This window comes from Pelodiscus sinensis, chromosome 3 (genome assembly GCF_052426305.1).
Source record: "Pelodiscus sinensis isolate ZL-2025 chromosome 3, ASM5242630v1, whole genome shotgun sequence".
NCBI lineage: Eukaryota > Metazoa > Chordata > Testudines > Trionychidae > Pelodiscus > Pelodiscus sinensis.
In genome coordinates this window covers 161,220,287-161,321,784 of record NC_143054.1, presented here as the reverse complement: position 1 = coordinate 161,321,784, position 101,498 = coordinate 161,220,287, and the positions used below count along the sequence as shown (strand labels likewise).

At 46.0% G+C, this 101,498-nt stretch overlaps 2 protein-coding genes across 2 annotated transcripts; both read right to left on the bottom strand.

The window, feature by feature from the left end:
• Positions 1-5,475: 5,475 nt before the first annotated feature.
• On the bottom strand, positions 5,476-100,153 carry CAPN13 (calpain 13). Its single transcript, XM_089777171.1, has 23 exons — positions 99,598-100,153; positions 76,673-76,924; positions 60,075-60,147; positions 58,991-59,109; positions 51,995-52,128; positions 49,835-50,009; positions 47,910-47,984; positions 45,835-45,920; positions 40,963-41,037; positions 40,397-40,563; positions 38,632-38,777; positions 37,992-38,003; positions 34,928-35,133; positions 34,175-34,211; positions 30,726-30,794; positions 29,296-29,353; positions 28,252-28,319; positions 26,380-26,448; positions 24,510-24,588; positions 22,290-22,406; positions 15,410-15,462; positions 12,526-12,578; positions 5,476-5,780 (listed from the first exon to the last, which is right to left on the bottom strand). Exons 2-22 carry the CDS (start codon positions 76,913-76,915, stop codon positions 12,552-12,554), a joined length of 2,088 nt encoding a protein of 695 aa, XP_089633297.1. The 5' UTR covers positions 76,916-76,924; positions 99,598-100,153; the 3' UTR covers positions 5,476-5,780; positions 12,526-12,551.
• On the bottom strand, positions 8,239-9,932 carry LOC149525179 (uncharacterized). Its single transcript, XM_089777482.1, has 2 exons — positions 9,064-9,932; positions 8,239-8,868 (listed from the first exon to the last, which is right to left on the bottom strand). Exons 1-2 carry the CDS (start codon positions 9,611-9,613, stop codon positions 8,363-8,365), a joined length of 1,056 nt encoding a protein of 351 aa, XP_089633608.1. The 5' UTR covers positions 9,614-9,932; the 3' UTR covers positions 8,239-8,362.
• Positions 100,154-101,498: the final 1,345 nt, after the last annotated feature.

The following is a 101,498-nucleotide window of genomic DNA, read 5'->3' as shown; positions in this document are numbered from 1 at the left end:
TGCTTTTAGCGGAAAAGTTTTCCGTTAAAAGCATTTGCGGAAAAGAGCATCTAGATTGGCATGGATGCTTTTCCACAAAAGCACTTTTTGAAGAAAAGCATCGGTGCCAATCTAGACGCGCTTTTGCGCAAAACAAATCTGAGCTGTCTACACTGGCCCCTTTGCGCAAAAGGACTTTTGCCTGAACTGGAGCAGCATAGTATTTCCGCAAGAAGCACTGATTTCTTACATGAGATCGTCAGTGTTCTTGCGGAAATTCAAGCGGCCAGTGTAGACACAGCCAGGCAGTATAATTAACATGCTGCCTAATCAGCATTATAAAGTCATCATCCAGAGTCTGCTTTCTAGGGAAGACACGTGATTTTGGCTTCTCTGAAATATCCTTGTTCCTGCTCAAATTTTGTACTGTTTATTTCCATAAGTCAACTCTTCGTTAGCATGTTATGTTTGTTGATAACACGGATACCTCTGGAGTTGTCCGGGGTGAGAACCACATTGTTTGTTTGTATTAGGGACATAAGCGACTAGTTGAGTAGTTGACTAGCTGATAAGCCTAGGCTTATAGGGTAGCAGAGTCACTACTCAACTAGTCACTTATCCTCCCCCCCACCCCCGCTACCTTTGTATCACTAGCAGCAAGGGGGAGGGGAGTAGGATCTGGCACTGGGGGGAAAGCCAGTTCCTCCCTGCAGCGTCTCCATGGTGGGGAGGAGGAGGGAGCAGGGGAGGCAGAGGTGCAGCAGTCTGGGGCCTGGTGCAATCTGGGACTGCTGAGTCCCACCTTGTGCCAGGTCCTGGACCTACCCCCACTGCAGCTCTGCAGTTTAAATGTAGTAGGAGCTGGGCTGCCTGCACACCCGGCTCCTTCTGCATGTGAACTGCAGAGCTGCAGTGGGGCCCCTTATCGACTAATTGTGTACTCAATGCAAATTGTATCAACTACACAATTAGTTAATTATACACTTCTTAGTGTCCTTAGTTCGTATGTAATGGTGTAATTAGCCCTTCTGAGCATATTGCAGAGTCTCTGGATGGGAGGAGTATGTTGCTGACAGCAGTTTAACCTGTCCTTGTGCAGGTACAGTGGTGTGCTTCTGAATAGGACTGAACAGACTATCTTTAAATAAGGCTGCTGCTTGGAAATAAATACTGGTACATGGATCAGACAACATCTGTGATTAGTCTAAGCAGCCACTAGGTGTCACACTCATTCCACACATAACAGCTGATCTAACTGGGTTCACACTGGCACCAAAACTGCAATAGTACTTGAAAAGCCTCTGACCATGAATGCTGCATGTAGCAGTGAGGCCAAGGGGGGAGCAGCCGACAACCGAGGGCTGGAAAGTGCCTCAATGACAGGTGATGGCAGTTGGGGCAGAGGGCCCTGTGACATTTGTCCGGAAGAGCCCAGTGCCTGAAGAGCAACAGCCCCACTTTTTGGTGCCTGGGTAGGGCTGGAACTACATTTTGTGCACCCTGGTCTAATTTTGGCCCCCGGGCTGGATTCAGTCCGCAGGGTTAGTCCCTGGCGGGCCCCCACCTGCGTGTTTACCTGCGACTCTGCAGCTATCAGAGGATCGCTGCTCTCGTTGGCTGCAGATCGCCTTCGTGACCAATGGGAGTGGCAGGAAGCGGTGTCCTGGTCCGCGCCGCTTCCCACCGCTCACGTTGGCTGTGAACGGTGATTCGCAGCCAGCCAGGGTTGCGAACCTCTGAGAGCTGTGGAGGTGCAGATAAACGTAGTGGTGGTGGCCTGCCAGGGACTAACCCTGCGGGCTGCCATTTTTGTATTGCCCACCCCTTATTTAAACTCTATCTATATTTGTATGCTCAATGGCCCTAACTATTAGGATTGACTCTTGTACCATTGTCCTCCACCCAGTTTGGGGGGGAAGGAACTGTCCCTTTAAGGGCACCTCACTCCATCACTAAGAGATTAGTGTGTTTGGTTCACAGGACCAGCCACCCTCTTCACACCAGATACTGTGTGTGTCAGTGTCACTAGCTTGCACACACTGAGTCGCACCAGAGTAGCCTCTAGCAGGGCCCCAAATTGGGGGCTGGGAAGGGCCTTGGGGTCTAAGCTGAATGCTGCTGACATAGGAAGCTATTTCCATTTTAGGAAGCTGAGAGTCCCAGGCCCTTTAAACTGCCACCTTTTAAATTGCTGGCATGCCCCAGGTGGCGCTGATGGGCTGGGAGGGGGAGACTAACCCTAGCCCCTCCCCTTCTGCTCAAGGTTTTGCTCCTTCTGGGAGTAGGGAGCTTGTCCTGCCCCCGCATCTTGCCCAGGGACCTGGCAGTTCCGTTGGCTGCCCTCTTGTGAAACAAGATCTTACAGACCGTTCGGGTTCTCTATTTGCCTTCTGGTGGTGGCTCCTTTATGGTCACGTTTTCAAACTGGTCTTCACAACTGTGAAGGTTACAAACTTCCATTCTCAAATGAAGGCAGAGACATCGGCAGTGGGTGAAGGCCCCACTGGGGAAGGCAAGACCCATCCCCACCCCTTCCACCCGAGGTCCTGCCCCTGGAGCCAAGCCCCCCCGCCCACCCCCAACCTGATTCTTCCCGGCCAACTGGAGAGCCAGGATTGCTATGTTGCAGCCCTGGCCCCAGCTCTCCCCAGCGGCTGGGGGAAGCTGGGCTGCTGCACTGTAGCTGGGCATGTAGGCAGTTTCCCTTCCCTTGCCTACATTACCAGCCGCCCATGGGCAGAGATTATCCCATAGTTATATGAGTGGAGGAGATAGGACTTTTAGAAATTCCCCAAATATCATGCATCTTGTGCTTAAAAAAAATCATAGGAGATTTCCAATATTGGTGGATCACTGCAATGGATAGAGTGATCTACATTACAAAGTCAGCAGAGGACAAAAGATAACCACATACGGGTGTCTGGAATATGCCAAGCAAAGGTAGATGCTATTGTATCTGTTGACAAATGTTGACCTTAATGGCAGCCTGTGTGTGAAAATAATATTATGCCTCTGTTTGCTCTTGAAAACATAATCATTGCTGTGTTGCAGCCAAACTCTCCTCATTATTGGCCTATTTTTTTCAGGATACTAAGCACCTTTGACTCTACTTTGGGGATAGTTAATCAACAAGGCTGTCGCGATGATGGATTCCTCCTGAATTATTGCTTAATTGGCTTTGTTGAAGGTATAAATCAAGTGGAATACCAATTCTTTTCAAGCTACAGCCAGGCAGCCATGCTCAGCTTGACAATAATGAGTTATTAGCTTCTGCCACAGAGCTATATTGGTATGCTGTCTCAGACCCACAATACTGCCTAGAAGCCTGTTCAGTGGCCTAGGTCTATGGAGTTACACCACCTGTTTCCTAGAATTACAAACCCACCACCAGCACAACTGGCACAGATTGTCACACCTAAGGGCACCCCCAGCAGAGGCCAATTTCAATGGGCCTTAAGACCTCCATCCATAAGGGAATTGAAGTATTGCAACACTTAACATTTAGGCACCTTGAAAAATCACTGGAAGAACAATTCTCAGGGGGTAGCTGTGTTGGTCTGTATTTGCAAAAATAACGAGGAGTCCTGTGGTACCTTAGGGTATGTCTACACTACCACCCTAGTTCGAACTAGGGTGGTTAATGTAGGCAACCGGAGTTGCAAATGAAGCCCGGGATTTGAATTTCCCGGGCTTCATTTGCATATTGCCGGGAGCCGCCATTTTTAAATGTCCGCTAGTTCGGACTCCGTGTCCGCGGCTACACGCGGCACGAACTCGGTAGTTCGGATTAGGCTTCCTATTCCGAACTACCGGTACACCTCGTTCCATGAGGAGTAACGGTAGTTCAGAATAGGAAGCCTAGTCCGAACTACCTACTTCGTGCCATGTGTAGCCGCGGGCACGGAGTCCGAACTAGCGGACATTTAAAAATGGCGGCGCCCGGCAATATGCAAATGAAGCCCGGGAAATTCAAATCCCGGGCTTCATTTGCAACTCCGGTTGCCTACATTAACCACCCTAGTTCGAACTAGGGTGGTAGTGTAGACATACCCTTAGAGACTAAGGGCATGTCTACACTGGGAAATTATTTTGAAATAACTGTTACAGGCTGGGGACTGACTGGCTAAGCAGCAGTTTGGCAGAAAAGGACCTGGGGGTTACAGTGGATGAGAAGCTGAATATGAGTCAACAGTGTGCCCTTGTAGCCAAGAAGGCTAATGGCATTAGGAGGAGCATTGCCAGCAAATCTAGGCTATGTCTACCCAGCAGCGTTATTTTGGAATAACGGATGTTAGGCAGGAGATAGATGTGCAGATGCTTGCCTGAGACGACATGTTCAAAGGTAGAAAGATAGGTGGCTACGGAATGTTTCCTGCACGTATCCAGGCACTGTGTTAATTTAGGCACATACAGGAGTTGGTGGCTGCTGGTGCTTAGTTTGTGTCAGGGCTGAGCTCCGGCACTTCCAGGCAGTTCAAAGCCTTGGTACCTCTGGGCTTGTGTGCCATATCCTTTATGAATGTAAAAAAGTTGCTTGAGTCCTGGCCCCTCTTTCACAGTAAGCACTGGTTGTAGTTCTGTGGCTCTCAGTGGCACCTTCGTCTGGGCTTTCACAGCCTGAGTCCCTAACCTGCTTAGGTGTTTTTGAAAATCACATGAGGTATTTGGCTGCATCCTTAGCAGAGTTGCCCACCTTCCTGGTTTTGCCAGGAGTCCTCAAGCTTAATCTCCTAGAGGCTGCTGTAGCCAATGCAGGAGATCTCAAACAGCTAAATGTCCAGAGGCACAGTGAGGCTAAAGTAGGTTCCCTGCCTGCCCTGGGCCTGCATCTTTACTGGAAGTAGCTGGCACATCCCTGAAGTCCTTGGACAGGGGGGACCTCCACATGCTGCCCTCACCGTAAGCACTGATTCCACAGCTCCCATTGGCTGGGAACCACGGCTAATGGGATTTAGAAGAAAAACTAGTTCCCATGTTTTCCGATGTCAGGTTAGAGAGAGAATGGAATTCAAATAAATTCTTCCCTTTCCAGTGTGATGCACTTTGTGGAAAAGGTCGATTGGATTATCCAAGCAAGATTGCTACCTGTCGTCAATTTCCTAATGTCCAGTCTCATGTTTAGAAGTTCTAAGTGAGGGGCCTGCTACCAGTCCTGACTGAATTTGCCCTGAAAGGGGGTTCAATGTTGTTGACTATTTCCAACCTGCCTTTTTGTTTTGGCAACAAATACTGCTCCATTCTGATCATTTTGGACACTTAAACGTATTTAAAGAAACTCATTTTTTTTAAAAGTCCTGTTTTTATTTTGCATTTCCTCACAGCAAAAGTATAACAAAGATCCAGTAATATTCTGCTTATACACAAACATATTAATCCAGGAACTCTCTTTAAAAATATAGGACCTGAGTCAGTAATTATTTATAATTGCTTTACAGTAGTGTACATGGAGTTAATCCTGATTTACGCCAGCTTGTGAGGCTGATCAGGAATGCTGTTCTGCATGAGGCTGGGAGATCGCTCACAGACAATACTTCCAAACATCCCTTATACAGGAATAAAATGGGAGCAAATCTATTCTTCCTAAGGCTTTATTGTCTTCTTCCATGGGCTTCCCTACTTCTTCAGATGAAGTCCAGCTTGCCAAAGGAGGAGTCCTTGTCCAGAAACACAAATACCGGTAGCCATGTGTTATTGGTCCAAGAAATCCCAGCTCATCAACCAGCACTGCTTGGCTTGCTGAATGCCACGTTTATTCTTGTATGAAAGGCACTTAGGCTTCATCGCATCAAGAAGCATATAAGCTGCGCAGAGTGGGGAGGAAAGGCCTCTTAGAGGACATAGGCAGCCAGAGGGTAATTTCTTAAGCCTTATGAAAACAATTAAAAAACCCCATAGTTCTATTTGTCTCCCCTTCATAGAGCATTGCAATACAGCAAAGCCTGCTGAGAAAACACGCGCACAAGAATCACACTCAGAATCACCTTTCAATTTCTGTGGCACTTAGGCACCATTCTCTTCTCCCATGGTCATCCACGGGGTGTCTCTAAACCAGCTTATCTCAGATGTGTTCATCGGGGCCTTTTCCTGAGGCCACAGACTTCTGGGAAGTGACGGGGGAGGGCAAGTAAAGCAGTGGCCCCTTCCCGGGGTCCTCAGCAGGGGATGGACCCTGTCCCACTCTGGATAGACACATGCTGGAAGAGTAGGCAGCTAGTGAGTTTCCCATTTACCTGGGGACAGTGGGGTTGGGCTTCAGCTCTTGGGGTACGTCTACACTACAGCGCTAGTTCGAACTAACTTAGTTCGAATTAGTTAATTCGAACTAAGCTAGTTCGAACTAGCGCATCTAGAACTAAAAACTAGTTCGAACTAGCGTTTTGCTAGTTCGAACTAGCGCGTCCACACTGATTGGACGCAGGGGGGCATTTAAGGGCAGCTGAAACCGGTTCTGGCAGGGCATCAGGTCAGCAGTTGCTTTGTGTGGCTGCTGTCTGAGGCTATCTGAGGCTCGTGCTTAAAGGGACCCCCCCTGGACAGCCGGTTCTCAGCTTTTCCTGCTTGCTTGCCAACCTCGCCGAGGGACAGCAAAGCGTCGGTCTCTGTGCCCGTCTGTGTCGGTGCTTCCCTTCGGGGGGGACTGCCGCAGGTGGCAACATGGAGCCACGGCTCGCCCTGCACCTTCTGGTGCACGTTCTGGACTTGCTACTGCAAGCCTGCCAGCAATGGCTCGAGGCTGCCTGGCACCACCTGGGGAACGTCAGCCCCCTGCCTCTCCGCCTGGCCGCCCTGGGGGCCGTGGAGGAGCCGCGGCGGCGCCCCGGCACCGGCGTGCCCCGCCGCATCTGGCGTCTGGACACCAGCAGCGACTGGTGGGACCGCATCGTCCTGGAGCGCTGGGACGACCGACAGTGGACCCAGAACTTTAGGATGAGGAGGGACACCTTCCTGGAGCTCTGCGAGTGGCTCGCCCCTGCCCTGCAAAGAAGGGACACTCGCATGAGGCCCGCCATCCCCCTCCAGAAGCGGGTGGCCATCGCCCTCTGGAAGCTCTCCACGCCGGACAGCTACCGATCCGTCGGGAACCAGTTCGGCGTGGGGAGATCCACTGTCGGAGCGGTGCTCATGCAGGTACGGCGCTCGTCGGCCACCGAGCCGGGGGGGAGGGGGGCTGCGAGGAGGGGATGGGCCGCCCCAGGGACAAAGGGGGGGGCGGGAGGAGGCGAAAGCGCCCCGCACCGGAGGGGTCGGGCTGTCCCGGCCGTACTACACGCCGCCAGGGGGGTTGCTTCCGGGAGTGGGGCGCGGGGCACTGCCAGGGCACGCACGCTCCCAGCCACCCGGGCGCCCCACTGATTGACGCTTTGCTGTGTCTCTCTCCGCAGGTGGTCAAGGCCATCAACCGGGTGCTGCTCCGCAGGGTGGTCCGCCTCGCCAACCCGGATGCCGTCATCCGGGGATTCGGCGCCCTCGGCTTCCCCAACTGCGGGGGGGCCATCGACGGGACGCACATCCCCATCCGTGCCCCGGAACACCAGGCGTCCCGGTACGTGAACCGCAAGGGGTACTTCTCCGTCATCCTGCAGGCCGTATGTGACCACCGGGGACAGTTGACGGACATAAATGTGGGCTGGTCCGGCAAAGCACACGACGCCCGGGTGTACCGGAACTCCTCCGTGTGCCAGCGGCTGCAGGACGGGACCTTCTTCCCCGACCGCCACATCAGGGTCGGGGACGTGGACATGCCCGTCTGCCTGGTGGGGGATGCCGCCTACCCACTGCAGCCCTGGCTCATGAAGCCCTACACGGGACACCTCAATCCCTCCCGCCAGGCCTTCAATAACAGGCTGAGCAGGGCCCGCATCGTGGTGGAGGGGGCCTTCGGGCGACTGAAAGCCCGCTTTCGATGCCTCCTCACCCGTCTGGACCTGGCCGAGCACAACATCCCTCCCGTGGTGGCGGCATGTTGTGTGCTCCACAATTTGTGTGAGCGGAAGGGGGAGGCTTTCTTGCCAGCCTGGATGGCTGAGGCTGACCGCATGGCTGGACACTACGGTCAGCCCCGCACCGCCGCCGTCCGGGAAGCCCAGCGGGGGGCCATCCGGATCCGGGAAGCCCTGCGGGAGAGCTTCCAGGTGGAGGAGGAGGAGGACTGACCTCTCCCTGCATGCCCCACCGGGGCCTTCTTCCACCCTACCCCCCCCTTCCCCTTTCCCCTCCCTACCTACTGTCAAATAAAGACACCTGTTTTTCCAACAAAAACGTCTGTTTATTTCACAGAACTGGGGTGGGGGAGGGAGGAATGAAGGTGGGAGAAGGGAGGGGGAAACCTGGGACGAGGGAGCTGGAAGGGGAGGGGAGGGAAGGGAGGAAGGGAAAGGAAAGCTCAGGGGTGGGAGTCTGGGTGCCTCTCCCGTCTCGCCACACTGCGGGTCCGGGGGCGTCGGTGGGGAATGGTTGTGGAGGGGGGGGCAGAGAGGACAGGGGGTGTGGAGGAAGCAGGAGCGGAAGCAGGAGGAGCAGGAGGAGCAGGGGGAGCAAGAGGGGGAGCAAGAGGGGGAGCAGGGGGAGCAAGAGGGGGAGCAAGAGGGGGAGCAGGGGGAGCAAGAGGGGGAGCAAGAGGGGGAGCAGGGGGAGGAGGAAATGGAAAGCGGTCCAGCAGGCTCTGGAGGTGGCCTCGCAGGGCACGGCCCTGCTCCTCCAGGGCCTCCAGACTCCTCTGGCGCAGCCTGAGGTCCTCCTGGACCCAGTGGTCCTGGAGACGGAGCTGTCGGTCCAGGAACCGGAGATGCCGCCTCTGGTAGTCCTCCTGGTTCCTGGCTGTCCTGCTTGCCCGGGCGCGGGCGGCTGCTGCAGGCGGTGTGGTGCGCCCTGCAGTCCCCGGTGCTGCAGCTGTGGTGCAAGAAGACCAGCGGTCAATTACCCCAGGGGCCCAGGTGTGTGAAACCCAGCTCCCCTCTGCAAGGCCAGGGCCCCTGCAGGATCCCCAGCTGCTGCTCCGTGGTGGGCAAGGCCCAGGCGCACGGTCCCGGGGCTCCCTCTCGCCCCAGCCCCCCGTACACATAAGGGGAACACGAGGGTACTCACAGGTGGACGCCTCCCCGGCCTCTGATGATGCAGGCGAGCGGCTCTGTGGGGTGCCTCGGGGGTCCCGGGTCCTGGGAAGGCTGGCAGCAGGCTCCTGGCTCTCAGAGCCCTCTTGCTCCTCCTCGGTGTCCAGGAGCGGTCCCTCTGCCCCGGGGTCAATCACGTCCCGGGGGGCAGGGACGGCATGAGCCCCCAGGAGGCGGTCCAGGGCATGGAAGTGGGGGCAGGCCTCCGGGTCAGCCCCTGGCAGGCAGGCCCGGGAGTAGGACTGCCGCAAGTCTTTAATCTTGCAGCGCACCTGCTCCCGGCTGCGCTGGTGGCCCCTGGCGGCCAGGCTGGCAGCCATGCGTCCATAGACGGCCGCGTTCCGGTGGCTAGTGCGGAGATCGTGGACATTTGAGGCTTCCCCCCAAACCTCGATGAGGTCCACGATCTCCGCACTTGACCAGGCGGGCGCCCGCCTTGTGCGCCCCCGGGCAGGCTCCCGGGAGCCGCCAGGCTGGTCGTGGGGAGCAGTGGAGGGCTGGGAGCCCTCGGATGGCTGGCTCATGGTGTGGCAGGTGCAGGCTGTGCAGGCACGGGTGCTGGCAGCCTTGCAACTGGCACAAAGTGAGTAGCCAGCCCGTGGCCCTTTAAGGGCTCCGGGGCCGGGAGGGGGGCAATAGAGTTTCCCTGGTGTTGGCCAGAGTGGCCACCAGGGAAACCTGGGAAGCCTTAGCCTCCCACTAGTTCGAACTAAAGGGCTACACAGCCCTTAGTTCGAACTAGCTAGTTCGAACTAGGCGTTAGTCCTCGTAAAATGAGGTTTACCTAGTTCGAACTAAGCGCTCCGTTAGTTCGAATTAAGTTCGAACTAACGGAGCGCTAGTGTAGCGCATAGGAAAGTTAGTTCGAACTAACGTCCGTTAGTTCGAACTAACTTTCTAGTGTAGACATACCCTTGGTTAGTAGGCAGTAGACTCAGGCCCTAGGGCGCCATCCCCCCCAACACACACTCCATCCCTTGCTGCTTCACTACTCAGTAAGGGCTTAATTTCTCCCCAGGCTTGCCAGGGCTGAATAAGTTTGTTGCTGTGAAACATGATACTTGCATCTGTGTTAATATCACGTCTCACAGCAACAGACTTGCTAGCTCGGAAGTCTTTTTTTTTTTTTTTTTTTTTTTTTTTTAAAAAGCACCCAACAAAGCAAAAGAAACAACAAAAGACAAAAACATGCAAAGTAAAGCACCTTATCTGTGTTTCTATTCTGTTTAGGTCTATAAAGGATAGAGACAACTGTACAATAGTTTCATTGAGGCTACAAAAAGGACTGAATATATGGCAGTGATTTGGCCGTGTATAGTTCTTTGTTTTTCTTAATCAAGGATTTTAGGACAAAGTGTCAGTTTGGCCACAAGCAAGCATTGGGGGTGAGGGTCACATGCTGAAGCCACCAACAATGTGTTGTGGGAACCCTCAGCTTTAAACTTTTCTCTCAGCATAGCTGGCTACATACAGACTGTCCTCTCCAACTGGCACTCAGGTTAAATTGTACAGCACTACAAAGCAGGGTAGGGGCCCACTCATGACTGGGGGCTCCTTATGTAACCATAATACAGCAAACCATCCGTGACCATTTTTACAAGACAGCATGCTCAGTGCCATTTGCTATGTTCTGTGGCATCCTGTGTGGTGGTTACAAGGCATGGGATGACAAGTAGGGATCTGAGCACATGTTCACAAATTCCCATAGTGACACAAATGCCAGCACTTTGCAGTGCATTAGCCTGCAGCCTTAGCTCAATATTGGTTCCTCTCTGGGGCTTAAACAGTTCACTCTAAGTGAGGATCAGAAGAGAGAGAGAGAGAGAGAGAGTGTGTGTGTGTGTGTGTGTGTGTGTGCGCGCGCACGCACATAACCTACGTGACCAGTCATATGCTATGAGTCACCAAAGAGAACAGTTCATGAAAATCCCATAAGTGGAATTTCATTCACCATATTAGGTGAAAATTTTAATTAATGATATTTTCAAGGGTTGAGATCAGTTGATGAATGATTCATGGATAGCAAAGAGTAACTTGGCACATCAATTGTAATTGATAACCAACTTAATTCCCCCAAGACAAGGTCCTCATATTATACTGGCGTGATGGTTACATGAGGCTATGTTGTGATGCAATGTATTCAAGCTATACGAAAACGCCATCCTCTTGCTATGTGAATATCACCAGAGTGCAGCTTCATTGCATCAAGACATCATGTTCCAGCCGAGGGCTGGTGCCTCAGCTGGGGCTGTCATCCAGGAAACTTAGAAAGGCCAGATGTTCTAACAGGCTGGCGCAGGCCAATACATGCTCTACACATCCACCTTTGAGTTGATTTTGTATAGAAGTGCCCATGTGAATGTGCAGACCGGGGCTTGGCACATGCCAACTAACAGTAAGAGGTAATAATTTGAACCACCTCTTCTGTGATTGGTGTGGTTCTGCTCTTCAACAAGGAGCACAGAGCCCTGCTCCATGTGCGTTCCCTATACAGGGGAAAGGAGAGGATCTGGCATGGCCAGCAGAGGCAGTAGCTGAATCTCTGCCACACAGATCTTCCATCTGTGCTAACAGGAGAGCTGGTGAGGGGTGGGGCAGGTTGTGCTTAGGAACCATCCAAGCCTCAGTTCTGTGTGGCTGCTTGTAGAGGCTGCTGGGCAGAACTTGGCCCACTGTGCACCCTGTAGCTCTTTGTTTGGAAGTGTGGCCTTTAATAAAGTGCAAGCCCAGGATCTATTCCTGCAAGGTGCCCTCAATTCCCATTGCCTGCAGTGTGAGACAAAAGCTCTTGGCTCTTCCGAAAAACTGTTCAGTATCAAGCAGCATCAGGACCCACACTGGTAGGACACAGCACTCCTCCATGGGTAAATGTCTGGATCAACTGTGCACCCTGAACACAATAGCACAAGCTAAGGCCCATGTAAGCCATAGTTCCGAGTCCTTAGCAGCAAACACAGACAAAAACCAAGTGGCAAATACATGAAGGTCCTGAGCTCAAAGTACACTGTGTGCATCCTAACTGCCTCCAGTAAGAGAGAGAGGCAGGAGGAATCTCATCACAGTTTCTTTTTAAACATCAGATTTTTGGGGGGTTATAATTCCATATCAGATGCAGCTTCTGGGTTGCAGCAAAGTTTTTTTAACTCAACTTTCCAGCTGGGTTGATAAAGAAGTCAAGTGACAGAGGTCATACAGCGAGTCAGTAGCTCAGCTGCAACAAGAACTCAGGGGCCTTCTGCTTCTTCCTAGTCCCTTTTATCTAAACATTAGCCCAGACTGCTGCCTGTTTTGCCTCTTACCTATTGCGTATGGTCACAGCCCCTGTGTCCCACTGCGGGTGGGTGCGGCTGTTTGACCGTGTTTTAGAATGGGAGTGTCACGGCACCCAAGGAACATTTCTCCTCAGTATTTGGACAGGATGGAGGTGACTCCTTACCAGCAATGTAGGCCCATATCGCCATCTTAGCAATACATGGTAATAATCATCCACTGGGAGAATGAAGAAAAAGCATTTATATAGTTACCGTAAATCAAAGTAGCAGATGCATAAATAACTTAGCACTTAAATACCAGAGTACAGCAATTCTCATGCCGTGGTCTACGGGAAAGAGGTTGGTAGCACAGTGTTGGCACATTTTCCTTGTTTCCGGCTGCTAAATTGCACTAAACACTTTCCTAATGTTACTCTTCTATGTCAGTAATTGCTGAGGATGGGGGGTGATGACAAGTGGAAGGGGAGGTGTCTGTGCGATTGGTAATGAGAGCATACATAGTCTCTAACATGTGATCATCTTGCAGCCCACACAGTGAACCCCTGCTGAGGCACTCTTATTAGTCATTTGTACTGTGCAGGGAAGATGTAATGAACTCAGAGCCATGCTACTGAGCTACCTAAATTGGTGCCAAGTGGCTTTTAGGGATCAGTCCAAATGAGATTTGGGCAACTTCATAAAAAAATATTACAGTAATCATTCCAAAAGCTCTGGGAAGTTGGAGTGTTCTGGATCATTATGTAGCATATGGCGGTACTTTTAAGATGAGGTAAGTGTGACACTAGGGGTGTAAGCAACTAGTTGAGTAGCTGACTATCCGATAAGCATAAGCTTATCAGGTAGTTGAGTAACTACTCAACTACTTACTGTCTCCTCCCATCCCTCACTGCTTCTGTATCAGAGGCAGCAAGGTGGGGGAAGCAGGAGCTGGTGCTGGTAGGAGCTGGCTTAAAAGTTGGCTCCCCCCAGCACTGTCTCCACAGTGCAGGGTGGGGGGCAGGGGAGGCAGAGCCAAAAGGTCCCAGGGGGCAGCACGAGCCAGAACTGGTTCAGTCCCAGCTTGTGCTGCCCCCAGGAGCTAACTCTGCTGCACCTATGCACTTTAAATGTACTAAGAGCCCACCGGACTGAATGGTCCCAGCATGTACGGCCCCCGGGACGCTGCAGCTCTGCACTTTAAACATAGTAAGAGGCCAATGGGGTTTTAAAGTGCAGGGCTGCAGTGGGAGCACACCCCCCTTCAGCTAATCTAGTAGTCAATGGAAATTCCATCCACTTGGTTAGTCAATTAACTGCTAGTTAACTTCCCTATTTGATACAGCCCACATCAGCAAGCTACTGGGCTTTAAAGAGCAAAGGTGCCCATTTGTCGTCTGTTTCTTTCTTTAAACCCAGTCACTGTCATGCTTCTGTGATAACCAATGAACACTGGGAAAAGAGGGCATGCCTTGACTGCATGGGGAACCCCATGTAACCCCACTGGAGTTGCATCCATGACAGACTGGTCTCCGGGAGAGGGGAAACCACTATAGATATAAGGCCAGACCCACAGCTGTTAGTCTGCCCAGCTCCATTTAAGTTAATAGAGCTGTGCTGTTTCTGCTGTAGGAAGAAAGATCGGGGGTGTCAGGAAGCAGGGAGTTGCCACGTAAGTCTCACGTGTGCTTTAATCTAGTGTGTGCCAGCATCGCAATCACACATCTGACTGAAGCTCAGGTACCAATTGCAGTGAAGCCATGGCCACACGCACTTCAGCAGGGGCTGCCTAGAGCCCCAAGTACGTACCTGTAGCCCAGGGCTGGACAAGATGGATCAGATCCAATCCGCCTAACACTTTGATCCAGCCTGCTGACTGCATCTGGCTGCTTTCTATTTATATCCTGCTGCCCATGCCACTGAATTTCCAGGCAGTGGCTCAGGCAGCAGGATCCTTAAATGGCTCCCGGCTCCCAGTCACGGTGCTGCTCCAGCAGGAGCCATGGCCGTGAGCCCATGAAATCGCCTCAGCAATCCTGAGTGGCTGCCAGGCAGCCTGGCAGTGGCAGGGCTGGGAGCTGCAAGCCTTTTGCTGTGTTTTTACTTCAAAGCTTCTGGCCCCTAGACAACACTGGGGTGAGGCCAGTCCCTATCCCAGCTCTAGGCACGGCCCCTTCCAGGGGGTGGAGCTGACCACATAATAAAATTCATTAAGTGGCCCCTGCTGCGAAAATGATTGCCCACCCCTGTTCTAGCCCATGCTGCTGTGGCTTCACTATTGATGGTACGCAAGTTAGCTAGATCAAAGCTTAGCTCATGTATGTCTACGTGCTACTGCCACACCTAGAAGTGCACTGTAAGGCCGTGTCTACACTGCACCCCTCTGTTGGCAGAGATTTCACTTTTGACACGGCTTGTTCGAAACAGTGCCATGATGTGATTATGCAAATGAAGCGTGGGATATTTAAATCCCCACTTCATTTGCACTTTCAAAGTGCTTCATTTACATCCCTCTGCTGACAGAGGGGTGTAGTGTAGATGTAGCCTAAGATACAGCTGTAGAGTGAAACCCTGGCTCCACTGCAGCCAATGGGAGACTTGCCATGAACTTTCAAAGGGGCCAGGATTTCCCCCTTACTGTACAGTTACCACCGTGAAGAAGGTTTATCACACCCCGGCTGTATCTAGACTGCATCCCTTTTCCGTAAAAGGGATGCAAATTAGACACATCGCAATTGCTTTTTTTAAGAGGACTAAGGGATCTTTCAGAAAAGGCTTTATTTTCCGAAAGATCCCCGTCTAGACTGGCGCTTTTTTCCGGCAAAGCTCCGAGCTGGAAAAAAGCGGCAGCCATGTTTATGCAAATGAAGAGGGGGGGATTTAAATCCCCGCTTCATTTGCAATTGCGATGTGTCTAATTTGCATCCCTTTTACGGAAAAGGGATGCAGTCTAGACACAGCCCCTTTGTGTTAGCTTTTCTGAAGGCTCTATTAAGGATTCCACGTAGGCTCTGAAGAGAACAAGAATCCCTGAAGGTAGCAAAGGGCACAAACACAATGAGAGTTGCTCACCTCTGTTGCAGAAAAGGAAATCTTTCCATCCTTTGATAAATTACGAAATACACCTGGGGAGAACAAAGACAGCCTCACTTCAATAGGAGGAGCGGTGGGAGGAACTTGTAACACATAAGAACAAATTTGTTTCCCTTGTGGAACAGTCTAGTTTTACTTAGCTGAGTGTTCGGTTTCCCACATTAGCTAATGTCTGAACATTCACTGGGAGGTGCAAATAGGAAGACTGGATGTTCTGATATTTGGGGCTGTGTCTTATATAGGTGCCTATACTGTGCTGATATTTCTCATTTGCTATTTAGACACACTAATTGTGACATCTACATAATACAACTCCCTGTGTGATGAAAGAGAAGATTTTCCCCCATTCTCCTTGCCTATTCATTAGCACCTGGTGATCACTGTGTTCCTGAAAGCAACTCATACCTCTCCATACCTGAATATGGGCTCCTAGCTAATATTGCAAACTTCTCATCAACTAAAACAAAATACAGTTCTATGTAGCACTTTAAAGACTAAGAAGATGGTTTATTAGATGATGAGCTTTCGTGGGCCAGACCCACCTCCTCAGATAAAAAAATAAAAAAAATTTTTTTTTTGATCTGAGGAAAGCTCATCATCTAATAAACCATCCTGTTAGTCCTTAAAGTGCTACATAGAACTGTATTTTGTTTCAGCTATACCAGACTAACACGGCTACATTTCTATCACTATTCTCATCAACTAGTAACTGCAGGGGCTGTCTGTATTCACGTAGTTGTCAAACTAAAGGTGATCAAAACTTTTCCACAAAACATTTGGTTGTAGGAAAATGTTGATTCATCAAAATCTAATTGTTTCATGGGAATATGATGTTGGTGAAATTTTGTTTTGAGAAAAAGATCAAAAGGCAACCTTTCTATAAGGCTGAAAGGCAATACTGATTGTTCATTTTGAAACGACCAGGAGCCGTGCGCAGCTTGACCTTCTGCTCACAAACAGGGAGGAACTAATAGGGGAAGTAGAGGTAGGTGACAACCTTGGAAGCAGTGATCATGAGATGGTAGATTTCAGGATCCTGACCAAAGGAAGAAAAGAGAGTAGTAAAAAACACACCTTGGACTTCAGAAAAGCAGATTTTGACTCGCTCAGAGACCTGATGGGCAGAATCCCCTGGGTTGCTAGCATGAAGGGGAAAGGAATCCAGGACAGCTGGCAGTATTTTAAAGAAGCCTTACTGCAGGCATAGCAAGAGAGGCAAACATGGTAGGAGACTGAACTTAAGCACAAAAAGGAAGCTTACAAAAAGCGGAAACTTGGACAAATGACCAGGGAGGGGTTTAAATGTATAGCTCGAGAATGCCAGGGGGCTATCAGGAAGGTGAAAGCACAAATGGAATTGTGACTGGCTAAGGATGTGAAGGATAACAAGAAAGGTTTCTACAGGCATGTTAACAAGAAGAAGGTGATCAGAGCGGGTGAGGGGCCCATACCGGATGCAGGAGGTAACCTAGTGACAGATGATTGGGGGAAAGCTGAAGCATTCAATGTTTTCTTTGCCTCTGTGTTCACGGACAAGGTCAGCTCCCGGACTAATGTGCTAAGATGGACAGCCCTTGGTGGGTAAAGAACAGGTTAGGAACTATTTAGAAAAGCTAAATGTACACAAATCCATGGATCCGGACTTAATGCATCCGAGGTTACTGAGGGAGTTGGCAAATGTCATTGAGGAGCCTTTGGCCATTATCTTTGAAAAGTCGTGAGGATCGGGAGAAATCCCGGATGATTGGAAAAAGGCAAATGTAGTGCCCATCTTCAAAAAAGGGAAGAAGGACGATCCAGGGAACTATAGGCCAGTCAGTCTTACTTCGGTTCCTGGAAAAAATCATGGAAGGGATCCTTAAGGAATCCATTTTGTGGCACTTGGAAGAGAGGAAAGTGATCAGGAATAGTCAACATGGATTCATGAAGGGCAAGTCGTGCCTGACCACTCTGATTAGCTTCTATGATGAGGTAACTGGCTCCGTGGACATGGGAAAGTCAGTGGATGTGAAATACCTTGACTTTAGCAAGGCTTTTGATATGGTCTCCCACAATATTCTTGCCAGCAAGTTAAGGGAATGTGGATTGGATAAATGGACGATAAGATGGATAGAAAGATGGCTAGAAGGCCGGGCCCAGCGGGTAGTGATTAACGGCTCGATGTCAGGATGGTGATTGGTTTCTAGCGGAGTGCCCCAAGGTTTGGTTCTTGGACCGCTTTTGTTCAATATCTTAATTAATGACCTGGATGAGGGGATGGATTGCACCCTCAGCAAGTTTGCGGATGACACTAAGCTAGGGGGAGAGGTAGATATGCTTGAGGGCAGAGATAGGATCCAGAGTGACTTAGACAAACTGGAGGATTGGGCTGCAAGAAATCTGATGAGGTTCAACAAGGACAAGTGCAGAGTCCTGCACTTGGGACGAAAGAATCCCAAGCATTGTTATAGGCTGGGGACCAACCGGCTAAGTAGTAGTTCTGCAGAAAAGGACCTCGGGGTTACAGTGGATGAGAAGCTGGATATGAGTCAACAGTGTGCCCTTGTAGCCAAGGAGGCTAATGACATATTAGGCTGCATTAGGAGGAGCATTGCCAGCAGATCCAGAGATGTCATTATTCCCCTTTATTCAGCTCTGGTGAGGCCCCATCTGGAGTATTGTGTCTAGTTCTGGGCCCCCCCACTACAAAAAGGACGTGGATGCATTGGAGAGGGTCCAGCGGAGGGCAACCAAAATGATTAGGGGACTGGAGCACATGACCTATGAGGAGAGGCTGAGGGAGTTGGGTCTGTTTAGTCTGCAGAAGCGAAGAGTGAGGGGGGATTTGATAGCAGCCTTCAACATCCTGAAGCGAGGTTCCAAAAAGGATGGAGAGAGGCTGTTCTCAGTAGTGACAGATGGCAGAACAAGGAGCAATGGTCTCAAGTTGTGGTGGGAGAGGTCCAGGTTGGATATTAGGAAAAACTATTTCACTAGGAGAGTGGTGAAGCACTGGAATGGGTTACTTAGGGAAGTAGTGGAGTCTCCATCCCTACCAGTGTTTGTCTTGGCTTGACAAAGCCCTGGCTGGGTTGATTTATTTGGGATTGGTCCAGGGGTCTGGACTTGATGACTTTCTGAGGTCTCTTCCAGCTTTATGATTCTAAACTTTATTGTGTATTGAAGTTGAAGTAGAACATTTCAGTTGACCTGAAAAATGATTTTGTGATTTTTTTTTAAATAGTTGCCAGTTTGTTTCCATATTGAATCTGAACAAACTTTGAAACCCTGGAATTTCCTATGACATGTCTGATTCCCGCCCAGATCTAATCTAAACATCTTTGACTGTCGCAAAGCTCAAAGCTGGTTGGAAGTTCCAAGACCATAGAAAGATACAGTTAGAAAGGACCACAAACGGTTATCTAGTCCAGTGGCTCTCAACCTTTTCTGGGTCCCAGATCCACCTGTAAACTTTGATGGCCTGTTGTGACCCAGTAAATAGATTTAGTGCAAAATATTATGGCTTTCTAAATATTTAATACCTGCCATATGTAATATACATGAATGTTAAAAGTCTATTATATATTTGAGGGTTTGTCTGTGTGTCTGCCTGTTCAAGAACTCCTCTTAAACCACCAAATTTGGTATGCAGCTTCCTCTTATCACTTAAACAAAGTGAGGAGTTGGTTGTGCCAGGAAAATGGGATGTGCCTGGAATGGGATTCTTCTCCTAAAATCATACAGAAAAGAGACAGAATCACCAGGCAGGTGAAATGGGGCTGCTGGAGGCATTTCCCCCACTGTCTGGGACTTCCCCCAGCCCCTCCTTTAAGGTGGGTGGCAGGGAGGGGTGTTGATGCTCCCTCCCCTATTTGTATGGGAATATTGCTGGCTGTTCCCCTTCATCAGAGAGCATGGGCAAAGTGCAGTGTGTTGCATTCCTCACTCTGGCTGGGGAGCACAGAAGACAGATGAACCTGGAATTGCCTTAGCTGGGAGACATGCATCCCTCCCCTGCCTGTGTCTTCTGGAGCTGTAGCTGGATTAGTCCTCTCTCTCTCCCAGGCAGCCTGCGTACTGAACCCCTCATCCCCAGCCCCACACCAGAACAACAATTTAAATCCAGCATTTACATTTTATTTTCCAAAAAAGAAAAATTATTTGTGTTAAGGACTTGAGCAATGCGGGATAAATCTTCTAGTACTAAATAAGTAAACTCTTCATACCTGAGTGGGGGCTCCTGGCTGGGGTTGCCAACTTTCTGTGCCACCCCTTCTCTGATGCCTCCCAACCCTCCTTTCCCCTCCCTCCATCACTTGCTCTCCCTCACCCACACTCACTTTCACAGGGTTGGGGGAAGAGGGCTGTGGTGTGGGAGGGGATGAGGGACTTGGGGTGCAAGAAGGGGCTCTAGGCTTGGGTGCAGGAGGGGACTCTGGGCTGGGGCAGGAGATTGGGGGTATAGTAAAGGGTTTGGGATGCAAGGTCCCAGAAGCTCTTACCATGGCTCTCAATAAGCAGCCACCAGGCTCCTGCAGCCCTTAGGCACATGAAGGGCCACCCAGGAAAGTTCCGTTTGCTGCCCTTGTGCCTGCAGGGCCACCCACTGAACATCGTAATGGTCCAGGCAGCAGTGCCAACTGGAGCTGCCAGGATCCCTTTTCAACTGGGCATTCAGATCAAAAGCCAGATGCCTGGAGACCCTGATCCTGCCCTGGGGGACTGGCTGGGGCTGGTTTTTCTGAGGCTGAAGTACTGCTCCTTCGAACTTGGCCTATCCCTTCTCTATCATCATGACAGAGGGGCAGCTGGGCCAAACCTGAGCAGCGCTGAGACTGGGTGCAGCAAGTTACAACACCTAGGGTAGGCGAAGGGTATAAGTATGCTGTAAACTGGTTCCCTGACATGGTTGTAGCAATGTAGATCCGGCCTATTTATCCACCTAGTAGCGTTACTGTTTTCTATTTTAGGCAAAAATGAGTCACTAGTGCCTTCTCTAGTACCATTTAAGTAGGGTTTGAAAGTAGAAGCTGCTTTTGTTTAGGTCTTATCACTCTGGTTATCTTGACAGTATGAGTAACAATGTAATGGGTCAAATTTTATCTTCCCTTCCACATTCATATCATGAAGATGGAGTGTTTCTTATTCCAGTTTGGCCCAGTTATATTCTTCTGGTTTGAAAAAATTGTATTAAACTTTCTGGAAAATAATAATGGAAAGACTCGAGTGCATTTTCAGATACTTCTTACAGATACCAGTGGAACTTTTAGCAAAGCCTTCCAAAATGGATTGAAGGGTCTTTATACCAGCACTGACTGTTCAAGAAGCTTTTCTGAAACCACTTTAAAAATGCAAAAATGAATGCACTTGTAGCCATAAGAGATTCTATCCACAATGAAGGATGGTAATTGTCTTGGGAATGTTGAGTTTCTAAAGTCGTTGTTCCAGTGCATACATGCTTTCATTAAGGGTTAAAATGGGAGATTCTCAGCTCTGAGCTGATTCTATTCTCCAGCCTTAAAATGGTGCCTGAAAGCATCATAAGGTGTCACTAGGTGTCCAATCGCTGTTCTGTATCAACAGAGCCCAGATGCTCAAAAGTATATAGAGGGTACGGCCCATTGAGCCTCAATAGGTCTGAGGTGTATATTTAACTGTGAGGATCCTGACCCAGGACACCAGTTGAGCTGGGAGAGGCTTCACATAACTCTCACTGGAGTCAATGGGAACTGCTTGCATTCTCCCATAGAACAGGTCTCTAGTAGCTGCAGTTCAGGCTTGTGGCTGGTGCTCAGGGCTCCTCCTAACCTTAATGACAAGCCCCTTTTGCTGGTGTTGGGTGCCCCTTCCCTTCCCACCTCTCATGCTGTTGTACGTGCGCCTCCCCTCTACAGAGTTTGAGTTTCTCCAAATCCCTTCAGCCCAAGTTCTGTTGCAGGCTATAGCGCGCAACACTGGTTAGAGGGGGCAGATGCTGACTAGGACAATCAAAGCCTTAAGGCCCAATTTATTTCAGGGGTTCCCCCAGTACAAGGCCACAGGGGCCAGGCTGCATGCCCTCAGCAATGGGAAGTCCAGCGGGGTGGGAGAAAGAGACAGCAGTGTGTGTTGTACTCCTTCTCCACTCCACTAAGGGCCCAGAGCCTGCTGGGGCAGCACTGATCCAGAGTGCTGAAGCCACACAATGACTTGTGCCGTGTTTGCCAATGGGGCTCCGATGGAGCGTGCTTGGAAAGCATGTTCTTTTCTGGCACTGTCTCCAAAGGATAGCAGCCTCAGCAATCCAGCTAGGTGCTGTCTCCCAGCACGGACTCTCTCGCTGTCCTTTAGAGAATCTGATCCTGGCTCTGATAAATTGATGTTTCAAGTACCCAAAAGGCAGAGGGACACTGACCTAGTCCAACTCCTGTGTTGTAGCAGGTTTGTTCTTTTTACACATTCACTATAGATGGGCATCTCTCTCTGGTTCTGTGTGTCTCCAACAAGGACAACTAATTCCCGATGGGCCATTAGGTTGCTCTGTCCTTATTCTGTAGCACTAAGGATATTGTAATACAGGGGAGGTCAGTAAAACAGTTGCGGTTCACAAGGGTTAGCTCCTGGTGGGCCTCTGCCTCTATATTTAACTGCACCTCCACAGATATGGGCAATCTCAGCTCCCATTGGCCAGGAATGGCAATCTGTGTCCAATAGGAGCTGTGATCCTCCGCACCCATGGAGATGCATGTAAGTATGGTGATGTGGGGGCCTACCAGGGGCATACCCTGCTGGATTGGATCAGCTGGCATTTGCCCATTCCTGTTGTAATATTGGCTGCTGCAGTGTAAGCCCATGTTCTGAGACCCTCGCAGACCCCTACCTAGCCAGGAGCACAACTTACTTGCCATAGTTTCAAACCGGATCATGCAGCATGCAAAATCAGGGAAGGAAACTCTCATGGAGGAGTCACTGTACCTCAGAGCCATCAGATGGAAGAGCTGGTCATTGACAGCCAGGCCTATGAACAAAAAGGCACAAAGGGCAGTCAACACGGTAGCAAGAGGAGGAAGCAAAATGCAGCCATCCTCTGAATTGACAGGGAACTAGGGCAGTTATGAATGTTCAGTTTATACACCTCCCGGGTGACCTATTCCTGCTTAATGCCCCTTGTGATGGTAACTCCCTCCCTGACGTCCCTCTCAAACAAAATCCAGTCAGAATTCCTTCCCAGCTTCAGGTTGGGAAATAACCCGAACTTTGTAGGTCTGAGCAAGAATCCCCATAGTAAAGCAACTAATTCCACCTGCTTTGTTAATCCAATGCAGGTGGTGGATATGTATAGCATGCGCTGACGAGACAAAAGCCTTGGAAGCACAGGACCCAGCTATGCTCAGGATCTCCTGGAGCCTAGACTTGTTAAAATCTACACTCAAGACTCCAGGCACTTTCTGCAGATCTCACCACAACATCTGAAACCAGTAAGTGGTCAGGAGTTTGGAGTGGACAGTCCTGGGGTATGCCATGTACGTGCCCCTGAAATCCAGCTCGGTCAATCTCTTCCCCATCCTTCAAAATACCCTGAACCTTTTAATTGCAAAGGCATGTATGAGTTTAGTCACATGCTGGTCCTAGAAGGGCTGCCTTCCCCCTCTACCATTATCCTTTGGGCTCAGATCCTGTTGGCTGGCTTTGTTAAAGTTTCAAGAGTCTGGCTTTTCATTTTAACTCGTTGGAAATGATTACAACATTGAGCGTTCAAAGCACTTCATCAGGTTGATGCTTCCAATGAGATGGGGCCAGTTCCTTATCTGGTGCAGAACCACACTGAAGCCAATGGAGCTGTGCTGGTTTACACTAGCTGGGGAACTGGCCTTTTATCTAAGTAGTCAGGCCTCAATTCAGATTAAGCTCTTGCTTTGCTGAACAGTGATGGCCTCCAGTTTGAACATGTGCTTAACCAGGACCTGTGTTTAGTAGCATTCTTGGGGTTCATTTGGCCTTTGTTTGCTATTCCTGGGTCCTAGTATTCTCCCAGTAAGAAAAGCCCAGGCAGGGGGCTAGAGAAGTGTTTTCTTGGAGAAAAATAGAATCAAGCCTAGTTTGTATGGCATAGGAGGAGACAAGGTGGGGATGTCTCCCCTTCAAAAACTGCCTTGCAAATACAACACACTGAATTTCCCTAATATTTCCTCTTTATCCAATCAGTATCGGCACGGGCATAACCTTCCTCTGTATTTTAGACAGTCGTGCCTTTATTGCAATATCAACCCTATAGATTATTTGGTACATTAGTGGTACATTTGTGATCCCTGCACTCAGAACCTCTTGCTACATTCCAGTGACACATCAGGAATTTGAGTCTCTTGAGGCTATGTTATATCTTCCTTTTATGCGGGAGCAAAAAAGGCCGACTTGGGGCTTCCATTAATTAGGTTTTGCCTTGAGTTCCTCATCAGGGAAAAATTATATTATACTGGCTAATGCAACTTAAGAAGCCATTTAGCTAAATGGAAGCATCTCTAATGCAGATTTGTTGGGCAGGAACTTCCTCTGGGATATCCTAGTGCATACAAATTCGATCATGCCACAGAAACTGGATTGCATGCTTAAAATTACAGCCCTGGTCTAGCCAGCAGAGGTCAGTGCAAACTAAATAAAAGTATTTCCATGTAGCTTTCTCCTATGAAATCAGTCATAGCCCTGGAGAGAGAATAAATGAGCTAGGATAGGTGCAGGGCAGTGGCTGTTCAAACTTCCTTGCTCCTTTCTCCTTGCTTCATCCCTGATCAGGAAAGAGAGAACCTCTTGGAGCGAGATGGGAATTCACTCTTTCTTTGGGAGCTTTATTGGCCTGCCCAACTCTTGGCAAATATCCATCATCAGCACCCACCCAAGCAAGACCAGTCATAGGGGAAATGGCTTCATCTTGAACCATTCTCTTTGGCTGGGTTACACAGGGAATGGACAGTGATTGTTTGGTCTATTTGACATGCATTACTTGCAAATTGTGCCAGGAGCAGGATCTCACTAGCTCTCCCATACAATACTGCTGCTCTTTTCTATTCCTTCCTTCCCCGCCCTCAACTTTCCAACAGGCCCCTCACAGCACAGCCGGACGTACCTGCTCTCTGTACTGCATTCCTGAAATCTGACACGTCAAGGAATCCCGCATGCGTTCTCTCCTCCATCCTGAAAATGTCCTGGAAACCATTTTGACAGAATTTAGCTTCTTACTTTTAAGACAACGTCAGGGACCCAAACTTGTGCTCTGAGTGAGCACATTGGCCACTTGCCAACGCATGTCACTTTTTCTCTAATGAACTAGCACGGTGGAACAGTGTAGGATCTGATAGGGAGACTAATATAAAAGACAATTTTCCAGAAACAACAGCTGGAAGATCCTTGCTCCTGGACTGAGCAGGGCCCACTGATGGGAGTAGTGAGAGATGGGCATTAATGCTCATTGGCCTGGCCTAGTGCATGGAGATAAGGTAAGAGAGACCAACATGAGCGGTGATCACCCTCTGCTAACTCTGCCCTGTAGTTCCACTTCAATGGCAAACAGGTTTGAATGTTAGCTCTGGGGGTGGCCTTTCATGTATCTTCCTTGAATTCTTCTCCTTGTTCAGACAAGAGCCTGTATCTCTGCCAGCACAAAGAACTCGCCCATAATGACTCAAGTAAAAGAGTAGTTGCAGAACTTCTTTCTATAGCACTGGGTGGGAAGACTCCCTCCATTGACTTGACTGAGCGTTTGTGCTCCCAGTATGTTTAGCTTGGCCAAAAACTATCTTGCGAGATCCCAATCCCCACCAAATGTTTGTAGCATGTAAATACCAAGCATGGAAAACAGCTGTTTAGGACCTATAAGGGAAGGCAGAAAGAATAGTGTTTGTTTAGAAAAAGAGAAGACGGAGAGCAAGCATTATAAAAGCTTTCAAGTATCAAAAAGTATTGTTACAAGGGAGGAGAGAGAAAAACTGTTCTCCTTAGTCTCTGATGATAGGACAAGAAGCAATGGGCTTAACTTGCGGCAAGAGAGGTTTAGGATGGACATAAGAAAAACTTGCTGTCAGGGTGGCTAAGCACTGGAATAAATTGCCCAGGGAGGTTGTGGAATCTCCATTACTGGAGATATTTTAAGAGCAGGTTAGACAAACATCTGTCAGGGACGATCTAGATGGTGCTTGGTCCTGCCACAAGTGCAGGGGACTGGACTTGTGGACCTCTCAATGTTCCTTCCAGTCCTACAATTCTATAGTCCAAACAGATCTAATGAGGTGCAATAGATTAAATTTACAGTCAGACTGTACCAGAAAGTCTGTCCTAGTTCTGGAGTCCCTTACTCTGCCCTAGAGTCTCTTATGGGAAATGTGTGTGTGTGGGGAGGAGGAGGAGCCCTGTTGTTTACATCGTGTGGGGAAGAAAACCAAAGCCTGTATTTGCCTTGGAGAATAGACTTTCCATTGATGGCATTATCCTGCGCAACATGACTGGCTGCTATGAACTATGGCAATAGCTTTTCACAGAAACCCATGGTGGATAATAGCCCGAGTCACCAATTTGTGGCCCCAAGTGCTTGTACTCTTCAAGGATACCCACCATCCTCATTGATACTTGATACTACATACACTTCTACATTTGAGCAACCAAAGTGCCGTTGAACCGTAGGACTACGCCTGTTTATATATGTGCAGGACTGGGACCTACCACCTTCTCTAGCCTATTCCTTAGTAGCTGCCATAAGAACACCTTGAGCACTTAGTCCTTGGCAGACCTGTTTTTAACAATCAGAAACCTTGATAAGACCTTCCTATTCAATATTTGAGTGCCCTACTTCTGAATGATAAGGCAGACATTTTAGCTGCTAAGCTTCAGAGCTGTTGGTGTGGTCTGTCCCCCACAATATTTTAATTTCATAGTGGCTGCATCCACGGATTTAAAAATTCAGCACTTGCTGAGCAAATGGGTTACTGACAGCTCACGTGTACCTTGTACTTAACAAGCAGTTTCCAGAGGTGCTTAAATTCTTTCAGGGATAGTCGTCCATTAGACTTGAGCTGCAGGTGTAGTTAAGGCTTAAATGTTAGTAGCAGCTAATTTTGGACTTCCTAGGAGCAGGAGGCAATTTTGGGAATGGCTTAGCCTCACTAAATTCCTCCCCCCCATGTGAAAATTGCCATGCTAAAGGTATCCTACTGCCATGGGGAAGGCAAAGAAGTATAAGGAATTCCTTGCTCAGAGCCAGGGTGTGTGAAGCTGTTACTGTGTTATAGTAACAATAAATGAGGACCAACAAGCAGCAAAGTTACATAGGGTTTCAGAGCAAAGGCTCATGAGGCTATCATGCCAATTTTATGCATGGCCCCATGGAAATGCAGCCATTTCTGGGGAGGAGCAAAAGATGCTGTGGTCTAGAGCCCCTGCTGCTTGCATGGGGGGGAGAGTGGCATAGAACATTATCCTCATCTGGAGTATGGGCATGTCTACACTGCTACTGAACTTGCTTGTGGCACTGAGAGGCACCCCTGTGCTGGCTTTAATGTTACCCATCAGTAGATAGGCCCTCAGAGCCACATGGACCATGCTGCAACTCCCCTAGCCAGCCCTCAGCATTGCTTGGTAATTTAAAGATGGTAATTGCCCCCATTGGGCCCCTCCCTCCCATTAGCGGCCTCTCCACAAGGCTCTGTTCTTTGCTTGGGGCCACCTCCTTTCAGCACCATGACTACTGAACCCCTGTGAAAGCAGAGCCCCTGACAATGAAGTAAGAGTAAGTGTGTGGGGCTGCCCTCAAGCCTGGCTGAAAGAGAATGTGCCTGTCTTTAAAGGCTAGCACAGGTCACGCTGTATACGGGGTGGGCAGTGTAGGGAATGGGAAAAAATCCAACTTGAAAAAAATGGGACTGGGATGGGAAAAGTGGTTGTGTCAGCACCCTTCATGTGTCCTGCATTCTGTGTCCATTCAGACTGCAAGGGGGTTCCGTGACAGGAAAGCTGCAAAGAGTGGCTGCGGGTCATTTTTATTCATTTGCTGCAATCTGTAATGATCTGGCACTGTCCCTGAGTTATTCCAAGGCCCGGAACAGAAAGACAGCGCAAGTGCATGCAGCGGGGAGAATTTATGTTTTCATCAAGGAGCTCTCTTGTTGTACAGTGGCCAGCAATGCATTCCCAGCGTTGTCTTGTTAACAGTTGGAGGCCTGTGCCATCCATCTAAATAGAAGAGGTACACACCAAAGGAAGAAGAGTTTGCCAGGCGTGCGCCTGGGATTCAGCAGTGACACATTGCCTTTCTTTCCTTTGCCATCAACCAGGGCGGGAGTGGCCAGCAGCAATCCGATCCTCTTCGTTGTTCTTGAAATAAACTTAGCACAGGGGGCTTGGCTTTCCAGTTCACAGGCAAGCCAAGGCTGAGCAGCCTGAGCAAAAGGCTGGGAAGAAGCAGTGTTGGGATTCAGTAAGAGCCACTGGATAGCTCAACCTAACATAATCCTCTGGAATCGGGGTGGCACGTCCAGGACTGGGGCCAATGTTTGTTAACCACAATGCCCGGAGCGCACTGAAAAAGATGACTGTGTAATTAATAGAACAGGTTTTAAAATAACTAGGGAAGGGCCTGTGGCACCCAGCTTTCAGCAGAGAGCTCCTGACTCCAGATTTCCCCTGCAGGGAGAGGGTACATGGCAAAGACCTGCATACACCATGGGGAAATGATTTACTGATGTTTGTGGCCAATATTTATTTGCAAGCTCTCACAGGGGGAGGCTCAGCTGAGCCATAGCTCAAGGAAAGCATGGGCTGTATGGGGCCGGGGTGACGGGGGTGGGGGAAGGTGATTATTGCCTTTGCTGAAAGGATACATCCATCAGAGCTAAAATGCCTCTGCATGAATCAAAGCCGAATTCTCCGCCCGGTCTGGCTGTTTGATCTATAAGAATTGATAAAGCAAAAGAGATCAGGCAAAGAACAAAAGCCGCCCTGGGTTAGGTCTCTACCCCCAGAGAGCACGGCTCCCTCCAGGTCACTGTTAGGATGAGTAGATGGATCCTTGTCCAGCCCTTAGGGGTCCATATCACTACAGGACCTGCCCCAGTATGCTGCAAATCAGATCTGAGGTGCACTGGAGAAGCCAAATGGAGCCCTTCTGAGGTCTGTCACGTAGCTGAGACTCAAATGTAACTATGTCCCACATGCATTTGGGGATCTCTCTCCTTTGCTGTTGTTGGACCCCCTCCTTTTTGGCCTCTGTCACACACTGCACCCAATATTTGAGAGGCAGGGGGAGTGGTCAGGGCCAGGACTACATTTCCACTAGGGAGGGTAGCAGGTCAGCATTGAGCAGATACAGCAGAACTGTGTGAGAGGGGAGGACTGGGCTAAAGAGGGTGCTGCAGGTCTGGTTGGAGAGTGGTGTGGGGCCCTGTGACTGGATCCCCTACCAAAGCAGGTGTGCTACAGTTCAAGGGTAGGGGCTGAAGAAGAGCTGTGTGGTGATCTAGGCCTGGACCAGCAAGGCACTCTGCAGGACAGGCTGTGGGGGGCCGGACCCAGAACTGCAAAAAAGGTGCTGTTGGTCCCAATAAGGAGCACTTAGAGGCACAAGGGCTGCCAAACAAAGTTCAGCAGCTTGAGATGCAGCAGTCTCTCTGAGCATGCAGACAGCGGTGTGGTAGGCAAGGCTACGTGCTGACCTGGATTCCAGCTAGGCTGTTTTACATCTTCCTTCATCAATTTTTTAATAACAATTGAGCATAAAGGGGATCACAGAGGAGGCTTTTTCAATTCATCAGAGTCTACCTATCATATTAAGCATTTTCCTAGAACCATCAGCACTAGATCTATGGCTCCATCTACTTCACACTAGGGTAGAAAAGCGCCATTAACTGGCTCATCAAGAGCTTTACCTTTCAGGAACACTTCATTGAGGAGCCTTTGCAGCTGTGAAGCATTCATGTCTGAGTCCTAATGCAAAACAAAGCACATAAGTCTATACACATCAGGTTTCCTTTTTCCCCACCTTTCCTTATTTTCCATGTGCTTACACCACTGTGAATCCGGAGTAACTCCACATATGGCCGTAGTGTTACACAGCTGCAAATCTGGAATGAACTCAGAATCAGACCAACTGATTCTCTAAACCACCACACCCCCCCCCCCTTTTTTTTAGGCCCATAATTTATGCTGTCCAGTCATACTTATCCCCAGTATTGTACAGAGGGACATCTCCTCTTAGGAAACCCAGGCTGAGAGATGCTAAGGTGGCATAGGAAGTCAGTGCTTGAGTCCTGACTCCCTTTGCTATGGTTTAACAACACAACCATCCCGCCTGTCTTACTATTTTTATTTCAATGGGTAGTGGATTATTTACTTGGGAGAACTCGGGCCATCTAAAGAAATAGCTGATGCCTAGAGCCAAAGGGTCAGTGCCTCTGAATTGGCTGACCTGTGTTCACTGTAAGCCTGAAGGCCTGGAGGAAGGCAGGGAAGGCATTATTTAGCCACCAGTGTGCCATGCAAGCCTGAAGCTGCTGGGCATCATGGCACCAAAAAGGTTAAGAGCAGCCTGAAGTCTGTTCTATCTCATGCCAGCTCTCAGCAATCTCTAGAGGTTATCACCCCCTCTTTGTTGCCCACAAAGCATAAGAGCTGATCCATTGCCTATACACCACATTTTTGCACTGGTGCAAGCAAGTGGGAGTTGGGTTCCTTCTCTTCTGCTCTACATTGGTGCTGTAGCTCTTAGCTGCTGGACTCGTGAGTGATGTAAAATCTTCCTGCCCTGCCCCTACGGCTCCCTCACGGCCCCTCCAGTGCTTGTGTCATTTTCACCTTTATGCATTGATATAGCTATTAACTGAGAGAGGTCTATTGTGTGAAGGCTGTTGGCAGTGATTTTTCTCTTGACTGTGTCAAGGAGTTCTTTTATAACAGTTTATTAAACCATTAAGAACATCTCCTGTGAACACACACAGCTTGGCTCAGAGAGAGCTGGAATCAATTACTCAAATGCTGACTGATGTCTGCTTTCCAAGTGCAGCAAGTGCAAGCTGGAAATAGTTCTGATCAGAGGGGAAAAAATACCCAAGGATTATTGCTAATTGCTTGTTTAAAATAAAACTCAAACAATCATCCTTTAATATAGTGAGCCGTCCATTCTATTCCAGCACACTCTCCCATTTTTCTGGGGATTTTGGCAGCCAAATCAATGTTGTTTTGAAGGGATCCACTTAAGAGTTGATAAACCCACAGTTCCAAAGACATTTTTCTACATGGAGTGATAGCAAGATGGGAAATTTTTCTTTTACGGCTCCACCTGGCTTTGTATTCAAGGTACCTGCTTAGCATATCCGAAGAAGATGTTTTCCAAGGAGATGTTTTGACTCTGCTTGAGTACATGCGGGTCCTGGATCACAGCAAAATAGAGAGACATGCAAATAAATGACAAAAGCCACAGGAGGCAGAATAGTATTATTCACTTTGGCTTTGTGCAAGTAGAAAGTTATTACCCTGCACACAGCTAATACCTTTGCCCTGCCTGCCTCCCACTCATTCCATCCTCCTTTGTTGCTTACTCTCCCTGCCCTCATTCACTGGCTTATTTTTACTGGGCTGACTTAGGTGGTTGAGGGGCAGCAAGGGGCTTCAGGTGCAGGCCCTGGAGTACGGCCAGAAATGAGTTTAGAGAGTGGGAGAGTGGGGCTCTAAGCTGAGGCAAGGGGTTGGGATGCTAGAGGGGGTGCAGGCTCTGGGATAGGTTTGTGGTACAGGAGGGACTCCATGCTCAGGGGTGGAGCTGAAGGGTTGAGTATGTGAGGGGGCTCCAGTCTGAAGGAGGGGATTGGCGCAGAAGATGGGCTGGACTGGGGGTGTGGGTTCTGGGGTGAGACCAGAAATGAAGGGCTCAGGGTGTGGGAGTGGAACCAGGGCTGGGGCCTGGGAAGTGGGGACTCTGGCTGGGGAGTGTGAGCTCGGGGTGGGGCTGAGGAGGATGATTTGGGGGAGAGGGATCAGGGCTGGGGCAGGATATTGGTGGGGAGCTCAGGGTTGCAGGCTCCAGGACTTACCTTCAAGCAGCTCCTGGAAGCAGCAACAGCATGACCCTGCTCTAGCTCCTAAGCAGAGGCGAAGCCAGGAGTCTCAGTGTGCTGCCTTGCCTGCAAGAGCCATCCCCACTGCTCTCATTGACTGCTGTTCCCAGCCAATGGAAGCTGCATAGCTGGCACTTAGGGTGGGGACAGCATGCGGAGCCCCTGGTTGCCCAAACGTGTAAGAGCCAGAGCAGGGCTATGACGCTGCCTTTGTGCAGAGCCATGACAAGCAAGGAGCCTCTTAGCCCTGCTGCACTTTTCAGGAAACTGAAAGTGTGTTAGCTTAACTGGGTAATAGAATAAAGTTAGGCTTAATGGGACTTAATAGCAGATTGGAAAATTAATGACTAGAAAAGGCTTGAGTATTTTACTTACACTACTAGCTTCCAAGAAGTCACTCCTAGTTTACACTACTGTGAGTAGAATCAGATGCAACCCAAACTCCAGAATTATGACAGCACTATACTGCAGAATGCACCAAGTCATAGCTCACAGAGGGCACATCTGCACTGCAGGGCAAAAGTTGAATTAAGATACGTAACTTCAGCTACCCTCTTCCCCAAATCATCCTGGATGAGGGGATGGATTGCACCCTCAGCAAGTTTGCAGATGACACTAAGCTAGGGGGAGAGGTAGATACACTTGAGGGCAGAGATAGGGTCCAAAGTGACTTAGACAAACTGGAGGATTGGGCTGCAAGAAATCTGATGAGGTTCAACAAGGACAAGTGCAGAGTCCTGCACTTGGGACGGAAGAATCCCAAGCATTGTTACAGGCTGGGGACCAACCAGTTAAGTAGTAGTTCTGCAGAAAAGGACCTGGGAGTTACAGTGGATGAGAAGCTGGATATGAGTCAACAGTGTGCCCTTATAGACAAGAAGGCTAATGGCATATTAGGTTGCATTAGGAGGAGTATTGCCAGCAGATCCAGAGATGTCATTATTCCCCTTTATTCGGCTCTGGTGAGACCACATCTGGAGTATTGTGTCCAGTTCTGGGCCCCCCACTACAAAAAGGATGTGGACGCATTGGTGAGGGTCCAGCGGAGGGCAACCAAAATGATTAGGGGGCTGGAGCATATGACTTATGAGGAGAGGCTGAGGGAGTTGGGTCTGTTTAGTCTGCAGAAGCGAAGAGTGAGGGGGGATTTGATAGCAGCCTTCAACTTCCTGAAGGGAGGTTCCAAAGAGGATGGAGAGAGGCTGTTCTCAGTAGTGACAGATGGCAGAACAAGGAGCAATGGTCTCAAGTTGTGGTGGGAGAGGTCCAGGTTGGATATTAGGAAACACTATTTCACTAGGAGGGTAGTGAAGTACTGGAATGGGTTACCTAGGAAAGTAGTGGAGTCTCCATCCCTAGAGGTGTTTATGTCTTGGCTTGACAAAGCCCTGGCCGGGTTGATTTAGTTGGGATTGGTCCTGCCTAGAGCAGGGGGCTGGACTTGATGGCCTTCTGAGGTCTCTTCCAGCTCTTTGGTTCTATGATTCTATGATACGTAATTTGCATAGCTGAAATCGAAATAGCTTAATTCGGCTTTTGATGCTGTGTACACAGCAGGAAGTCAAAGGAAGAACACTTTTCCTTCAAATTCCCTTATTACTCATGAAATGAGCGTTGTGGGAGTCAGAGTAAGAAGTCCTCCATCTTGAAATTATTTCGAAATAACGGTTTGCTGTGTAGACATACACTATATTATTTCTAAATAACATCAGTTATTCCAAAATAACGCTGGTAGGTAGACGTACCCAGAGAGAGAGTTCTGCATCTGGACTGACAATTGTACTGTGCTTAATGGGCTATAATTATATGGGCCAGATTCTGAGCTCCTGCTACTTTTAAGAAGTGTAATCCCATTGGCTTCAATGGGGTTGCATGGGTACAAATCAGAGAATTCAGAATTGGGCCAAAACTCTTGCCAAGACCACTTGGGTCACCCAAACTGACAAACAGCTTTCTGCAGCACCCTGCCATATATTATACAGATGAATTGCTGTGTGGAAGTGCGGAGAAAGTATTAATGTCTAGAGTGGAGTGAAAGAGTGATTGAGTTTGGTGGCCCAGTTGCATTGAATCAGATGAAAAATTGTGGAATTTTTTTGTTTTTTTCCTCACTGAAATGAAAGGAAAAAAAACCCAAAATTGTTCCTAGTCAAATGGAACAAAAGGATACATTTAATTTTCAGGTGATTTTTTTCCCCTTTAAAAACAAATATTAAATCTAGCTAAATTTCAAATAAGTGAATTGAAAATACAAAGCTACAACATTTCAACTTGTTCACTCTTCCCTTTCCTTTATTGTCCAAAGCCAGTGATTGAATTTGATTGGAAATCACCAAGAGTTTCATGAGCCCCTGCAACTTAACTCAGCTCTACTGAGGACAGCAATTTACCGGACAAAAAGTAAAACACATCTGAAAAGCACAAATTAAAGATCAACGGCCCCATAGTGAAACTGTATCTCACATAGATTGGCTACTTGTTCTGCAAGTTCTCCCTCTCATAACTCAGTATCATGGTGGCAGATATGAGGTCAGAGACAGATGACAGAAAAGAAGGAGAGAGGAGGAGAGGAAAGGAGGGATGCAACAAAGAGACCAGTTAGTGCCTGATCTCAGGAGATCCAGAATGTTGACACACACGCGCCCGTCCGCCCACCCGCCAGCCAGCCTCTAAGTAACTTTTCACACTTTCCTACCTTTGGCATCACTGGGCCGAGCCTGTTTTTCTGGTCTCTAAAAAACACCACAAGAGTCACATCAGAAAGAGACCACCTTCCAGCATTTCTCTCTCGTGCTCTCCTCCATATGTGAGAGAATTCTAAGATTGCTTGTGAATCCCTTTGAACCCTAAGCCTACAATCTTATTCTTCTGGTTAGACCTGTGTATCTGTCTGGAATCCCATTGAAACCAATGGATCTGTCAATGAGTCTACCCACATGGATTTAGACATTGGGCACTTGGATTGTAAACTCCTTGGGCTGGGCAATGGGGACCCGATCCTGACTGGGGCTTGTTAATGCAACAATAATATAAATATTAAAGAACTACTAATACAACCTAGCAGTTCACTTTTCTTAGAGCAAGTGTCCATCCCAAGCTGGAGGGATGTCTACCACACAGGTACAGTACAGTACAGTATTGCTCTGTTTGGCGTCTACTCTCTTCTGGACCCAGGACTGGACTAGATACTCTTAGGTAGACCCTCCCTTTATTGTGTGATGGCAATTCCAGCCTGGCCTATCTATGTGCCCAGTTTAAACTCCTAGCATCTGTGCTAACACGCTCTTTATCTCTAACCTTTATCTTGACAATAAGCTTCCATAGAACATTAAAATAAAACACCACATTAATTGACCTGGTCTTAGATGTTCAGAGACAACCCCAGCACTTGTTAAAACCCCAGATGCTTAAATAAGGTACATATAAGCAATAAGTATAATGTTCTTACTTGGTGTAGTCTTGGCTCTTTAGGAAGATTCGTAGAAGGAATTCAGCCTCTTGGCCTTCCTCTGATGTGACTGGAACAACAACATAGATCCCTGGACTCAAGAAAAAGCAATCGGTGACATCTCGGGTCTGCCCGTTGAAATCATATTTCTGAACTTGAGGTTTATGCCGAAAGAAAAATGCAGCTGGCAATCTGTCCCTCAGGTCCTGGAACTGAAGGAAATTACTAATTGTATGATGGCAGTCCTCTTTCCCCACAGCGCGTTTAATCAATTCATTCACCACTGCAATGCAATCATATTTTGGGTGGAACATGGCAGTTGATAGTATCGTGCTGCTGTGCACAGCGTCATAGGGAATTGAACAGAGACAAGGGTGGGGAATTTTTAGGTGAGTTGATCTGGAATTTGCCAAGGGAATGGGGTGAATACCCTAACTGTGGTGAAAATTTCCTTGGGATATGTCACAGAAGTGAATGCTTGTAGCCCCAGTTGAACATTTCATACAGAAGACAGCATCTTTAGCAGCAGTGCTACTGTGGCATCAATTCTCATAAGAAAATAATGTACCCTGATCTTTCTTCAGTTAGTCCAATACTTTTGCTGAGATGAAACAATAAATATAACATAACAACTGTTACCATGATGACATATAAAGACAGTGTAATAAAAAACCTTTACTAAACAAATTCCCTCAAATACACTGGAGTGTATAAATTCCATTTAGAACGGTTATACAGTATGACACAGTTATTTATGAGCCATGCCTTTGGGAGAAAATAGTATAAATCTGCTATCTTAGGGGAGGGGGAAAGAATGCCAGCTTGTCTAGACAAGCAGTTAGCGCACAACAAGCTGGTGTGTACATCTATAGCGTACTGGCTGTGTGCACTAACAGTCTGCCTGGACCCTGCTACCACACACTAAAAGTTCTCTAGTGGACTTTGATTTACCTTGGTTTGAAATGTGCACTAGGAGACATCCAGTGTGTGGTACCAGGTTTGTCATGGACAGTTAGCTACAGGGCAGGCTAGTGCAGGGTTAACTTATACTCCATCTTGCTGGGAAATGAGTGCTCATCCAGACAAGCAGTGTTATAGAGGGCATGGGATTTCTCTGGATGCAAGGCATTAGGAGATAGACCCACAGTTGGCATAAGCTAAAATCAATGGAGGTGTCTTTTGGTAACCGGGTCTTATTCTGAACTCCTGGTGATGGAAAGGAGAAGGAGCTCCCATTTCCATCAGTGAAGTAAAAAACTGGTGTGACATCAGAATCAGACCCTAAATATTTACCCAACACTACCACACAACATTAAAACCTCCCCTACATCCATGTATTGTCACTCTCTGCACTGTGCTGCACTTCTCTTATCCTGCCAACACATAATATCCCTTTGGCTTCAAAGCTGCAATATGATGGGTCACTCAGTGTAGCAAGGGATTCGTAATGATATTGCTGCTTTGTTCTGGGAGTAAACTTGGTGATCTTTAGTACATGCTATAGTCAGGCCTAGTGCCAACAGTCAATGTCTTAGACCTTGTTTATATGGGAATAACCTAAGGAGTGAATCTAATCCAATAAAGTTATCACAGTAAAACTTCTAGCATAGACAAACTAATGCTGTTATAAGAAAGTTCAGAAGGAAAATTATATTCCAGGATACCTAGTAAAACCTTTCAGTGTAGACACAACCTTGCCCAATCCTGTTACAGTCCCTTGCTAATGACCTACTGTAGCAAGCTTTCTTCAGTTATTGGGATTCCCATTTAAAAGGGCCTGCATTGTACCAGAATTCTGAAGTGTACCAGTGTCCATGCTAGAACTAGATTTCTGATCAAATCTGATCCATAGGCAAATGTCCACTGGACATTATACAGAGACTACCATTCTCGTTTTGCATGTGATTTAAATCAAATCTAAACCTACAGTTCCAGTAATGAATTGTGAATGATACAGTGGAGTAATGCACTTATTGGCCACTTGATTTAAGATTAATTTGAGGAATAGATCAAACACCTACATCCAGAGCCTCCATGGATGTAATCTGGCATAGCTCTACTGAAAACAATGGCGCTTCGGCAAGATGCACAAGTGGGGGTGTGGTCCCACTGATTGGAACATAAGAAAAGTTTTCAGTAGTGTGCATACGTTTGACATTTTCAGACATAGTAGTCCGAAGGGATGGTTTACTGGCCTAAGTATCGTGTTTGAAGTATCTAGATTCCCTGACACTTGTGTTCAGATCTTGGCAGTATTAATTCAATCTTTCAATCATCCCAGGAAATAAATTATGCGTTGCTCTTTTAGCTCTTGCTGCTTTATTCAGTAGTACCTACACTGAAGTCAATAGAGAAAGAACAGTTTACAGGGGAATCAAGTCCCCTGTAAGTAGGTCTTTAAAATAAGACCTCAAAGACCAAGGCCTTTTCTGTTCCATCTGGATATTAAAGGTCCCCTGATGTTTTTTTTTTTTTTTTTAAAGAGCAGAGGTTTACCCAGAAGGTCTTGGCCAAAATTTTCTTATCTCCACCTCAGGACAGTGTGTAGTTGTTAACTGCTCTCCCTCGCAGAGGTGGCTGCATTTAGGTGATGTGGGTATATGTATGTTTCTAAATATTATGTTCCTGGAATTAAAAATGCAATACAAAAGTAAAATATTCTCATGTTAAAGTTTGGACTTGTGATATAGCAGACAATGCAACCTACTGCAAGTGCAGCAGAAGGAAGGAAAGTTTGAAAAGTGTAAGTAAAGAAAAGCAAGTATTGGTAAAAATATCACAGTAAATGTAAAGAAAGTACAGCAAAAAACTGAATGTTAATGCTCACTTTGTCAGCATTTTAGTCATAGAAAATGACACACAAATATATGACTATATGTACATGAGAACATATATATGATAAAACAATATATAAACAGACACCATTATTAGAGTTGATCAACATTTTCTGACTTTTGATGAAAACTTCAATTGGAAATTCAATTTTTGATGATTCCCCTCTACCCTAGTCTCCTGCTCTCATCCAGCTGTGGTAATTATTGATCATTCAAAGAAATGGACATACCTCGGGTTCAACCTGAGGGGAAGAAAAGGGAAAAGCAGGTTTTAAATATGTAAAATAAGTATGTTTTCTATTTTAACACTCCTGCTTAGACAAAAATCTCTTTGGAACTGTTAGCTAATGTCAAAGCTGTCAGTTCATGCAGGTCCCTCTCCCTCCCACTTCTTATCACTTCCTCTTTCCTTATCCACACTCACACCAGCTCCACTTAATAGCAGCTAATCTTGCATCTCAGAGGACAGAGTCCATCCCTTCAGGTGTGTCTAAGCTACAGGGTTTTGTCTACAAAAGTGGACTTTTGTCAACAAAACTATACCTGCATCTACACTGCCGCTGAGTTCTGTCAACATAACGTCAACAGAACTCAGTTGTTTTGTCAACGGCTGTAAACCTCATTCTATGAGGAATAACACCTTCTGTCGACAAAAGGCGTTATTCCATCTACACTGTCCCTTGCATCTACACCGTCATGTCGACAAAGTAGCTTGTTTTGTCAACAGAACTGGATGTAGTGTAGACGCTCTTTGTCTAGACGTACCCTTAATCTCTATGCAGAGAGGAAAAAAAAATCTAAAAAAACCCAACCCCCTCCAGAAAGTATTAGTTTTCCTCCCATCCCTTCATCCCAGTACATGCATCTTACCCTGAAGATGAAAAATCCAATGAGCAATTTTTGTGATTGTGGCATATTATTGACAGGCTTTTGCATCAGTGACACCACCACATTATAGTTTTTCAGGGCAGGCTCCTCTATCTGGATGAAATATTGTGGGTTCCTTGAAAATGCACCTGTTGTGAAATCAGTAGTGGTAAAAGCAGCATTGTAGTCCATAGCACTTAAAGACCTTAGCCAGGATCAGGACCCCATTGTGCTAGTTGCTATACATATGCATACTAAGAGATGGACTCTGCTCCAAGGAGTTTACAGCTAAAACAGAACAAGACTGGGAGGAAGGAATAGCTACTCTCCCCCCTTCAGGGATGGGGAGCTGAGGCAAAGAAATATTAAGTGACTGACTGGCCAGTGATCACACAACGAAGCCATGGCAGTCCCAGAAATTTAAGCCACATAGCCCCAGTCTCAAACTAGGGCCTTAACTACAATCCTCTCTATTCTCAAGGTAGTAAGGGCAGCCACTGTTAAAAACCCATGCAGACAAGGCTACTTGAATGAAGGAAAGGACTATGACTTAAAGGCACAACCAGGAAAAAAGAAGAAGGCCCAGATAAATTCCTCCTTTTTTCCAGTGGGCTATTGTTTATAATAATTGTTTAAAATATAGGGTGGCAATAGCAATGGTGCAACTCAAAAGATAAAGGTCTTTTGCAGACCAGTTAGATAATGGAACAAAGGTTTTGGTTACTGGTATGTAATGACCTCAAGGAAAGAGCTGGGCTGATGTTTCCATTGGCAAGATGGACACACAAGACTGAGGAGACAGCTACCTCTTACGTTAGAATAGGTTTTAAGCATCAATAAATCACAGGCACAAACACTTGATTGCTTTGGTTTGGGCTTGAGAGATGACAATTTGCTCATGAGTGATTATTGTATTTCGAATTAGGGCAATTTCAATCACAAGCTATACAAAGAGGTTGATGGCAAAATATATGTCCGTGAAAAGTGGCTTCTTTCCACCCACTACCAAGAGTGCTTCCAGCCATCAGAACAGAAGCGCTGATGTGTTCATGGCCTCTTAACACAGCCCAGCCTATCAGTTCACATTGTGGTAAAAGGATCTCATTCTGTTTCTCACAATGCGTTGACAAATTGTAATCAGTGTTACTAGGAGACGGAAGCCTGTCTATTGCTGAATAATGGAATAGTGCTGATGATAAAAGCAACCCTTTATTGATCACAAGATGTTCTCATAGGTTAAAATAACAAAACTGAATAGATGTACAACAGCAACACCCCTTTCCTCCCTCTCCTGAGCTCAGAGCAATCAAACAATCAGGGGCCAGGCAGCAGTGCTGATGGCCTCATCTACACAAGGCAATATCCTGCTACACTAAAGCTTTGGGATTCTAGTCAATTCATTCCACATCTGTGTGTGTTCAGTAACATCTTGTTTTTGCTATGCAAAGCAGAGTGGCGATCTTGCCAGCTCACACTCACTAGTCTTGGGTCAGCCAGGCCAGAAATAATGGGCCAGTTAGTTTTGATGTAAGAGAGTCCAGGGTTCTTAAATTATGAATCATCTGTTTTGACTTGGACCAGTGCTGCCTCCTCCCTTCTGCCTGTTTTATTTGGAGTTAAGTGTGAGGGTGGAAAACATCAAGCTCAGCAATTTTTAATGGCTGCTTTTGCAGTCCAGTGCTCAGAGTGGTGTGTTATGTGTATGTTTTGGTGGTAGGGTAGGAGTCAACAGGGATTGGATTAGAGATTAGACTGGGACATTAATTACCATTAGAATAGTTGCTACCACCTGCAGTGAGTCCTCGAACCCATTGGTTTACATATGCGGTCATGGCCCATGTTGTAGCACACTTATCTCCAAAGTCCAGAAATGATGGGACGACATTGCAAATACACAGTGAGAAAAACTGCTTGACGAAATCTCGACGAGAGATCCTGAAAAGAATGAGAAGTTTTATGTTTCCGTTTAATGCACCTCTTGGCTATTAACTCATACTTGGTGTGTGGGAAGGTGAATCTGTAACCAGGCAGGAATGTGGTATTTCAAACTTCCACTGATCTTGACAATACCTCGTGGCAGATCTGGATCTTTTCCTGGATCTGCCACTGGCTTTGGTGAATGAAGTTGGGCGAGTTCTTTCCCCACTGTGGGCCTCTTTCCCTTCCCACCCTCTACCCATTGGATTGCAAGTGGGGGCAAGGACTGCAACAAGGAGGCTCCAAACTGTGACTCAGAGCAAAGAAAGAGCTGATGCCTGAGCAAAGTGAACGAGTCATGGGCCCCATGGTTCTAAAAGGAAAACCCAGAGTGTTCCAGCATTAATGTCAAAGTACCAGAATTCTCCATCGTCTTTATCTTCACAGAGCGCTTTCTTATATTCAGCTGGAATTTGATCCCATTCTGGAGAACTGTGAAAGGCAAGAGAACAGCAAGCAGAAATGAGGGATTTGCCCTGGCCTTCATTCAGCAATTCTCAGTCTTCTTTAACCCACAATTACATTCCTGGCTAGTTCCTGGATCTGGTCCAGGAGTGCCCATGAAAAGTGGTCCAGGAGTGCCCATGAAAATACAATAATCCCCCAGAAGCCTGACTGGTACCCTGCATTTGCCCCAACACCAGCCCAGGAAGTGTTTCCACTCTCAGCCACTGAGAAGTGGTGAGGTTGCCTCTCCTGCTTTGAAAAATGTGGTGCATATTTTTACTGAGTAATTCTTCAGGTTTTTGGTTGGGGAAAAAAATAAATTTCAGTTGCCAAAATACTGAAAATACTTTTTGATAAAAGTTTCCATTACTTTGAAAAACCCTTTTTTGTTACAAATAGAAAAAGCCTATTTCACCAGCTCTCAGTGGAGCCAATAGCCACCACAGGCCACAGGGAAAGGTGTGTCAGGTGGTTGGAGGGAGGGGGGGCTGGGTCCATGCCTCCAAAGGGTTGCCAAGTGTCCAGTTTTCACCCAGACTGTCCGTTATTCAGCTCTCTGGTCTGGTAAAAAACAAAACAAAAACAGAAAATACCGGACATGTGAAATGTCTGGTATTTCTTGTTTCCCTCAGATGGAAGCCCGACAAGGACAATTTTCCCCTGCTGCGTCTGGCAGGGGCGGGGGATTGGGGAGCGTGGGGCTATTTAAAGGCACAGTGCCCCCACTTTTTTTTTTTTGGTTAACTTTGGTCTCCTCCCCTCTTTTTTTCCCCCTCAACAGAATTTTTTCCTGGTGTTTTTTTGTTTTGTCTTAGTTTTTTTTTGGGGGGGGGGGGATGTTTGGAATTTTTTGTTAAATCATCTGCCAACCTTCCCCCAGAAGGGGTAGAGCCTTGGGCACAAGGAGTGAGGCTGAGGACATTCAGCCCTTAGCACTGCCAAGACCATGACACAACCCCCACAACCCTCAGGCGGCAATTCAAAGAGACTCGGCTAATTTTTAAACCCGAGAATTAGCAGTGATGGTTCTGGCAACTCGCACAGCTGCCTGCTGGGAACTGGACTGGGACTGCTCCCATTTCTCACAGGCCAGCCACCTTCTATCTCATGGCAATGATTTGCAACTTCTGCATTTGAACAGCCATCTAGAAGTGGAAAGTTCTGCATCCCATTTCCAGTTCCCTGCACAGACCCTTTGCTATCTGAATGTTTAGTGAACTACTGAGGTGTTACATTGATATTACTTCACAGTGCCTAGGCCACACAGAGACCACATTAGCCAGCCGTTTGTGTTATATCCAAACAGCAGCGTTATAATTAAGTGATAATTGTATTTTCTGCAGAGCAGAAGATAAATAAACAGAGCACGAATCAATAATTTATTGATTTATGCAGTTTACCTTTAAGCACGCTCCAGCAAAATTTCAATTATAGCTAGGATTATAGTTCACCCTTCCAAAAAGTGGGAAATGCTGTCTGAGCAGATAGCTATTATCCCAGCCTCAAACATGTCTGCGTTCCCCATTACAGTCCCACCGGCCCATCCAGATGTTAAGTAGTAGATGTGTTTTCTCAGTAGATAAGTTGTTAGTATGCCATATTATCATCTCCAGAGGGAAGTAGAATTGTTGTTGTTAAGTTCCAATGTTGTAGTGGTACCTTCTAGCTAGGAGCACACAGCTTAAGTCAGCCAAAGTGGATTCCACCTATCTGCAACCAAGTCATCATCACAACGTTTCCTGCCTGGCTCATTCCCTGACAACTGGAGGGGAGGGTGAATCTCCAAGAGTACAACTGGAAGGTCTGACCTGCAAAACCCATTAATCCCTATGTGACTGGAAGCTCCATGCCTCTGTACTGCCTCCACTCCTCTCATCCTCACCCCTTGCCTTGACTCCATGAGAATACGGCTACAGCTAACAGTGACTAAGCTGCCATTCAGACAATAGATTCATGTTCTCATAGATAGATACTCCCCCTGCTGGCTACTCTCCCTCAAGATTCTCCTTGAGGGGGAAAGTAGACCAGGTAAAACTGCAACAGGAGCATTCTTCATTGACATCCTTGGAAATGTCAGTCCCTCACTCTCTAGTCCCGTGGTTCGGATACTCACCTGCGTTGTAGGATATCCTGGTACAAATCCCCCAGGTGCTTGTTCAGGAGGGGTTTGCACAGGGATTTTCTGCCTCCTATATGACTGTCCTTTGCAGTGGGCTATCCTTGACCAAACCCCTTTTCTTTCTCAAAAGGTTGTTGTCCTCTTGGGACAGGGAGGAGATTCACACAGGGACTGCCCACCAGTGACTCTCCACAGGAGCTGGGAGCCCCCAGTTCACACCCCTCAAAAGAGCAAGCGAGTGCCCTGGGGTTTGCCACAAACTAGGCCTGTACCCTGATCATAGTGGACAAGATTGCAGGGCAGGGGGGAGGGTTTACTGCCCAGCAGCAATTCCTCTCCCGTTAGGGGGAAAAGAAACTCAAGAAGCCCTCCTGCCTGCGAGAGCAGGGACACTGACACCCCAGGTGAGCACCCCAACCCCCATACCCTAGAGCGCTTTGGAACTTTATATTAACCGGGGCACAGTAAAGTGGAACACTTGAAGGTAATAGATCACACCTCTCAACACACACAAAGGGGACTTTGAACCAGCAACTCCTTGTCTCTGGAGGCAGGTACTCAAAGCATAGGAACCCAGAGGGAGTCACAAGGTTGAGTGGCCCAATTCTCATTTTATATTTATTGAATGTGACCTGCCATCAACAGAGGAGACTGAAGAAGCCCCCACCTCCGACCATCTGCTAGGCCAGCACTTAGGCCATTCATTTGAGACGTAAGAGATCAATGTTCAAATCCTTTCTCCAGGAACATAAAGGGGACTCGATCCCCAAGTTAACACATGCTAAGCTCATACACCGACAGAGGAAGGATCACTTGATTATTACCCTCTTCTGCACATTACTTTTGAAGCATCGGGCATTGGCCAGTCGGAAGATGGGTGACTGGGGCTGTAGGATCATAGCGCAGTCACATTTTGAAACTCTGAGTTCAATATGCACAGCCTCAGGAAGGTTGCCCATGTGAATTGGTGCGACCAAATTCCTAACATTGAGGTCCTTAAGCTGTGTGGTGTCATGGAAGCAATGCTTATGAACAAACTGTTTAACTGAATTGGTCATGTTATGAGGATAGAGGATACTTGGATACCGAAGATGGTCTTCTACAGCCAGCTTGTTCATGGAAAGCACTCTATCGGTGGTCAGTATAAGTATTATAAAGATATCTTAAAGGCCACCATGAAGTCATGAGGCATATCTCCCAGTGACAGATTGTTCTGGTGGCAAACTATTGTACAGATTCTCCAATGCTTCGAGAGTCAATGTATCCAGACATTACAAGAAAAGCATAGGTCCAAAAAGAATATAAAACACCCGCAGATGGTGGATTTTTATATGACATCTGTGATGAGATTTGCCAATCGAGGATTGGCTTAGTCGCTCACCAATGGTGTCATAGGATATGAGATCCATCAGTTGACACCTCAGTCCCTTTGCATGTGTGTGAGTACATGCTCCTTGCCATACTGAACAAGTATTAGCTCTAGTTCTGGCCTGGTTTGAAGACCCTTATCCAAGGAGAACATAGATTACAGAAACTCCTATATTGCTCCTATATGTGTGCTTATACAATGCTTTACCTTATTTATATTAAGGATGTGAACATGTACCCGTGTACGAGGTTGTATTCAGACACCTTTCCCCATGCTGCCACTTGTATATCAGAGGCAGCAGAGAGGAGAAAGGGGCAGGTGGGAGCTGGTATGTGCAGGAAGGCCAAGGGCTCCCCCACCACATGTAGCCATGTCACCATTACATGTTTACGTACATAACACATTTTAACATCCCTCATTTATATAAGCTGAATCACTCTCCTTAAGTAAATGCTGTGATGTTGGCAGACTAATGGCCAGCTCATGCCAAGGTCTCTGTGTCTCAGAGGGACACTGACAGACACATACCTGGCTCATTTATGGGCTAATACAACACTGATAAACTGGTATGGGTGGAGCGTATTGTAAGCTGGGGGCCTGAGCATCCCCAAACAGCCTATTGTGCCCTCCCAATGGCCAGCGTACTTCCTGCAGGGAGCCAGGGTTGAACATGTGCCTGCTCAGTGCTCTGAGGCCTGGAGCCCTGAGCCAGGAGCTGTGGGTGCCAAAGCTCCAGCACACCAGGCCTGAGGCCTTGCCTCCCTGCCCCAGGTGAGCAGTGGTGGGGTTGTGGGCTGTGGTGGGCATGCTTTGGGCTCCCGCAGGAGTGAGGAGAATAGATGAGGGGAGCACCAGAGGAGGAGCTGGAAGCTAGCCTCCCTGGGAGCCCAGGTCACTGGCTGCCCATGAGCAGCACACAAGCCACACCCTACACTGAATGCCTGTGGAGTTTTAAACAGCAAAAAATTACTTAAGGGCATGTCCAGAACCTGTTTTAGGTGAAAGAAGTGGCTCTCCAGTTCGAGATTTACCTGTAATTATCCACTGTGGAAATTGTTAGCTGAGGGAAAGAGGGATATCTGAAACAGACCCAGCAAGGAATAAACTATATAATACCATTGAGTTTCTGTTTTCAATCCCAAATAGGACTCCAAATGGGAGGTAGCTTTGGTGATAGAAAAAAGGGCTAAAAGCAGATTAGTTGACTATGCCACTGTAGTCAGCCCTGGACAGAACTGCTTTGCACTAAACCCACAAAAGTTTCACCCCTGCAATCAAATCTGTAAAGCCATACCGATCACTCCAAGGCCCTTTCCACTCCCGGTGGCCCCAAGGATTCCACACTCTGATGATCTCCTCCTGGCTGTACTGGTATGGTATCTGTCGAGGAAAAAAATACAAACCAAACACAATCAGCATCTCTCTGCTACATTGTATAGAAAACAAGGCACTAGAGAGCACTGCATCCATTTATTTCCTTAGCACCATGATCAGAGCGCTGACACAGTCAGAAGATGGGCTGCTTGCCATATCCCATGACTGTAAAACACATGGGAACGTACTGTCGCTAATTCTGTGTGACTGCCATTTCTGAGCCAGCAAAGCCCACGATGTCAAGGCCATCATGATGATTAGAATGCATCTATATGGAGTGTGGAGGGGGGGGAGAAGGAGAGGAGAGGGTGCACTGCAGCATAATGCTGAGAACACAGAACTAGAGAGCCTGTCCATCATTCTTGTCTATTTATGTCTATTTCTATGGTACCTATCATCTGGGATCCAGTTCCTAACTCCCAGCTTCTATTCCCAGCTTGGTGTTTCCTGTTAAATGCGATGGAGCATCTGTGTTCTGCAGCACTTGGAGCATCTACACTTGGGAATTTTATTGCTCTCTCTAGTGTAACTGAGGAGTAACTCCACTAAAGTTGGCGGGGTGGGAGGAACATAAACTGGTGTAGCAGACAGGAGAACCAGACCTTTTGAGTGGCTTCCAATTCTTGTCCAGATCCAGAGTTTCTGGAAGTAATGAAGGCCTGTTTCACTGTGGCTAGAACCCCTTCCAAGACAGAGGCATCGTTTTCTGATAGGCATCAAAGTGCTTTCCAAACACAAAGCTTCCCAATCCCACAGGAGCTAGGCAAGTATTAACAAACACCTTCTCCCGCCCCTCATAAAAAAACACAGTGGGAAAAAATTCTGTTGAGAAAAAAAAGGGGGGAGGAGACCAAAGTTGTTGATAAAAAGAAAAAGGACCCCGAGAGTTATTAAGCAAAAACAAAACAAAAAAAACCCAGCATGGCCCCTTTGAGGCTTTTTGGCCCTAACAGGCTGCCAGTGGCGTCCACCATCTTGTCTTCCTGCTCCGGGCCAGACAGCTCCCTGCGGAACCATGTAAGCACCCGGGATTTTCTCCTCCTGGCTGGGAAAAAAAAAAATCAGAAAATACCGGACATTTTGGGTGTCCAGTATTTTCTGAATTTTTTTACCCAACAGGAGGCAAAAATACCAGACTGTCTGGGGCAATACTGGACACCTGGCAACCTCAACCTCATCCTTAATAGGATTTTATAACCTCTTGCCCCATGTCAGGACAAAAAGTGAAAATTTAAAAAAAATTCTATTGGACAGAAATTATGAGAAATTTTGATTCACAGAGGGTAAAATCTATCATTTTGATATTTTAGATTGAAACAAAACATTTTGGCCTTCCCAAAATGTCAGGCATTGTACTTTGGGAACTTGATGTCACCAGGTTCCCTTATATACCAGGCTCCCTAGCTGGACTACATCTCCCATGATGCACCACACAGTTTGGTCAGAGGGAAATCAGTATTGCATTATGGGAAATGGTATCCTCCAGGAAATTCAGCCCATAGACCATAGGGGCCAGACTTACAACTCCTGTAAGACAATGCATTGCCAGGGAAAGACAGTTTACTATTTTTATTAAACCGATTCTAAACATTTCGGATCAGTTCAATAAAAAGAAGCATTCTGATTCAGATAAAACCCAGCAGGACAAAAAGTCAGTGTCATTGTCTGTGGGCTATGAAGCAAAGAGGGTTAACAACGGGCTCTACTCTCCATCACTTCGATGCATTGCTTGAAAACAAAGAGCTGGCCCTATTCCCTTTCCTCCACATAAAATCCTAGACTGCAGAAATTTGTGGTTCAGTGCAGGAATTACAGGTGAAATTCACCTGCATCTGTTACGCTGCTGGTCAGACTAGATGATCATTAAGGATCCCCTCTAACCTTAAAATCTTGGAAAGCAACAGGGCATGGAGCAGCAGTCAGTGTGAGAATCAAGAGATGGCCATAGAATACTACCGAGAGAATGACAGATAGGGAAAAGATCACAGTTCTTACTTCTTCAGCCCCTGTCACAGTATAGGCATGGCCTCTCACAAGTCCATTCTTTGGCTCTGGGTCCCCAGTTGATGGCTGAGGAGAGAAAGCACAGTCGTTAGCTCCCAGAAAGCCTTGTACTCATGCATTCGTTTGCCAGCCAAACTGCTATTTAGTTAGTTTGGGAGAAAAAAAGATAAATAAATTTGACTTCACTTACATTAGAGGTTCAGATCTAGCGTTGTCTAAGTGCCTAAGGTTCATTCCCTGGCAGCCCTAAGCTAATCCAGCACAGCATGGGCAGTTGGTTAAGGCAGGGCTAGAGGAGGCAAGCCCCTCCAGTCCCATTCCCCAGCACCACAGGAAGCCCCGGCTTTCCCAGCCTCGGAGCACTGGAGAGAGCAGAGGGTGAGCGGCCCTAGCCTCCTCGGACCTGGAGCATCAGGGAAGGTGGGTGCTGGGGGGCAGCAACTCTCTGCCCCCAGTACACCTACAGTAGATGCTGTGGGGGTGGAATGTTGGAGGGGCCATGCCTGGAGGTTTGAGAAGGTGGTGCCTTTTCCTGTTTAGCATACCAGCCACCCCTGCAGCACAGTTAATGATGCTATGAAGGCATCACACAGCTGAAACACTCATAAGAATTCGGTGTCAGAGCAGGTCATACATCTGCCTGCTGTGGAAGAGCACCTGGGGTGGGTCATTGGCAGGAAATGAGCACAGGAATTTGCAACCTATGCACCAACTTTTAGCTCTTGAACTAAAGGAGTAATATGGTTAATGGGCAGCAACTGTTGGCAGCTCCCCATTAGTGAATAAACACTAGAGGAAGCATGACACACACTTTGCATAGTCTGATAATTCCATGGATATCTTTTCGCAGCATCCTAGCAGACAACATGCATGCTTTTATGATAGCCCCTGTGGGCCCAGCTATGGCCCAGAAAGCAGCACTATATCTCAATTGTGTTTTCAGCCTGGGAGGAGTTTGCCTTATTCATATTGGAACCTTCCATTCTACCAACTGAGCTAGCAGCCAATACCCAATAGCAGTCAGCAGCAGTCACAACAGCAGACCTCCTCCTGGTTTTCCTGCCCTAGAAACTGATCATCTAAGATTCTGGTCCTGAAGTTCTAAGGCCAGTTTTCACACTGGTGCAAGGGAGTACAGTTCCATTCTAGCGCTCTAGGCCTATTATGTCTGAAGCTCTAATCAGGAGCTATCAAAAAACATAATTAGGGCACCTTTGAGCCAGAAAATTTCCTTTTGGCTTTGGCATCTGCTTTCTGTCCAACCACCCCAGCCCATGATTTCTGGCATCATTGCTGATTAGCCCTGTTGAGTAGTCATCCCTTCTACAATGGTGGAGTCCAGGCTAGGATTTAGTGAGAAACTCTCTAGTGCTGCTGGGGAGCATAGTCAGTCTGAGAATTAGAGTGCCTCTACACAGCACCCTAAACTCACAATAAGATACACAATTTGTGCTACACAAATTGCGTATCTTATTTCGAAATAGATTATTTTGAAATATGGTGCATCTACAAAGCGCCAAATGTTGAAATAACATGCTATTTCGCGACATCCCTTAACCATCGTGGAACGAGGGTTACTGGGATGCCGAAATAGTGTGCTCGTTATATAGGAAAATATTTTGAAATAACAGGTGGATTGTGTAGATGAAAGGTAGCTATTATGGGGTACCTTTGGTATCCCGAAATAGTCGTGCAGTGTAGATATACCCCTAGAGAAAAATAGTGAATCTGTTTCTGTCCTTCAATCTCAATTGAAAAAAATCTTTATATTCATTACAGTTAAATTTCTTTTCTTCTCTGCCACTAAGGACACTACAGGCCCCCGTCAGAGTACCTGTGTTACAGGGTGATATGGATTCTCAAAAGAATTTGTCCAATATAAATATGGTAAAGGCAAGAAGGCCTGTCCTGCTTACCTTTCCTGGTGTGGCACATCCCATCAGGCATTGTGATTTCACAGCTGCTTTCAGTATCTCCTGCAGATCAGAAGGAGGGCTCTGTAAAGAAAATTGCACTTGAACTCCACCCGTCAAGTCCACTAGTGCTTCGGAAATGTAACCCAAGTGCAAGTTCTGATAGGAGCCTCGCAACCTGGGAAAAATAAAAGGGAATGGATTTGTTCCTGTGATAATCACTGCACAGAGGAAATTAACTGAATGGACACCATTAAATACTCTCTGTGGTGCATGAGCATATTCTAAATATACTATATCTGATAACTCTGGGCTGAAATGAACATGCATACATAATGGTAAGTCCTGGATTGAACCTGGTCCCTTCAGCAACTGAAGTTGAAACCTCTACCACTTGAGCTAAAGAGTAATTCCTCTGGCTTTCAGAATGCATGAGGCTGTATAATTATTGGGATCACTAGTGAAGAGAGGTATGATCAAATGCATGCATGTGCACGTACACAGACACATGGCTAGTGTGAGACACAAGGAAGGAATTCTCCCATCTATGCAGAGTGCCAGCATGCACCATTTAATCCCACATAAAATGTAAGAAGTGGACCAACACCACTGCTGGCTGTTCACCAGCAAGGGCTCATCTAGACTACGCTAAAGTGTCGAAAGAGGATATGCAAATTATGTGGGAATTTGCATATATTTATGCAAATTCTGCTTGAATTTGCAGATCTTCTTCCGACCTCACTTTTGAAAGTGGAGCTTTCGAAAGTGAAAGTAGTCAAGATGTGGTTTTTTCGGCAACACCCCCTTTTTCAAAAAGCCGCTTTTCCTCAAAAAGTGAGGTTTATGTGGCTTTTCAAGAAAGAGGGGTTTGCCAAAAAAATGCATCTTGACTACTTTCACTTTTGAAAGCTCTGCTTTCGAAAATGAGATTGGAAGAAGATAGGCAAATTCCCGCAGAATTTGCATTTCCTCTTTCGACACTTTAGCGGAGTCTAGATGAGCCCCAAGTGAAGAGCAATCTGACAATAACAATGTTTGAACACTAGGGTTCTCACAAGGCCATGCTGAAAGCAGGAGCTGAGTTTCCTTGTCTTGTGCTTTCATTACAACTCCAAAAAGTCTAGAGTTAGACAGTACTGTAGTTACAGCATGAATATACACAACATTAAAACTCACAGTGTACACTGAATTTCATACACTGGAGAATTGGAAAATGAAATCCAGGGCTAATTGTTTTTGGGAATGATGTCCTTGACCTACACTCATGAAAGGAATTTCCACATGCACTGAGGGAAACATCTCAATTGGAAACACATATCAGCAGCTATTGCAATTTTAATTGAATAGAAGTTCAGTTTGCTCTGGAATTAAAACTGTACCCTGTAAAGCAGTTCCTACTTGAGTCAACTTTTCTGAACTACATTGTGGCAGAATTTTCCACTTCTGTGTCTCCCAATCACCGCTTTACCATTTTCTTATTCCTTGCTGAATTTGTTAAACTGCCAAGCATGCACTTAGTGCACTCCCTGTATTACATAGGTAACATGCAGGCTTAATTTAGCTCCTACTTGCAGGTCTCAGTAAGTAGAATAGCCTGCTACTTACACATAGCTGAAGCATTCTTCCTAAACTCAAGTAATACAGGACCTTGCTTTTGATGCTGCGAATTCAAGGAGACTAGTTTTATTCATTATTAGTGTTAAGATAGCTGCTAGAGGCCTCAAGTGAGACTTTCTATGTAAACATTTAATGTCCTAAAAAGCTCAGAGTCTAAATAGACAAAATGTGGGTGGGAAAACAGAGGTGAAGTGACTTTTCCAAAGCTAAATATCTGGCTCAGAAATAGAACTAAGGTCTCCTCCAGCCCACACCAATGATCCACCCACTAGATCACACTGCCTCTCAAAAAAAAAAAAAAAAAAAAAACAGAAGAGAACCAGGGAATTTTACAAATTCAGTTTAAAATTTGACAGTCTTCAGCCTGTAGTATCTGTGAGTACATGCCACCACAATTCATCACATACTCAGTGCTCAGAATATTGGCCCATGGTCCTGAACAACACTACACAAGAGACTTTGTCCAAAGCAGCTGGCACAACATACAGCTACGCAAGTACAAGACTCAGCAATGGCAGGAAAGAAAGATTTGGTGGGTATATTTACTTGGCATATGCTTTCTCTAGCAGGGATGGCCAGAATTCATTTTTGCAGCGAGGTCTGACAGACAGGTATTTCCCCTTGAGAAAAGGCAGCCGATCATCTATCACCACATCCACCCAGTCTCCAAAATGCCAGAACTAGAAAAAGAAAAGAAAAGAAAACCTGACTGTAAGAATAAATAGAGCTGCCAAATGACAGTCTTTGGAAATAGCCCACAAATTAATCTAAACCATAAATATAAGTAACTTCTTTGCCTTCTCTCCTAAGCTATTTTGTATGGTTGTAGTGTACTGTTAAATAGGCACTGAATTTCATTTCAGTGGTGGATCGTTTTTGGGCACACATTGCTCTGGAATTACTTGAGATGCAAAATACATGCAGGTGAATAAGTATTATCATGAATGGACTAAGGCAGCTGTTTCAAAAAAGACAGAAAACTAAATGTCCAAAGTGATACACCTCACTACTCAGCTCTATATGGAGCTTCTCTTGGGGACATCTCTGGTTCATCAAAAGCTGGCCTCTGGATAATCCCTTTGCCTCTCTTTCCTATGTCTAAAGCCTCTCTAGATCTAGATCTTTCTAGACTGTGACATGGGTTGTACTGAAAAGGCAGGGCATAGCAGGGGTTTGATAAATGAAAAGGAGGCAACTGGCCACTTCAGCAGCTGGACAGAACAGGTGTTCTGAAGACAGGTAGAGCGTGATCAGTGGGGGATGAATTAATGGAACTGTTGCTAGAGTCATTAGCAAACTAATGTGGCGCGGCAGGACTTTGATATCACAGTTGGCCTAATCCATACTACTTGTAATGCTAAAGATTTCCATGCCGCTATGCCCAGGATAGATTTGTCATGGCATGGCTTTATTTCTATGGCTGCATGAGCAAAAGTTACAGGATACTTTGTTCTATGTGAACAGTATTGTTATTTGCAGTGGGTACCCTCAAAGGCAAACTAGTTTGGGGGTCTTAAATGGAAAGCAGGCTTGATCATTCTCCCTAGTCTCTCTCAACCCAAATCTAGGGTTATCATATTTGAACTTTCAAAAAAGAGGACACTCCTGAGAGGGAGTGTATCTATATCAGTATTTACCAACTCACATTGTATTAATGTGTTGTATAGTATAGTATAGTATAGTATAGTATAGTATAGTATAGTATAGTATAGTATAGTATAGTATACAGCACATTAATACAATGTGAGTTGGTAAATACTGATATAGATACACTCCCTCTCAGGAGTGTCCTCTTTTTTGAAAGTTCAAACATGGTAACCCTACCATTTAGATTTACTAAATCTTCCATTTAGTTTCAGGTGAAGCTAGAGGAGGAGCCATGTTTAGATTTTGCAAAAGTAAAGCCAGGATTAGTTTGAAGGCAGGATCTTTTTTTTTTCCTGAAACACCCAAGTTTGAGGCAAGTCCAGCTAGACAAAAGGCCCTAGGTTCACCCCCTGTTTAATTTAGGGTCACCTGCATGGAAGATAGACACAGATGAGAGAGAGCTTAGGAGATCTGAAGCACTGGGCTTCCAAAAGAAGGGACCCTTTTCTAAGGGAAGAGAAAGCTCATTGCAAGAGCTGAACTGCACACAGCAGGTCTGTGGGTACAAAGGGCTTGGGCTTCAGAATCAGTCACACCTTCGTGCTATACCTCATGTGCAAACATATCAGGCAAACATCTTTCCAGATAATACACCACGAAGTGCTAGGGCATGAGTGCAACTTAAATCCAGATAGTCAAAAGCAAAGTTCAAAATGTAATATGACTCTTTCCTCTTGTTTGGGGATGAATAGTCTAGGAGGGCATCTGAGCACGGAGGGTATGTCTACACTACAAAGTTAGTTCGAACTAACAGATGTTAGTTCGAACTAACTTTCATAGGCGCTACACTAGCGCTCCGTGATTTCGAACTTAATTCGAACTAATGGAGCGCTTAGTTCGAACTAGGTAATCCTCATTCCACGAGGATTAAGCCTAGTTCGAATTTACTAGTTTGAATTAAGGGCTGTGTAGACCCTTAATTCGAACTAGTGGGAGGCTAGCCCTCCCCAGGTTTCCCTAGTGGCCACTCTGGCCAACACCAGGGAAACTCGTCTGCCCCCCTCCCAGCCCTAGACCCCTTAAAGGGGCACGGGCTGGCTACAGTGCCCGTGCCAGGTGCAAGCCTGCCAGCACCCAGCCAGCAGACCCTGCACTTGGCACGGATCGAGCCACCCACCCGATGCACCCCAGCCCTCCCCCTCTTCCCGGGACCAGCCTGGCCAGGGCAGGAGAGCTGCCAGCCTGGCCACCCAGGAGCAGGTGTGCATGAAAATCAAGGGGGTCCACTGAGACCCCCGACCCTGAGCCCTGAGCTTACAATGGCCATCCTGGGTCAGACCAAAGGTCCATCTAGCCCAGTAGCCTGTCTGCCGACAGCGGCCAACCCTAGGGACCCTGGAGGGGATGGACCGAAGACAGTGACCAAGCCATTTGTCTCGTGCCATCCCTCTCCAGCCTTCCACAAACCTTGGGCAGGGACACCACTCCTACCCCCTGGCTAATAGAACTCCATGGACCCAACCTCCATGACTTGATCTCACGTCCCTTTAAACTCTGTTCTAGTTGTAGCCTTCGCAGCCTCCTGCAGCAAGGAGTTCCACAGGTTGACTCTTTGCTTTGTGAAGAACAACTTTCTGTTACTAGTTTGAAGCCTGCTACCCATTCATTTCCTTTGGTGTCCTCTAGTCCTTCTTTATGGGAACTAATGAAGAACTTTTCTGTATGCACCCTCTCCACCCAACTCCTGCTTTTAGAGACCTCTATCCTGTCCCCCCTCCGTCTCCTCTTTTCTAAGCTGAAAAGTCCCAGTCTCTTTAGCCTCTCTTCTTATGGGACCTGTTCCCAACCCCTGATCATTGTAGTTGCCCTCCCTCTCCCAGCCTCTCTCTTCCCTTCTCCCACCTCCTTTTCCCAGTCTCCCCCAGTTTTGTTCAATAAAGACAGATTCCATTTTTGAACACAATTGTCCTTTATTTTGTACATCAAGAAAAGGGGCTAGGGAAGGGTAAGTGGAAGGACGTGAGGGAGGAATGGGGTACAAGCCCCCGATGGGGAGGACTGGGCTGGCTCTGCGGGCTTCTGGGTGTGGAAGCTCTCCTGCAGCCCCCCAATTGCCCCCTCTCCCCAGATGGCAGCCTGCGGCAAGTGCAGCCGGGCTGATGGCCGAGTGGTGTGATGTGCCCAGTGTGGGTACTCCGGGCAATCCAAGCCAGGACTGCTTTGCAAGTGGGGCATCCCTGAGAACTGTCTGTCCGGGGTGGGGGTCGGGACCCTTTAAGCGCAGCCCTTGGCTAGCCTGAGACAGCATCTCCATGCTCTAAGTCCTCATCTGATGCCCTGCCGGCACTGCTTCCGGCCATCCTTAACCTCGGTTCAGGGTCCACTTAATGTGGACATGCTAGTTCGAATTAGCAAAATGCTAATTCGAACTAGTTTTTAGTTCTAGATGCGCTAGTTCGAATTAGCTTAGTTCGAATTAACTAATTCGAACTAAGTTCGAATTAGCGCTGTAGTGTAGACGTACCCTGACTTACATTTCCTTTCAGTTAGTTTTCTCTTGGAATAGGGATGTGGCTGATGTTCTGATGTCTAGCAGTTGGGTGGGAGTTCTCTAGGCAAACCCCAAGATGCTGCTGGAAAAGATGCTCCTCACTCAATAAGGGGCGCTCTGTGCTCTGTATCCCCCGCAGCACTAGTGACCCTGGCCTAACCTATGGCTTTTGGCCGGAGACATAGGCCTTGTGGGATTTCGGAAAATTTGGAGGGAGATCTCAGGAGTTTAGGTGCTGCAGCCATGAAAGTGACCATGAAGTGAACAGAGCAGGGTATGGTTGAAGCAGGCTGCACCCACCATTGTGCCAACACATATAAACTAGAAATTAATTGTCCTTTTCAGGTCCTTACTTTATTTGTCTGGAAAGGGGTCAAACTTCAAGGATCGAGTGCCAGGAGCAGCCAGGAAGAAAATCCCATACCATTGAACTCCCCTCTGCAGGCAGGGTTGTGACCCGCTGGGGGGCATAAGGAAGGACTTCTTGGATGATCCCTGAAACTGAGATTCTGATGGCTTGTTATTCAAGCTGCCATCAAACTTTCCACAAGAGCAAGGACATTAATCTTGCCCTAGCTAATTTCTTTCTCAAGCTGTTCTCATCTGCCTACCTTAATTCTTCCAGAGGTTTCAGTTGGGTAAGAAATACGCTTTCATTTCTTAGCCTGAGTAGCTGTCTAGTGCTGCAGCACAGTGTTCCAGTGGCTGTCATGTTCAACCCAGAGCTAGCTGTGTATCTGTGATGGGTAAAGGCATTCCTGTACACACAAAAGTCTAGACTACCTAGTTTTGTCGACAAAAATGGACTTTTGTCGACAAAACAATACCAGCGTCTACACTACCGCGGAGTTCTGTCGACATAACGTCAACAGAACTCCGCGGTTTTGTCGACGCTGGTAAACCTCATTTTACGAGGCAAAACACCTTCTGTCGACAGAGTTCTGTCGACAGAAGGTGTTATTGCCTGTAACGTTGCGTCCAGACTACGGAGTTCTGTCGACAAAGCGGCTTGCTTTGTCGACAGAACTCCATGTGTCTGGATGCAAATTGTCGACGGAAGTTTTGTCGACAGTATCTGTCGACAAAACTTCCTCGACAAAACGCGGTAGTCTAGACGTACCCTAAGGCTATGTCTACACTGTCCCCTCTTGCACAAAAAATATGCAAATGAGGAAAAGCGTGGAATATAGCATAATATCACATATTTGCATAATTAATTAGGCTCCTTTTTTGTGCAGGATGCTTTTGTGCAAAACCCCCTCTCTTGCACAAGAGTCTTTCTTCCTCTTTTTTCAGGAAGAACAGCTCTTGCACAAAAGCCTCTTGTGCAAAAACAGAGCCTCTTTAATTATGCAAATGAGATGCAGCAATAGTCCATGTTTCACCTCCTTTGCATATTTTTTTGCGCAAGAGGGGGCAATGTAGACATAGCCTCAGGATTATATTCATCCTGGCTGTAACTCTATTAACTTCAATGTAGTTGCACTACAGAGAAAATTTGACCCAGTCCAATCCTTATGAGATGCTGAGCCCCCTTAACACCCATTGACTGCACTGGGAGTTGAGGCAGGTTCAGCATTTTGAAGGGGGACTTCAGCAGCTCTTAGGCCTGTAAAGTGCTTAGAGATCCTGAAAGATGAAAGACACTCTAGGAAGATAAGACGTGTTTATGTCTACTAAAGAAGTGATGCCTTGTTTGTGATGTCTCTTGGAACTGAATTCTAAGACCTGCAGTGTGGACTGTGCTAAAGTATCTTCAGTGGGATGATTTAAGGGTATTGCTGAAATGATACAAAAGACTGAATGAAAGCATCTTGGCTGTTATTGGAGGAGAAGGAGAAGGGCGTGTACTGATTTGCAGGTGAGAAGACAGGGAAAACATATTTTTCAAATATTGAATATATTTGTATCCTTGGAGATTAAAGGTTTGCACCTCAATAATCTTTTTGAGGATGTCTCATGAAAGAAATTCTATTTTGCCGCATTTTAATCTATGGTCAGCTGCTTTATAGAATCCTAGAATACTAGAACTGGAAGGGTCCTTGAGAGGTCATTGAATCCAGTCCCCTGCCCTCATGGCAGGACCAAGCACCATCTATCCTGTATTATGTTCCTCTGCCTCCTGGAGATGAGCCAGGATTGAAACACCTAGTATTACTAGGAGCAATGGAACACAAGGACATTTAGACTGAATAGCAAGAGAATTCTAATATAAAGATCTGTTACTCTAGGGAGTAGTCTCTCTAAAGGAAGTACATTAGTTCTATTGCTAGCAACATCATTGTTCGACTGGACAAAGTAAAACAGAATGCACTTGAGAAGAATTTTGCTTTGGGAGTGAGGGAAAGGACAAAATGATCTAATGATTCATTTCCATCTTTAGTTTCTGGGACTAAAATCTCCTTCTTATGCTAAATCCCCTGGGGAGAGATCATATGATACTTGCTCTTCTCCCCATCTAATCTCTCAGAGTTGAGTAAGTGGTGCATGTAAAAAGGTAACATATCGATGTGGGGGATTCTGAATATTTCAAGATTAGTACATTTCAATTTCTTCTGCAAGACATTTGTCTCTTAGAATCAGACCCATTCTTGAAATATGAAAAACAGTTATCTGAGCAGCGCCAAAGGGCTTGTGATGGAATCTGGTAGGTGAAACTGCAGAACACAGAGGCTGTGTCTACATTGGCATCCCTTTCCAGAAAAGGGATGCTAATGAGACACTTCGGAATTGCAAATCCGCAGGGGATTTAAATATCCCCCGCGGCATTTGCATTTACATAGCTGCCGCTTTTTTCCGGCTCGGGGTTTTTGCCGGAGAAAAGCGCCAGTGTAGACGCGATTTTCCGGAAAATAAGCCCTTTTCCAGAAGATCCCTTATTCCTACTTGAAATTGCATCTACACTTGTGCTTTTCTCCGGCAAAAACCCCGAGCCGGAAAAAAGCGGCAGCCATGTAAATGCAAATGCCGTGGGGGATATTTAAATTCGCCCCGGATTTGTAATTCCGAAGTGTCTCATTAGCATCCCTTTTCCGGAAAGGGATGCCAATGTAGACACAGCCAGAAAGAAATGATCAAATAGACAATGAACCCAGATTTACTATCAGTTATAATGGTCAGATTTGAAACAGAGGCAGCACTTCTCATTCATCAGTGCAAGTTTGTATTTTGGACAGAACATCACTCACTAGAAATGGGCTCACCTCATAATATACACAACCAGGTTCAAATAACCTGACATTTGTGGATGTCACAATCAAGGGGGTTGGTTGAGCTCATGAGAAAATCAGGGACCACTTGCAAACTCCTGTGCAGGGGACCCACATTGAACTTCAAGTCTGCTTGGATCTGTACTCTCCCCCCAACCCAAGTGGTAGGATCACACTACTTCACATACTACTTACCCGGAAATGAAAAATCCCAGCATAACTGTGATGGAATCCTTGGTCCTTTGGCAGAACATTTTCCAGAAATTGCCTCTGTAATGTCAAAGATCCCAGGGCAGCCAGAACCCAGCAATCGCCTTCAGGGAAACAAGTAACAAACCACATGCATTTACGTGTCTTGCCTCATGGCCTCCTTCTGCCTTGCCTGGGTCTATATCTTTCTAACACTTTCCTTTAGAAAACAGGGTAAGTGCAGAAGAACTGGGAGAACCAATTTGGATATAATAAAAACATGGGCAGGTTGTCCAAGACTCAGAGACACTCTGCTTCATGGAGCATGCTGCCATCTGTCCACCCATCCATTTCCATGTCTATACTACATCCATGTCTATGCTATCTGATTGCAATGAAGGAATTGGGACTCAAAGGTGCTATGTGGAGGCATTTGGGCATCACACAAAGCTCCTTCCCTTTGTTGGCACCCTAGTTCTACAGAATAGGAAATGGTGTAGACAACCTCTAGCCCTTCAGGTAGAATAAGCAATTGGATGACAGTGCTATTTCTTCAAGAGGAACCTGTGACTACTCTCAAAAGGAAACATGGTCATGGGTTGGGGGGGGGGGGGGTGGATCTACAGCAAGATAAAGACAGGAACATGGTGCATGGATCAGAAAAATGGGTCAGTACTGACACAACAGAGCTGCACATGGAAAAGAAAACATGAAGAGTCGCCAGACAATGACTTCTGGGTCACAAGGCCAAATCCAATTCTGGTAATAGTGGGCACACAATGGAGTTGCACTATCTTTGCTCTAGGGTTGAATTTGGCCCATGGACTGTCACTTTCTGCCTGCTCTGAGTCCACCTTTCTGCAACCATAGTTATGCAAACATAAGTGATGATGGGAGTCATTCAGACACCAAAGTGCCTTGGCCCAGAGGCACTGTAAAAAGAAAAATCACACTTAATATCTGGGGTGGGTTCTCTGTGAGTGTGCATGTGTATGCAGTAAACCAAACCAAGGTCTCAGACGGCAGCAGAGGAAACTACTCTGGTCTACAGCTCAGACTGGCTAACCCTGAAACAGAGCTTTGATCTTACCTATTTCTTCTCCTTGAAGAATATCAAATCTGCTAGCACCATCCATGATTAAATGGGGATTTCTCTCTATCATCTGAAAAAGAGCAAAAGCAAAGACCAGAGTGAGTATCCAACACTTACCAGCAGTGCATCCTTCAGAGCTCTACAGTCTGTCTCATGTCACTTTCAACTGACACTCTACAAGATCATTGTTTGCTACCTCACCATAGCGGTGTTCTTTGTGATTGAAATTCATGACTGTTTATAAACCCAGGAGATGTGTTTCACATGGACTTCCAAAACTTCAGCTGCCCCCCAGAGGTATATTTCATCTGAATTATGTATTATTACCTTAGGGTACGTCTAGACTACATGCCTCTGGCGACAGAGGCATGTAGATTAGACTACCCGGCATAGGAAAATGAAGCGGCGATTTAAATAATCGCTGCTTCATTTAAATTTACATGGCTGCCGCGCTGAGCCGATCAGCTGTTTGTCGGCTCAGACTGTTTGGGATGAGGATGGGATGAGGCATACCTGGGAGGTGGACAAATGCCTTTGATGTCGACCGCGGAGCGTCCAGACTACCGCGCTGAGCCGACAAACAGCTGATTGGTTCAACGCGGCAGCCATGTAAATTTAAATGAAGCGGCGATTATTTACTATGCCAGGTAGTCTAATCTACATGCCTCTGTCCTCAGAGGCACGTAGTCTAGACGTACCCTTATAGTCCACCTAGGCAGAAATCTGTTCTCTTAAACCATCTGGGGAGTGAAAAAAGGGCCTTGGACTTCTCCCCATGTTGCCTCCCACATACAGACTGAAAGGAAAGGCTATCTTGCCTAAGTCATGCTGCCTCTCACAAGGGAAGGAGGAATTATGGTCTCCATGGCCTGATATCCTCAGCCATTCTGCCTACTGCTGAAAGAGGGGAAGACATTCTATTTAAACAGTCATGTGAGGACTCCAGTCACTCAGGCTGTGGTAAGGGGCCTATTACAGGAGAGGGTGGGTGAGGTTCTGTGGCCTGCGACGTGCAGGAGATCTGACTAGCATGATGGTCCCTTCTGGCCTTCATGTCCGGGAAGTTCTTCATCACCATGGCACGTAGGCTTTAACAGCTCCAAGAAACCATGCTGCTTCCTGGAGTTGGAGAGTGGGTGTCTGTCCTGCAGAGGAGGGAGAATTTTACACCTTCCAATCTAGTAATCAAAGATCGGGGGACTTGGGACAGCAACAGGGAAAGAGGAGGTGGATGCACTTGCCTGTAGAGAGGGCCTCAGAGAGCTCAGATCATTGGCAAGGCATCCAGAGCTGGATATGCTTTTCCAGACTTTTCCTGAGCTTTTTTGGCTTCACACATCCCTAATTTAGATTTGTCTGGGCTGTTTTGGGCCCGTTCTGTAAATGAAACTATGGATACGGGCTTATTTTCTGTGGGCCAAATTCCTAAGTCCTTACTGTTGGGTATTTTTACTCAAGCCTTAGGCAGGCAGAAGCTTCCCTGAATTCATTAAGAGTTCTGTTGGGATCATTAAAGGGGGTTCAAAAAAGAACTAGATACATTCATGGAGGTTAGGTCCATTAATACTTTTTAGCCAGGCTGGGGAGGAATGGTGTCCCTAGCCTCTGTTTGTCAGAGGCTGGAAGTGGATGACAGGAGAAGGGTCACTTGATAATTACCTGTTCTGCTCCCTCTCTCAGACATCTGAGATTAGCCACTGTTGGAAGACATGTCCATTCTTATGTTTTTAAATGCTAAGATGACAAGAGGGCTACAAATGCGGAAATAAAAGCATGGGGAAGTTGCAGAACACATGAAGTTGCAGAACACAAAAAGCATGAGGAAGTTGCAGAACACATACACCAGACTAACACAGCTACATTTCTATCACTATAAAAATTTATGTGTACCTAGGGAGCTTGGTCATTATTACACTATGGACTGGAACCAGTCTGATTAAATGAAAGAGACATCAGAAGGCCAGAGGCTGAAGAAAAGAGAGTTTTTGAACAACTGAAGATAACTTTACAACAAAGTTAGAGGAAGATTTAGGATATGAAATTAGGATTAGCTACACTTGTAAAGATTATGATAGCGGGGACCCTTCAGAAGACAAACAGATGCCAGGATGCCCAGGAAAATAATGCAAACAAATCGGAGGTCAGTCCAGCCTTGACACTGACCATTGACTAGATGAAAACAACAAAAGGTCTGGTAGCACTTTATAGACTAACAAAACATGTAGATGGTATCATGAGCTTTCGTGGGCACAGCCCACTTCTTCAGATGACCGGAGTTATGAGTATGGGATATGAAAACTGGAAATAAATAGGAAAAGGGAAGAGAAAGGAAAGAGGAAGAGGTGTGGGGGGAACAGGGCATCATTAAGTATCTGGAGAATGGGTACTTAAACCTAAGCAGATAAAGATTAAAGTCAATAGATCTTTCTGAGCAGAATCCTTCCTGTCTCAGCAATCTATCTATTGACTTTGATCTTTATCTGCTTAGGTTTAAGTACCCATTCTCCAGATACTTAATGATGCCCTGTTCCCCCCACACCTCTTTCTCTTTCCTTTCTCTTCCCTTATCCTATTTATTTCCAGTTTTCATATCCCCTACTCATAACTCTGGTCATCTGAAGAAGTGGGCTGTGCCCACGAAAGCTCATGATACCATCTACTTCTTTTGTTAGTCTATAAAGTGCTACCAGACCATGTGTTGTTTTTTTCTGTAACAGACCACCTCGGTTACCCCCTGAAGCTGTTGACTAGATGGTGGGGTATTGTATGCAGGGACATAACTAGGCTGGGTTTACCAGAGGAGCAAGCCATGGACAGGACTGAATGGAGACTGTCCCACTCCCTGTCTGTAAAGATGCTTTGGGATTAAAGAAGTCATTTGAGGGGATCTTCATATTTATGATACGAAGATGCTCATTCAAACACCTGAGTCTTTGGACAAGTGATCCTTGTATATATCTGCCTGTTGAGTAAACAGCCTGTTTTGAAGTGGCATGAAATCTTAAATGCAGAAGCAAGTGAACATGCCTAAGCAAGCAACAAGTCACAAGAGATGTAAACTATTTGACAGCTGGGGTTAGAAAAATAATTTTAGCAGCTCTTCTTTAAGCTGGGCCGGGTGCTCCCTCCCACACACTTGCTGTGACTACCCTCTGCACAACTGTGAGTCTAGCATCTGACATGACTCACGTGGCTGGGCGAACTGAACTTTAGTGAGAAGCGTCAGCTTCCTAAAACATTTTTATAGTGACGAAGAGCACAGAGAAGCCCATCAAAAGGCCCTCTCTAGGGAGATGGTGCGAAGCAGCTCTGCTGAACCAATGAATGGCTCGTGGCACCAGTACCAGTGCATCGAGCTCTTGCAAATAATCCCCCAGACTCCTCTAATCGGGAGACTTCTGCAGGGTTGCAGAATGCTGCAGATGTCCCTCCTCCCAGTCAAGAGTGCGTGAATTAGTCCTCTTGGGTTGCCCATGCTTGTGAGGCTGGGCATCACACAACCAGGGCCCTGTATCCAGCTATGTGACTAGTGTGTCGTTGGGGAAATCTCTTTTCTTTTTGCTTCCAGCTCTCCTCCCATTCTTTGTCTATTTGCACTGTAAACTTTCAACAGAAGGGACTGTCTTTCTAAGGAAGTGTTTGTATAGTGCCTAGCAAAATGTGATCCCAACATGCTACTCAGTCAAGGACCATGATAAAAAATAACCACAAGTTAATTATTCATCACTATATTGTTCTTCCTTCCCCCATTTTTGCCATGAGCGGGTGTGGCATGGCAGCATAATCCTAATTGTGGAGTCTTGGCAGCTACAGATTTGTTACAGATCATTGCGTGTACACCACATACAAGCAAGTGATAAAAACAGTTATAGATAGGAAAGTGCTGAAGAGGCTTTTCTGGGGCTCTAGTGAATTGGACTGAATATTGTAGGCGAGAACAATAGCAGACCTTACACAAACTTTGAAACCCCAGGAGAACACTAGTGATGCTGTTAGCAAGTTATGGCAATTCACTCTGAAACTCGCCCACTGGCCACAGCAGCAGATTTCAGTGCAGCCCACTGGGATGTCAGACTGGTTCTCAAGTGAGAATTCAGCTGACTTATTAGGGATGCTTCTTGCTCAGCAGCAACCAGTAATTCTCCGCTCACAAAGGAGGACACAGTGTGAAAACAGCCCAAGCTACATGTCTCAGCTGGTTTTGTAGATGGGTTAGTTAGTGAGTGTGACACAAAATAAACAAAAGTAAAATACTCTAAAAATAAAACCCACCCAAGGTTTATTCAGCTCTAATTCCAATTTGGGATGTTTTCCAGGAATCTAAGAATATGACATGAAAAGGTCCATTCTTCCAGGGTGCTTGCAGTATAGTATACGCCTGCATCTCCCTTCACAGTTACTGTGTTACAGCTTCCTGTGCATGGTGTGCAAGTGGGAGGTTGGCCTTGTGGTTAGGACACTTGCCTGGGTCTCAGAGACCTGCATTCAATTCTCTGTTCTGCCACAGATTTCCCACATCTCTTTGGTCAAGGCAATGAGGGCATGTCTACACTCGCTACATTGTACATTGACGTTCTGGTGTTCGATGTAGCAGATTCGATTTAGACCCGTAAATTGAACGCTGAGAGTAGCGCCAGCTGGTGCCTGTCCTCCTCACAGTCATGAGGAGTAAGGGAAGTTGACTGGAGTGTTTGCTCCTGTCAACCTCCTTCTGTGTGGATGCCACCAAGATCATCTTAAGCTAAGCCTGCTTCAGCTACGTATTCTACATAGCTGGAGTTGTGTACCTTACGCCAACCATCCAGGTCTAGTGTAGTCTGGCCTTAGCCTCTTTGTGCATGAGTTCCCCATCTGTAAAGTGGGGAATCAGCTCTCCCCAGAGGGAGTCAGGAAAATGAAGCATGAAAGATTGTGAGGCTGTCACACAATATGTTAATAAAAGACTTGTCAGTACCATGGATGGGATACAGATTTTGTACTATTCTGGTCGGTGTTTTAAAAAAGCTGCATGGAGGAGGCAGGGAGACTTGAACAGCAAAGCAGAGGCTTTTTGTGCATTAGCTTGGCAAGAGCAGGTGAGTGAGAATGTATCAATGACAGCAAAGTGGGAACTCATAATGGACTTTAGAGAGGACACTGATGCATCCCTTGGGAATAAGAGCAAACCCTTTCCACTTGGAACTGTGTAAAAACTGTGTCAAAAACAGAGGAGATTGTAATAACAGTTAGCAATTCTGAGCAAAGCCAGTGTGGCACTTGCCTAGTGGCTAACATGAAGTGGGAAGTATCAGAAAGCTTTGACGAGGGGGACTGGAAAGTTGGCTGCATTTTTCACGCTTCCTGTCCTAGGGAAGATACTGGAAACATTTGGAACAAAGTGTAAGAAGAGAAAAAGATCAATGGAAGCAGCAAAGAAAAGTTCATCTTGGCAGCAGGTGAAATGAGGCATTACTGCTGCAATTTTTGGCTGATATATTTTACTGAGGACTAAGGGCCCAGATTTTCAAAATGGCTCATCTCCTACCCAGGCATGAAGGGTTGAATCCAGTTCTCATCTAAGTTAATGGCAAAACTTTCATTGACTGGATTGGCTCTGGATCAAGCCTCTTATTAAGGGAGCAGGTTTTCCAGGAGAACCAGCACACTGGGAGCATATAAAGTGCCAAGATTGTTTAACAACTGAGCCATAAATGCCACAAGAGTAAGTTATTGGATGCTGAGCCATGCACCGAACAGAAGAACAACAAAGAAGCTGAAACAGTTGCAATTTGCTAATTGACATTGCTTTAGGGGGATTAGTGCAAAATGTGGCAAGGCACACAATCACTTCCAAGCAGACGTCACAATCCACCAGCACAAGAAACGCTCAAGGTACAGACAGATATTTTAAAATAGAGCTTTGATGAGTGTATGTAACTAGGATGAGTGGTTGGCTGACAGTTGGAATAGGGATATAGAGATGTTTGGATCCATTCTTCAGCAGTAATTCCATTGAAATTTCTTCTGGCACTTTTAACTAGTAGTGTCCTCCTTCCCCTCCTCATCTTTGCACTTCACCGTAGTTTTACATTGCCTCCCAAAGTCCTCAGTCCAGATAAATTCAGGGTGTGCTGAGCAGCAGCTTCTCCAATCTGGATTTTATGGGCAAAACTGGGTATCTCCTGCCATCTCCCCATGGGCAGCTGTAGCTACATTGTTAGGATAATAAACCAGAAGCCAACAAGAAAATAACTCCAGAGGCAAACACCATGCAAGCAACCACCAGCAGTGCAAAAGAAAGGAATGCAGACCTATGCAAATACGTCTGAAGGGCTCTGTGGAAGAGTAGTGAAAAGGGTAATTTCTTGACTCTCCCAGAACATTTTAGACTATCCCCAAAACAGGAAGCCCTTTCCTTTGCTTATGGTTACTTCTTTCCTTTCTATTTACCACTCATCTTCCGCTGCTGTTCATTGTGCTACCGGTTCAAGGGCTTGAGCCAAAGTCCATTGGAGTTCGTGTAAAGAAGCATATCAACTGAGGGCCAAATTCTGCTCTTAGCTACAAGGATGTTAATCTAGAGTAGCATCATTGCCTTTAATAGAGTTACTCTGGATTTGCACACTGTAAGTGGCCCTGAGATTGTAAACTCCATGGGGCAGGAGGCCTTGTCTATTCTATGTTATTAAGTCATTTACACTTAATGGAGCAAAGAATAATAAATCACTTCTATTAATTGCTACCTTGGAATAAGTCTCGAGAGCAGCCATTCTTCCTCAAGAACTGGAGAAGAAATGTTTTGGTAGTTTGATACTAGCCTGGAATTGGAGGGAATGTCTACACTGTGGCGCTATTTCCAAATAGCTATTCCGCATCTTTTAAACAAACCCATTATTTCAAAATATAACGGGTGCACTATTCCGATGTCCCTGTAAACCTCATTCTCTGAGTATTAAGGGACATTTCAGAAATGTGGTTTATTTTGAAATTTGGCACAGCGTAGAGAGGGCCAAATTAAGAAATAAGCTATTTTAAAATTAACTCAAAATAAGCTATGCAATTTGCATAGCTCAAATTGCATAGCTTATTTTAAGCAAAGGGTGCAGTTTAGACACACCCTGAGAGGCCTCACCTGGTGCAGGCTCTGTGTAAGCTCAGGCAAGTTACTTACTATTCAAACTGAGAGTGAGCCAGTTCCCCAAGAAAGAATAGCAAGAGGGCTGTTCCCTAGCTCATAAGACAAAGATTGGGAGGTGTTCAGATATTATAACAAGGGCCATTAAAGTACCAGAGAGAGGGTATGCTGTAGAAAGAATAAAAAAAGAGCTAGATAGATCTGTGGAGGTTAGGTCCATCAATGGCTGTTAGCCAGGATAGGGAGGCATGGTGTCCCTGGCCTCTGTTTGTCAGAAGCAGGGAATGGACAACAAGGGAGGGATCACTTGGTGATTATTTGATCTGTTCATTCCCTCTGGTCTGACTCTGGTCCGACCCAATAGAGCCATTCTTCTGTGGATATGTACTGCCAAATGACCACAGGCTACACAAGAAACAAAATAAGACTCTTCTCTTCCCTCATCTCCCAATAGACATTTACCTGGTTGTTTCCCTTGCTTGGTTCAAAGTCCAAAAGCATCGAAAGCATCAAATAGAGAGAATAACTATAGTGTTATTATTAGTCAAAGTCTACTGATAAGACATCAGCGCTTCAGAGAGGTCTTAGATCCTGTGCATGTGTTGGTTGTGGGAGTTCACTTCATAGGTTACGCTCCTGCTTAGTAAGCAGAGAGTTCAGTGAGATGTAACCTACTAAAACACAGACATTTTGTACATCAACTCTTTACTTTTGTTCTGCTCCAGATGTAGGTTCTCCTGTGTAATCTTTTTGGCTGTACCCTATTTTTCTTTATGACAGGCAGCCTAAGCTAGAGGATAAGCTATCCTTGTAAAACACTTATCCCAGCATCTACTAGACTACAGGTTTTATTTAAAGGAGATATGCAAATTCGGCACTAATTTGAATATCTTCTTCCAATCACATTTTCGAAAGTTAAAGTAGTCTGGATGCGGGGGGGTTTTTTGGGGAAAAAAACCCCTTTCTGGAAAAAACCGCTCTTCCTAAAAAAAAGGAGGTTTACACGGCTTTTCGAAAAAGGGGTTCCCCCCCCAAAAAAACGCATTCAGACTTTTACTTTTGAAAGACCCGCTTTTGAAAATGCGATCAGATAATTAGTGCCAAATTTGCATATCTCCTTTCAAAAAAAACCCCCATAGTCTAGACATGCCCTTAGATTAGGAAAGTTTTGCCAGAGTGGCTATTCTGGCCAAACTTCTGAGCACGGACTAGTCCATCACGTGGCTTTCCCAGTCCAGAGATTGATGCATTCTGAAGTCTCAGTCTGGTTTAGTTTGTTCGAATAGACAAAGACGCCGCTTGTGTGAAACCATCACAGGGTAGAAATGATGTTTCCATGTAATTGAGCCGTTATTTCAAACACATGGAAACACTGAGTAGGATCTTACGACTCCACACCCTTGTGACCTTCCCCCCCCCAAAAAAATTCTAAGCCTGCAATGGCCCTGCACACACCAGAGGACAGCCCTATAGACTGGCTGAATGACAGGTAGTGGGCAACAGCTGTAGTCTTTGTCACTGTAAATTTCTCATATTTCCCAGAAATTACTTGGGGCCAGTATCTCAAATTAGACTCAGAATTCCTGAATCATTCTTTTGTGCATGTGTCCCCCACGGTATTAGGGCCACTTTCTTACAGGTGGCTTCAAGCCAGTCATTGATTCTGTACATGGATGAATGCCCCCAGAAGCTGCTGGCACAGTGAAAAGTGGTCACAGGGATTGTGAATGTTGTTATTGCCAGCTTAGTTATTTTCATCACCAGTCTAACTGTACGGCACCTAGAACGTGGCCACGGTCTCTGTTTTTGAATGTAGCCAGCAGCTGAGACCTCCATCTGAAAATATGAGGAAATATATTATGTCTAGGCATGGTGAAGAATGTGGATTAAAAAAAAAAAGGCAGATTGTTCCTTAAAGAAGGCGGCATTTTATTTAGGAAGAAGGTGGGAAAGCTAACACTTTGGGTAAGCCCTGTATGTACAATGAACAAAATAAATCACCAGTAATTAAATCAATATGCTATGTGGTGCAGGCAGTGTGTGGCTGGGCCCAACTGCACACCCCCACCCTGGTCACCCCCAGGGCTACAGCACAGTAGGAGCAGTTCACCAGTGATCAGCAAGGCTGAATGTGTGGCAGCTGTGCACACAATGCGCGGCCTCTGCCCCATTCCCATTTAGCAGCCTTTCCCCAGGTAACCTCCAGCCTGGAGCTCTCTCTGTGTTCCAGGCCAAGGAGCGACGCAGTCTCACTTTGCCCCTACCTGCTCCCTCTCAAGGGCCCTCTCCCACAGGGAGGCAGATTATACAAGAGAAATGCCAGAGGAGGCTTCATTCCCAAGTGGCTTCAGGCACCATCTGGAGGCTGGGATGGTGTGACTAGAGAAAACCCTGTGACTGGAGCCGACTGGTGCGGAGATGCACGTAAATCGGAGGGAGACTTCTCTTAGAAGAGAATCCATTGATAGAGATTCTCTAAGCTGTAGTCAGAAAGAGAGGAGGGGAAAGGACAAACCATGGGCCAGAGCAGACAAACAACCACATACAAAGGAATCCAGTGCATCAGGGAAGGGCAGACAAATAAGCAGTGGCAAATTTTTAAAGTGCTTCTACACAAATGCTAGGAGTCTGTCTAATAAGATGGGTGAACTAGAGTACCTCGTATTAAAGGAGGAGATTGACATAATAGGCATCACTGAAACCTGGTGGAATGAGGAAAATCTGTGGGACACAATCATACCGGGATATAAAATATATCGGAAGGATAGAGCAGGCCGGGTGGGTGGCGGAGTGGCACTGTATGTGAAAGATAATGTAGAATCAAATGAAATAAAAATAATAAATGAATCAACTTGCTCAATAGAATCACTATGGATAGTAATTTCATGCTCCAATAATGAGAAATTAGCAGTAGGGATATATTACCGACCACCTGACCAGGACAGCGATACTGACATTGAAATGCTGAGGGAGATGAGAGAGGCTACCAAAATAAAGAACTCTATAATAATGGGAGATTTTAATTATCCCCATATTGACTGGATACAAGTCACCTCAGGAAGAGAAGCAGAGATAAAATTTCTCAATGGCTTAAATGACTGCTTCTTGGAGCAGCTGGTACAGGAACCCACAAGGGGAGAGGCAATTCTCGATTTAGTCCTGAGTGGAGCACAGGATCAGGTCCAGGAGATAACCGTTACAGGACCGCTTGGGAATAGTGACCATAATATAACAACATTTAACATTCCTGTGGTGGGAAGAACACCTCAGCAGTCCAGCATTCTGGCATTTAATTTCAAAACGGGGAATTACACAAAAATGAGGCGGTTAGTTAAACAGAAATTAAAAGGCACAGTGACTAGAGCCAAATCCCTGAAAGCTGCATGGAAACTTTTTAAAGACACCATAATAGAGACCCAACTTAAATGTATACCCCAAATTAAAAAACATAGCAAGAGACCTAAAAAAGAGTCACCGTGGCTTAACCACCATGTAAAAGAAGCAGTGAGAGACAAAAAGGCATCTTTTAAGAAGTGGAAGTCCAATCCTAGTGAGATAAATAGAAAGGAACATAAACACTGTTAAATTAAGTGTATAAATGTAATAAGAAAAGCAAAAAAAGATTTTGAGGAACAGCTAGCCAAAAACTCAAAAAGAAATAACAAAATGTTTCTTAAGTACATTAGAAGCAGGAAGCCTGCTAAAAAACCTGTGGGTCCCCTAGATGATCGAGATATAAAAGGAGCAATCAAGGACAATAAAGCCATTGTAGATAAACTAAATGATTTCTTTGCTTCAGTTTTCATGGCTGAGAACGTTAGGGAGATTCCCAAATCTGCATCATCCTTTGTGGGTGATGAATTTGAGGAATGGTCCCGGATTGAAGTGTCATTAGAGGAGGTTTTGGAACAAATAGAAAAACTTAATGTTAACAAATCTCTGGGACCGGATGGCATTCATCCAAGGGTTCTAAAAGAACTCAAATGGGAAATTGCTGAACTATTATCTGTGGTTTGTAACCTATCCTTTAAATCGGCTTCCGTACCTAATGACTGGAAGGTAGCCAACGTGACACCAATATTTTAAAAGGGCTCTAGGGGTGATCCTGGCAATTACAGACCGGTAAGTCTAACTTCAATACCGGGCAAATTAGTTGAAACAATAGTAAAGAATAAAATTGTGAGCCACGTGGAAGAACATAATTTGATGGACAAAAGTCAACATAGATTAGTAAGACATGATTTGCCTTTACAGAAACTATTAGAGTTCTTAAAATCATGAGTGGTGTGGAGAGGTTGAATAAAGAAAAGTTATTTATTAGTTCCCATAATAGAAGAACTAGAGGACACCAAATGAAATTAATGGGCAGCAGGTTTAAAACTAATAAAAGAAAGTTCTTGTTCACACAGCGTGTAGTCAACCTGTGGAACTCCTTGCCAGAGGAGGCTGTGAAGGCTAGGACTATAACAGAGTTTAAAGAGAAGCTAGATAATTTCATGGAGGTTAGGTCCATAAAAGGTTATTAGCTAGGGGATCGAAATGGTGTCCCTGGCCTCTGTTTGTCAGAGGCTGGAAAAGGATGGCAGGAGACAAATCGCTTGATTATTGTATTCGGTCCACCCTCTCTGGGGCACCTGGTGCTGGCCACTGTCCGCAGACAAGCTACTGTGCTAGATGGACCTTTGGTCTGACCCAGTACGGCCATTCTTATGTTCTAACCTGAGTCACCCTTTTTAAATTATCCTTTTCACCTGAAACCTTCGAATCATCACAGCACTAGTATTGATAACCCCATATGTCTGTCACTGCCACTCTGACCCCCCGCGCCGCCTGGCAGACCCATTTGCTGAGTCCTATCTCCAGCATCCTATCTCATGCTGCTTGGCACTTTCTGTTGTGAAAAGTGGAACAATGTGCTACTCAACCTCACAGTTAGATTGCTCTTTCGGGGCAAGGATTGTCTTTAAGTGCATTTGCAAAATGCTTAGGGCAGGAGGGCCCTGATTCTGAATGTGGCCTCAAGGACTGGCTATGATACAAATGGTATCGACTAACAGAGAGGTTACACGCTTCAGTGGATAGAAGACTAGCCTGAGGTCAGGAGACAGGCGTCTCTTCGAGTAGTGTCCCCGTGGGTGCTCCACTCTGTACATAGATGGGTGGAGCACCCATCGGGACACACATCTCGAAGAACCACCATTACTGGACAGGGTGAGTAACTCTTTCTTCTTCTCCTAGCTCTGACAGGTCACTTTTCTGTGCTGCAGTTTCCTTTCTCACCTGTTGTCTGGCCTCCCTAGTGAGATGATACACTCTTCTCGGCAAGGATGGATTTGAGTGAGGAGTTTATGCAGTGCCTAGAACAGGGAGACTCTGATCTCTGTTGCAGCATCCTGCACTACTGTAGTATAATGATTTTTACACACACACACACACACACACACACACACACACACACACACACACAACATGCCAGAATGAAAATTGTCTGTGCAATCTTGATTTAGCCCCTTTGGTTAGAGCTGTATAAATAGCTTAACATTCATTTTGCTGCCTGAATCAAAAAAAATTTTTTTGAGTTAACCTGAAATAATTTTTTGGATGGGGAATGGTTCTTGAAAGAATGACACCCCCACCAAGCAAATTAATATATAGTTTAGCAAAATGCTTTGTTGAATCCAAAATGATTTTGTGGGAGAGACACCATTTCTTTTCAGTTAAATTTAGGTAAACTGAAACATGTATTGAAAATGAAGAAAAAATGTTTAAGAACATAAGAATGGCCATAAGAATGGTCAGACCAAAGGTCCATCTAGCCCAGTATCCTGTCTTCCAACAGTGGCCAATACCAGATGCCCCCGAGGGAGGGAAAACAACAGGTAATCCTCATGTGATTCCTCTCCTGTCATCCATTTACAGAGAGAGGCTAGGGACACCATTCCTACCCATCCTGGTTAATAGCCATTGATAAACCTAACCTCCATGAGCCTTTCTAGATCTTTTTTGAACTATGTTAAAGTCCAAGCCTGCACATCTTCTGGCAAGGAGTTCTACAGGTTGACTGTGTGCTGAGTGAAGAAGAACTCCTTTTGTTTGTTTTGAACCTGCTGCCTATTAATTTTATTTGGTGACCCCTAGTTCTTATATTATGGAAATAAGTAATAGAAATGTAGCCGTAACTTTTCCTTATTCACTTTCTCTACACCACTCATGATTTTATAGCTCTCGATCATATCCCCCTTAGTCTCCTTCTTTCTAATCTGAAAAGTCCAAGTCTTTTTAATTTCTCTTCATATAGGACCCATTCCAAACCCCTGATCATTTTTGTTGCCCTTTTCTGAACCTTTTCCAATGCCAATAGATCTCTTTTGAGATGAGGTGACTATATCTATATGCAGTATTCAAGATGTGGGCATAGCATGGTTTTATACAGAGGCAATAAAATATTCTCTGTCTTATTCTCTATCCCTTTTTTTAATGAATCCTAACATTCTATTTGCTTTTTTAACTGCCACTGAACACTGAGTGGATGTTTTCAGAGAATTATCCACAACTCCAAGATCTCTCTCTTGAATAGTTACAGCTAAATTAGTCCCCATCATATTGTATGTATAATTGGGATTTTTCCCCCAATGTGCATTACTTAACATTATCAACATTAAATTTAATTTGCCGTTTTGTTGCCCAGTCACTTAATTTGGTGAAATCTTTTTGAAGCTCTTCACAATTTGCTTTGGTCTTAACTATCTTGAGCAGTTTGGTATCATCTGCAAATTTTGTCACCTCACTGTTTACCCCTTTCTCTATATCATTTATAAATAAGTTGAATAGGATTGGTCCCAGGACAGTCCCTTAGGGGAGTCCACTCCTTACCTCTCTCCACTCTGAAAACTTACCATTTATTCCTACCTATTGTTTTCTATCTTTTAATCAGTTATCAGTCCATGAAAGGACCTTCCCTCCTATCCCATGACAACTTACTTTACTTAAGAGCCTTTGGTGAGGGACTTTGTCAAAGGCTGTCTGGAAATCTAAATTACTATTTTCACTGGATTCCCCTTGTCCACATGTTTGTTGACCCCCTCAAAGAACTCTAGCAGATTAGTGAGGTATGATTTCCCTTTACAGAAACCATGTTGACTTTCCTCCAACATTTTTTCATTTAAAAATTGTTAGAAATGAAATATCCTAATTTTTAAATATTATTTTATTTAGTTTTTCAACCACAACTATTCACTAAATTCAGCATGAATTGGTTAAAAAAATTGGTTAATCTGAAACTGCTTTTTTGGTGAACAAAATATATTTGTCCAATTTTTTTGGTCCAGCTGTAATTATGAGGCCATTTGTAATGCCACGATTACATATTATTTTTTCCACAGGATCCTTGCCTAATTTAGTGTTCTCACCCCCAGCTGTAGTAATAATGTTTCAAATTGCACATGCAGAAGTTTTGAAGGTTCAAATAATGGCACATACATTTCTGTGGGCACACAACCAGAGGCTGGGTCTGAAAACGTGGCCCTTAATCCTCACAGCTATTCTTAAAGTGCAGCTACTACACAATCAAAAAAAGTGACAATGAAAATGACATCTTGATTCTCCCAATCTATTCCCCCAAGGACTCCCATATCAAATTGGCTTACTTTACAAGTCAAAACAAGTCGTCTCTAATTGTCACCACTGCCTGGTGTCTGAAAATCAAGCTGTTTTCTTTCTGCTTTGCACATTAGCACCAGATATAAAGATTCCAGACTCTGAATCTAATTGGCAATTCTCTTGATGATGCACATGGTAAAATAGAAACCAGCTTGCTCCTCAACTGCTATATTGGATCTGGAACACTGACAGCAGTAAAAATTATCTGTCACTTAAATAATCAGATACTATATGACTCAGAAGATGCAGAAAGAGGAGAGATGAATAGGACCAAGGTGCTATTTTTCTTTGCTGTCAGATTTCTAAGGTCAGGGGGAGCTAAGGAAAGTGATTAAGAACTTGCTGCATGAAGGTGCACTTGTACTGGGTGACTGACGGATGTGTTCAACTGCACAATAGTCCTGCCTTGGGAAGAGGTAAAGTCCCATTGCCTGAGACTTTTTAAAAGTAGGCTGGACAAACCACTAGAAAATGGGCATTAGGGCAATCCTGCGATTTGCATGGGGACAGGAGTGGATAACAGGCTAGTTTCATTTCTATGGTCTGTGATTCTAGCAGCCAAAGTGTTGTCAGTTTCAGAGACCCTTACAACATCTGCAGGAGAAGCAGAAGTAAGTTTGAAGGCAGTGGTGCAAGTGGGTCGGGCCAGGATGGTACGCCAAACCAGCAAGTTATTTTTAGCTGGTATGAGGTACTGAAAGGCTCCCTGCTGACCAGCCCCAAACCCTCCACTGGCTGCCGCATCTCTGAGTACCAGGCTGGGGCTGGGAGTGCTATGGCAGCCTAAGCAGCTGCTGGCATTCTGCTCCTTTCTCCACAGCCCTTCCCAGTTGGGAAAGGAGCAGAACAGCCACCTCCTACCCCCAGCAGTGAGCAACCTAGATGAGTGAGTGGGCTGCATTAAGTAGCCCTCCTTCATCTCAGTGGGCCGCAAGAGTATCATTACCAAGGGAGTCTCCTGGGATGGGGTAGTTTTGCAAACTACTCTCACGTTTGTGGGGGGTGCTGACGGAACCATATCAGTGCTTTGATTGGAGGCAGAGGGAACACATGGGTCTTGCAGTCACAGTTCTGTGTAATCTGCACACACCTCACCTCATGTGCCCTTGCTTTATGCATGTGTCCCTTTAAATAATATGGGTAGGAAAAAAACTACCCTGATGGAAACCAGTGTAACCTGGTAACCCTGTGCCTGGGCAATGGTAAACAAAATGACTCATGGGCCATACATAGAACCCCAATGCGCTGCATGAGACCCACAGGCTGCAGGTTGCCCTCCACTGCTGTCCACCGAGAAGGGGCAGGGCTGGGAGGGGCAGGGAGAAAGGAGCAGAACTGCAAGCAGCTCCTCTAGCTGCCATACTACCCCTGACCCTCTGCCTCCCAGGGAACGTGGGATGGGGAGAAGAGGGAAAGAACATGGGGCCCCAGGCTGGGGGCGGGGTGGCATCATGTAGGCACTCACGTGGAGAGGACATGTGCCCTCCCTTAATTGGTGTGCCTTCCCCATCCCACCCAGTAAGAACTTTTGTTTACTTGCACCACTGCTTGAAGGGAGTCCGAGTGCAGTTTGAGTGCTGGCCAATGGCGAAACACGTATGTTTCACCCCCTCATCCTCTAGTGGAGATGCAACACCAGTCCCCACTCCAGCTGCCTAGGAGCCTTGGTCCCAAAGCTTCCCAGCATTTTCCTTGAGTTAGCGCTGCTGGGCGCAGCCCTCCATGCTGGGGTAACTAATAGTCATGAGACAAACCAAAGGATCTGTCTTTTTCCACTAAGGAAATCAGCATTGCTACTGAACGCCATTAGGAGGGAACTCACGGTTGGTCGTTTCCACTGTATGTGGCTCAGCTTGTCTTCGGAAAGCAGACTGAAACCAATGGAACTGACATGTGCTGGGAAGGTCTCATCTTCAAACAGCAGGCGTCGTCTCAGGCAGTAGTCTCTCAGTTGGGTAAAGTCCTGATTCTTAAATTTCTGGGGGTTATGAAGGCTTCCAGCCCTCCCCTTGGTTTGCCTGCCTGGCTGTAGCTTCTGATACGGGTCACCAGGGGCAGGCATCATGTCTCTGACCTGTGGAGGAGAAAAAGTGTCAGCTACTGTTAATGGCCTCATCTGAACACTTCCCACCAAGCACACTGAGACAGTGAAAGTGCCCAGAGTAGAGCACCTGCTCACACCCCTGGAAGAGGTAGTAATCACAAAATCCTTCCTACCTGGAAACACCTGGGGAATAGGAAGTGGTAAAATCCCACCTGGCTTTATCTGAAACAAGCAGAGCCATTGCTTCAGATTCAATTCTAAGTCTTACTGGCCGAGCAAACCATCCAAGAATCCCTGAACTACTACAGTGTTCTATAGGGAATCTAAAAGAGCAAGAGGTCTGGGATGCAGAAGCTCTGGGCAATAAGGAAGGGAAGGGAATATCACTGTTGGGAGGATGTTACATGAGAAGCTATGGTAACCCAAGACATTTGTAGTGGGCCCCAAAAACACTTTCCACTCTTGGTGACTTTCGGGCATGGTGTATTTTTGTGGGAGCTTATTTTTATCTTCTGAGCTCCTTGGACTCTAAATGCTTGGTTGCTCAGTCTACATTTAGATGCATGTGGTATTGTATAACTGAGAGCACTAATGGAGACCAACACGTCTTCCTGCACCATTGTCCTGCCTCAGGGTCTGGTGCAAAGTCCATTGATGTCAATAGGAAGACTCTCAGGGATGTCTGTGTCTTTGGCTCCATATCTCATATGATTCAGAGGAGGGAAAAACAGCTCTAGATCCCAATCTGCATTTCATGCACCTTTCCAAAGTCTTGGGGATTTAGATCCATTGAATCAATTGGAGAGTTGAATTAGGGCTTTAGCTGTAAAGTTAAGGGTCATATCAAGATTTGGAAAGCCACTGCTCTGCTCAGTGTTTAGGTCTCTCTCAATTGGAAATATCTTCCCTCCTACACAAAGAGCAGCTAGGAAAGGCTCTTCCTGACACAGCTGGGTGAGATTCCTCTACTTCTTGGCTGACAGACAGGGCACTGAGCACTGCTGCTGGTGAAGAATTCAAGTAGAAGTAACCAGTGTTGTTCCCACTGTGTCACGTGGCAGGCTGCTAACCTGTGTGCCAGGACTGGAGCTGAGGTGCTATTTTTAGTATCCTGGCCCCAGCCCAAGAGAAGCTGCACTGCAGCCTGGCTTCAATCCTGGCACATAGGCAGCCACCTGCCATGCAGCCCTCCCCACCCCCACCCCCAAAGTAGATGGGGCTGGGACCATGGTACTAAAAATAGCACCGCAGCCCCAGCTCCAGTCCCGGCACATGGGGTGTGGCTGGAAAAAAAACCCTTCCTCCATAAAAGCTTTCAAGGGCACTGTTATCCCAAAGCTCACATTTCTGCATCAGATTTCAACCTCAATGATGTAATTCTGATTTTATCTAAACCATTTCCCCAGTATGGACCATTCCTTTGAGCACTATCCTTCATTACAAACACCCATTTCCCTCAGATTCCATGTCTCTTCAGGACCATATTTTGTTTTTAAGCCCACTGCTCACTATGAGTAGAGGATTCATAGATTTTGAGATAAAAAGGGATCATCATGATTATTCAGCCTGACGTCCTGCATAACAAGGGACAGAAAGCCTCGCCCAAGTAAGTCCTGTGCAACCAATGGTCTTCTGTTTGAGCGATACAAAATATTCAGTGTGGACTAAAAGTCTCCAGGTGACAGAGAAGCCACCATCTCACTTGGTAGATGGTTCCAATGGCTAATTACTCTCACCATTAAAAGTCTGCATCTCACTTCTAATTCAAATTTTTCTGGTTTCAGCTTCCAAGCACTGGAGCTGGTTATGCCTTTTGTGCTGACTGAAAGACACCTCCATTATCAAACAATCATTTTTATTGATTTGATTCATGCCCCCCCCCCCCCAACACTGTCCAAGGAGAGCGGAAGCTGTGATATTCAGATGAGAGCCTGGCTTCTGTTTTCCTATGAACATTTTACATGGGGGTATTAAAAACTTAATCTACATTCAATAAAACACTTAATAGAGCTTTCCCAAGTTTGTACAGAGTATTATTGCCCTTCTGGGTGGTTAAAGTCCCTTTCGGCCATGTGCCATGGCACTCGGGACCTTTAACAATCGCTTGGAAAGACAAGGAGAGTCTTGTCTTGTTTAATTTAAAAAAGCAATTTCACAAACAAAATCAGATGAAACTCAGATATAGCCCTCAGCTGACATAGAAAGAGATGATTCCTTTTGGACTTGCATTTTTCGATACAGGGGAAATAAATCTCACGTAATATACTATAACACGACAGGGAATGGGTTCTCTTTAACAAATACTCATTTGAAACAGTACCTGGGCCTTGTGCATGCAAAGATCTATTTCCTGCAACAGTGTTCCAGCCAAACTGATTACTAATTCCACAACTCAAATTAAAGCTAACAGAGCTTGAAGGCTGGGGCTGACGCACGCTCTCTCCCTCTTCTGATGGAGAACGAGAGTTTTTAGCATGCCTGTTTGTGCTTAATTACATTGTTTAACACACTGGGAATAATTTAGCAACTGGCATGAAGAAGATAAGACAGTTAAACTACCTTCCTCCTGCAGAATAACTTCATCAGCTTTGCAGGAATCATGTTTGGATATGCATATGCCCAGGCATACAAGATATTGCTCTGGCTGGCTAAAATTTACCCCTGAAAGGCCCAGGATCCATTTGGCTTCCACTTAAACTGGCAGGACTCAATCTTACACCCATTGAAGTCAATGGTGCAGCTCCTCTTCACTTCAACGAGCAGGATAAGACACTACGACCCTGACTTTCTACTGGCTGACACGGTGCATAGTTATGTACGCCTGTGCAGAGTGGGCATAAAATGATGCCATTCTTATCTTGCAGCATCTTACAATCACTTTACACTAATGTGAAAGAGAATTTGTTAGGCCCCAAATGTATCGTAATTATTCTTGTATGTTTGATATTCAAAGACAGCTGCTACCTAATGGAAACTGAGGCAAACTTCCACAGGACTAACCTAATGTTGGAGTCTCAACTCTGAGGAAGTTTAGGAATGCTGTGAGATTCTATTTGGGCACAAAAACATAGCAAATAGGTGGTAGGTGCAGGGAGATGGTGAATTAGGCTTTTGGGGTTTAAGTGAGACTTGAGTGTTGTGTTGTGCTGGGCCCCTCCACAAGGAGGAATTTCACTCTGTGAGCATTAAGAAGGTTGCTTCAAACCAACCTTGGTTGGAGGAGGCAACGCATGGTACTTTGAAGTCATTGACCATAACAAATTGGCTCCTCCTTCATCAAAGGGAAAGAAAAAAGCTATCAAGATGGGTAAGTCAGATAGTATTTTTTCACACACACCCTGCCTAAGTGATCACATAATTAAAAACAGTCTCATAATGCATATGCACAAGGATGCGGAGTTAAAGTTGCAACAGCAAACTTCATTCTGGCATTTCCTATCTTCTGAGTGTTTGGTTTGCAACCTTAGGATGTGTCTAGACTATAGGGTTTTGTCGACAAAAGTGGACTTTTGTCGACAAAACTATACCTGCGTCCACACTGCCTTTGAGTTATGTCGACATAACGTCGACAAAACTCAGCAGTTTTGCATCTACACTGTCCTTTGCGTCCACACAGTTATGTTGACAAAGCAGCTTGCTTTGTCAACAGAACTGGATGTAGTCTAGACGTTCTTTGTCGACAGAAGCTGTGTCAACAGTATCTGTCGACAAAACTTCTGTCGACAAAACCCTGTAGTCTAGACACACCCTAACTGTTGTTCTATTATTGTTTTTGGTGCAATATTATATACATCAATACTCAATGGCTCTTTCTGCCATTTTCCACTGAGTCTGAAGTAATAATGAGCAAGCAGGCAAGAAGAAACATTTTGTTCCTACTTCATATTTGAAATATTCAGCCTCTTTTATTGCCCTCAGACAGTTTTCCCAATCCAGCTTTTAAAAATACTTCTATCAAACGGTGGCCTATTTGGCGCTCTGTCTTTTAGGGGAAAACAATTGAACTTAGCCTTATAGATTGTGAGAATTCTGAGAAATCAACAATCCATTATGCAATAGCAGGCAAAGTCCTTTTTTGTTAGACTCTGATCTACTCTAAGGATCTCATAGTCCTTTAGAAAAATGAATTAGCTTCACGGTGCACCTCTAAGGTACAAAAGCATTACCTGATTAACCCCATCCGCATTGAACAGATGTACAACATTGCCTCCCAGGTGCTCTGTATGAACGCCAATAATACCATTGGCCATCAGACAAAATCTTCATTGCGATTGTCATTCTAGTGGGGGGTCACCTTTCCAGCGACACATGACATGGCCTTCTGTCTCTTAACTGTCTGTGAGGAATTCTCATACACTATTCTTCAAGTCAAGTTTCCTTCATTTTATATATACAACATAGGACATGGCTAATTGCATCACTTAACTACAGCATACACTAGCTGTGTGAAGATGTCATGATTTAGGATCTGCACTGCCAATTACTTCTGATAATTTACCATTCCACAGAGTGATTCTTTAGAGGAAAGCAACCCCATCTTGCTTCTTTGAAAACACCACTTTGTCGCTCTCATGTTGGAATCAGGTAAGCAAATTCTCCAGGTAACATTATGCCTGAAGCACTAAATTAGAGTCCCAGCCTTTCTCCCCCAAGCCAAATCCCTTCTGAAGCATCTGTGATGATTTTCTAGAACCAGTATTTCTCCTATTTAATCTTTAAATAAGTAGAAAAGCAAAGGGAAATGTTACCTGCAATGGCTCCCTTGAAAAGGTGACAGACATAGGATTTTCACGTTTGTTCCTGTGCTGCTTTATATAAGAATGGTACCACCTCCTTGAGTAAACACTGCCAGGTTTAATATCAGGTCAGGATCAAATAGCATACCAGTGCAGGTGCAGCAGGGCCATAGTACACATCTCTTCAATTTGACCTCCATAGTGATCCTGTTTGCTCTCCTATACTAGATGATGGTTGATCTCCAGTGGTTTTTGTTACCACAGGGAATGGTTTCTGTACTGCTGCCAGCTTTCATTTAGTCTGTTTTCCTCTTGGCTCCTCCAGGAAATGCAGAGGTTATAATTACAGGAACAGGGCATAAGAGACGGACTCACCACAAAGCATACAATCTATTATAACGTATCATTCTTCTACCTGTATTATGATAAGATGGCATTTCAGGTCAATATTTATTGATGCTTAAAATCTAAATCCTTTGCGTAATTATAGGTCTACTTCCTCATTGCCTCACTCACTCAGGTAGTTCCATTTACTTTCTATAGTACTACTAGAGCACAAAAGGATTATTCATGTGAGAAAAGATGAAGTACCAATCCTAGAAAACCTAACACTGCCTGAAGCCATTGTTAAAAATGCACTCAGCAAATTGTAATCAGTTGTTGGGAGCCCAACTTGAGACATCTAAAAATCAGGCCTATTTTAGACAAGATGTGTTTAGCACTTTCTGAAAATCAGGCTCCTTTAAGGCATCTTAAAATAGCCATCCCAAAACTGAGCCAGCCAAATCACATATCACTTTAAAATTGCAGGCCAAGATATTCAAATCTTAACTTCAGGCTATAGTGTATATAGCCGTACATAACTATTGATATGTAGCCCAAAGTTAAGATTAAAATAACAGGCCAAAATTTTCAAAAGTGATATCTGATTTGGCTTCATTTATCAAGCCCTAAAAACAAGTAACTCCATATTCTGGTGAAAAAAAATCCAGACAGCTCTCTAGGGGAGGAGCTGACTGGCTTCTGCAGCTGAATCCCCAGCTGTCAAGTAGAAAAATCATTCTACCTTTCAAACGATTGCATCATTCCATAAAAGTTGCATAGAGGCTGGAGGGAACAAGTAAATACACAGACACTTAAGAAAGACAGCTTTTAGCGACATGGCCATGTTTGACAGTCATGTCACTAAAAGTTGGGCAGCGTAGCCTCTGTTCGTTGGTTCTTCTGCGGACAAAATACTTTCACACTCAATGAGCGGTGTTTGCTTTGCCGGCAGGTGAGTATTCCTGCCAACAATATGCTGTTCACACTAATTGCAGCAGCAAAACTTTTGTCTTTCTGTGTGTCATGGAGGGGTGGGGGAGTTAAGCTATTCTAAAGGACAAACATTTTCTTGTTTAATTGCCAGTGTAGACATAGCCTTAGTACACAAGGTTACAAGCTTAATCACCATGGCAAGTGCTTCTTAGTAGTGATAAGTTATGTTCATGAGTCGCTCAGGATGTTCTTCAGTATTGTGGTTCGAGATGGAAACAATCACCCCACAGTTCAGATCCTTATCCCAAACTTATCCAAACTACCTGAAGTTCTTGGGCATAAAAGTGCTTTGGGACAGGCTTCCTCTTCATTCTGAGTGGGCAAGAATCCCAGAAGCACAGAGCAAGGAGAAAATAAAGAACAAGGGGTATAGGTGCTGGAACTAGTGGTGCTGCTGCACCCCCTTTCTTGAAGTGGTTTCCATCATATACAAGATTTACAGCTGGGCTCTCAGCTCCCTATCCCACTATCTAAATTGTTACGGCATGCCTGACAGAGGGGGAAAAATACATTAAGCAAATATTTCAGCCTCTTCATCAACATTCAGTTCAGGACTAGACCATCGGGGGGAGAGGGGGTATCAGTGTTCCACTAACAAAGTGTCTCCATCTTGACTGCTTCTTACCCTGTGAATATTTTGAATCAGAGTCCTGTTCTCCAGTGATTGTGGTCAGTGATGTCAATGGGAAATGCAGGTGTGTAACTGAGCACAAAACGGACCCAAGAGTACAAAACAGGTGCAGTTTTCCTTTAAGAGCTGTGTTGCACTCATCCCACATAAATAAAAGCTAATTGCACCAAAAGCAGGAAGGAAAGTTCCTTTCATCTCAGGCAAGGAGCACTGACGTGATAAACACCACTCCTGCCAGCTCATCTGACAACACATGTGCTCTGTTAATCACCTGCTTTCTGGGGATATGGCAGGTATATTTGCCTCCAGGTATTGTGATTCATTGTCTGGAACCAATATCTCTGCTTAAATGGTGGATTAACAATGATTTAAAAAATATTCATTGCAAAGTTGATTAGAAAGCACCATCAGCCGCCTGGCAGGGGATTTCAGTTATTGCAGCACGACAACGTTCTGTGACTGTCAGTTTTTCTGTAGAGGGTTGTATTGATGTGTCCATTTTCACAGTGGCTTAAAAGTACTCAAACCCAGGAAGCAGAGAGACTTATTTGTGTTAACGAATGAGTGGATTATTTGTTCTGTGAAGCATTTGTGATGTTTACAAGAAATCCACGAGATGACTAGGCTAACGGTTGGAAAGTACAGAACCATGAATCAGAAGACTCAAGTTCTATTCTGTCATTGAACTGCTGCATGACCTTGGCCAAGTCACTTATACCTCTCTGTGCTTCAGTTTCTCCTTTTGCAAAATGGGAATACTTCTGGTGATCTGCCTCAGGAGGGCGGTTATGTGAATTAAGTCATTAATGGCTGAAAAGTGTTTTGGGATCTATAGATGTGCAAAACTCACTGTCATTTCCAGGCTATCAGCTATTATCTCTGGGTTATAAAAAACCCCCAAAGATGAACAACTACTCAAGTCTCATTCAGCTATAAATCCTATTGACATCTGAGGGCCAAAAGCTGAGAGGGGCTGGGAACTGCAGTTCCCAATGAAATTAATAGCACTTCTGGATTTGGCCAGATAGAAGCTTTTATTGAGAACAAACTACATTCTGGGGGTATGTCTACACTACCCTCCTAGTTCGAACTAGGAGGGTAATGTAGGCATACCGCACTTGCAAATGAAGCCCGGGATTTGAATTTCCCGGGCTTCATTTGCATAAGCGGGGAGCCGCCATTTTTAAAACCCCGCTGGATCGAACCCTGTGCAGCGCGGCTACACGGGGCTCGAACTAGGTAGTTCGGACTAGGCTCCCCATTTTAATGGGTCACCAGGACTGGTGTTAGACTTGCTGAAACTCAGGGCTGAATCCAAAGTCCAAGCCCCCCTGCCTGGGGCTGAAACCCTCAAGCTTTGTCATTCCCCAGGGCACTGGGGCTTGGGTTTATTCAATTCTCCAAGTACACTCACTAACAAAACAACCACCACCACCGCCAAACAGCACACTCATTCAATATTTTAGAATACTGACATTTAAGAGATATGCCTGGACACTCAGTTTAATAAAATCTCTCAGATCAATATTGCAGATGGTGGAATGATGCATCATCCGGTTAAACAGAAAGCTCTGATGAACCTATTCCTACATAATGTCTTTTTAAACAAAAGACAACTGTTATAATGATTGTTTTGTCTCTGATAGTCACATGGTAAGAATTTGTGAACACGTTGAAACACTGTAAATAAATAGCTTTAAAAATCTATAAAAACTAGTCACAAAAAGTGAAAGTTGTATTTTTAATGGAAACTTGTGTGTAAGGGGATTGGATAAAATGAAAGATTTAATGGAAAAGCAACTGTTTTTGTTTGATTTTTTTCAATTAAATATCCAGCTCCCCCTTCAAACCATTACTATGTAGAACAGCCCAGTGGTTTGTCATGGCCGATATGCTTCCTCCAGCAATGGCCTGTTCTTCATGTTTTTTGTGGGGAGGGAGAGACCAACATCATGCTGATGGAACAACAAATTCTGTTAAGCCTCCTCACTCCACCCAGGGCACTCATGTGCTGGCATAGCATGACTGTGGTATATTTATGACTACATCCGAGTTCTTCATTGCCATTGGTTTTACATCTATGTAAATCCACTTATGGAAGCCAATTTGCATGGCTGAGAGTGAGGGAAGAATCAGGGCAAGAAGAATCCCAGCAGAGCAAGCTCATTCACATGCTCGGTAAAGAAAAAAAAAAGCCTCCCTCTGCTTTTACATTTGCCACCAGTCACTTTCATTGAGTGTCCCATTGCTCTAGTATTAATGGGGCTGGATGAGAGAGAGAACGAACAATCAATTTTACTCACCAATTTGTTATTTTGTATACCTGTCTCATGCTACCATTTCCTCTCCTGTGGTTGTTATTTATAGGCAAGCCACTACCCTCTTTGCTTTGTGTTTATAACCTTATATTTATATGAATCCATATTTCATGCTAAACCACAAACTTTTATTGACTGTGTAAAGTGTGGGACAAATTATAAGACCCTTAATCAGTGTTCACTCCTCATGCAGGAGTTTGCCTCTCTATAGCACCTTTTTACTCCATTGTGGGGTGCAATGGGGTCAGCACTCCCCTCATATGAGCGTTTCTGTATGGCTGAGCGCAGGTTCCTGCACTGCCTCAGTTTTAAAACCCTTTCAGCTACTCAACCCTCTGGCCAAGTTGCACGCTGTGTGATCACAAACCCCTTCTGGGATACTTCTCAAATAGAGGCCCATCCCAGTACCGTCTGTAAAGTCACTCTCACTGTTATGCCATTCCCTTGGTTTGTGAGCGGTGCCTCCAGGACTCTCCCTCCTGGAGAAAACTCCTTTGCCCTTAGCTCAGGGTTTTACTTCCAAGTCCATTGGTCTCTCAACAGCTCTCCACTGGGAGTTGTCCCTGGTTCTGCCAGCCACCCATCCCTGACCTTCTCCCTTCCAGATCTGGGCCTCTAGTCCTGCAGCTTCTTATATAGTCCCTCCTTCCCCTGATCAGTTGGTATGCTTCTAGCCACACTAGCCACCTGGAGGACTTCCCTATGGCCCTTTCAGCCTTAGGGCCTAGCCCCATCACATGGGATTTCATGTGCCAGGCTTCATTCAAGGACTCTTCTCCTTCCTGTGTTTTTATGGCCAGCTCTTGCGGCAATCTAAACCAGGAAGACCTATGACACAAGAACTAATCTCCAATATTCTAAACTAAGGCCCTTTCTGTGCTGGGATTTCAGCCATTGGTGAAGCTGCATCACTACAAATCCCTGGGCTAGCCCTGCAGTACACACCGGGGCCAGCAGTGCATAGGGTACCTTTCACTACTCACCACAGCATGGTGGGCAGCTATACAATAGTGAAAAGCTCTGGTATGGTGCGCCTATACTGCACCCTAGCTCCAAATTACAAAATTAACTCAAAATATGCTACACAATTAGCATAGCTCAAATTATGTAGCTTATTTTGAGCAATGCGAAGTGCATAGGTTATTTTGACTTAATTTTGAAATATCTTATTTTGTAATTTGGCGCTGTCCACACAGGAACGAGGTTTACAGGGATGTTGGAATAGAGTGCCCGTTATATTTCGAAATACTGGGCTTTTTTCAAAGATGCAGAATAGCTATTCCACATACTGGAAGTATCCCAAAATAGTGCCGCAATGTAGACGTACCTGCAGAAGGGAGGAGGCAGGAAAAGTTTTCAGCAGCAGGGAGGCAGCAGTGTAGAATGGGAGGCATGGCTTGGGTAAGTAGAGAGACCGCAGGGTGTGTGCTCAGAGGCACACTTCAGGCTTGTCTTTACTTTATGGCTACGTCTAGACTGGCATGATTTTCCGGAAATGCTTTTAACAGAAAAGTTTTCCGTTAAAAGCATTTTCGGAAAAGAGCGTCTAGATTGGCACAGATGCTTTTCCGCAAAAGCACTTTTTGCGGAAAAGCGTCCGTGGCCAATCTAGACGTGCTTTTCCGCAAAAAAGCCACAACCGCCATTTTCGCAATTGAGGCTTTTTTGCAGAAAACAAATCTGAGCTGTCTACACTGGCCCTTTTGCGCAAAACTTTTGCGCAAAAGGAACTTTTGCCCGAATGGGAGCAGCATAGTATTTCCGCAGAAAGCACTGATTTCTTACAATAGGAAGTCAGTGCTTTTGCAGAAATTCAAGCGGCTAGTGTAGACAGCAGGCAAGTTTTTCCGGAAAAGCGGCTGATTTTCCGGAATAACTGGCCAGTCTAGACACAGCCTACTTGTGTAAACTGTGCCTCACTGGCTAAACTGCTATTTATCGCCAGGCAGGGGCAGGAAAGGGGGACTGGGAAGTACTTCCACTGTGTAAGTATTTCTTACAAAAGAAGCATATGGCATAGCTGTACCTCAGCATAGACGGTATTTACTCCACTGCAGTGCAAGCTACCTTGCACCACTATCTGAAAACCCACGGCACACAACAAACTGTAAATTCTCAGAACCCAAGACCAAAGGGACCAGCTATCAACTGCATGAAGCCCTATGACGTTGGCAAATACATTAACTCATGTCTGTGCTGTGCCAATGAAAAGAAGCAGTGTGTGTGTGTTGGCTTTGATTTTCCAGACTGTGGGTACATGCTCATGTATTACTCAGTCTGGCTGCAAGTCCAGTTCCTCTCTCTCATTATTGTGGAGGTTTTTTTTGTTCTTTGTCTTTCATGTGCAACAGGGTGTTTCAGGTTATATACATGAGCAATTTCAGATAAGTTCAAATGCTGGATTCTTTTGCTCTTAAAATCATATGGTAGCTTTTGATAATACAGTACAGTACTACTTTCTATGTACTCTCAGTACTTAGATACTAGAATGACTGATATCATGTCTATGACATTAAATATGTAAGTAGAGCAACAAACCAAACAGCTTGGGTCCCGTGCATAAAAAGAGAATGGAAGATCAGGGTAGAAAACAGTATACGGCCCTTAGTCAACATTCCTGATCCTCCTCTCACCCATTTAATCTCATTCTGGTTTTTTCTGGTTACTATTATTTACAATGGATGAAGAAAACTCATCAGCCTTCAGACCAAGATGTCAATACATTCTTCTTTACATACATTATATCACTGATTTCTTCACTGAAGGAAAAAAACCTCTATAACCCTTTATTCTATACAGCATTATGAATGCTATGTGCAGCGTCACAGTCAAACAGAGCTATCTGGAAAACAGTTTTCCCATCATGCAAGAATCTGAGATTTCAAAGCAATTTTCCCATCCTGCAGTGGGACGAAAAGTCAAATATTTGTAAATTTTGCAATATAAAATAATAGCCCCTGATATTTTAAGATTGGATCAATTGAAACATTCCCCCTCCCCTTTTTTGTTTTTGTGTTGTTGTTTTTTTTTACTACAAGTTCAATTTCTAAAGAAAAAGGGTTCTCAAACCAAAAAACAGAAACTTTTAAAGCTGGCAAAAGGCACATTTTGACAATTATGAAACTTTTTCATTTTTTCCCCAAAACCAGGAATTTGTCAAAAACCAATTCTGCTGTGAACAGTTTTGATTTCAACAAATCAGCATTTTCCAATTAGAAAAATTTAGTGAAAAATTCCCAACCAGCTTTTCTTAGAAACTGGTCTAAGCAGCAGTGTATGTATGTGGAACTGGGTTGTATTGATATTAGGTCATTCCCCAGTATTTTCACAAGGGAGGTGTGGTGTTAATGGTCTACCTGGGTAGGAGGGCGGGGGAGTGACAGCTTCCACAGGCCCCAAGCAAGGTGTGAGAGGCCCGCCTACATGCCTCTGGAAAGGTCAGGGCCTCAGGCAGAAGGGGCAAGGCAGGGCAGCCAGCCCTCAAAGCGCACAACTTGGCACTGTAGCAAGGATTTAAAAGGACTAAGGCTCCAGCCACAATAGCAGCAGTGGCTAGGAGCCCTAGGCCCCTTTTAGTTGCCAGGCCCCGGTGAACTGCCCCCTTTCCCTCTCCTCCCCCAGTCAGTGGGTCTGGGTCCACCAGCAAAGGTTTTGCAAGTAGGTTAATTTAGCAAAGAAATGAAAAAAATGAAAGTTCATGCTGGGGTCTTGGGAAGTTGTCGGGGATTTTATGACTGGCCATTTTAAAATCAGGACTGGTACTTTTCCTAAAACATATGCCCCAGTTCAAACACAAATTGCTTCAGAGCAGTTCTGCAGCCTATGTTACTGGGGGTCTGACTAGGTCAGTGATACACAGACCTCAGCAGTTCAGGAGCCAAATTAATGATCAACATTACCCAAAAGAGCCACAGAAGTGTGAATTACTTTTGTTTCACTTACCACCATACAGAAGTGGTATACCTAGACTTTAGTAAAGCATTCAATAGGGTCTCGTATAACCTTATCAATAAACTAGGCAAATACAACTTTGATGGGGCTACTGTAACAGTGCATAACGCTGGATAACAGTGAGTAGTAGACTCAGAGAGTAGTTATTAATGGTTCATACTCATTCTGGAAGGGCATAACAAGTGGGGTTCTGCAGGGATCTGTTTTGCAACCGATTCTGTTCAATATCTTCAACGATTTAGATGATGGCATAGAGAGTTTGCTTATTAAGTTTGCAAATTATACCAAGCTGGGAGCAGATCGCAACTGCTTTGAAGGATAGGGTCATAATTCAAAATTATCTGGATGAAGTTTAATAAGGACAAATGTAAAGTACTGCACTTAGGAAGGAACAATCCATTTCATGCCTACAGAATGGGAAGTGACTGTCTAGGAAGGAATACTGCAGAAAAGGATCTAGGGGTCATAGTGGACCACAAGCTAAATATGAGTCAACAGTGTGACACTGTTTCAAAAAAAGTAAACATGATTCTGGGATGCATTAACAGGAAGGTTGTGAGCAAGACACGAGAAGTCATTCCGCTCTATTCTGCACTGATTAGGTCTTAATTGGAGTATTATGTCCAGTTCTGGGCACCACATTTCAAGAAAGATGTGGAGAAATTGGAGAAGGCCCAGAGAAGAGCAACAAAAATTATTTAAGATCTGGAAAAGATGAGCTATGAGGGAAGGCTGAAGGAATTGGGCTTGTTTAGTTTGGAAAAGAGAAGACTGAGAGGGAATATGATAACAGTTTTCAGGTATTTAAAAACTGGGAGGAGGTAGAAAAATTGTTCTCCTTGGCCTCTGAGAATAGGACAAGAAGCAATGGGTTTAGATTGGACATTAGGGAAAACTCCCTACCTGTGAGGGTGGTGAAACACTGGAATAAATTGCTTGGGGGTGGGGAGGCGGGGAGTTGTGGAATATCCATCACTGGAGATATTTAAGAACAGGTTGGATAGATATCTAACAGGAATGATATAGACCATGGGTTCCCAAACTGGGGGGTGTACCCGCCCTGGGCGGGGGGGCGTGAAGAAATTCCAGAGGGGGCACGAGGTGACTCAGCCCCTCCCCCCCATCAAGCTTTGCTGACTCCTAATTTGAATTACCGTTATTCCTTCTGCAAGGAGGTTTAACGGTAGTTTGAATTAGGAGCTTTAATTCGAACTACCTAGTTCATGCCACGTGTAGCCTCAGGCAGGTAGTTCAAACTACGGGGCATTTAAAAATGGCGGCGCCCAGGAACATGCAACTAAAGCCCGGGATATTTAAATCCCAGGCTTCATTTGCAAGTTCGAATGCCTACATTAACCACCCAAGTTCGTACTAAGGTGGCAGTGTAGACATACCCTCATAGTGAACGCACAACAGAGGAACAGATCTTTGAATCACTGTGGGAATAAGCCAGGTAAAAATGGCTTTTACAGGACATTGGAACAGAGCTGGGAGTCTGCATATGGCTCTCTCTATCTGTATTTTAATACCATGCCTGCCACTGGAGAATCAGTGCACCCTAAGAGGCTTTGTTTATTGCAAGAGGCACAATTCTGTGTGCGTGCATGAGAGAGAAAGAGATGCTTTCCCTCTCTGTACTGAAAACCAAGCAATTACTCTCCAACCCCTGAATTTCAATTACCGTCTTCATAATAGCGTACTAAAACCAACCCCCCATAGCCATTAGCCGAGGAATCAAACTGTAATGAGTTTGACCGGAGGTGTGTTCCTGTGAGTGACAGGGAATGGTATTGAGGAGGAAATACAGCAGTGTGTGATGGATCAGATTCCAGGAACAAAGAATTGCCTTCCTGCTCTCTGATAGAGCTTTCTGCTCCCTTTAATCTAATAGCAAAGCAGTGGAGCTGTTCCTGTCAACTACGAGCAGGGGAGAACACTACAGCTTAACTCACGAAAGGCACCAAGGCTGTGGTTTTATACTGACCAGATGGACTTCCACTTTGCTGCAAGGAGGGAGAGAGCAAGAGGGAGCAAGAGGAAGCAACAACACTGTCACATATAGAAACTGGAAATGGTTTAATCTAAATTCCTGCATCTGTAATCTCCTTGGGACTGCGTTGCCTATTATTTGAGTACTGTACCTAACACAATAACATTTTGATCCCCGACCAGGGCCTCTAGGAGCTACTTTAATATAAAATAATAGTAAACAACTACTTCATGTCAAAATGATACATGACTAAAAACATTTTTATTGTGTTTTAACAACTGTGTATAGAAAAAAAAACCCACAGTGCAGTCACAGAGCTGTTAATCTTTAATTGTTTCATAGAAACAAAACTAGCTTAATAAATCTCCGGGAGTTTGGTTAATGAGCATAGTTGTTATATGATGGGAGAGGGGAGGGGGAGGGAGGAGAAACACACCAAGTGATCATAATTAAAAAAACGTTTCATTGGGATTTCTTTTTGTATGTTTGTTTTATTAAAATGTCTAGCTGATGAAAAGTGCCAGATTAGCAGTTGGCGGAGTCTGCTTTTCAGCCACAAAACAGGCATACTAAGTGTTTTCCCCTCTAACTCCCTCAAGATGCAGCATGAAAACATGACTAAGGGAAAGTGGACAGTTCGTTCTTCATAGCCTGGTCACTTGGGATATGTCTACACAGCAAAGTTATTTGGAAATAACAGCCATTATTTTGAAATAACTTCACTAGTGTCTACACAAGCCAACCGCTATTTCAAAATTAATTCAAAATAGCAGAGGGCTTATTTAGAAATTGGTAAACCTCATTCAACCGGCTGAACGCCCCCTCCACCATGATGTGGGCCCTGTTGAGGTTGGCATTAAAGGCCTGCTGGGAGGGGTTGAGGTGTCCCATGTAGGGCTTCATCAGCCACGGTTGTAGGGGATAGGCCGCATCCCCCACCAGGGACACAGGCATGTCCATGTCCACGTCCCCGACCCTGATGCGGCAGTCGGGGAAGAAAGTCCCGGCGTGCAGCCTTTGGCACATGGAGGAGCTGCAGTACACCCGTGCATCATGTGCTTTGCTGGACCAGCCCACGTTAATGTCCACTAACTGGTTCCGGTGGTCAGACACGGCCTGCAGGATGACTGAGAAGCTTCCCTTCTGGTTTATGTACAGGGAGGCCTGGTGGTCCGGGGCACAGATGGGGATGTGTGTCCCGTCGATTGACCCCCCCTGCAGTTGGGGAAGCCCAGGGTGCCAAACCCCTCGATCACTGCATCCACATCAGTGAGGTGGATGGCTCTGTGGAGCAGCACTCTCTTGATGGCCTTGACCACCTGCAGAAGGACACAAAACCAAGAGTCACTGGGGTGCCAGGGTGGTTGAGAATGCTCCTTCCCCGCCACTGCTGCATGCCCCCACTCCCGAGGAGGCCCCCCTCCCCCGCAATCCTGGCCACCGCGGGCAGTCCATATTGCGGGCGGGACAGAACAAACCCTCCCGGGGAGGGGAACTTGCACCACCTCCCCCCCTTTTCCCTAGGGCATCCCCTCCTTGCACGCCCCCCCCCCCGACACAGTGGCCAGAGACTGCCATACCTGCATGAGCACTGCTCCGACGGTGGATCTCCCCACGCCGAACTGGTTCCCCATGGATTGGTAGCTATCCGGCATGGAGAGCTTCCAGAGGGCGATGGCCACACACTTCTGGAGGGGAATGGCGGGCCTCATGTGCATGTCCTGTCACTGCAGATCAGGAGCGAGCCACTCACAGAGCTCCATGAAGGTGTCCTTCTTCATCCTAAAGTTCTGGTTCCATTGTTGGTCTCCCCAGAGCTCCAGGATGATGTGGTCCCACCAGCCACTGCTGGTGACCAAACACCAGATGTGGCGGGGCATGCTGGTGTGCAGGAGTGGCAGCTGATCCTCCACATACCCCAGGAGGGTCCAGATGACAGTGTGGGAGTTGGGTTGCAGCAGATGATGCAAGGCAGCCTGCAGAATGCACAGCCAGGCTTGCAGCAACACATCCAAAAGAAGCATCAGAGTGGCAGGTCCGGCTCCATGGTGCAGAGTGCTGACGTGTCCCAAGTGAGGGCAACCAGAGCATGCAGAGACAAAAATGCTTTGCTGTCCCTCAGAGAGGTAGGCAAGCAAGCAGGGAAACCTGAGAACCAGCTTTCCAGGGGGGTCCCTTTAAACACAGGCCTCTGCTAGCCTCAGGCAGCAACCAGCCAAAGTAAATCCTGACTTGATGCCCTGCCGGAACTGGTTTCAGCTGGCCTTAAATGCGATTCAGCATCCAATCAGTGTGGATACAATATTTCAAAATAGCAAAACGCTATTTCAAAATGCATTTTGTGTGTAGACAAGTTATTTCGAATTATCTTATTTTGAAATAACACTGTAGTGTAGACGTACCCTTAATCTCTGCTAGAACTGACAACAAAGATAACCCTTGTGCTATTTCGTGATGATGCTGGGTTCTTCCCATTCATATGACACATCAGACCGCAATCAGATGTTAATGACTTTGACACATGGGCAAGCTTCTAGCCAACATCTAGAGACTGGTGAATACAAGCTAAAGGCCTCTGGCTAACAGGCCCGGCCTTTGGGCAAGGCAGTCGCTTTTGGCCCCATGGCTCTGTGCATTCAGGGCCCTGCACTGCCCAGCTCCTGGCCGGTTCAGCGTTCCTCCTTGGGCCCCGCACCCTTTTTGACCGGGCCTGCTCGCTAATATTGAGATTTTTGTTGAATTTACTTCAACCAGGCTTATGTCCCTCTTGAATTTGCTTCCCACAAAATCTCCAGCCATGGATTCACTGGCTGTGTTCAGGCAGCTTTTGTGTTGACTTTCTATGACCCTGGTTGCAATTACATTTCCTGGCTGGGATGTCTGCAAACGCAACGACTTGTAAGCAAACACTGCAAAATATTCAGTGAGCCAATTCTGAATATGTAATTGTAACTAGCCACACCAGAAGTACAAGAGGATGAGATGCATTAAGACTTGCCACGCTCACTCAGACCAGTGGTCCTGTCTGAGATGGTTAGTAGCACATGCTTCAAAAACAAAAAAATTGCAAGAAACTCCATATGGACCATCCCAGAGGATTGTTTCTTCATAACCTCAGGTTGTTGGTTTAGACCCTGACCCATGTGGGGTGTAGTTCCCTGCAATTATGTTTAATATCACACAAATTTTAATGAGTTATACTCAGCTAATGAGGCAACTTTGAGAGCCAGATCAAGTAGGCCTCCAGGCCTTAGGTTCTCCATTCCTGATTTGTAGGCTGTCAGCAGAGTGTCATCCCCAGTTGCAGAACCTTATGTAAGGGGACTGTTACCCCTTACTAAAACTCTGTGGGAGTTTTTTGGTTTGCCAGCTCCCAGTTTCAGAAGGGGAAAGGTTCATGAGACTGACAGACCCCAGAGACAATGGAAAGCAGCCAACACTCCAGCTCAGCCTGATTGACAGATTGGAGAGGCCAGTGACGAAGGGGAGAGGCCAGGCCCCATCCTCCCTGTGAGCTGGGATTGTTCTGGCTCTCTCTGAGCAAACAGAGAGCTGAGAGACAGCCCAAGCAGTGCAAGCTGTGTGCTGAGGGGCAGTTTTTGCAGCAGCTGAGCCAGATACACACAACTCAAGGAGCGCAGACCCTGTGTTGAGCAGCAGACTGGCAGTGCTCAGAGAGCCAAAAGGAACAGAGAAGCAAGGCAAGAAGCTAGAGACTGGCCAAGCAGCTCAGCCTGCAGCTGGATGTGGTGAGCAGCGGGAAACTGCAAAGTGTGGGGAGAGGCTCTGGACTGGGAGAGGGGTCTGGCCACTTAGAGCTTGAGGCTGTGTGGTCACTGCCAGAGCAAGCGTGTCCAGCCTGCAGTCCTCCCCCCCCCTCCGCAGCACATCCAAGGCCTCTAAGGGGCCTCTAAGGAAGAGACTGTGGACTGTCCTTACATTCTGCAGGCTGCTGTTTTGAAGTCCCTGTGCTACAGAGAAGGGCTGTGTGTTCTCATTTAACCATTCTCATTTTTTCTTATTCTCTTCTCTTTAATCAGTTGGGCTACGTCTACACTGGCCCCTTCTTCGGAAGAGGCATGCTAATTTCGAACTTTGGAATAGGGAAATCCGCGGGGGATTTAAATATCCCCCGCGGGATTTAAATAAACATGGCCGCCGCTTTTTTCCGGCTTGGGGAAAAGCCGGAAAAGAGCGTCCAGATTGGCGCGATCCTCCGGAATAAAGCCCTTTTCCGGAGGATCTCTTATTCCTACTTGAAAGTAGGAATAAGAGATCCTCCGGAATAGGGCTTTATTCCGGAGGATCGCGCCAATCTGGACGCTCTTTTCCGGCTTTTCCCCAAGCCGGAAAAAAGCGGCGGCCATGTTTATTTAAATCCCGCGGGGGATATTTAAATCCCCCGCGGATTTCCCTATTCCAAAGTTCGAAATTAGCATGCCCCTTCCGAAGAAGGGGCCAGTCTAGACGTAGCCCTGATGTTTAATAAATTGTATTTGCTTTGAACCTTATGAAGTGATCACTGGGCCAAGAAGGCCTGCAGTGTAAAGAGAGCACCTCGGAGTGGGGACACCCTAACTCCTGCCCCTAGTGACTACAAGGTCGGGGATTAAGCCCCAGGAAACCTGGGCCCAGCCTTGTTGGGGTTTCAAGGTCTCTCCTACTCAGAAGAGTGGAGGGGGAGCCCTCAGGATCAGGGAGGCCGTGGGGTAAAGGATGTGGGAGCAGGGACTCAGATCCTTTTGCTGGTCCATTTCACCGGGGTGGTATAGAAGCCAGGAAAGTTCCCCACAATAGCAGGACCATTCCCCCGCTTACACTTACTTATTCATGCAGTTCTCTTTAACAAAAGCATAATGCCAAGGGTAGGTATGTTTCTTTTCCTGTTTGAGGGAAGTAGTAAGTTGAGGGTCAGTAACATGGAATCAGCAGGCCTAAATAGAGGCCTGTAACATGAAAACAGCAACAGGCCTGCAGTCTAGTGAGCAAGACTTTGGTTCAGTAACACAGGAGCCAAGAAAGAGGCCCTATTGATAATTGTGTGATTGTGTAAGTTAGGTCGAGCAGGGAAGGACACAGGGAGGCACTGGGTACAGACTGTAAGCTAAAGGGGAGTAGTGGAACATCTTAATAAGAAATGTCTTGGTACAAAGACTCCCCAAAAACTAATGCACATACTGACCTAGGTTCAGGACCGGGTCGGAATTGACAGCATGAAGGATAGTAAGTAAGCCCCCTTCCGTAAGGTGAGGGGTGGTAACTAGGCAACAGAGGGTGGTAACCTGGTACATAAAGAAGTGATGTAAGTTGTTTGTCCCTGTCTATAAAAGGACACCGCAGAGGGTGCTCTCCGGCTGACGTTTGGGGGGGGGGGGGGCGCACTAGGTGCCTGAATGGCAGGTGTCATTGCCTGAACTTACAGAACGCACAGTAGCTTAACTTTGACTAACTGCTGTTAATATCTGTTATACGGCAATGGGCCTGCCCGGTGTTGGTACCTTGTCAACGTGGGCCATAGTGCCCAGTGGTGTAACATTGTACTGATCTCTGTTACCAACTAGTAGAACTTCGCATTTGACAATAAACCTGCTCGATTGATTTCAAACTTTGCCTGCATCTGTCATTTCCGGGGCCTCTCTGAGATCTCCTGTGTTGACCCAAGTGCAGGGGAATCTAACACTCTAGATAAAGGGAGTACCGATTGTTACGCACACAGCCAAAAGTTTATCACCAACAGAGTAGAGGTCCTGTCAGGAGCGTGCCAGGACGACCCTGACCAGACAACGCTGACACTGACAGTTCAGACCACCGAAGGTACCGAGCTACAGAACACCGAGGTACAACAAGGGAGTCATTCCACTCCTACTCAGTGGCTGGCTAATCTTTCAGAAGAATCAGTTATACAGCAATAAGAGAATCTCTGCCAACTTGCTGGGATTTTAAAATGAAATTCGCTCTGCAGTTAGAAAGCAGAGCAATTGAAAGTTGGTGGTCTAAATGGATACACCCTCAGTAAAAGGCTATTCATTAGGCAACGTGGCACTGGATTTTCAGCTGTTCTAGCTGCACTAACTGCAGACTAGCAACAGGCTATGCTTTGTTTAGTCAAACACAAGTTAATGGGCTCAGTGCAGTGGTAATTGGGTGAAAGTTAAGTGTGTGACATATGGGAGGCATGGGATATACTAGATCTTCTGATCCTGTCCAGCCTTCAACTCTACAAAATTATACAAGTCATGCTGCAAAGGATTTCACACTCAGCTGTGCAATGGAACTCAGGACCTGCTCCAAGACTTGATCCAATATCCACTAACATCAAGGGGTGGTGGAGCAGGCCTCAAAAGCAAAAGGCCTCCACCTTCATTAGCAGTATTAGGACTTGCAGACAGTGTAGAACAGAGGCTGAAGAGAGACGGTCACATAGGCTGGCCTGGGCCTGATGTGCTGCCCAATAGATTGCAAGTCTGCAAATAGAGTACATTGCGACCTACCCCTTTTAAGCACACACTGTGGTAAATATCGATCCCTTGGGGTCACTAGAATAGCTCTCAACTTCCTGTCAAACAACTTGCCCAGGGTATTAGGCAGTCCTAGCTACTTTTCTTAACTCCATTTGGAGGGCCACGCAGATCTCTTCAAAATCCATCTAGTGAATACGCTGAAGCCTCGTGGGTTTGAAAAAGCCACTAAGTGAATGCAACAACAACTTTCAGTAGCTGTCTTACACCCGGAGGGAAAACTTAATCTTAACAAAAGCCGCTGTGCTTCTCTTTCCCAGCACAGTTTAGGTCCCTCACCCACTCTTTGACCCCGCCCGCTCTTTCCTCAAGAGCCAGCCAATGACCCTTCAGATTGAAATCCTCCCCACGCAAATTCCAGTTGAACATTGTGGGTGGAGCTTCTGCCCAAGCAGTGCAGGGCTCTGGGCACCACATGGCACCTGTTCTTTTTGGTCTTTATCCCCCACCACACAAGTTCACGGCATGTCCCACAATACCTCCTAACACACACTTGCAAGTTAACCTAGTCCTTGCTCCACAGCTCGTTCCCAGAAAATGATCAAACACAAAAAACTTGAGGGAGCGCAATGAAACTTCAGACGCCTGCCTGGATTTTTCAGCTCCCTTCCTAAAGTGTGGCAGTGGCATGGGCTATCAAAAGGCAAATCCCAGCAGCAGGGGAGTTAATTTTGGGCTGGATGGTGATTCTGTGTCCTTCATGCTCTGCAAGCCAGGTCTTACTCCCCAATCAGTTCCACATCCTAGGTGGTTTTTAGGCTGGCTAGCAGAACACACAGTAAAGCTGTGAGTCATGGCTGAACAGCAACAGTAAAGCAATGCTTCTGGACATGGCCTGTGTGCTCTCTTCCTTGGCAGATCTCTGCTCTCTTGTGGGGTAGATTGCAGGGCCCTGAACGGTTGGGAAACTGCAGCTGAGGAAACATTGGTCTCCTCCAGCAAAGCCCTTCTAAGGCCCTTCCTTGTCAGGAGTTACCCTGACCCTGAAAATGCCCAGGGAAAAGCCAGTGTTCAGGTTTTCCAATTTTCTGGCAAATATTGGCTTTTTTGGAATCCTGGAATTCTTGGATGGCCCCATGCCGAGGGGCCGGGGAGAGGTCGGGCATGGAAGGCTTCACTCTATGAGCACCAGGCACCCTTCCCTCCCTCACTCACTGAGCCTCTTGAGTACTGGGCACCCTTCTCTCTTGAGAAAAACGTAAAATATTGACACTGAAAATAAAGAGACTTAGCACGACCTACGTTTCTCTGCCACTCGCTCTCCCCTGCCGGTCCCGTCTTCGCCGCCCACTTCCACTTCTGATCCTTGCCTCCCCTAAGAGTTAAGGGAACTCGAGCCTCTCACAGGTTTGTTGGCTCAGAAAGTATTTTTCCACCAGGCAAATGTATCCTCCCCTCTGTTTATCCGAGCTCACATTTTTAGCCAACACCCTCCTGCCAGCTAAAGAGAAGATAGCAGTTTTTAGAAGTCATCAGCACTTCCAGGGCCCAGCCCAAAGGGGCCATTCAAGACTTATGGCAGGCAGGGAAGCCAGGGTTTCCCTCTCTCCCCAGCACCTACAAATCCTGGTAGTGGGGTGTCAGTCCCTAGGGAGCCGGGCTGTAATTGGACACCTACCTGTGAACGTCAATTATGATGCATCATGTCATATTGGGATGCTGGACAGCAGCATCATGTTTTATAATGTGATTTAGGTGCAGGCCTGACAGTGTGCACTCCCGTGTACGCATGCACACACAAGAAACACGCATACTGTGTGAGCATGCGCGACAGAGTATGTGCAAGAGAGAGTTTGCATCCATGAAGGGAAAGTATACTGCAGTTTTCAATTCCTTCTTATGCTTCAAAGCAAGCCTGACAACTCCCCCTCCCGAGCACACTCCAAGTTCCCCTTACTTGTTCCCATGCAGACCTACTTAAAATGGAAAGAACCCTCCACTCAGTCTCAGGGGACTGCTCCATGCCAGCAGAAATGTTTGACAGTGGATATGAAATGTACAGTCACCCATATTCTAATCAGCTGGGCTCTGTTTTGCTGGTTTTTTGTTTTCTGCACTTCTTCCCCTGCGCCAGGGGAGTTCTGCTGGGCTCCTCAGCAAATAACTCATGCTGCAGTCAGTGCATGTCACAGACAGAGTGTTTTCAGTAGGGTTTGGTGTAATTGCCTGCATTTATCACTTTAATAGCCTAATGAAGGTGAGATGTAATTAGAAAGGGTGTCAACTGGAGTATAGAGTTTGTTTTACAATTATCTATTCAGCGGGTACCCGCTGGTGTGGAACAGCACCTTTTAAAAAGCTAGTAATACGTGGCATAATTGTTCATCATTGGATGGCTTAAATGCCCCAACCCCTGTTTCGTAATTGCTGACTTTCTTCCTAAACACTTCAAAACAAAAAAATGCAAAGAATGAGCCTCTCCCAAGGCAGTTTTCCAGTACCATAGCCTAGGTTCAGACCCATGCATTGAAGTCTTGCTAGTGCCACCCTATCATCACTCCCACTGGACCACTGATCAGCAGTGATGTTGCCTGAATGACTTTTGTCTGGGTAAGCAAACTTAAGTGATTGGAACCAAAGCAATAAACTCCCACTGGAGTGATCGCTAGCATAAGGAAATCACCAACCCTGCACGTACAGCCTCATCACAGCAACAGAGCTTGACGTTGAAAATTAGAAAAGCGTTGGCGTGGGTGCGTCTTTTAAAAAAAAGATTTTAAATAACTTTTAGCATCCACGGTGAAATCAGCTCTAGGCAGCCAGCTGGGTTTCTGAATGTTACTTAAGAGATAGTGTCAGTGGAATAAAGAACATTGCCAGTGGATAATGATCTCCTGCTGCTACTAAATGCCAAGGTTTGTTGCCTCATGGATATTGTGCAGTAGTGTCATGATTGTTGACAGTGCTGTTATTAGATAGGTGTGTGCTGATTGGGCAAGAGGAGAAAGAGATTCAGACTAAACGTTTTAGCCAATTGGAAACCAGCTGATCCATTAAAAAAAGCCACTTAAAAATTACCCTATTGAAGGAAATAAGTTGGTTTATTTACATTGTTTTAAGTTATGAAATCTCAGCACTAACTAGATTATTGGAAGGTTGATTATTTCAACACACTTGAGTTCATTCTTCTGCAGAAAGGAGGT

What these genes read in the sequence shown, in the direction of transcription:
- LOC149525179 (XM_089777482.1), bottom strand. Translation starts at nt 9,613, where the DNA reads ATGAGCCAGCCATCCGAGGGCTCCCAGCCCTCCACTGCTCCCCACGAC. An exon ending in GGCCGGGGAGGCGTCCACCT is followed by an intron (nt 8,869 to 9,063) that starts GTGAGTACCCTC and finishes CTTGCACCACAG; the next exon opens with CTGCAGCACCGGGGACTGCA.
- CAPN13 (XM_089777171.1), bottom strand. Translation starts at nt 76,915, where the DNA reads ATGATGCCTGCCCCTGGTGACCCGTATCAGAAGCTACAGCCAGGCAGG. An exon ending in CTGTGACAGGGGCTGAAGAA is followed by an intron (nt 45,921 to 47,909) that starts GTAAGAACTGTG and finishes TTTCCTCGACAG; the next exon opens with ATACCATACCAGTACAGCCA. An exon ending in TGGTAGCAACTATTCTAATG is followed by an intron (nt 38,778 to 40,396) that starts GTAATTAATGTC and finishes ATTTCACAACAG; the next exon opens with GTGCATTTTCAAGGAACCCA.